Source organism: Crotalus tigris, unplaced genomic scaffold (genome assembly GCF_016545835.1).
Source record: "Crotalus tigris isolate CLP2741 ecotype Arizona unplaced genomic scaffold, ASM1654583v1 scf7180000017823.751728, whole genome shotgun sequence".
Taxonomy (NCBI): domain Eukaryota; kingdom Metazoa; phylum Chordata; class Lepidosauria; order Squamata; family Viperidae; genus Crotalus; species Crotalus tigris.
The window spans coordinates 107,604-251,782 of record NW_024096655.1 but is presented as its reverse complement, the minus strand read 5'-3'; the positions used below and the strand labels follow the sequence as shown (position 1 = coordinate 251,782).

The 144,179-nt window shown below is 37.0% G+C and overlaps 1 long non-coding RNA gene across 1 annotated transcript; it reads right to left on the bottom strand.

Annotated features, from left to right (window-relative positions):
* Nucleotides 1-75,519: 75,519 nt before the first annotated feature.
* On the bottom strand, nucleotides 75,520-129,932 carry LOC120307805. Its single transcript, XR_005556656.1, has 4 exons — nucleotides 129,230-129,932; nucleotides 77,805-77,868; nucleotides 76,369-76,470; nucleotides 75,520-75,752 (listed from the first exon to the last, which is right to left on the bottom strand). It is a non-coding gene; the product is annotated as an uncharacterized LOC120307805 (long non-coding RNA).
* Nucleotides 129,933-144,179: the final 14,247 nt, after the last annotated feature.

Genomic DNA, 144,179 nt, shown 5'->3' with positions numbered 1-144,179 from the left:
TTTTGATGATTTTGTTTATTTCAATGTGACATCTGAAGAAAGATCTGCCAAATTTACCTTTACTTATTTTTTTTAATTCATGGATAAGCTAAAAAAAAAAAAAGATTCAAATCCCAGAACAATTTTCAGATTGTTTCCTATCCTCATTTTTACCTGGTATAATTCTTTTTTTAATAATAAATGCATTAAGCATTACAATTAAAAATATAAAAACCACACTAACTAAAAACAATAAAAAATAGAAAGTCAGAAAGAAGAAAGGAAAAAACAGATGAAAGGGTGAGGCAGGGGAATGTGGCAAATTCACAATAGCTTGTGTGTTACTTGGCATTTTGAGCTTATGTTAAAAATCAGCAGAAGCAAATACCCAAGATATTCTGTGAACTAATACCTATTCAATCTACTCAGTATATACTGCATTAATACCTACTGTTTGTAATAAATCACTTCATGCATTCCATAAAATGGAATGTATTCCACAAAATCTTATTTCAAAATAAATGTATTTGAGTCCAAAATTGTACACAACACAGCCAGGGCTTTTCTTCTCTTGTCCCTCTAACTACTCTCTAACTGTAACTATCTGAACAAGCTAGGAATATTAAAGCTTGTCAAGTATTACTTTTGTGAAGAAAATATTGGTGAGGCAGGAAATGTTTTCTGATGGCCACAATTTTAAAAATTAAATGGCATTTATTTAGAACTCTCTTTTGTCATCTGTTATACCTGTTGTGACCTATTCAACTATTAGCCTTCAGTGGGGAATTTGGGCTTAGATTGCTCTCCCACCCCCAACTTTACCTGTCTCTGACTTGCTATGGAATCATCTGGGCATTTGTCTCTTGCTGAGGTTTTCTTATTATTATTTAAGATATCGCAATTGGAAAATAAAATTGTTTTTTTTTTCCAGTTTTGCTTTTACTATTGGATAGAAAATAGTCAAAGGTTTAGCCAATTAGCATTTTTTTCAGCCAGATATTTTTCTTGTGAACTGTTTCTATTGTTATCCATCTTGCATACATTGTGTGTTAGGGGAGAGTTTCATACCCACCTGTATTCCCTTTGCTTTATTAAGGTCCTTGTTTTTAAAAAAGTAGTTCATTCTTTACATCCTTTGAGGTAAATCTATATGTACATTGAGAAAATAGGTCATTTGGACTCGTACCAGCATGATAGTTTGGGAATAATCTGTCAAAAACACGCTTAACAGTTACAAGTCAGTTTTGAAAGCAAGGGAATAGAAAGAAACCATGAATATAACAAAAAAAGCCACTGGTTTTTATTTTCTTTTTCCTTTGAGCTATGAGCAGCATACAAGAGCTTGAAACTGTGCTTGACTGGAACAGCACATTTAGAATGAAATTTAGAAGGGATGATTTGGAACACTGGAAATTTTCTCTTGCTTTGTGTAGTTCCTGTTTTAACACAAACTATTCTGGTTTGTGCAGCTGGCTCCCTAGACATCTCTCAAGCATGCTCCTTTCAGAAACTTTATTTATTTATTTTAAACAAAACTGGTACCATGTCTTCAGTCAGGATTTTAAGATTATTTTCCCCTTCCGCATCCAATGGTATATAAAATAATATAAAAATAAAAAATAATACAGAAATAATATTTTTTAGGAAATATATTTCTTTGTAACCTGCAAAGAGACTTGCCCAGAGATTCATACTAGCATATTAAGCAATCTTCTAACAGGATGGTAGTATATTTCAAAAATATATTTAACCAAACCAAACCAAACCAACTCTTTCTTTCCCTTGCCAAATGCCCAAAGCAGCAGCTATTTTTGAAAAAGTGTCCTTTAGCAGTTTTTATTTATCTATCTGCCTGCCTGCCTGCCTGCCTGCCTGCCTGCCTGCCTGCCTGCCTGCCTCTCTCTCTCTCTCTCTCTCTCTCTCTCTCCTTCTTTGATCCATTCTTCTGGTTACACCTGGCGTATCTGTATGGAGCCTGCTCCTCTTTCTTTCATCTCTACAAATTTTAATTGGATCCAGACAATGCACTGGTGATGTCCTAAATTGTGAGACATTTGGGCATTCTCTTTATCTGGGCCAAGCTGCCAATTCAAAAGTCTGACTCCTTGGTACATCAAGCTGCTTCTCTCCCCTCAGGATGCAGGATGTGAGAATACATCCGGCCAAAGGGCTCAGGATGAAATCTGTTTTCTCCCCTTTATCTCTTAGGAATAGCATGTTTTACTTAAACTTTATATCTGATTTTCTTTATTTTCAAACCCCAAGATATTTTGTATTGTATCCCTTAATTTCTATTTCTATTTACAGTAGCTTTCTGTAATGGTACGAGGGAAAGGTTTTGGCAGACAGGGCAAAGAGATGCTTTCTAGAGAACAGATAAACACATACTTGTAGCTCAGGGTTGAAAAGAGGGCTCCTTGGTGCTCTCAGAGCTTGCTTGTCTTCTTACAGACATTTCATACCCAAACTGTCAGTTTATTTTCTAGTGGCTTGCTCTTTCAGTGTTGCTGGGGGAGGTCTTAGAGATTCTTTGGTCGGGCTGTTTGCTGTTGGCTTCTTTGCCAATTTCTTGATTGTGTTCAACATTCTATATTGTAAAGTTATATTATCAAAATCTTGCAAATCTGAAAGAATCATTTCCCCCCTTATCTCCTCTACAGCCCAAAAATTTAGGAAGGGTCTCTTCTGAGCCTATTTCCTGCCTACTATCCAGTTGCAGACTATGCTGTTATTCTACCTGTTTCTTAGACAGTGTCTCATAAGGTCTTTCACATATACTATTACACTTTCTGAAGATCCAATTAGCACTATTTTATATTTTATAAAATATATATTATATTGTAAGGTCCTGCTTCAGCTAGTTCTCCCAAGAAAGCAGAACTCTTGAAACTGGCATTGTCTCAAAAGGAACTTTTATTGAAAGATAGTGAAAGCAGAGAGACAAGGCAAGATCTGAATATTTCTACATGAAAATGTTACCTTAAACCCCTCTCTTCAAAACCCCTCCCAAATGCCCAAATGCCCAGTCCATTTCCAGCCAATCCAAAAGAACAAAGTTGTTATGGGAACTGGAGGCTGAGAGAACAACAAAGCACTGTTCCCAGGCATTGCATCCTCTCCTCACTGGAGTAGAGATAAGACAGATGGCCCCTGCCCATCCCTCCCCCCTTTCACACCCAAAGATATACATCAAAGCAGCAGAAGAACAAAGCGAAAGAAACACATCACAGAAAGGTCAAAGATTCCGCCTCTCCCAACAGAATGACAGTGTCCCAATAAGGATCTGAGGGGCCTGACATTTTATATTTCTTCTACTTATAACCTATGCAATGAGATCCTTAGCTCACTGGTTAGTATTCTTATTTCTGTCACCCCTTGTCAGTTTGCCCCAAACTTTAATATGTGTATTTGATTCTGAACATTATCGCTTAATTTTAGACTCCACATTGCTTTTGTACAAGCAAGACTTTGAGGATTTGAATATGGTGAGCCAAACCCACACAAAGTAGTACAATTTGTATCTTTCAGATATCAGTTGAATCAAAGCATTATTGTTGGCTTCTATAATTTTCCTTAAATGGAATAAAGTATGAATTAGCTGATAACTTTCATTATATTTGACATACTTTCTAATTCACCTAAGTTCCTTTACACTGAAGTTTGTAATAGCATTATCTCATCTGCTTCATTTGTGAGTAGTTTTAGACTATTCCTTAGTTTATCACTTGTCTATGTATAGACATTGAGATGATTATTGGATTTTCAGTTCCTTCTTAAAAATTAGATTTATCATTAAATTTGTCTAAAGAAAATCTCATGTATTTTAATGGCACTATTCTCAGAATACGATCACATTAGCACTCATACTTCCCTCTTTCTTATGTGCAAATAGAAACTGGCGAGGGCTATAATGTGTTGTTACGCTTATTCAGTTTCACACAATCTGACAAGGTCACATTTATGGTTCTGAGGTATTTTCATCAGTGACCTGAAAAGCCATTTTGCAGGCAGTATTTTCATCTTTCAATGTCTTGATTTTATATTGTTCCTTACATCCAAGGTAATGCTTCATATAATGCCTGAATTGATCAATATAGCAATTTTTTTCAGATGTTTATTTAGATTAATGTATGTGAATCTGACAAGTGATTCCTCCCTTTACCTTTTTTTCTCTTTACCTTTTGAATAAAAGCATCCAGGGATCATTTATCATCATCAATAATATCTGTCAAATCTTTTAACATGTGTACTTATTTTTAATAGCCTTGATACATGTCTCATGTAGTTATATGTTTATTTTCCTTACTCTATTTACAAATCATTTGTATATCTAGAATTAAATCTCATTTAACTATGTGTGGCTTACTTCTAGACAAATGCATAAAAAATTGCAAATTAGTGGTTCAACCTTCTCATTACATGGAAAAAATGAAATGTGCACAATTTCAGTTTCAAGGAAACTATATAGCCTGACTAATAGATGATCTAATATTTACAATTACTGTCAAAAATGCTTTCTCCACTTGATATTTCTTACCTTCTGTTCTTTTTTCATTTACAGCTTCATCTTTATATAAAGATGAAGTTGTTTAAAGTAGAACCTTTAACTTTAAAGGTTCTATTAGGAACTGTTCAACCAGTTCATGGCATTTTATCAAAATGCAGATTGATTTAACAGAATAACATTACCTTAATTAATGAATCATTAAACCAGAATTTTACTTAATTCTACTTATATCCAAATAATACTTCTCTCCCCCAAAAGCAGACTCAGGAAGGCAATCTGTTGAAACAGTTGGGTGGACAATAAAATGCATCTTGCATTTAGAATCTAAACTTTTAATGACAATTTTTTTTTACTATCACTAATACTTATTTTCCTTTTCTTCATACTTTTATACTGCTCAAAAAACAAGAAATTGCATTCTATTTTTGCTTATATTTTTTAAAAAATTAAGACTGTTAAAAGAGAAATAATTAGATAAACAGAATGTAACACTGAAGATATTAAATAACTTAAACCATGTGAAATAAGATTTGATAAAATGATTCTTGGAACTTCCGTTTTTGTGCATCCTGCTCTTATTTATGCCACATTTGTTTCTCCTTTGAGATACTAAAAACAAATCTTAAGATTTACAGACAGCTTTTTTAATGTGCATATGTCATACAAAGTTCAGTGCAAAATTGAAAATCAATATTTAATAAGCTGCTCAAGCCAAAGTTATTTTGTATATTTGAAAAAAGTCAAAAATATACAAAATAACTTTTTGAAAAAAACTAAAGATACATAACAGATTTGTATAATATACATTAATGTTCCTGCACAAATTTAAAATTTAGAAGAGTAAATCATTACAGTTCACTAAAAATAAAATAAAAATTCTCTTTCTAATTGTGCTTGATCCCCTATGGTTTTCATGGAAACAATCATATACTTTTTAGTAAAATAAAGAAAGGATATTTCATTGCTTTATTTCAGAATTGTATTTTCTCAGTTCCCCAATCAAGCCTAGTTCCTTGAGATTTCTGGATAGTTTCCCATCTGAGTACTAAGCAGGTCCAACTCTATCTAACTCTTTGTTGCCAGGGAGATTGAGCCAGCTTTTGCTCCTAACTTAAATGAAAAAACAACAACCCTTTTTCATAACAGGAAACAACTGGAATGTAATGGCCGAGGCACTTAATCAGTCAGTTATACAGAAATTCCTGTTTGATAGAGTTCTCCATAATCCATTTTGATTGTGCTTTATCTTTAAGCTGATCTTGCCTTGATAAGAAAACCCCCTTTTAAATAAAGTTCAGTCACATCAGAGAATATTTCAAAAAGATAACTGCGCTATAACAATATATATATTTTACTAGTATCTGCTTTCTATACTTTTTTTTGTAGAATTAATATAAGTTCAAACTGAGATCTTATAATAAGCAGGGTGGCATATTTAAAAGCAATGGCTATATTTTCAAACTCATCCATGCCTAATAATCAAACACTTTGGCGGTGTCACCATGACTAAGTGGAACTGAAACAAAAGTATTGTGCCAGAACATGGATGAATATCACTAGGAATTCTGAAAACAAAGGGACAAACCTTTGCAGCATTCAGTTTTGTTAGTTTATATTGGAGAGGCTAACAAGCTGATGTTGACCGGACTGATGTTGTTTTAGAGATGATTCTACTAAAGAAAATAGTGAGTGGTCAACTAAACAGAATGGGAATGGTGAGGTCAAAGTGTGTGGGATCAGTATGTCTTAAGGTTGTCCTTCTCTCCCCCCAGACACATACTTCTTAAAAGTAATGTAGTAGTTTCATGGAAACTTAATAAAGTTAATTCCAACCCTACAACGTCTTTGCATAAAAATGGTAAAAAAAAAAAATCACACTGTCAATTTTCAATGATTTGTCATTAAATCTTGGTAATACTGTCAGAGAAAGTTTTGGATACAAAAAAAAGCTATTCAACAAAGTAATGAGAACCATGTCAACAAATTGCCCTTCCCTGAATTATAATAACAACTTTGGATTATCTAACATTAATGTAATAATAATTTCACCCCTAATCAAATAGATCAGGTGTGTCAAACTGCCGGCCTGCAGGCCGAATGCATCATGCCAAAACAGTGCCCACCCCATAGCCGGCAATGGAAAAAAAAGTTGCGATACGTCACAGCATGTCATGTGATGTTGCAAGGATGACACCCCTGAAGTAGATGAGGCATCTTAATGATAAAAATGAAAACTCAGGATTTTGTGATTCTGTTACTCATATAAAGTGAACATTGAATTATTATTTTTGCTGCATTATTACACTCCCTAACAGTTGTCTGCTTGTGTCTGATATATATTATTTATATTTATGTTTACTGGCTTTTTAAAAAATCTCCTTTTGCATATCTAGTGTGGAAAAAAACCAAAAATAAATACCTTCATTGTTAAAATGTAAGAAGGACATATACCTTCCTGAAATAGGCCTTTAGGGTATTTTTTTTTCTATACTATATTACTACATATGTACAATTGTAAATCAACTCCTTTTTAAATTATACTTCTGGAATCAATTATCTTTCTTTCCTATCTTTATAATCAGGAATATTTGAAAGCAAATAGTAAATTTGTTGATCTTTTATTATTTTTTTAAGGATCTAATTTCAATGACAAAAGCTCTGACTGGATCCTATAAGAAACACAAGGGACTGCCATGAAATCAGTTAGTGAACAGGTGTGTTATTCACGGTGCCTGATAAAGAAAATGGAAATTGGCAGCATCAAAAACACAATAGAATATCTGCTCATGATTGGGAAATGACCAACACAGAAATGAATATTTATGTCAAGCCCCCAAAGCCTTGCCATATGAATGGGGACGGGGGAGCACAGATACCAACCCACCAGCCCGGCTGGCAGCTGCGCAGTGTACCGCCACACCCCATGGCCGCACCGGGCAAGCCTCCACCGCACGGCCGTTTTCACAGGATATACGATTGATACCAACAACATCGGGGGTGTTACCGAACTCGGGAGCGCCCGAGGGCCGCCTGCTGTCGACGAACCCGGAAGTCTGTGAATTGCGACGGCTGCCTGCAAACGGAATACCAGCAGGCGGACCACCTGCGGACCAGAGGGCCATACTCCGGTGGGCAGACCCAGCGTGGGAAAGCGGGGGGTTGTTCCCTAGCAGCCAGGACGTTCGGCAGGGCGAGTTTAGCGGCGGGCAGCTGGCGCGCGGACCGGACGCTCGGGCGACGGGGTGTGGGGGCAGTGCTCCATCGGGGAAAGGGAGAGCACAGGGAAAGGGTGGAGCATTTATGCATATCGACCGGATGTTGGTTTGGGATCGGGGCCGGGTCCACAGGGTGGAGCACGTCGATATATTGCGTTGGGAGGAGACCACTCCCACTGCTGACTTTGCCTTACTTGCATAATAAAGTGCTTGTTGGATGTCAGTGTGTGCCGGTCTTCTTTGTTCCCGCTCTACCGGCGACGGCGGATACACTGATATAAAGTCAGCAGTCATCACTAACTTTTCTCCAGCGTCCAGCTCCCACGTGCAGTAAACGGCTAAGGTATGGCGGAGGGGACGCAGGGGGCCGCCTTGGTTGAGGGAGAGGTGGTGGCTGACGGGGCGGCGGACGGCGTTCCAGTGCCAGAGCCGGCAGCAGGCCAGCCAGTGGTACGGCCAAAGCTGCTACTGCCTGCAGTTCCGGGACTTGATGTGGGGGAGACAGGGGCTGCTAAGCCACAGGAGGAGTGGTGGCAAAGCCCAGCGGTGACTGGAATGCAAACCGAACAGCTCCTAACACCCAAGCCCAAGCTCGGTCATTCGGGGTGGAGAGAGAGGCGTGCCACCATGGAGGACGACGAGGACTGGAGCTATTCGACGGCTCCGGGCCAGGACACCATGGAGATCTTGCATCATCGGTTTGGCGAGGCAAGCTACCAGGGCGCTACCAATATGTGGCAGGCGGAAGGGGATGCTTCAGGGCGCACCCCCTCGTCTAGGTTTCGCCTCAGTAGTCCGCGGCTGCGGTTGCCTAAGCCCACAGGTGGCCCTGGCGTCATGGGTCTCCCTTCGGATGGACCGCCGGGTCAGTCGCATCCAACCCAGCCGGGCGGGCCAAGGAATGTGGCGAGAGGTCCGGCGAGGACAGGGAGTGTGGAGAAACAGAGCTTTACGGCCGGATGTCCTAACATCATGCCAGGCCAACCCCAGGGGCTGTGGGGGCCAGGATATCCGTGGGGGGTTCCCCCTATTCCCGTCACGTTTGATGGTAACCCCGACCATCTGGCAATGTTCCTGGGACAGGCCATAAGCCACTTGGACCAATTTGCACAACTATATGTCTCCCAATGGGCTATGGTCGGTGCTATTACCGCCGCCTTGCGCGGAGAGGCGGCCGCGTGGGCGGCCGACTTGTACAGTGACCATGCCCAGGAGCTGGGGAGTGCGGGCCTGTTTTTGGACGCCCTGCATGGGCGGTTTGAGGATCCTACCCGGGCACAGAGGGCCGAGGCAGACCTGCTAGCACTCCAGCAAGGGAACCGCCCGGCCATCGAGTACGTGCGGGAGTTCCGGAAGTTAGCCGGCCGTTTGCAGTCTTCATGGCCGGAGCGGATGTTGGTACATCAATTTAGGGCAGGCTTAGACACTGACCTACGGCAAGCCTGCGTATACCGGGGTGTGCCCAACAGATTGAGAGACTGGTTCAGGGTGGTGGTCGAACTTGAGACAGGCCTTAAAGAGGTATATCGGGGGCCCGGGGACGTCCTGCGGCCGCGGCGTCCAGGAGATAGGCCCCGTGAGGGAAGCCAGGACCAGCAGGGGGCAACGCCAAAGCCACCAGGGTTGTCAGGAGAAGCCAGTTTCCGGTGCTTCCGCTGCAACCAGCCGGGCCACCGAGCAGCCAACTGTCCAGCGCCCAGCCCCCGTAAAGGCACAACAATTGGTAGAGCCACGCCCATAAAGAAAGCCACGGAAAGCTCGAGGGCTGTTGCTCAGCAGCCACCCCTCGGGTCGAGGAGAGGGTCTCCGGCCACGCCGGAGTCTACCGCCATGGCACGCTACCAGACGGGGGACGAGGAGGACAGCTCTGACGACGGAGCAGCCGATCCAATGGTGAGTGACCCCATTAGCCCATTCGTCCTCCCTATAGTCCTCACGAGCCCGGTGACAGGCGCACAGAAGGCATGTCAGGCCCTGATTGACACCGGATGCACGCGATGCCTGATGAGTAGAAAGGTAGCAGGGGATTGTGGGTTTTGGATATATCCATTGCCACAACCGATACGGTTCGAACAGGTGGATGGGTCGTTGTTGGGAGGAGTCCCCGCGACCCATGTGACGGAAAGGGTACGCATGGACCTGGGGGATCATTGGGAGGTGTTACGGTTCATAGTGATGCCCGTTATGACGGAAACTGTCATATTGGGGTTGTCCTGGTTGGACAAATGGACCCCAACTATATGGTGGGAAGGGGGGTACCGTAAAGTGCGTCTTGGGATGGGTCCAATACCAGCGGCCGATGGTAATGGCGGTCAGGTCCCTGAGGTCCCAGAGATCACGGCGCAACTCCGGGAGGGGGCAGGGGAAGTGTCGTACCCCAAAGAATACAGGGATTTAGCGACTGTTTTCAGCGAGGAGGAGTGTAATCACCTGCCTCCTCACCGGTCAACGGATTGCGCTATAGAGCTGTTGCCGGGGGTGAAGCTTCCGAAACCCCGGATGTACGCTATGACCTCGCCGGAAGTGCAGGAACTCCGTAGATACATTGACCAAAATTTGGCACGAGGGTTCATCCAGCCTGCTAGGTCCCGGATAGCGGCTCCCGTGCTCTTTAAAGAAAAGAAAGATGGTTCATTGCGCTTATGTGTCGACTTTCGGGGGTTGAACGCCGTATGCGTCGAGCATGTATACCCCCTCCCCCTTATGAAGGACTTGTTGGTACATTTGGGGACGGGCCGCATATTCACCAAATTGGACCTACGGGAGGCGTACTATCGGGTACGGATCAAGGCTGGCGACGAGTGGAAAACGGCGTTCAACTGTCCGTTGGGCAGTTTCCAGTTTCGCGTCATGCCATTCGGGTTACAAGGGGCCCCTGCGGTGTTCATGCAGTTAATCAACCAGGTGCTGCATGAACACCTATACCGCGGGGTACTTGTGTACCTAGATGATATTCTAATATACACCACAACGAGGGAGGAGCATGTCAGTCTGGTGAGGCAGGTGCTGCAGAAATTGCTAGAGGCCCAGCTTTATGTGAAATTATCTAAGTGCGAGTTCCACCGGGAGCGACTGGATTATCTAGGCTATCGTATCTCAGGGAGTGGGGTGGAAATGGATCCGAGCAAGGTGCAAGCAATCCAAGAGTGGCAAGCGCCCCAGACTAGACGTCAGCTGCAAAGTTTTCTCGGATTCGCGAACTTTTACCGCCAGTTCATTCCATCATTTGCCACCGTGGTGCATCCTCTTACGGAACTGTTGCGGACGAAGCACCTTACGGGGAGGCCTCGCCCAAGCCAATGGCTAGAGTGGACCATGAGTTGCCAAAAGGCGTTTGAGTCATTAAAAGCGTTATTCGCTAAAGAGCCCGTGTTACGCCACCCAGACCAGAGTTCCCCCTTTGTGGTACAAGTGGACGCAAGCGATGTGGCAGTGGGGGCAGTGCTGTTGCAAAAGAACAATGGGGGAGCGTTACAGCCATGTGCCTATACTTCGCGTAAATTCACGACGGCCGAACGTAGTTGGACCGTCTGGGAGAAGGAGGCCTTCGCGATTCGTTGGGCTCTGGCGACATGGCGGCATTTATTGGAAGGGGCCCAGGTGCCTTTTGAGGTGTGGACAAACCATAAGAACCTGGAGGCGCTTCAGACCCCAAGACGTTTAGCCCCCAAGCATGTCCGCTGGGCCCAATATTTCAACCGGTTTAAGTTCACACTGAGGTATGTGCCGGGGGGGAAAAACTTTCTGGCCGATGCGTTGTCGCGGATGCCGCAGTACCGTAGCAAACGGGAGGAGGTCATACAGGCACTAATGCCTCCTTCTCGGCATGAGATCGCTAACACTGTAGCTCATAGGTCTCCGGTAAGTGAACTAGAGGCCATTAAGACCGCCTTGCTGACGGATACATGGGCTAATGAACATGCAGGGAGGTTAACTACCCGGGATGGAGTGGCATGGAAATGTGATAGGATATACGTGCCCGAGAGTCTACGCCTATCTGTTCTTCGAAAGTGTCATGACGCCAAACAAGCGTGCCATTTCGGGTATTTAAAGACCCTACATTTATTACGACGGCAATTCTGGTGGCCCAAGCTGCGAGTAGATGTGGAACGGTATGTCAAAGGGTGCCACGTGTGCGCCAGTGCAAAGCCCCGGGTGGGGAAGCCCATGGGATTATTACAACCAGTGGCTGATCCGTCCAGACCGTGGGAGGAGATCGCCATGGATTTTGTTGTAGAACTACCCGACAACCGGGGCTACAACGTAATATGGACCGTGATAGATCTATTTTCCAAACAGGCGCATTTTATCCCATGCAGAGGCCTGCCATCAGCGCGACGTTTGTCATGGTTATTTATTCAACACATTTATCGGCTTCACGGCACGCCCAGGAGAATTATATCAGATAGAGGGGTGCAATTCACCGCGAAGTTTTGGAGGGAGTTCATTCGTTCACTAGGGTCATCCCAAGCATTGAGTTCAGCGTATCATCCTAGCACCAACGGGGCGGCAGAAAGGGCGAATGCCATGGTGGAAAGATACCTCCGGAGCTATGTGTCATTCCAGCAAACGGACTGGGTTGACCTATTGCCGTTTGCTGAGGTGGCATATAATAACACCGTTCACAACAGTACGGGGTACACCCCGTTCAAAATAGTGTATGGTATGGAGTTTAACCCTATCCCTGAACTGTCACCGGAGGTGGCTGGTGGCCAGACTCCTCAAACATGGTACACCAAGATCACAGGGTTGTGGGAACAGGTGAAGGTAGCACGGAGAAAGGCCGAGGCAGCCATCAAACTCCAAGCTGACAAGAAGAGGGCAAAGCATAAACCATTCAAGGTGGGAGATTGGGTGTATTTGGCCACTAAATATCTACGCTTGCAAGTGCCGTGCAAGAAGCTGGGTCCAAAATATGTGGGTCCCTTCCAGATCCTCAAGGTGGTCAACCCTGTTACCGTTCAATTACGATTACCCGCCTCTCTAGGCAGGGTCCATCCCGTGTTCTACAGCAGCCTGCTCAAACCAGCACATAGAAGTCCCTATGCTGACGGGGTACCAGGACCGATCTCGGGGTCCCATTATGAGGTGCAGGAGGTCCTAGACTCACGAAAGCGGTATGGTAAAATCCAATACCTCCTTCGGTGGAAAGGATACCCACTATCAGACACAACCTGGGTGGGGGAGGAGAATATAAACGCACCTAACCTAATCCGAGCCTTCCACCGTAAGTGTCCGGCAAAGCCAGGGCGGAACAGGTGTAACACTGTGCAGTCAATCCCTTCCTTTTCTTTTCCAGGGGGACCCGTGGTAGAGGGGGCCGCATGTCAAGCCCCCAAAGGCTTGCCATATGAATGGGGACGGGGGAGCACAGATACCAACCCACCAGCCCGGCTGGCAGCTGCGCAGTGTACCGCCACACCCCACGGCCGCACCAGGCGAGCCTCCACCGCACGGCCGTTTTCACAGGATATACGACTGATACCAACAACATCGGGGGTGTTACCGAACTCGGGAGCGCCCGAGGGCCGCCTGCTGTCGACGAACCCGGAAGTCTGTGAGTTGCGACGGCTGCCTGCAAACGGAATACCGGCGGGCGGACCACCTGCGGACCAGAGGGCCATACTCCGGCGGGCAGACCCAGCGTGGGAAAGCGGGGGGTTGTTCCCTAGCAGCCAGGACGTTCGGCAGGGCGAGTTTAGCGGCGGGCAGCTGGCGCGCGGACCGGACGCTCGGGCGACGGGGTGTGGGGGCGGTGCTCCGTCGGGGAAAGGGAGAGCACAGGGAAAGGGTGGAGCATTTATGCATATCGACCGGATGTTGGTTTGGGATCGGGGCCGGGTCCACAGGGTGGAGCACGTCGATATATTGCGTTGGGAGGAGACCACTCCCACTGCTGACTTTGCCTTACTTGCATAATAAAGTGCTTGTTGGATGTCAGTGTGTGCCGGTCTTCTTTGTTCCCGCTCTACCGGCGATGGCGGATACACTGATAATTTGCTTGTTTTTATATGTAAATAATTGGCTGTATTTTCCTGTTCAGACAACAAAAATATATACAGTACTTAAAAACACAAAATATATCTTAACTTTCAGAAAATTTGCATATGAAAAAGTACATTCTTTAAAGAGACACATTAAAGAGAAAACTGAGAATGAAATTCCAATATAATACATATGCTTTTCAATATGTAGCTGTCATATAATACACGTCATTTACATTAATAATGAATTCTTATAGAATTTTAAAATAAGACTACTATAAATTTTTTACATGTACAGATATATACTACTAAGACCTAAACCTCATTTGAGCTAATAGTGCTTACTGTACTTGTTAATAAATGAACTATATTACTGATATAAAAAATAACATAAAAATTCATATTATTTATGTTAATGATCATAATTTTTGGATCACTTTGGTATAAAGGAAACTTATACAATTTGGATATTTTTTTATTTTCAAGGATAAATGTGTAAACTATTCTGGGAGATTGGAAATCTCTGGTTTGGGTGTATCACAAAAAATGTGTTTATGTTAAGGTCAAATTATTGTTTCTTAATTCATTATACTAGATTGTGATCAATAATCAATCCTACAAAAATTTGGAAGTTGAGATTCATAAAAAAATGCTTAGGGTTGCAGTTGATAGATAAATGATAGATACTATTATATTGATTATAAAGGAGAAAAAATACTCCATCAAGAAAACAGAATTATAGAGTCCTTAATCTTTATCTATACAATTTCACAAAAGTTAGGAAATTGTGTTGGAGTTTCCGTTTTGTATTTTTCTTGAATATATTATAAAATGTTTTTCATTACATGTTAAAAGATTCTCATATGATGAGACACATATCATATGTTTTTTACTGATAAGAAAGAAAAACTTATTACAACTGCTTCCAAAAACAGGGGGAGGAAAGAAATTAATTCCTATGTCTAAGTAATTAAAACTGTTAGAATATTATTGCTGTTCTTATGGAAATATCAAACTTTTCCTATCCTTGCAATATATATGGGACTTTAAACTAGGAATACTTCCAAATATCCAGTATTTACAACCTATGCATAATTGTTCCACACAAAGTTAGTGACTCAAAGCCATAGTTCAATCATTTATCCAAAGGTTATTACCCTTCCTATAGAACTTTTTAAACTGTTATGAAATAAAACGAAATGTAGACAATACATTAGGAAAAAAAAAATGTAGTGCCTTTAATTTCAGGAAACAGTATTGCAGCCAAACTAATTAACACCTCTTATTTAAGTAGAAAGCTGAAACACAAGGAAGGTTAGAGGTAAGACTGTATATTTTTTTCAATAGTGGCTTATCAAATATTGATGAACCAATCTAAATAATAAATCTATCAGCATAACTTGCATTTACTTCATATCCACAAATTCTTTATTCTATTGACCTTTAAATTATAGAGAAAAATATAAGCAATATGCAACTTTGTAGATCAGGTCTAAGACAGTCAACAATGTTATAGTTCCACAATGTATTTTCTGTTTTTAAAGTCTAGCTGAAGATGTGCTGTTTAAGATTTTTGTCTTTGTTTTAAAAGAAATACATCCCATCCACTATTACATTTCCATTTAATAGTGGATAGAATGGTGACTAAGCCAGCATTTAAATTAGATTCCAGGTCATTAATACTGATTACATTCTTCTTCCCATAAGTCTTTATTTAATGAAAATGTATGCTTCCCACCAAACAGCCATGTAGTTAAGAACAATACAGCAGTATTTGATTGCCCTATTAACCATAATCATCATGAAACCGGGAGCAATATTTTAATGAGTTGCATTCTTGTACTATTTTTGGTAGTGTTCATTTAGCTACACGTTACAATAGTAGATGTGATATATTTTTTCACTTGCCAGAAATGATTCATAGCTAAGTGTAAGCAGTCATTTAAATTAAAAACAAAAGAACAACAAGAAAACTGAGAACATTCCAAAAGCTATGAATGAAATATTCAATAAACTAAGTGAACATATCAGATTTAAATGTTAGAAAAGTCTGAATTAAAAAAGAAAATACTGTACTGTCTTTTACATGCAAGAGAGATTCAAACTTTATCATTTTCCCCATGACTGAATCTGATACGGTATTATTTATTTTTTTGGGGGGGAGAGAAGAACACCTACGTTGAATCAATGCATTTGGGCAAAAGCAATCATAACAAATTGAACCTCTTCAGGAGCTAGTATTTGTGTTTTCATTCCTTCATCCAAATGAAATGGGAATGAGATGAAAATCCTGTTGAAGGAAATCAATCTACCAAAATATCAAATATGAAAAATATTTTTCCTGACAACCTGTGTGTGTGTCTGTGTATTCCTCATAGTAGGTAGACAATAATTTCACATATGCTGTTTTCAGGTGAAGATGTTTACTACTCGATATAAGAATCATAATGAGAAAGCTGACAATAACTATAAAATAATGTAGTATGAAAAATGGTATTTTTCTGGGTCCCAAACAAATCATTCAATATCCTTTGCCCTCATTTCTACTGATGCTTTAAGTTGGGTTTTCTTTACACTTTTCAGTACATGTATACATCTCATGTTCATTGCAAGCTCTCTCTGTCTCTCTCTCTCTCTCTCTCTCTCTCTTTCTCTCTCTCTTTCTCATAACAATATTTTATAGAACATAGCTTTAATTGGGAGACTGTTCATTCCAATCATATGTTGCTATGTGCCCAACATATAGAAAAGGATACAATTTAGTTTCCTGGATTATATCTAACTGAAAATCCTAGGATGAAAAAAATGTAGCATTATTTAAGAAAGAGGACATAAACAGATTTCTTCTCTATATAAAATATTTAAAAATAGTCTTTTCTCCTCTTTCTCTATTCAGTCAGAATAAATAGGTGATATTATGATTACTTTAATGTTTCCTCTTTTCAAAAAGGGGAAAACACTAAAGTATCTATCCATCAAAATTATATGGCCACCTGTATAAGGTGCCAGACAAAATAAAAAACTGAGAATTTTACTAAAATAAAGAAAAAAAAACATTAAAATTGCATCAAGGCTTAATAAAAATATGACACCATTAGATACATACTTGCTAGCATCATTTTCCCAATGCTTGTGGGAGGAATCAGTTCTTCGTAGCCTTGCAAAAAGTAGAGCTGTGGAGAAAAGTGTGTTGGATATGTTTGCCAACTTGAGTTATTTGTAGAAATAATAAAGATGAGATACAAGTAAATAAATAAATAAATAAATTTCAGGGAGCAATTGTTCCCCAGGATAAGGACCATGACAGAGATGCTTCTGGGGGACCTGCCAGATGACATTATATCAAGAGCACCCTGAACATGCCCACTCTGCCAGATTTGGTGTGGAATATGAGACGTCAATCATGAGAGACAATCATCGCATATCATGGTCTCACAGGCCAAATAAAACTCTTTGTTTATTTTAACTTTATTCTGTACAAAAGGCAGATAAGACAGAAAGGTATCTCTTCAACTCTTAAATTATTTACAACTAGATCCCCAGCTCAGGTGTTCAATGATTCCCAGATATGTCCCTACCTAGCTTATAAAGACTGATGAAATTTTACAAACCAAATTTATAAAATTAGTGTTCTGAGCCTTAAAGTGGATATGACTCAGTTGCCAAGCATCAGAATTTTGATCACATGCCAATGGGGATGCTGCCATGGTCATAGATGTGAAAAATAGTCATAAGTCACTTTTTTCAGTCCTGTTGTAACTTCGAACTATCACTAAAAGAAATGATGTAAGTTGGGGACTACCTATATTTATTAATGTCCAGCATTGAAGGATTATTTTGACAAAGCAGACCTGCATCTGGATCACTTTAGTCAGAACAACTTTCAGTACTAGGAAGTATCAGTCACAATTTTCAAGATGTGATTTTTTTTTTTTTGCCCTTCAGTATTAATCACTACAAATTTTAATACTGTCATTTTCTCTTTCTCTGCTCCATCTTCAAAAAATCTGGTTGTCCTGTCCACTCTGGATTTCATCTGCATGAATTCAGGGGAGGGACAGACTCCTGCTTTCTCACATCCATGTCACTGCAGAACAATTGTTTAAATAAAGAAAAAGAAAATATTTTAGTTACAAATTAGGCATCAAAGAATTAAAAGATTAGGAAATACCTCCTTAAATACAGAACCAAGATGATAAATCAGCACTTTATATAAAAAAAAATCAGAAGTTCTGCTCAGGGAATCTTTGTCATTTTTAGGTACATCCAAGGAGCACATTCTTCCAAATCAAATATGTACGAGTGAATATTTTAAAAGCCCAAACTTGCAAAATATCCAAATGCCATGATATTTTGTATAAGTAATTTCTATCCTTTTTCTCACCAGTTTCTCTTTTTTTCTTAGATATTTTTTATTTTCTGTCTACATTCTCTTCTCCTCCTTCAGTAGAGAGTTGGTAAATAAATCGTATATCCTACCACAGATTGTACTAATCACTTGTAATAACTTTTGAAATTAGACCAATGTTCAGCCCTGATTTAAAGCAAGATAAATTACCAGGTGTTTCATCTGCTACTGAAAATTAACCTCTTAGATTAAAAGAACCTTTGCCTGTAGTAAAATTTATGACTTGTTGGAAGAAAAGTCTTTATCCTGGTTCATCCAAGCTGGAAATAAACATGGCAATTGCTTTGGGAAGAAGGTTGTAGTTTATTGGAGAGGAGAGCCAGACAGGAAGATGGCTCTGACAGAAAAGAGGAAAGAAATCAAGGGCTGAACACATGTGGAGTAGGTGTTAATACCCTCTGAAAGCCTTTTGTTTGGAATAGTTTCCTGTTCCTATGGCATGAACTTTGAACTGAGTCTGAGTGTGGTTTTCTGGGCCTTGGTATCTGTGGTTTAATCCTATTATGTCCCAAAAGTCATATCCTGCTTCCCTGGGGTTGGGCTAATGACTCTTAGAGTTTGGGTGGGGTATGCAGATTTTAGGTCTCTTTGTCTTCTTGATCTCCTAGTTGGGGCCTTTCTGATGGTTTACATCTGCATTTGTATAGAGCTGGCTCCTGCTTGGGATAGAGAGATTTGGGGCTATCAAGGAAAACTGGGCATGCTTTTTTGTCTCTTTAAGATCCTTGAAGGAAATATATTTTTCTATGTCCTTTTAATATTTCCTTCTCGGGGGGGGGGGGACTGACTTCTCACACTTCCTGACTCTTAACATTCAGTATCCTCACAATCCCCGCTTTGTGCCATAATGGTGTGGATGACACACTTTTACTGGCACAAGATTAAAATTGATCTGATCAGGGATACTTGGTAGACAAGCTTTTAAACTGTTAAGCCAAAAAATAAGACATTAATGGAGGCAGCAGAAAAAGATCCCTGCTCCCAAAAGGGGAGCTTCCAACCCATAAAGTTCTAAAAGTCAGGGCAAAAATTTTGTTAGGTGGAAGAGAAATTTATAGTTTCCAATATTCTGTGCCAATTATTTTCAAATGTTGGATGTCACTTTGAGCTTCCAGTCAGGTTTGCACATTCCTCCCAAAATTCTTCACAACCATGGTTTGCCTTAGTATATAACCACTGGCTGCCCATTTTCAAGGGTTGTTTTCTGCCTTAGTTCTTAGTTCAGTGCATCCAGGTTTGTAATGTCCAATTGAGGTTAGTCAGTATGCAAGCCAGCTATCAAATTTTTCTTTAAATTGATCATAGTGAGCCCTAGGACTCCCATTCTGGGTTCACCAGTGCAAAATATTCAGAGTTTAGGTTTGGAGATCTGTTTCCTACTACTTCCTCAGTCAGGGCATATGAATTACAAATTGCCTGAGGGGGCCTGGTCCCTCCCCCTTGGAATTTTGCTGGAAGTTGTGCATGCAAAGCTTTGGTGCAATAGAGCAGAAATCAGCCTGGGGAACTTTACTGAAGGTAGGTGAAAGAGACTCAAGTGTGATTATGAATGGTGTGTGTGCATGTGTGTGTATGTGTGTGTGCAGCTACTAATACAGAACAGGCAATACACACATTCTGGATTAATTTTCCCTCCCACCAGATAGAAGTCCAAGGTGTTCAGTACTTGCTGTGCCAACTATTCCCAAATGCCATCTCTCCATGAATACATTCAACTGGCTTGTTACAATACAAATGGGGCAAGAAAGAAAAACTTTACAATGACTTTCCACCCTCCCCAGTCTTTCTAATTTTTTTCTGAGGCTTCACATGGCACCAGTGGCTCCAGGGTTTCTTCCTTCTGCTTTGTAGTTTTTCACAGGCATCTGGGGGAATGGTAGGACTTGGGAAGATGTTCCACTTAGGTTGCATGGTGGCTTTTAGTGGATGGCTGGATTTAAAACCCAGTTCTATGGCTCAAATGGATGGAGGCAGAATCTGGGTCAGTGGGCTCTGCTTCCAAAGGTTGGGGGGGTTATCTATGCAGGGCTGAAAGACATGAGAACAAAAGCTCCTTCCCCCTTTCTGGGTGGACTCTGCCAGGAGAGGCAGACAAGAGCATGAAGAACAGAGATAAGAAAAAGAGAAGTACATGGGGGTGGGGGGGTAGCTTGCAGGCAGAGTTTGAAAAGGCATTAATACTGCAGTTGTTAAACAGATAGGCAGACAAAATGAAATCATAGATAGGACAAAAGAAAGCTGGATTCTGGTAAGAGAACAACAAAATGAAATGCTTCACTTCTGAACTTGAAAATTTGCAACATGTTAAAGACAAGGATTTGCAACTTGAAAAAAAAGTGCTAGGCAGCTTGAGAACGCTGAAAGCTCCAAATAATTTTAAAAGCCTAATATTTTAAGGTGTGCAATTTTCCAGGGCAGGAGAATATACCTTTTATTCTAAAATAGATCACATTATTTTAGAGATTGAAAAATGCTTATATGTTCCAGGATTAGCTTCATAGTACTTTCACCAATTAGTGATAGGATAACAAAAGTAACTTAAGAAGAAGATTATTTCCCCACACAAGCAAACTTGAGCTTTAGGAGGCTCTTGTAGCTAGACACACATTTTTCAGGAAAAGGATAGATAGATAAAACACATACAGTAAATGCAAGTGAAACTTTTCCAGCAGAGAAACTTAAAACAATTCTTCCTGGTAACTTTGGGCTGTTCTTAAGAGTACACAGAGAGAAAGGAGAAAACAAAACAATCAAACACATTTTTCTTCACTGTTTGTTGGCCAGACAAACAGAGTGACGGTATTTCCTTTTTTGGTGCTTATTTTAAACATAATTTCTAGCAGAATTTTAAAAGTCTTTTATCTTTGGGTTAGAAACAATGAACAGTCACATTTACCTCACACACAAAGACTTTGATACAAATATATACACAAAGATAAGGAAAACAGAAAGGGAAACAGAAATCTTAGTTTTACACATCCTAGTCATTTCCACCATAAATCTCAGATAACTCAAATTAGGGAAGGCACAGATCTTAAAGATACCACGTGGTTGCACACACACACACAAAGAGAGAGAGAGAGAGAGAGAGAGAGAGAGAAGAGAGAATCACTATTTCTTATTTTCCCTTTAAGTAGCTTTATTTAGCCAAATTGGTTTCCCAGCAAAGCCCTGAGCAAAGCCCATTTTTCTACATATTTCTTTTGCCTTTCTTTTCTTCATTCCGGCTAGGACGGGCAGTTGCCAATCGTCCCACGGTTCAAGTAAACCTCCTAGGGGAGTCCTAATTGTCACCTTTGAACTGCCGCTTCCCATGTTCCCTCTCAGATGTGAGGCTCACTTTGGCTCAGTCAGGTACAAAAGGAAAAAAAAAAACTTCCGGGAGTTTTGGGAAAAATAAAACCTCCAGGAGGACTTCAGTTCCCTGGCAAAATACCCTCACTTCCTTCCCTGGGAATTCTGAGTTTTTAGACAAAAAAAGAGTCCAGGAGGACTCCATTTCCCAGACGGAGTACCCTCACTTCCTTGTTTTGGGAACGTTTCCAGACTCTTGGTTAGTCCTCTCTTCCCTGGTGCCTACGCGGGCAATACAGGCACTCCTTGCCTTACAAGGATTACAGGCAGTTTCCAGGCATTTTCTGAGCTAGACTTTGCTTACAGGGCCTTACCTGGCTGGTTGCCCAAATCCAATTCTCTCATTGACTCATTCCATTCCATTTTCACACAGCCTCTCCCTTTTCCCTAACAAAAGGTCCTGCGCTCTGGCCAAACCCCCATGCTTTCCAGGGTCTGCCACTTGAGCAGATCCTTTCTGCAGCTAGGAAAGACCAGAAGGAGCAAAATCCAACTGTGATTGGGGAAAAAAGGGTCTTCTCACTCACACAGACATACATACATACATTTTTTTGTTCTCCTGGGCTTTAAAGTTAAAATTTAGAGGTACTCACCTTCACTTTCTTTCCAAAGCAGCTCTAGAGCTCAAACCCAAAACTCCCTTTACTACCCTGGCTCCATATGGGCAGGGCCTGGGAAACCCATTCACAGACACAAGGGGTCTGATGCCAGCAAGATGGGGCTTACTCGTCTCAGTCCATTGGAGAGGTTAGCTTGGAGTTCCATTCTGGTGTGCCAAATTGTTGGAAGAAAAGTCTTCATCCTGGTTCATCCAAGCTGGGAATAAACATGGCAACTGTTTTGGGAAGAAGGTTGTAGTTTACTGGAGACGAGAGCCAAACAGGAAGATGGCTCTGGCAGAAAAGAGAGGGAACACATGTAGGGAGTGGGGTTTTTATACCCTCTGAAGCCTTTTGTTTGGAATATTTCCTGTTCTTGTGGCGTGAACTTTGAACTGAGTCTGAGTGTGCTTTTCTGGCCTTAGTATCTGTGTTTAATCATATTATGTTTCCTTGGGGTTGGTCTAATGACTCTTAGAATTTGGGTGAGGTATGCAGATTTTAGGTCTTTGTCTTCTTAATCTTCTAGCTTCAACTTTCCTGAATGGTCTGCATCTGCATTTCTATAGAGCTGGTTTCTGCTTGGGGGAGGCAGACTTGGGGGTCTTAAGAAAACTGGGCATGCTTTCCTGCCTCTTCAAGATCCTGAGGAAATATATTTTTTCCTGCCCTTAATATTTCCTTCTCTGGGGGGGGGGTGAAAGCTGGATTTCATCTTACAGTTATTCCTTTCCAATTCCAATGCAAAAATATGCCCAGTCATATTTATTTTCATTCATATTTTATTGAAAAATAGTTAAATAAATGCCTATAGTTGTTTAAAACTAAGTTGTATTGAAAGATTCACTAAATTAATAGTTTGTTTCACACTTCAAGGACTTATTTATTCTTTCTTTATTTGTTGGATACATCATTTTTTTCTATTCATATTGTTTATGTTTATATAATTTTATTGCATTTTTATTTTTCCATATTATACACATATGCTCATAAATGCCCAATATATATATGTACATGATATTCTTATAAAAGAATATATTATATTCTTTTCTTTGGAAATATGTATTTGGGAGTAATTTTAAAAAATGGATGACTATTATGCCAGAAAAGTTATCTTTAAAGAAAGCCAAATGATTGGAAAGTTCCCTACTAATTTCTTTTTTAAGCTTAGCAGAAAACTAAGAATTCAACAAGCAAAGCCAAAAACTCTGATTTCATAGTTTTATCACTTACAGTACATCATTTTTAAGAAATATAACTAATTTATTAATTACAATCTTCAACATAAAATAGTAGTTTTGGAACCAACAGTACTGGTGCTCAGAAAAGAGAAATCACAACTCGCTGGAATCAGTACATCATCAGCACAGATACCGAGTAACTGAAAAAAAAATGGATGTCAATTAGCTTACAGGTAGATATCGGGTTATCAAAGACACATATGCCCTATGAACTACCCCTTCATGTTATTGCAACCATATCACCTTATTGTTCTATCAATATGGAAAAGCTTCAATCTGTGTTATTATCTTTTATCCTTGAGTAAATGAACATAACTGGATGACTTACATATCAAAGCTTCCATTTCAGCAGAAAAGAAAGATAAGATTGGAAAAACATATAGCATTCATGGATTCAAGGGTTTCAAGGATTTTATTGAAAGAGACATTGCAAAACACCATTCTTTTTTCCTCCCTTTTATTCAAGATACCAGTAGAACAGATCCCATAAAATAGTAAAAAATAATTTCAATTATAGTTAGTACCTTTGCAAGATATGCAGATGCTACCACTCTAATGGCAGAAAGTGAAAGGAACTAAAGAGCCTCTTGATGTGGGTGAAGAAGGAGAGTGCAAAAGTTGGCTTGAAACTCAACATTAAGAAAACCAAAATATGGCATCCAGCCCTCTCAATTCCTGGCAAATAAATGGGGAAGAAATGGAGGTAGTGAAAGATTTTATTTTTCTGGGCTCCAAGATCACCTCAGATGGGGACTGCAGCCAAGAAATTAAAAGACGCTTGCTCCTGGGGAAAAAAGCTATGGCAAATCTAGACAATATCCTAAAAAGCAGAGACATCACCCTGCCAACAAAAGTGCGTATAGTCCAGGCCATGGTTTTTCCAGTTGCAATGTATGGCTGTGAACGTTGGACCATAAGAAAGGCTGAGCGCCAAAGAATTGAGGCCTTTGAATTATGGTGCTGGAGAAGACTCCTGCGAGTCCCTTGGACTGCAAGGCGTTCAAACCGATCAGTCCTAGAAGAGATCAACCCCGACTGCTCTTTAGAAGGCCAGATCCTGAAGTTGAAACTCAAATACTTTGGCACCTAATGAGAAGGAAGGACTCATTGGAGAAGGGCCTAATGCTGGGAAAGATTGGGGGCAATAGAAGAAGGGGACGACAGAGAATGAGATGGCTGGATGGAGTCACTGAAGCAGTAGGTGTGAACTTAAATGGACTCCAGAAGATGGTAGAGGACAGGAAGACCTGGAAGAACATTGTCCATGGGGTTGCGATGGGTCGGACACGACTTCGCAATTAACAACAACAAAGTACCTTTGCATACCAAAGCAAACATTTTTTTCTCTTTTTGTCTTAAAAGAATATTTCAAAAGTAGAAGAAATAACTTTTTTTAAACTACAACTTTCAATTCTAATCATGTAAATGATGTATGTATGTGTGCAGGTATATCCTTAAAACGCGTATATATCTAGTGTATGTGTATACATACACACACACATACCTGCTAAACCCTGGTCCTGCTTCTATCTCAGGATAAGAAAAGGATTTACAGAATAAATGACAATTATTCCATTTCTCTAAGTTAGATTAATTGTCACTTGGATAGAACATAGAACAATCGAGTTGGAAGGGACCTCAAATGTCTTCTAGTCCAACCTCTTACTTCATCCGGGAGACACTATATCATTCCATTCCAGACAAATGGTTGTCTAGTCTCTTTTTGAAAGCCTCCAGAGATGGAAAACCCACAACTTCTGAACCCAAGCTATTCCATTGGTTTCTTGCTCTCATCATTAGAAAATTTATTCTTAGTCCTAGGTTGCTTCTCTCTTTGGTTAGTTTCCAACCTTTTTTTCTTGTCTATTGATGATTCAGAAAATAGTTTGATCCTCTTATCTTTATAGGAGCTCCTCAAATATTGGAACAGTACTATAATGTCACCCCCTAGTCCTTCTTTTCATTAAATTAAACATACCCAATTCCTATAACCATTCTTTATATGTTTTAGCCTCCAGCCCCCCTAATTATTTTTGTGAATAGGGTCCTTCTGGTCATCCTGTAATAAATCAACCTTTTTTCTTCTTGTTTCTGTTTGCTTCTAGCATACTATAAAATGAAAAGATGGTTGTGAATGAAAGAAAAAAAATGCATTATTTTTCTCACACTCGTTCTCCTAAAACTTTAAGAAGAACTATTAAGAGAGAGATTCACTTTAAAAGGAATTCAGATATGCTTTTAAAAGTTTTGCTTCCTGAAAAAACTTTTTATTATGATAGACCCCTTCAAACTCAACACAACTACAGTATAATTTCAGAATGACTTATTATGTAGCAATCTTGAGAAATATGAAATTAATTTTTAATGACACTAATCTATTTAATCATATTCTATTTCACACACTGCATGAGTTCAACAGGGCTAAAGATGGTTTGCTACTGCTTTTCTTTGGACTCGGTGTCTGATGCATCTCGCTGCAATTTCCAACAACTATCAGCCAGCATTAATGGATTCCAATTGCCCAGATACATTTTTCCATTTCAAACAGTGTCCTGATGAAAAACTACATCTTGCTCATCATTAGATTTTGGGAAAGAAGTCCAAATGTGAATGCAGAAAATGAATCTTCAATTACATGTTTCACTTCATGGTCTTGTATGCTGTATGAAGTTTGTCAACCATCTGTATGTAGTTTGGTGTTATGAAGGGGCCAAGAAAATTCTTAACAACATCCATGGATGCTTTTGAGCCAATTTTTTGGGACCACACTAAAAGCTCTTCAGACTGCTTGCCATTGATAATGTATCTGTGAATCAACAAAATGCCATATTTAATCTTGGCATCAATTATTCATGGAAACATCTATCCCAAATAATGAAAACTTTCCTTATTCATCACTTTCATATGTTTTTTTTTTTTATCAGTCCAGGTTTTATATGAAGCAGAGGCAAAGATATTTCTGTCAGGCAACAAGTGGTTCATCTACCATGTTTTTCTGTCCTAGAACCAAACTCTTTTGGAGTGGCCTTTTAAAAAAAAATGTGATGCAATTTTCTTCCATGGCTTTCTAATTCACATATGTAACAACACTACTTGGTATATCTGAGCTGCATTCCAAGCAGCAGAATTGCTACTTTTAAATCTCCACAGATTATTCCATTTCTACCTGGTGTACTAGATGTGTTTCAATAGCAGTTGAAGCAGTTCCTTGTTTTTGTATGTTTATCCATGTGTGCAGCATAGCCAACAGGTACTGAATGGTGGACAAGTACATTGTGTAAAAAGATAGCCTTGACACTTAACACTGATGAATCAATAGAGATGTCATTCTTGTGGGTCATGTTCACAACCCAAAGCTGTGAACATACCATCAATGTCAATACAGAAAACTGGGTTGTCAACCTGTGCAAAGAAATTTGTTAAATCATCTTGATGGCTTCAAAATATAGAAATGTTTGTAGCTAGTGATAGCTAATACCATCCTTGCAGTCTTATACCAAGTAGTTTTGCTTTTGATTTTGACAAACCTAATCCCTGACCAGGTCATTTAATGCTGATTGTGGTATGAGATGAGCTCATCAGACATACACAGTTCAAAATCCAGATAATTGTCACTGTCTGTGAAATGCTGGTGCATTGCAGCATTTTTGTCTGTTTAGTCTAAACACCATTTCTCTGGTGGTATTGGCAGATTGTTGTCGTGTTGATCTCATGACTGAGGGCAGATTTGGGTATTTAATTGATTTCTTAGTTTTAGCAGAGAATCTAGTGACATTGGTAAGACAGAAATAACAGTTTGCCACATGATTGTTCTGTTCTTGATTTACTATCATTGGGATAGTAAATGGCACTGACTTCCAATTTCTTCTGAGCCAAACTCTAAAATCAACAACTTATCATGCACAACAAATGTGATAAGGCCAGCATTGTCTTGATCACCAATCTTACAACCAAATTACAGTTCATACACTTTCTTAACAAGTCCAGTCATGGTGTGTCTTTGAGGCTTAAGTGTGTATTCGTCACAAATGTAGCAAAACGTATCATGGCTGTTCCAACATTGGTGAGACATTTCTGCTGTCACCAATTATTCTATAGCAAGCTAATAACTGGGTTACTTACTATGTGCATGTCCATAGACAGTGCTATGCCTTGAAACAATTGTATCAAAATATATGGAAACTAATATCAATAATCTGAGATCTGTTTTTATAACCTAGGTGTCATTTATCCAGCCTAAACATGTCTAGACTGGCCCAAATTGTACCAGTTTCACAAATGTTATACAGCATGCCCTGAGTGTAAAAATTAGTATACTTAAAATATATAAGAAGAAAATGCAAAAACAGAAAATTTCTGTTACATTAGGTTACATTACAGATTATTTTCATGATTATCAGCCAAAAATCTATAAGATATATCCAAAGTGTCCAGGAAACAAAATCTTTATTGTCCAGTGCTACTTAAACAATATGGTTTGTTTGCTTGCCTATATGCTTGCAAAATTTGGAGACTGAAACTAGATTCAAATAACCAAAAAATAAATGAAGAAAATGTTAAAGTAAAAGGAGCTAGAAACAGGAAACCTGAAGCACAATGCTTGAAGAACAAAGGAAAGAAGTTCCCAAAAATGCTGTGGAAGATAACCTGAAGCTGGCAGCATGTGGATATGTGTATAAGTATATGTTGCACTGCTGAGAAATTCTTTCCCAGCAGAGAAAAGCAAGAAAAAAGAGGACTTAGTCAGCTGGAGAGAAAAGTTCAGAGAAAATAAATTACAGTAAACCAAAGAAAAGAAAAGGCAACCACACAGATAGATGATGCCAAAGTAACCCAAGTAGAACAGTTCCATGAAGATCATAGGGCATAAATATCTAAGTAATGACAGGCTGTCGAAGGGAACCAAACCATTAGGAAGAGGGCAGGAGAAGAAAGTAGTAATTTCCATACCTGTGAAGTGCCAAGTAGCTTGTGTAAGGAAGTCCCATGAGGCTGAATAGAAGTGTCTCCAGAGGTGATTGAATGGCTCAGCTAATGGCATTGCAGTCACAGTCTGAGTGTCGGCATGGGTGCATAGAGTACATACATGCACTGAGAGGCTATTACTCAAAGCAGGCTCACCCAGAAAAAGGTTGTGACCTAGCATAAGTAAAAAATAAAACTTTAGCTAAAATTGCACCTTACTTTGCTTTTGAAGGTTTTTTGCTGTTGTTGTTGTTTCTTTTCCAAAAGACCTTTGATAGCTGACAAGTACAAACTTGAGGAAAGCCAGGAATTGACATTTCAGAAAGATGTCTAATATCAGTACCCAGACTACAATGTTTTTATTCATAGTCCAGTTCCTTTCACATATCTTTTCACGGTTATTATGAGGATCAGAAACAGGTTTAAGAGGCTTTCAACACATAATATCACTTGCTTGGCCCACCTACTCCATAACATTCCAGAGCATTGCTAGGCAGGAACACTACAGAAAAAAACTTAGGCAGTAAAGGACTCCAGCTGCTTAACACAGGAGTGTATCAGGATGTCCTGCTGGGACATGTGCAGTTATTTGAAAAAGCAGAACACCCAAGCTCTGCAGGGTACTGTTTTGCCCTACAAAAGAAACCATTTTTAAAAGCCTAATTTTCAGGATCTTTACAATTGGTGTTTTTTGAACTTCATTGTTGCTGGATGCTATTGCTGTTTTCTTTCAACTACATATCTCTTGATCATTCCACAGTTCTTCTGGCTATTCCCTCTGGGAAAAGCCCATAGGGTTAAAAAAAAAAAAAAAAATCTCACTATTTCTTCCCCTGACATTTTGTTGGACAATGAGAAGCTTATTAGATTGGTGTATCTAGTAGTAAAAACAGGTAAAATATTTAGATTATTTTTCTCATTTTTCTGTCTAGCTATCTAAATTCCAAGGAATCCTTTATTTCATATGGAGATAAAGATGATACGTTCCTGTGAAAAATAAGAATCCTTTTGGAAAAATGTTTGTAATCCTATTTCAGGACCATATGGCTAAACATAAGAACTGAAGCTGAGATGACTAAGATTAAATGCTCAAAGATGTGGGCTGATACGGATGAATATCACTTTTGCATTTTAAAATGTTGTTGTTTTAACCTCAACATTTTCTCAACATTTACATTTTCTGTATTATTTATGAATCATTTCTGGATCTTATTAAAATATCAAATTAAATGCTCATTCATCCTGATTCTCTAATCCCACGTGAGAAATGCAATGTGAATATTTAGAATATTTTGGAAGTGGCATTTATCTGGTGTACATCTGTGTATAAACCTCACTTTTTTCTATGTCAGTAGAACAACAATAATAACAACAACAATAAGTCAAACAACAATAAGCGATTTGTAAGATTATGGTTTCTAATACAGTATTTTTTCCATGCTATTTTAGGGTGTGCCTCTATTTCATTTTTCTTTCACTGATGCATTGGTGTTCAGCTGATCATTTCTTGACTGTTGGCTGTGGCACTGCAACTCATCTTTTAAACTTAAGGCAGTTAGAGCCATTTTTGTCAATGACAAGAAAATTATTTGGGGTCACTCTCGACTCTGCTTTATTTGCCTGTGTTCATTCTGCTTCTTGGCATATAATAGAGCTCCCCTCAAGCAAAACATTTTCTGTTCCAGTAAACAAATAACTTTATTCCATTGTGACTACTATGAAGTTTTTCTTTTCTCTTCCTAAATGTTTAAGGAGGAGCAATATTATTAATGTTATGAAAAATATAAAAATACATTTTAAAAGATAAGCTTCAGGAAAGATAAAACTATAATATATTATTGTTTAGGGAGCTCAGAATGATGGCATCGAGGTTGCATTTGTTGATAAGAGCTCCCTTTAAAAGCAGAGAGTGTCAAACTCGCAACGTCACATGACGTGTTGTGATATGTCACAACTTTTTTGCCATTGCTGGCAATGGGATGGGCGCAGTTTTGCTATGATACATCTGGCCCATGGGCCAACAGTTTGACACCACTGCTTCAGGATCTAGAGGAGGGATTAAATCGGCTATGTGTGCTAAGTGAGGTATTTTCCTTGCTGCCTCTGGTGTTGAGATTTCGCTGTGATAAAGGTCTCCCATTCTAACACTGAAAGTAACCAGAAATGTGAACTTCCATCTATTGCTTCTATGCGTAGACCAGTGATTTTCCTCCCCACCGTGCACATTGGTACTGTGCACGTATTTATTGCAAAGTGCTTCAGTTCACTCGGGAGGTCAAAAAGATCGAAAAAGGTGGGCTTAGCTATAGTAACTTTGCTGTGTGGGTCTAGTATGGTGTACATCTTTACGTCCCTTTCAGGTTGCCCATTGGGGTAGACTTTCGCAAGACAGACAGGTGAACATGAAGGAGGGCATGGTGAGTCGCCGTATATATCTGTGTAGTACGTCCCATACTGTTTTGGCTGCTCTTCGGAGTCAGTTTGAGTCTCTGTCATCGAAGTTGCTTGTTGTGTCCCTTCAGAGGGCTTCTTAGTTTCTAGATGTAAGGCTGCTGGGTGCTTGTTACTGTCACACAGGTGGCATTTCACCCTACTGAACAATCCCTGGCCATATGATCTATAGAGTCACAGTATTTGAAGCGTATCCTATGCTCTTTGAGTAGGGCTTTTTGATCCTCTAGGGATTTTTTCCTAAATTCTCTGCAATCGTTTAGAGAGTGAGAGGACGTGCATTGGGCAAGTCAGGCCTTTTTTATTTGGACGAGGGTTCGAATGGGCACTTCTTGGTATTCGTTCATCTGGAGACTTCTTTGGGGGAGGCATGATTTCTGTTTTGTACACTGAAAAGGTGGTTCTGTCCTTCGTAGCTTGGACGGGTCCCTTGACTACATCAGAGTTTTGACCGCTTCACTTCGTTGTTGGATAGTGTGCTTCTCTGATGGGGAGCTATAGGGGGTCATTGTAGAGATCAGCCTGGTCACTGATAAATTCAGTGAGAACCGCAAAGGGGGGAATTTTGTTTTGGTTGTTTTTCCTGTAAGCTCGAGAAAGGTCGATCCATTGTTCACATATCAATCGTGGTAGTTTTTGGATGATAGGATTTTGTGTCCTAAACAGGTCAAGGCAAGCTAATCCTGGCAAGGTAGGATCCTGTTGAGCTATCTGTAGTTGAGTAATGAGCGACGAGAAAGTCTTCAGCTGTTGACGTTTGTTGATTCTTATGTCAGGGAAACTGAGAAGGTGGTCCAGAAGTGAGGACTCCATCACTGTGGGTTCACCGTAGTCCTTGTCAAGTGTGGCCCAAGTCTTTGCAAGGCTGATGTCAGGGTCGCCCAAGTGGAATGCAAAGATGTTGTTCAGAATGATTACGGATTTTGGGCCTAGCCTCATCTGGCCCAGCCCTTTCTTCGTTGATGGCGCGTTTGAAGATGTGCTTCCACAATAAGTAGTCTTTTCCAGGTTTGTCAGAGAATCTTCATACGCCTCTGGCTGCCAGGTCCAACCTTCTTCCAACATACATTGGGGGATGCATCGATCTCATGTGTGGTCTGTAGCTTGGTGGAGGTGGTGCATTCCTTCCGGGAGTGGGGGTGTGCACCATGGCTGGCTGGTAACTTCCTTCGGCGTATTGTTGGCTGAGGGTATTTTGCTATGTCATGTGCAAGGGACCTTGTTGGCTTGGTCTGAACTCCGATGCTCTGGTATTGAGCTGAGGGAACCCAGGATCCTGCTTGCTTACTTGTTGGAGGGTCTGTCTTTCTGGTAGAGCATAGGTGGCTCCCTGGTGGGCTGGCACGGCTGGTGCTCGAGACTCTCCTCTGTGGTCAGGTCTGATGGCAGTTCCTTGGGATACTGCCTCCTGTTGGCAGAGCAGAGACTCTAGTGACTCTAGTGTGGCTCAAGTTCTTTCAATGTCTTCCCTGAGCGATGGCTGGTTCTGCTGTAGGGCCGTTGGTGCTGCAGGTGGATCCATCTGATTGCCATCAGTGGTATGGTTTGGCAGGTTCCATGGGGCAACAACGATGGAAAGATCTTGTGGCACTGCCTGCTGTGTATCCGTTGTCGTTGGACCCATCCGGTTGCCATCGAGGGCGTGGTCCGGTGGGTTCAATGGGGCAGTGACGGTGGGAAGATCTCGTGACCTAGGTGTCGCAACATCAACTCTGTGGCTGACTGGTGCATCTGGTCATTGAGATTCCTCTGTTCGTCTACCTGGTCTTGGGGTGCTAGTGGTGGGCTGTGGCACTCTCACATGCTCATGCTGAAACATGCTTTGGTTGTCTATGTAGGCCTGTACGTGACTGTGCCATTCTTCATTCTTCAGTTGTTCCTGCTTTGGTGAGAAGTTGGTGTGCTGTGAGATATTGGAACACTGTTATCATGTCCCCCCTCATCCTTCTCTTCATTAAACTAGACATACCCAATTCCAGCAACCGTTCTTTATATATTTTAGCCTCTAGTCCCCTAATCATCTTTGTTGCTCTTCTCTGTACTCTTTCTAGAGTCTCAACATCTTTTTTACATCGTAGTGACCAAAACTGGGTGCAGTATTCCAAGTATGGTCTTACCAAGCATTGTAAAGTGGTATTAATATTTCGCATGATCTTGATTCTATTCCTCTGTTAATGCAGCCTAGCACTGTGTTGGCTTTTTTGGCAGCTGCAGCACACTGCTGGCTCATATTTAAGTGATTGTCCACTAGGACTCCAAGATCCCTCTCACAATTACTACTAAATCAGATGAGTCTACAAATCCAAAATAACAGAGTAATAGAAAAAAATGGGGATCCAAAACTGAAACCCTCCCTCCCTCCCTTAGTTGACTGGTTTCTACATTGTGAAAAGCAGGGCTGATTTTCAGAAAACCGAATAACTTTCATGCTGGAAAGACTCTAAATCAGTGTTTCTCAACCTTGACAATTTTAAGGCATGTGGACTTCAACTCCCAGAATTCCACAGCCAGCACTGCTCTAAATCAAATCCCACTATCACTGATACATCCTACTATCACCAGCATGTGGTTCAAAATGAAGCCTTTCTTGAACAAGTGTGAGATCTTCCATTATCTGTGTTTCATACAGCAGAAATTAGGTCATTAATAATTCATTTGGGCAATAAGAGTGCTTTTATTTTAAAGTTTAATTGTAGCAATATGAAAGTAGGTAATCCAAGGATGTTCCATCATCCTTGAGAAAAGACAGCTTGAGCAAACAATCTTTACCTCTCACAGCAAGTCAGTTTTCTGAAAAGCACTAAACACAAAATTAACTCTTTCAACTTTATCTTAGATACAACCATGCAGAGTAGCCGTTATAATGGTTCCAGTTTCAAAAGGAATGAGATAAGTATGCACTCTGGTCTACTTTTTGTTTAATATTTATATTGATTCCTAGTCAAACAGCTGTAAGACTGTTCTTACTTATCCCAAAGATATCAGACGAATCACTATTGGTTATATTTAATGCAGACAATACCACAATATTCTATTTGACCTAAGATGGTCTCAGGAAATTGTTCAGAGCTTTGATTCAAAATGTAGTAAATCATCAGAAAAGTTGGTTTATGATATTTTATAATAATACAGTCTGCCACTTAAAGTAGATATATAGTAAAGAAATTCTGCATTCTTGCATTATTTTAGTTTACACAGCATGCATAATGTGAATGCACATACTCTTATGTAGTCACAAACAGAATCTGTGTCAAATGTCCTCCAGTAAATAATGTTTATTGCTTGTTAAGGAAAGAAAGATTTAAAGTATTGAATGTATAACTGCAACTGAAGGCACTGTTTTTATTATTTACAAGGAAATAAGGGTAGCATTTCTCTCTTTTCTTTCTCATTCAAAATAGTATAGAGTTCAGAGTTGCCCATTTCTTGCACAGGCAAAAGTAATTGAATCACACTCACAGAAGGAATGAGACTAGCAAAAAACAAAAGGACTCTGGAAGACATCTCTGAAACAAAAAACAAAAGCAGCTTGACAGGATTAGGACACTTTCTCCTCCAGGAATGGAGATTGTAGTAGATATAATAGATATAATAGAAGCATTGTTGTGCACAAGAAAATGTCATGCCAGGTAAAACAAAAAAAAAAAGTTAAAGTCATATTCCCTTCACCTCCAGGAGAGAAAGAGAGAGAGAGAGAGCGAAGGAGAAAGAGAGGGAAAGAGATTAATTTTATAATGCATACATTCTACTCACACTTTAGATTTAGATACTTCCACTTCAATGCTTTCCTTAAATCAAGTAGAAGTATACTTTATTTTATGTATTTTCTGGGCAAACAATTATTAATTCCTGCCTTGCCAGACATTAGGGGGAAAAAAAGCTATTCATTTTTCTTTCTTCCATTTTCATCTTTAAAAAAATCAGTATCATTCCATCTCAGATAAAACAGGAAAAAATTAAAGCTTTCTATCTGAATTGCCAAATCTATCAGCTATTCTTTTGCTTGTAATCCTAAAAATTTATATCGTTATCTTCACCACCACCATGACCATCATCTCAAAGGATTTCTGTTATGTTAGGGAAAGAAAAAGTATTTTTTAAAAAAAATCAAACAGAAAATTTACCCATATTTTCTATTTTATTCTGTTCTGTTACTAGTCATGGAAAAGGAAAAGAATTGTTATGGTTCTTTTATGGTTACATAATTTATGGTCACAAGCTACCACTTAATTTATCTTATCCAACTTATCTACATCCAATAGTTTTAAATTAACCAGGAAATGTGTACAATTTTCATTCAATTGGAACCATTGATATTTGTTGAACAATAAGGATAACCAGTGTAACTATGTTAATTTATTTGCTTTGTTAATATATTCCACACATTTTCTGAATTATAATATACACAGTATATAGTAGACCACAACCTACTACTTGATAAGATAGAAAAATGTGTGTTAGACAGCATCACCATCAGATGGATTCATAGCTGGCTAACCGGCCGTACTCAGTACGTGGTCGTCAATGGAACTGCATCTACATGGAGGGAAGTGTATAGTGGGCTCTGTTCTGGGCCAAGTGCTCTTCAACAACTTCATCAATGATTTGCATGAGGGGGTAGGTCGGGAATTGATCAAATTTGCAGATGACACCAAGCTGGCAGGAATAGCCAACACTCCAGAAGATAGGCTTAAGATACAGAAGGATCTTGACAGACTTGAATATTGGACACTATCTAACAAAATGAAATTCAGTGTCTGAAATGGTATAGGGTTTCCTGCCTGAGCAGGGGGTTGAACTAGAAGACCTCCAAGACCCCTTCCAACTCATTATTATTATTATTATTATTATTATTATTATTATTATTATTGTTGTTGTTGTTGTTGTTGTTGTTATTATTATTATTATTATTATTATTATTATTATTATTATTATTATTATTATTATTATACACAGTTTATTTGGTAGATGTATCTTAATAAAAGTGATGATTAAAATGTGCTTCAGATATCCTTGTAATTTTTTTAAATTGAATAATAGTAAGCTTTGGGTATAGAAAATTGCCCACCTAATCAATAATTAGAATCCAACCCTTCAATTTAAGAAGACAAAACATGTTTCAGTATCTTGAAATTCCTTTCTGCTTTGGATTCAGTTCTGTAAGCTTTACATTATATATGACCATTTTTTTAAAAAAAACTATACTTACAGAAAACTATTTTCTGCAGTAACTGTTCAGATAAAATAAGAAATCGTAAATAACCTTTATAGTATCTACACACTAAATCAATTTTGTATTACTTATTTGTTAGTTTGTTTGCTTCCAGTGAACGATGCGGATTATTTTCTTAGTCTATATAACCTGACTGTTACTCAGGCTCAGAAACAGTGTTCTGTTCTAGTAACCAAAGGAACATCAGGATAAGTTGAAGTTGTACACCTCCAAACATCCTGCTATTGCTAAAGGAAGAAGAACAGGAGAGATGAAAGAAATTCAATTATTTTTTTTTTCAAGTGGGTCTGAGTAGTTGTCACAGTCAACTTAGAGTGACTTTCAAGTGAAAAAAAAATCCATAGCTTTTGCCAACGCTGTCTGGGATGTAACATAATTTATAGGTCAAAGCATGCAGAAACTTTTAGATTGCTAGAGATTCTGGTCATAGCTGCAGCATCAGCTGGGCTGAATAAACTTAGACCTACAGTATACTTCTTTACTATAGTGTACCACATTCCAGCTATTTTTTTCAGGTTCAAAATCTATGTTTCCCTGCTACTAAAATGTCAAAAGTGATTATTAGGAAAAATGCAACATACCCTTTTGATAAAACTGCCACTTTCCATTCCTTGGGTTATCATGATGAATTCATAAATAAGTAACAGCAAACAGGAAAACTGTGCCATTTTATGCATCACAATTTTCTTTAGTATAATTTACCAAAAATGCTGATTCCAGACATGAGAAAGACATTTTCTTCTCAAGAATTTAACCATTTACAGTCCAATATATTTTGAATAAAAAAGTGTACAATTTGCTATCTGTCACAATTTTTTTAGTATAATTAACTGGAAATTCTGATTTTGAATATATTTAAATTAAATTGTCTTATCAGTAAAAGACTAGGTAAATTTTCTGAGGCAGGGAGTTCCAAAGCAAAATTATTCATATTCAATAACTAATTTGGATATTGTTGGGACATAAAAAAGACCCTTTTTGTCAAGGGGAAATCAGAAATAAACCCATTGTGGTGAATAGGACCTATTCTCCCAAAATGTGCAAAGGAATACTGTTGAATAAAACAAACATAGTACGTTTCCACCGTCTTGTTGGTTGCATACTAGAAGGTCAGAGAAAAATGAAGACAGAAGACGGCATTTCTTTACCAACTTCCTAATTATTTAAAACACACATATATACACACATATTGATTGTTCCAGTTTCCCTAACTGCCCATCTCAAAACAAGTTATTCAGGATGCCAGAATTATCAATGCAATAAATACTATTTCATTTCTGTACACAAATGGAGAGAATTATTCCCCATACACATCTTGGACTGCTGTAGTTAAAATGCAAATTTCAAAAACAAGAAAGTAAATTAAGCTCTGTATTTGCAAAAGTTTCAAACAATATTATAGTTAAATAAGAATATATTCCAAGTTCTAATATAAATGGTGACCGAACATTGATATTGATATAAAATAGTTCTTTATTTTAAAAAATACCCCCAAAGTAAATCAAAGTTGATTAACATTAAAATTCTAGTTGTCATTTTGTTATCTAAGATGGATATTGTTTTCCTGATAAAACTGGGCAGCAAAGGTCTGAAAGATCCATCTTAAACAAAAGCTATTCTTGCTATTGATACAGGACTTTTGATATATTTTTATATTTTTTTCATTAATAGTAGATGTAGTGATTCTTGACTGAAAAGAGCAAATGAACCAAAATAGCTGCAAATTAAACATTATGCTGTTGCAAGGTGTTTTTTTTAAGAGAATAAAAATCACAACAAGACAGAATAAATTAGCAATGTGAACAAAACATGTTGATAATTGGCTTTGATTAGATTATCCTCACCAGTTGAGAGAAAGGTGAGAATTGATTGATTGATTAGACTGGGTATAAATTAAATAAATAAACATAATATCATAACTATTTTACTTACATATTTGACTGTTAGAATAAAATGTGCAATTAATGATTTTTAAAAGATGAAGAAAAGAAAGTTTTCCATTCACTTTTGGTGAATCAAATAATGGGAAAAGTAACAATTTTATCCATTAGTAGAAATTGTTCAGGAAAGCCTCTAAATAATGATTCAGTAGTCTGTGTTCCACAGCTGTTATCTGCAGCTGTGATGAACTACGTTTAGATAACATGGAGAAGTGCTGCTTGGAGTGAAGCTATGTTTCCTAACATACTGGCAAACAAAACGATTTATTTTCTTCACAGTGCTTAGCCATGTTTTATTGTATCTCTCTGTTGGCAGGAGGAATGGGTTTGAGGGCATGACACTTCAATGAGATCCTGCAGAGCGTGTGACATTCTGACAAATGGCTACATTGCAGCACACAGTACGACAAAATATTGTAGCACTCTCTCATAGTAACCACAATATTTGAAAGAGAGAGAGTCAAACATTTTGAGAACAAAAAACACAGATAAAAATTTCATGGTTTTGTTTCTGAAATCATTACAAGACTTCTCAGTTGTCAAAATACTAGATAGTTCCCAAGCTTCTATTGAAGTATCTGACTATGCATATTTTGTTTGGGACAGCCATAGTGCAAATCTTATAAAAATATTTACATGTACTTGCTATCCTTACAAATAATCAATTTACTACTTTTTTTGGGGGGGGGGGCAGGGGGTTACCTCTATGTCTTTTCTTGTTTTTTACAGAACTCTATTTTTCAGGGATGGGAGAAAAAAGCATATAATGCCAACAATAATAAAAAATATGGGATAAATTCTACCTGTATGTTTGTGTTCTATTAAGAGTAAACAGAACAGCAATATTCTATCAAATCAAGCAAACAAATATACACAATATACAATGTGTGTATTGTGAAGCTAGATAATCAATGGGACAATCAACATTGACAACTAATCAAGTTCCAACAGTTATACATTTGGTATGTGCCTTCTCAGTTTCCATAAAAGAAACTATTTTTCCATACTATTTATAGCACTTGTCTGATAAGAAAAAAGAACTACTGAAATTTTTGTGATATTCCTAAAATAAGAAAATAGTTAACTGGAGAAACAATAGTGGTATAATTGTGTACAACTATGGAACAAATTTAATTATATGTAATCTTCACTGCATATCTTGCTACTTTCTATATATTTATATTTGTAAACCATCCCTATTCTATCAAGCATATTGGAGTTTATAGTATTCCCTTTTTCCATAGAACCTTCTTTTTCCATATATAATTTGGTCTAAATTCATTATTTGGGGGAAAGGAACAAAATGAAAACCATGCTCCTACAAGTTATAAAGTACAGTTATTTTAGCAGAAATATTAGAAACATAGCTTATATCAAATGAATTTGCCTATGATCTAACATTTACATCAGAGACCCAATTTATGATTGTTGGCATTATTAAGATTAGCAAGCACTAGAGATAGAGAGGTAGAAGCGGACATGACAGGTTGACTTTAGACTTGCTGAGCAGAGGTGCTACAACATAAAGGAATCTCACCACTCTATGGCCCATACTTGAAGCCCAGTTAAAGGCCACATATTTCTTCATATTAAATTAATTTAAAATATCATTGTTGGAGCAGCTGAGTCATATGCCTGACTAGTTTTAGACTGGTATAATATATAGGTCAATTAAAAAGGTAGCGCTAGTTGGGAAACTATTTGATTATGCAATACTTACTACAGTTCCCCACATGGCCCTTCATCAGTGTTAGTGGTAGAATATGAAAACACTTCACCTTAAGTAGGGAGGAAGCAATAATCCTTGGTCAATTGGTCCACAGTTATTGCTGCAGCACAAACAGCTGGTGGCGAATAACTATAATCTCATTGAGAATGTGATCACATAAGATATGCACTGCTTGCCAGCTGCCTATTTGTTCTTTCTTGTAAACTATAACAAAATTATTTTTATACCATTGAAATATATTTCTTTATATTGTGACAAGAAACTCTTTCAGTGGACAAGTGTAAAGCTTGAAAATAATGGCAATTGCATTTCATGGCAAGAATAATTATTTAAAACTGAAAATTATATTTTTAAATATTTAACATGTTTTAGAAATTCAGCAGTACTTGTTTTGAAAATAGGAATTAGTAGAAGGACAAGGATTAATAGATTTTATAAAATGTATATGAGATTATGTAATCATCATAAAATACTATACATTTAATTAAATTTAGGTAACTTTATCCATGTTAAGGCATTGTTCCATCATTATGTTACATAATTATATACACACACGCGCGCGCACACACACAGTAGTAGCAAGGTGTAACTTGCAAATGCAAATGAAATATGAGAAAGATGTCAAAATATATGGTTTTTATAAAGACCAGATAGTGTTTGACCAGATACTATTGTTATCCAATGAAAAACCGATTAAGAAACTGTATAACGTTTTGTTAAACATAAAGATAGAAGATGAACAAGTCAAAGAAACAATGATAACATGGGCAAATATTTTGGGCACACTGTAGAATTAGAAAAATGGCAAAACCTGTGGGAAAGAAACTATAAAATAACAAGGACAGCTACCTATAAAGAAAAATTATATAAAATGTTTTATAGATGGCATTTACCACCTGAAAGATTAGCAAAAATGTTTAAAAATATGTCTAGCAACTGTTGGAAATGTAAACAAAAGCCAGGCACATATTACCACCTTTGGTGGATATGTCCTAAAGCAAAAAAAATTCTGGTCAAAAGTACATATGTGGTTAGAGAAAATGTTAAGAAAATATGTAGATTTTAAGCTGGAACAATTTCTTTTAGATATAATTCCAGAAAACTATGATAAAAAATGTGTATATTTAATATTACATGTACTAACAGCAGCGAGAATTACATTTGCACAGTACTAGAAAAATGAAGAAACACCAACTGAAGAAGACATAATTAAGAAAATTCTGGACTGTGTGGAAATAGATAGGCTTACATTTAAAATGAAAGGGAAAGAAGATACAGAATACTTTCAAACATGGGATAATTTTTACAAATGGATAGAAAAACAGAATAGAGAGTAAGAATGGAAGTTGTATTATTATTAATCTTAAATACGAGGACCCAGACAACATGTTGTTTATGAAGCACTAAAGATTTGCAATTACAAAAAAATAATAACGTATTTTAAAAATAATTGCAAGGTGTATGTTATATTAAATAAACAAATTTATGTTGCAAACTGTTGTAATCAACATATTCTCCTGACAATTTACAATAAAACCATATAATGCTGGAACAACAATACAATAATATGATTATCATATACTTTTATGTTTTATTTGAGTTAAGAGGGGGTGCAGAGGAGAAAGGTAGCAGCCCAAATCATATAACTGAAAATCTAAAACAACAGTAGTACATTCAGGACAAGTGCGTCTGAGATTGTGATTTCATTTTATTTCAGAATGTCTGGCTTAGTTCAGTATGACACTTGTTTTGCAGTTGTCTTAAGCAGTACGACAAACTTGGAAACTGTCCTATCTGTAAACAAATTACTAGTCTACAAGGACAGATTACTTATCTAAGCCCCCTGCACTATAAAGATCCTGCAGGAGAAGAGTAATTTGGACAATTGTGGGATCTGGCAGGGTGAGAGCTATGTACCACAAACACAAAGCTTTTGCTGTGTCCCTGCATTACAGATACAGTGCCCTTGCTGACCTTAATAGAGACACAAGAGACAGATCAATGTAGTTATGATGATGATAACTCAAACAAGCAGAGGATCGTGGCCCAAGATGAAAAATTTGTTTTGGATAGGGGAACATGTGAATCAGGTATTACACATCAGTCATGCAAGAAAAGAAAGGCATCCAGAAAGAGAAGCCACCTTCTGGTTGGTGATTCAATTATAAGGGATGTAAATTTAGGAAAGGATACAGAGGTTTCGAAAGAGATCAGGTGTCTTCCAGGTACTACTGCCAGTAGGGACAAAAAGCATATTTTTAACACCGTCAAGAATGCCAGCAAGGACTGTGATGTGGATGCTATTGTACATCTTGGCACTAACGATCTGTTCCAAAAAGATGTATTTTCTGTGCAGAATGACTGGCAGAGCTTGGAGCAGGAATTTAGCAGGATAAGCTGTAGGCTTCCTTTGTCAGAGGTTTTAACAGTGTATAAGGAACAAAATGGAAAAGACGAACCAAGAGCGTCTCGGCCAATGCGGCACAACCAGGAGGACCTCTGCTCATCCGCGAAGGATCTTCCTGATCGTGGCAGGAAGAAACGGCAGTGGAGGGAAGGCATAGAGCAGTTCCCTGGGCCAGGGACTGCGGAGCACATCTGTTCCCTCCGCTGATGGAGGTGGGAACCCGGAAAGGAATCTGGGAAGTTGTGAGTTGGTGGGGGAGGCAAAAGGTCTAAGGTTGGGGAACACCTTCAGATCCAGCTGCCATTCGGAATGGTCCATGGTTGCTCAGTTCAGTGAGTCCGCCTGCTGGTTGGTCACTCCGGATATGTGCTCCACCCTGATGGAGGCAAGATTCAGTTCCGCCCAGGACCCCAGCAATTTGGCCTCCTGCATGAGAGGCCTGGACCTTGTCCCCCCTTGTCTGTTGACATGGGCCTTGGCTGTAATGTTGTCGGTTAAAATCAGGACATGTTGGCCCTGTACTATATCGGTGAATCCCTTTAGGGCCATATGTATGGCTCTGAGTTCCAGCCAGTTTATATTGTTCTTTAGGTCCTGTTTGGACCACCGACCTTGAGCCCAGTGCGTGTGGAGGTGTGCCCCCCACCCAAACAGGCTTGCATCTGTGGTAATGGTAATCCTGTCTGGTTCTAATACTGCTCCCTGTGACAGCGACGGGGAGTCCCACCATTGAAGGGAGTTCAAGTCTCTGAAATGGAAGGAGAAGCCATGTAATTCTCTGGCATGGAGGCGTGCCCATGGCACAATTTGCACGAAGGACACCGTCTTCCCCAGTAGCTGTGATAGGGAGGCCAATGTGACTACTCTGGCCCTTTGGATCCGACGTACAAGAGTCTGAATAGAGTTCCTTCGGTCCTGAAATAGGTAGACCGTACAATTGTCCGTGTCTATAACAGCGCCCAAATGGAGGAGCCGGGTTGTTGTATGACTTTTCTGGAAATTAACAGAAAACTCGTGCTCCTGAAAGACCTTGATGGCTAGGGCGAGGTCTGACTGAGCATTTCGGAATGATGATGACTGAATTAGTATGTCATCTAAATAGCATTGAATTCTGATTGGAACTTGTCTAAGGTGGACTGCGAGCACTGCCAGTACCTTGTAAATACCCTCGGTGTTGATGAGAGGCCAAATGGTAGGGTTCTGTACTGGTAGTGGGCATAGCTGAATCTGAGGAATTTGCGGTGGTTAGGAAACATGTCTCAGTTAGGTCTATTGAGGTAAGAAAGTCACCTTGCCTGATGCTGGCCAGGATTGATTGAAGTGGTTGCATCTTAAACTTCTTATACCTCAAGTAAGGTTTAGAACTTTCAAGTCTAAGATTACCCTCCAGCCCCCCAAGTCTTAGGGATGACGAAGAGGTTTGAGTAAAACCTTCGTCCTTCTTGGTCTTGTGTACTGGTTCAATTGCTCGTATTTGTAATAAATGAGCTATGGCCTCTGACATAAAGTCAGCCCTGGACCTGCTCGTTGGGATAGGGCAAGAGCGGAATTTGTCAGGTGGTTGAGAACAAAATTCTAGTCTCAAACCTTGCGTGACAGTGTCTAACACCCATGCATCTGTAGTGATGGCTGTCCAAGTGCTGGAAGAAGGGGCCAGCCGGCATCTGTAGTGGTGACTGCCCAAGTGCTGGAATAAGGGGCCAGCTGGCTTCCTATGGGAAGTGAGACTGTGAGATCACTTGCCTCGTTTAGAGGAACGGCCCCTCGGCCTTGAAGGGGCCGCTTGGCCTGGATCTGTGGTCTGCTTCTGCATGCTGAACGATCCTGCTGTCGTTCTTGTCTCTGAAAGGAATAGAGGGATGCCTGGGCCCAGTCCCAGGATGGAGCTGGTCGAAAGGCAGCCTCCTGTAACTGCTCTGTGACATGAGTTAACCAGAGTTTTACGTTTGTCCTTACCTTCAGTTAAGTATGGTTCTAGTGCCTTACCAAAGAGATGTCCACCTGTGTAAGGTTTAGAGGCCAGACGCCACTTGGTCTTGGTGTCTGCTCGCCAATTCCTGGGCCAAAGGAGCCTTCGTGCTGAGATGTCTGCAGCGATGGTCTGGCAGTGTATCTAGCCATGTGCAGAGAAGCGTCGGCTAGGTACTGGGATGTAGCCACTAACTTACCCAGATTTTGGTGAGCTCTGAGCTGGTCCGGAGGGATCCTGTCCTGGAGCTCACATAACCCAAGGGCTGAAGCCCTGGCGAAGAAGGCCATGGACGTTGCTGCCTTTGTTGCCCAGGCTGATGCCAGATGGGAACTACGCAATGCGGAGTCAATCTTTTTATCCTCCGCCCTAAGTGCCTCATTTATGTCCCCAGGGATGTTAGCATTGGGAAACAATGAGTTCAAGGCTCATCAATCTCAGGAATCTCCAATAGGGAGGCCAGAGAACGGGCAACATTGAATAATGTTCCCTCTACTGCACCGGGGCTTAAGAAGGATCCTAAGTTCTCCCATTGTTCTTGAACTATATTCAGAAAAAGGGGAGGGCAGGGAATATTGTTCTGCGAGACTGAGGGCTCGGTGTATATGGCGTGGGGACTCTTGGACGTTGTAGGTGGGGTCTCCTGTTCTTGGGGGAAGTTTGCAGTAGTGCAGGCCCTGAGTAGCAGGGAATTAAAGAATGAATGGTCAAAGAGACCGACAGGAGGGGTGGGGTCAGAGGGAGTGATGCCCTTGTCCTCAAACAAAATCAGGCCAGATTGTTCACCCCCTGTAGATTCCAAATCCGATGAGGGATCCTCCATCAAATCTGGAGATTGTGGATGATACGTGGCCTGGGGGGGTGGATGTGGGGTGTTGAAGGCCATTAACTGAGCCACAGCCTGGGCTATCGTGGACTGAAGGAGGTCCGGATTCAAGGCCTGGTTCTCAGGAGGGCAAAGCCCTGCTGCAATGGGGGTGAACATGGCCTGGGGTCCTGGGGTGTCCTGGTTGGTTATGCCCCTCCCTGGGTCCACTCTTGTGGTTAAATCTAATTGGGGAATTCCCCTGGGGGAAGACCAGGCCCCTGGGGCTGAGGCACAATGTGAGGAAAGGGGTTCAAAAATGGACCTTCCCATCGTGCCTGTCAGATCTGGGGAGGCTGCTCTCAGTCTTTGGGACTCCTCCTCCCTCTGTGGCTCCCTGCTTGGCCGGGCTCGCTTGGTGGTGTTCTTTCCACTTGCCTCTGTTTGGTGTTTCCTCTTGGCCGGCTCGCTGATTTTCTCTGCCATGATGAGTTGCTCTGGGCTCAACCTTGGCAAAACGCCCCCCCTCGCCACTGTAACTCACTAAGGGAGCCTGCAGAGATGATTCAGCCCGTGAGGGGGTGGGCGGGGAATTAATGGGCACCGCGTCCCTTGGGAGCGACCAGGCCCTCCCCGGTTCAATGCTGTAGTCTTGAAGCCTCTGTCACCGGTGATGAACACTGCCTTCAGGAGAAACTCCAGGCAGTCTGGGCCTCAGTCACACACAAAATGGCCACCGTGAGTCAATTCAAAATGGTGGCCGCAGAGTTCGCGCCCAAAAAACGGCAGTTAGAAGAAGGCCTTGAGGCCTGAGGCCTAAGCTGCGATGAGCCCTCGTTCCGAGGAATCGCTTGGGCTCCTAACGCAGCGAATGGATTCCAAAAAAAAGGCCATTAGAAGAAGAAGGCCTTGAGGCCTGTGGCCTAAGCTGCGATGAGCCCTCGTTCTGAGGAATCGCTTGGGCTCCTAAAGCAGCGAATGGATTACAATTAGGTGAGCTGAGAGAGGCTGAGGCAGGCCGAGGCCTAGTAAGGCCTCCAGGCTCTGAAAATTGGATCGGTGCCAAAAACTTTCTCCTGCTGCTGGGGCGGTCTGCTGAGGTCGAGGGACCTAGAAAAGGCTCCCTCCAGGCCTGATGAGCCTCATCGTCCCTTGCGGAGCCCCCCAGTCAATTGACAAGCTTACCCCTGCCTCTAAGGCCTCCAGGCTCTGGTTAGAAGAATGGAGCCTCTGATGCAGAGGAACGGCCCCTGGTAGGAGATTTCTCTTGCTTCTGGGAATCCAATTTTCAAGCTGATTGTGAAGCTGAAAGGCTCTCAAAGGGAGAAAGGGAAAGTTTCCCCCCCCCCAAAGGGAGGTTTTGTCAGCCTGTCAGCCTGCTAGGCTACAGGTTGGGATGAAATAAAATAGGAATACACAGTCTTCTGCTCCAGGAGCGAAGAAAAAACGCGTCTTAGAGCAAAGAGACTAAGTCTAAAACTGGGGTGCAGTTGGCACAGAGGGGGTGGTACTAAATTTCAGACTTAGTCTAATTGGAGCAGATAGATTAAGACAACTCATCCGTGGATTCTCCATCATCATGCTGAGAAAAGGCGTTCAGGTAAGACAACGCCCCTTTTATAGCGGAATTCAATATGTGGCTAAAGGAGTGGTGTAAAGAGGAAGGCTTTGGTTATATTAGTCACGATGTCTGCAGCTGGTCCAATGAAAAAGTGTACAAAAGAGATGGTTTGCATCCATGAAAGAAAGGGACTGAGTTATTTGACAATAAATTCACAGATTTTCTGGAGAAATATTTAAACTGAACAATGGGGACAGTGAGTTAATTGATACATAACATTCCTGTCCTTGGCAATGTAAAAATTATAGGGTTCTCAGTGCATGTAACATAGAGGTGTGCGTGGACAAGAATATCAACCTAGCTGTCAAGCAAAATCAAGCTTTTAACAGTGAATGCCATGCCAAGTGCACTAATCAAACAGGTGGTAAGAAAATTAGGGAACTCAGGCACCACACAGGTTATGTAGAAAGTAAACACAGGGCCAGTCATAAAGGACTCAAATGTCTATACACCAATGCACAGAGTATGAACAGCAAACAGGATGAACTAGAAATTTGGGTTAATGAGGGCAGATATGATATTGTTGCCATTACGGAAACACGGTGGGATGAAACCCACAAATGGAACACACAGCTAGAGGGATTTAAATTATTTAAAAGAAACAGACCAAATAAAAGAGGAGGTGGAGTTGCTCCCTATATAAGAAATAACTACATCTCTACCGAAATAGAGCACAACAATGATGAAAACTGTCTTGAATGCATTGGGTCAATATAAAAGGGGAAATAATGACATTGCCATAGGTGTATACTGTAGGCCACCCAATCAAACAGAGGAAATCAGTTAACTAAGGTATGTAGGAAGCATATCACAATAGTAATGGGGGACTTTAATTACCCTGACATCAACTGGGAGACAAACTCTGCACCAAGTGGAAGATCAAACAGATTCCTGATAAACCTAGCAGACAATGAACCAGTGGAACAGCTTACCCTCAGAAATCATGGGCACTCCATCACTGGAGATTTTTAAGAGGAGTCTGGACATTCACCTGTCTGAGACGGTGTAGGTTCTCCTGCTTGAGCAGGGGACTGGAATAGAAGACCTCCAAGATCCCTTCCAGCTTTATTCTATTCTATTCTATTCTATTCTATTCTATTCTATTCTATTCTATTCTATTCTATTCTATTCTATTCTATTCTATTCTACAACTTTGTCTCCCAAAAAGTAGAGAAGGGAACTATGGGATCAGCCATATTGGACCTAATTCTCACTGAGATGAAATGATAGAAGGTGTTGAAGCCACAGGAACCTTGGGAGAGGAGTGATCTTGCAATATTGGAATTCAACATTATGCAAGCACAACCAATAGAACACAGACAAACTAGTGTCTTGGACTTTAAGAGAGCTAATTTCAATAAATTTAGAAAGGTGTAGAGGTAAGAGACAGGTGAAAGTTGCGTGCAGAAAACTGTCCTCCCAACACTTGTATCTTTGCTCTGCATCTATCTTCTCTCCCCCCCCTCACATCACCATGGTGACGTGAAAGTACGCAGGTCTGTGTGACCTTGCCAGTTTGATAAGGCTGGCTGGTGAACAACAAGTTTCCCTGTTTATGGCCTCTAGCTTTTTACTCTTGAGGATTGGTAAAGGATTTTAGCCAATGAAATGCTATTGCCATGCAGTAACTTTTGCTATTTTGTAAAGCTCTATATAAACAATAAAAGGCTGCGTAGAAGGTGGCCATTTCTTTGCACCCTTCAATGACTAAGGACTGATTACTACAGCTGGCGCCCTCAGCAGGGACATTTTGTTTTGGGACCCCTACAGGAAGAAGCAGCTGCCAACATACTTACCATCATCTGGAACAGACCCCTAGGTGCACTTTCGTCTTACGAGACCCCTCAGTGAGTAAGTATGGGCTGTAAATTATCTCACCCTCAGCAAAAGCATGTACAGGAGTTCAGACTCCTGCTACAGAAATCAGGCCTGGCAACGCTTGAAATGGACATAAGGAAGCTGATTGGGGAGATAAGAAAACAGTGTTCTTTGAATCCTAAGCATCGGACGCTTAGGCTAAAAGATAAGAGCATAAATTACATCTTGAACCTTGGACTTCAGTATTACATCTATAGTGTTCACTCCTGTCAGAAAAGGAAAGAAAAAAAAATGGACCCAAATACTTCAGAAGGGTAATTAACTATCAGCCCCCTTCTGCTTGCAACTAAGTAAAATTTATTCCTTCTAAAAACATCTTTAATTGGATTTTCAGCTTCTTCTGAAGAGGCTAATTCTTTGCATATTAGTTGAGACATAAATCAAAATTTACTCCCTCAGAACAAAGTCTTTTGAGCAACCAGAATGCTTTGAAAGTTTGCAATATATTAAGTTAACCATCAGACAAATGTCTGGTTGTGTTTTGTGTTATGTGTGTGTGTGTGGCCACTCAGAACATTATGCTTGGGCTTGGAATGGTGAGAAAAATGGGAGATGATTAGGGCCCTCAAAACCACTTTTTGGTTGAAATCACCTTGTCATTTTTCTCACTTCTTGCAGGACAAGTTATATGTCTAAATAAATGTTGTTGTAACAGTATCTGTGTATATATGTTTGTCTGTGTTGTTTTGTGTTATTCCAAGACTTGGAAGAGGCTCAAAGCCCTCTCTGATAACAACAATACAAAAAGGCCTTGCTAAGAATATATGGTTTGCCTGGAGTAAGTATGAAATGAAATAATTGTATGTGGAATGGTTTTATGCAAACAGTCAGTATGGAACTGAATAAGTTAATTTGTTGAAGTGTGTGTTAGCCTTCAAAACCCACCCATTTTTTCCCTAACTGTGAAAATAATAGTAAATATTTGTATGAGAAGAATTTCATGGAGAATGTATGAGAGAATTTATTGAAATATGTATATGAAGGAGATTAAACTATTTTTTGGTGGTGAGATTTCTTTCCCCTGTCTCTTTCGGCTGGCTGCGTTGCTTAAAAAGCCAGAGATAGGAAGGGGGGGGGGGGAAACTGTTCGTTTAAAACTTTTTTTCCTCTGCTTGGAATTGTAATCTGAGAAGAGTGGAGTGAATCTGAAACTTGACATTCACCTATGCAGTTTCGGCAAATAAATTTTTTTACTCAAAAGAGAAACAGTAAATGTTGGACAATATTTTTTATATCCAACAACCAAAAGAACTAACTGAATTACATTGTTATAGATTTATACATATTTAACCTATTTATATAAAAATTATTTCCATCTGAATGGACTTTGCTTAAATTGAAGCACCAAAGATACAATTTAATTGGCTTTCAGAAAATATAAAATGAGTTAGGATTGCAATAAGTCCCAGAAAAAAAATATAGTTGCACAATTTTTTTTTATTTTTTTTTTATTTTTTTTTATTGAGAATTTTTAACATTTTACAAAATAAATCCCCTCCCCAAACCCACCCACCCACCCATACCCTCCCCCAACTCCCCAAACCTCCCTAACCCTCCCCTGAACCTCCCAGAGTTGATTACAGGCTTATCCAAGATGTTTCAAAAGAAAAAAAAGAAAAAGAACTTAAAACACATATAAAACTTAAAACACCTATAAATCCTAAACCATCCTAAGTACCTTAAATTAAATGAATTATTTCTAGAAAATAATAATGAACACATTATAATATACTCTAAAAATCTTCTAATCTTACTTATAATATTATCCATCCTTCTACATAAGTTTCTTCCAAGACACAATTTTAAACACTGCTTTCTTTAAACATCTATAACTACCATATAAAGTCTAGCATAAATCATAAGCAAATCTAAATACATTTAGTTCAACAAGTTATAGTCCCTCCAAAACACAAATTTAAACAATCAGAACTTGAAACATTAGAACAAACAAATTATAGTCAATCAAAAACACAAATCTAAACATTACTTAAAACTTTAAACATTAAAAACCCCACCCAAACACTAAACACATTGTAATATACTCCAATCCTTCTAATATCATAAATATCATTATCATTTTCATAAACTCCCCCAGAACACAAATTTATACATTACTTAAAACTTAAAAAAAAAAAAACAAGACACCTTTATACTCATTTAAATCTTATCAGATTCCATCCAAAGTAGACAGTTTATAGCAAATTCCACCCACAAAAAACACTATAACAAATTCCATCCACCATAAACACAATAGATATTCAAATCTTCATCAATAACAAGTTGCAACCACAAAAAACCCAGTCCTTATCAATCTCAATTGTCCATTTTGATTCTCCATTCATTATCATACTGATATTATTATTGTCAGCCTCGATTATCCATTTTCGTTATAAAGCTTAAAACAAATGCTTTAGGATCTGTCCTCAAAAGCTGCTCCAAATTTTCTGAGTCTCCCAACGACTCAGAAGCCAGTACATGTGGGGATTCCTTAAGCTCCTTATTCTGTTGGTCTTTTTCTTTACAATTATATGTTGCACAGATTTTCCTCTGCCCCTTCCTCTCAACTTGTTGACGCCCCTCAGGCTGAAATTTCCCCTTTTTCATCTCAGATGACCCTTCCATACAAAAATTCCTTCAAAAGAAAATCATAACTCCCTCAAAAGAAAATCTTTAAAATAATGAGAAAAATAAAAAAATAAAAAAAAGGGAGTTAGAAAAGAAGAAAAAAAATAAAAAAAATTAAGATATACACTCCAATCATTAAAATGAAAAAAAAAAAGGAAAAGGGGAGAGAAAAAACCAGAATGCCTGCCCTTTAAAAATACAAGAGACAAAACCACAAATCAAACCAAAACAAAAAGTTAAAATATACACTCCAGTCGTTAAAGTAAGAGAAAAAAAAAGGGGGGGGGAGGGAAACCAAAATGCCTGCCTTTTAAAAATACAAAAAGCAAAACAAAGAATCAGACCAAAACCAGAATGCCTGCCCTTTAAAAATACAAAAGACAAAGCAACAAATCAAACCAAAACAATAATAATACTTCTAAAATCCATCCAATTCATTAAAAAGAAAAAAAAGGGAGAAAGTAAAAAAAAAGCCGATCGGCACTCTAGCTTCCCAAAAAAAAAAAAAAAAAAACGCTAGAAGGTCTCCCGATCGCCATTTACTTTCTCTTTCAACAAAAAAGCAAATAGTGGAAAAAAAGGACTATAGCAAAGCAAAGAATCAGACCAAAGCAATAATGTTTAGAAAATTAAACAACAAAAATTAATAATACTCTAAAATCCATCCAATCCTTAAAAAGAAGAAAGAAAAAAAAGAGAAGGTAAAAAAGCCGATCGCCATTCTAGCTTCCCGAAAAAAAAAAAAACGCTAGAAAGTCTGCCGATCGCCATTTTACTTTCCCTTTCAGCAAAAAGCAAAAAATAAAAAGAAAGACTATAACAAAAGAATAAACCTTTAAATTTAAAATACATATAAAGTCAAAGAAAGCAAAAAAAATAAATCCTCTAAACAACTCTGTCCGCTTCTTAAAAAAAACTCACTAGATCACTTTAAACGCGGAGGTGGCTGCGAGGGCTTGTTTTGTCCCAAGGACAAAAGCAGCTGGGAAGCGGAGACAGTCTGAACTCCGTGGGAGCACTCTATCACCCCCAAAAAAGGAAAATTGGGGGTACATAAGAGGCTCTACCACTATTCAGACTACCCTCTGCCCCCTCCCTTTGCCCGGGAGGGGGATTTTGAACCGCTGAACAGCTGATGTCTGCTGTTCATAGCGGTTCATTACACTTACCCAGGAGGACGGCTACAAAGTAGCCGCCATCGCCCAACGCAGATCCACCGGAAGTCATAGTTGCACAAATTGATGACATCATGAATACTCAATTTGTGGACAGAATTTCACACTTTTGATTTTTTCCTATTCTTAAATTACCTAATGGAGTATTAACTGTAATAGAAATGTAGAAAGTATATTGAATTGAATAATATTTACCTACCATATCCCATCCCAAAATGTTTTATTTTTTATCCAGGTGGTTGCTAAAATGATAACCTTAGGACGCACAAGAGCTTGCAGTCGAAAAGGAACTGATTAATTAATATTGTTTTCAAAAATAACTTATCTCTTTAATGTGCTTTAACTGACTATATAGGCTGTATTTCATATCATTTGCCTAATGATCTTTGACTTGCTTGTTTAATGACTTTTTCCTTTCTAGTCCAGCCACTATTTTCTTCCTCTTTCTCCCTTGCCACAAGTTATTGCCTTTTCTGATGGAGGGTAAATGAGAGGAGCAATTGTTTACAAGGATGATACCTGGAAAGTGTCCTACACTGCAATGCAACCCTTATCACAATGCTCAGAATTATTTTAGCTTTTAAAATCTTTTCTCAACAGTCTTTTAACTTAATCTCTGACTCTCATTATGTGTGCCAACTTACTTTTACTTCTTCAGGTGCTTACATCACGCCCAGGATTGACCCCAATCTTATGACTTTGTTTTTTAACTTTGCAGCAGCTGCTCCATAACTGAAAGCATTTATAATTTTGTTTCTCATATACACAATCACTCCTCCCTTCCTGGGCCTAATTTTTTTTGTATGTCTTTTTTATGTCTTTTATGGTTTTGCCTCTAATCAACTATGACAAATGGACATTATCCATGTTTTCTTTTTTTGGGCTTCTTACAAATGTATATTCATAAATAGGTATTTAGAAACAATTTCCCCCACCTCTATGAGGGGAAACAGCTTTGCATGATATTTTTTATCTTTTTTTGGCTGTTATAGCCCTGGGTTAACCCTCTTCCCTAAACACTGACAATGGGCCAGCCTATTTTTCAGTGGCCTTTTTACAATTTTGTACAACCTGAAATATTGTTTTTACTCATGGTCTTCTCTATAATTCCACAGGTCAAGCTATCGTGGAACGTGCTAATTGGTCTTTCAAGAACTGCCTTCACAAACAAATAAAAAAGGACGGATTATCTAGGATACCCAATTTGTCGTGGGTAATACAACAAGTTCAAAAAGTATTATTTACATCACACCAATTGAATATTTCCATTCCAAATTTGACTGCTTATCAGAGACACTTTCAACAGAAAACAAGCTTGCCTCCACCTCTGGCATATTGGGCATTACCAGACAAAGCATGGTTGGGACCAGTCCCTCTGATCACTTGGGGGCGGAGCTACGCTGCTGTGCTTGCTCCAACAGGACCTTTGCGGATTCCAGCGCGTTGTGATCACCCAGCCAAGGATGTCGTGGCACCAGTCCCTGGACCCAGTCCCAGAAATGGCAAGGGTGACTCTATAGATGGCACAGCAAGTAATCCAATCCTGACAAGCCAGGCAGCCAGTGACGTGGGGAGATTTAAAGAACTTGATCCCCGAGAACCTGTGTGCTGCCATTTTTGCGGTTTTAACTGCAAATTTCTTATCCATCATTTGTTTATGTCTGATCATTAACATCTGTCCTTTGACAACTGTAACTGTCATCCCACTCAAACAATCATTCAAACAACGAATGAAGCAAAATCTAACATCACACAAAATGACTTCTTTTGTTTATCTGAAATGTATTACATGTAATTTGCTTTCTACGTGTTTAGTCTTTGTTTGCACCCCTTCTGAAGTAATTCAAAACTTCACTGACTCTGGGAGGTTGTTGCTTAAAAAACCTCACTGTCATCGCATTGGCTTACCTGCTTTAAATTGCACAGCTTCAATAGAGACTTCCTTTCTTTTTGGACATGCTTGGCTACTGCAAGGAGGGTTTTTTTACGTGTGGTCAAGAAAGTTTAAATTATATTCCTGCTAATATTAGTGAAGTGCAATGTTGCCTCAGCCAGCTGATTCCTGTTTTGCTTTCCAAACAACAAGTTCACATGAACCATTCTTCACGTGGTGTCACACTAGACAACACTTGTGACTCTGAGACAACCTTACTTTGTAGCATTGGCTATATCTCTAGTGGGCGTGCCAGGACTTGCTGTTCATGCTCACCTCAACATTAATGCTATTACATGAAATTTGGCAAAAACAATTAATACTACTTCTTCAACTATTTCATTGATCAACCATGAACTGCAAAATTTGAGAACTATTTTGCAAAATCACGCTGCAATTGATTATTTGCTTCTGCACCAGCATTTGGGTTGTAAACGTTTTGAGGAAATGTATTGTTTCAATATTTTTGATAATTCATGAACCATCCAGCACCAGATTTATATTTTACACAATTTGGCCTCTGATTTGAAAATTGGTACCTTAGGATCTTTATGGGTGCTGTTTATGCAATGTATTTCTTTCATTTTGCAATATATGTATTAGAGCTTTAAATCCCAGTAGATCCTCTCTCACATTGCCTCAGGGTCAAGTTTTGGCCCTATATTAACAACTGCAAGGATGCTCCTCTCCTGATTATAATCCTTTTATTAACCCCGCTTATGGCGATATTTCGTCTAACAAAATAAAAAGGAGTGAGATGTAGAGGTAAGAGACAGGTGAAAGTTGCGTGCAGAAAACTGTCCTCCCAACGCTTGTATCTTTGCTCTGCATCTATCTTCTCCCCCCCCCCTCACATCACCATGGTGACGTGAAAGTACGCAGGTCTGTGTGACCTTGCCAGTTTGATAAGGCTGGCTGGTGAACAACAAGTTTCCCTGTTTATGGCCTCTAGCTTTTTACTCTTGAGGATTGGTAAAGGATTTTAGCCAATGAAATGCTATTGCCATGCAGTAACTTTTGCTATTTTGTAAAGCCCTATATAAACAATAAAAGGCTGCATAGAAGGTGGCCATTTCTTTGCACCCTGGAATGACTAAGGACTGATTACTACAGAAAGGTGAAAATAACTCAAGAAGGTTGGAAAATTTTGAAAAGTGAGATTATAAAAGGCCAGTCTAGCACAATACCAACAAAAGAGAAAAATAACAGCTCCCAAAGAAACCAGCATGGCTGCATAAAGAACTCTTTGATAAATTGAAAGACAAAAAGGACAAGTATAAAAAGTGGAAAAGGGGTACATAACTAAGGCAGAATATCAGCAAATAGCCCAAGCCTGCAAAGATGAAATGAGGAAAGCTAAGGCTCAAAATGAACTATGACTTGCAATGAAAGTAAAAACTAACAAAAAAAGTTCTTTCAATATGTAAAAAACAAGAAAAAAGTTAAGGAAATAATTGGTCCATTAGTGGGAGAAAGTGGCAAGAAGGGGACAAGCAACAGGGAGAAAGCAGAACTACCTTAATTTATTTTTTGTATCCATCTTTACACAAAGGAAAAAATAATCCAACCTATCAAAAACAGTACCATAAAAAATAGATTAGAAACAAAAGTTAAGATAGGCAAGAAAATGGTATGTGAGCATCTGTCCACCCTAGATGAGTTCAAATCACCAAGACCAGATGGATTACACCCCAAGGTTCTGAAGGAACTGAACTATATCTTTCAAAGATCCTGGAGCATTTGAGAACTACCAGAGGACTGGAAAAGAGCTGATGTAGTTCCCATCTTCAAAGAAAAGGAAAAAAATGGATCCAGGAAATTACAGACCTGACCTCAATACCTGGGAAGATTCTGGAAAAGATAATCAGCAAACACCTACAGGCAAACAAAGTCATTACTAAAAGCCAACATGGATTTGTCAAAAACAGATCATGCCAGACAAATCTTATTGCATTCTTTGACCAGGTGACAAAATTAGTGGACCAGAGGAATGCTGTGGATATAATTTACTTGGACTTCAGTAAGGCATTTGATAAAGTAGACAATAACGTACTACTTGATAAGAGAGAAAAATGTGGGTTAGACAGCATCACCACCGGATGGATTCGTAGCTGGCTGACCAGCCATACTCAGCATGTGGTCCTTGATGGAACTGCATCTATATGGAGGGAAGTGTGTAGTGGGGTGCCCCAGGGCTCTGTTCTGGCATCAGTGCTCTTCAACAACTTCATCAATGATTTGGATGAGGGATAGATGGGGAAGTCATCAAATGTGCAGATGACACCAAACTGACAGGAATAGCCAACACTCCAGAAGATAAGCTTAAGATACAGAAGGATCTTGACAGACTTGAACATTGGGCGCTATTTAACAAAATGAAATTCAATGGTGAAAAAGGTAAGGCTCTACATTTAGGCAAGAAAAATCAAATGTACAGGTATAGTATAGGTGGTACCTTGCTCAATAGTAGTAACTGTGAGAAGGATCTCAGAGTCCTAGTGGACAATCACTTACATATGAGCCAGCAGAGTACTGCAGCTGTCAAAAAAATAACAACACAATTCTAGACTGTATTAACAGAGGGATAGAATTAAGATCACATGAAGTGTTAATACCACTTTACAATGCCTTGGTAAAGCATTGGAATACAGCATCTAGTTTTGCTCATCATAATGTAAAAAATAAGTTGAGACTCTAGAAAGAGTACAGAGAAGAGCAACAACGATGATTAGGGGACTGGAGGCCAAAGCATATAAGGAAAGGCTGCTGGAATTGGGTATGTCTAGTTTAATGAAGAGGACGAGGGGGGACGTGATAGCAGTATTCCAATATCTCAGGGGCTACCACAAAGAAGAGGGAGTCAAGCTATTTTCTAAGGCGCCTGAAGGCAGGACAAGAAGCAACGGATGGAAACTAATCAGGAGAGAAGCATCCTAGAACTAAGGAGAAACTTCCTGACAGTTAGAACAATTAACCAGTGGAACAGCTTGCCTCCAGAAGCAGTAAATGCTCCAACACTGGAAGTTTTTAAGAAGAGACTGGACAGCCATTTGTCCGAAATAGCGTAGGGTTTCCTGCCCGAGCAGGGGGTTGGACTAGATGACCTCCAAGGTCCCTTCCAACTTTACTACTATTACTATTATTACTATTACAACCTGCCTTCAGAAGCAGTGAATGCTCCAACACTGGAAGTTTTTAAGAAGAGATTGGACAGCCATTTGTCTGAAATGGTATAGGGTTTCCTGCCTAAGCAGGGGGTTGGACTAGATGACCTCCAAGGTCCCTTCCAACTTTATTATTATTAATAATAATAATAATAATAATAATAATAATCTTCAAAAGATTTTCTTGCAGAAAGGGGTAATTGAAGCTTGCTTTCTTGGAATGGGTGAAAGCAGTAAAGAAGCAGAGGATTCTGCTACTTGGGGGATATAATGAATAGGATCTGAACCTTCTGAACAGAATGCCAGATCATCATTGTGATCTGGCATTAAATAGCGCCCAAAGTGGAAAAAAGGTCTGAAATCTGGAAAAGTGGCTATGAAGTTGATTACATTTTTAGCCAATTTACATATGAGAGAAAGTAGCCAAAGGCTGTGATAAACAAAAGCCCTTCATTTAGCACTCACAGAGTTTTAAGAGATTTTAATCTTGCACAGATATGATATTATTATTATTTCATTAGTAGAAGACAGAGGAGTCTTGTTAAAAAAAGCTGAGAGCTAAGGAAATTCAAAGCAATGTCTGCCTTGCCATTCCAAAAGATTTGTGATAAGTAGAGAGCATCGGAGATAGTATTTCTTGGCCTGTTATTCTTGTCAGTGTCAGAGAGCCTATTATGCCACTCATGTATTGTCAATGTATGAAAGTAAAGTTACAACACTGCATGTTGTTCATAAGATCAGCAGCAATTGAAAGTCAATCTAATTTTATTCACTTCTTTGAAGTAGATCCCCACTTCAGTTCATAGAGTTTCTATAGGTGGGTGATTGAATCACAACACTCCTTCACAGCTTTGCAAAATCTTCACTTTATTTCAGACTTTATGAACAGTATGATGAAAGAAAGAAAGAAAGAAAGAAAGAAAGAAGAAGAAAGGAAGAAAGGAAGGAAGGAAGGAAGGAAGGAAGGAAGGAAGGAAGGAAGGAAGGAAGGAAGGAAGGAAGGAAGGAAGGAAGGAAAATTGTACTTTATGTTCTTTGCTACTTGGACAGTATGTGTGTGTGTATTGGGAGATTACTGATATCTCTCTGAGAAGCATGATGAACACAGAGTGCTCAAGTATATTTTCAATGAAATTTGAATGAAAATTGGTAGAAAAAACTCTCTAATTTGGTTCTTAACAATTTATGAAAAACCATGTCAATTAAAACCCCAGTTTAATAACCCTTGATATGTTAAGTTTTAATTTGTAAAGAGTTTTTTTTATCATGGAAGAGATAAAAGGCAGCACCCATCACTTATTCTCGAAGGTGGTATGTCTTGTTTTATCAGATGAGCAATCTACAAGCTCATTCTCATGATCTTATACTTTAATTTAAAAATTGATGCTTATGAAGATGTCTATAAGAAGGCACTAATGTCTAGAAATTAGCTTTATTTTTTGCTAAAGAGTACAACAAGGATTGATTTCATGTTCCCTGAATCTGAATTTGTCCCATTGCTATTCAGTGAGTCAGAAAGTGATGCACAACTACAGTGACAAGATGATATTGCCTGAAATGAATCAGTAGCTCTTTGATACTGAATAATTAGTTTAAAAAGTAATACTAAGGAAGGACAGGGTTGTATAAATTTATTTTAAATATTTTAAAATGTTTAAGAATAACTTTAAATATGCCAGAAATGTAATATTAAAAACATTGGAAAAATAAAGTAGTAAGCATAGACTTCTGCAGTATGTGTCATAAACATTCTTAAGATTTTAAACCTTGTGCGGTGATAGCTTCTATCCATCAGTCCAGTTCAGTGAGTAAAAAATCCTTTCATTTCTAACAACTGGAGCAACAGAAAGAAAGAAAAGAGACAGAAAGAAAAATCAATAAGTGGAAAAAAACAGAAAACCTGGAATAGTGTAAAGAACAAAATTTCTTGCCAGAAGTGACTATTTTTATATTGATCAGAAATGCTACCATTATCTTTCCATCATTTTAATCATTTATCATTTAGATCAACTTGAAAATAGGTCACCATAATGGACATATATTGTACCATCTTACACAATTCATTCTTATTCTGAAAATATAACTGGGACACTTGCAAAAAGTGCAAGTTCTCTTACGCAGGTCACTCTGACATACTGTATTCCAGCTCAGACGACTGATAGCAGATAACACTTAATGAATTCTTATATTATATTATATATATATATATATATATATATATATATATATATATATATATATATATATATTCAACCAAGCTAATGAAAAAATATTTCATTATATTTATATTTTTCATTCACTTGATTGTATGTATGGATATTTAAATTTTGTTAATGAACCATTGTCACCATCATTAGCAGCAGCAGCAGTAGAAAACATAATTATTATCCTCAGCAGCAGTAGCAGCAGCAAACATCAATAAAATAGGCAACAAGAAAAATCTGAATGCTTGTAAATGCATGATACAGGATATTTTGATCTATGGTTGGAATCAGTAAAGGAGAGTCAAGGCTACCAAGAAAATGTTGTTGTGGGAAAGCAAATGGAGCAATTAGTAAAGATGAGCAACTAGAACTAACTAAAAGCCAAAAATTGATTGAAAAAGTCATTAAAAACTTATTGGAATTGACAATAATAGTGAGACTACGCATCTTTAAGCAAATACTGCATCCAGTTTTGATCACTATATTATAAAAAAAGATGTTGAGACTCTAGAAAAGAGAAACAAAGATGGTTAGGGGACTGGGGGCTAAAACAGTCTGTCCAGTCTTTTCTTAAAAACTTCCAGTGTTGGAGCATTCATAATTTCTGGAGGCAGGCTGTTCCATTGATTAATTGTTCTAACTGTCAGGAAATTTCTCCTTAGTTTTAGGTTGCTTCTCTCTTTGATCAGTTTCCATCCATTGTTTCTTGTCCTTCCTTCAGGTGCTTTGGAGAATAGCTTGACTTCCTCTTCCTTGTGGCAACCCCTGAAATATTGGAACACTGCTATCATGTCACTCCTAATCCTTCTTTTCATTAAACTAGACATATCCAATTCCAGGTATAGAAATGATATTCCTGCCTGAGCAGGGGGTTGGACCAGAAGACCTCCAAGGTCCCTTCCAAATCATCATCATCATCATCATCATCATTATATAAATAGAAAAGGCTTATTTGAAATTCTTCAGGATATAAGCAAAGCACTAGAAAGCATTTCAATATGAGCATTTAGTGAAACAAGCCAACTTATATACAGTGCTGCTAAACTTCAACAAATACAATTTAGGAACAAAAAAAAGTTTTTAAAAGGTAAAACTAAATTGAAAATTCACTTAGAATCAAAAAGAAAACAACAATGAGCAGATCTGAACAATCTGAAAACAATAAACCTAGGAAAACTGCAAAATGAACAACTGAAACTGGGCTTAAAAAGCAAAATAAATCAAATCAAAGCCAAAACTGAAGTTCAGCAATTCTTGACTGTATTATTATCAGAAAAAAATGAAATGGTTAGATGGTGATATAAGCCATTACAAATAACATTTGCAATTTAGAACAAATCAGCATCAATTCTACAGGAATATTAGTTCCATGTGAAAATACTATTGTGAAAGTAATAATGAAGAAAATTTTCATTTCTAGAGAGGATTATAGTGTTGGCCTATGGAAAATTATAAGAGACAAAGTAGATTTACTCTACAAAAATGAATTGAAAGTAACAAATTTCTATGGAAAATTAAACTGTAATAATAAAAGGGTTTGGAAGCAGTCCAACCAAATCAAATACCAGATTGTATATTGGATTTATGAGTTGTTTGGATTTGTCTTAGATATATAACTATCCAATATGATTGGTTAGCTTGTTAGTTTACTCCCACGGTTCTTTTTCAAAAGGCGACTGAACTTTGTTTTTCATTAAGGGAAAATAAAAACTTGGACTTTGTTTTTCCTTTCAACGAAAAAGGCTTTTGCTTTTTGCCTTTTGAAAAATCACCTTTGGGACAATCATGACCTGGATGACTGAGAATCTCCATAGACATTTAGCTATGACCAATTTAATATTGCCTTCAAAATATAAGAAATTAATACTGGATGACAACTAGCTTTTATTAATAATGAAAGATAAAGAAGAAGGATCCATATTTCGTAACTACAAACCAAAAACCTATTTGCCTACCATGTTAACAATTCTTATAGGAATAATAATGACTTCAGAGAAAAATTAAAAATGATGAAAAACAAAACTGCTAAAATGCACGAGGAATCAAAAATGATTTACTTATTGATAAAGCAATCTTTTAAAAAGTTAAAGAAAAGTGGATAATGTATGGCTTAGAAGGAATACAAGAAAATATTCAACTTCCAAACAACAGGCTCATGAAAAAAAACACAGAAGTTTTTGATATAAGTCAAAATATTTGAGGCTTTGTAGAAATAACAATAGAAACATAGAAAATAAAAAAAATTAACACTTAATGATGATAAATAGAAAAAATTTCCCTGCCAATCATGTCTCATCTTCATTTCTTGGCCAAGGGAGTCAGCTTTGTCCAAAGACAATTTCCGTGGTCATGTGACCAGCATGGCTATATGTCAAAGCTGCACAGAATGCTGTCACCTTCCCACCAAAGTGATATTCATTAATCTACTTGCATTTGCATGCTTTCAAACTGCTAGATGGGCAAGAGCTGGGGTAAGTTAAAGGAGCTCACCCAATTATATGGAGTTCAGGTCTTAAACCAAGGGCTGTCAGCTCTCTTCTTGACAAGCTCAGTATCTTTACCTGATGAACCGTCATGCCCTGATGATAACTATAAATCAGAATAAAAAGAGGAATATTTCAAGTTGACTTATCGCCTTTATTATTCCATTTGTAGATGGTGCTTGTAAGAAGGCAAAACATGTTTACTAATTTTCAAGCAAGATAAAAAAAACACACTATCCATCTAACATAAATGCCAATTGAAATTATTACAAAATATTATTCAGATATTTAGCAGGGATACTGCAATATAATTTGATCTAATAAATGTGCATTAATTCAAATAAAGAAAGTGAAAATCGCTCCAAAATGAAACAATTACTAAAGATCTATGTAATGGGCTGTGAGAATAATGCTGAGAGATAGAAGGATGATACCCAGTGCAGACAATGACCTGATAAATATTTTCTGAGACCAAAGCAGGAATGCAATTTGAGTAAACATCTCAGAACTGACCCATCCTAGTTTTCTGGAATGTAAAAGCAGGAGAGAAAGAGGCACATTCAGACTTCCAGAATTCTGTTACTATAATCTAATAATAAAAGAAGCACTGGCATTCATATTCTGGACTACCTTGAAGATAGTTAGTACCTAAGCAAGTTAGTAAATATTTTGGAACCTTGGAAACATCTGTTATTTTCCACAAGCAAAAATAAAAATAAGCTCAGAATACTATAACAAAAATGTAAGAAAAACCTGGTGGGAATACTTTCAGAGCAATCAATTTATTAATATTGTCCAATTCAAGAATAGTCAACTACTCTCAGATGGGTCTTGATTACCTTGATTAATAAATTAGAAGTTCAGTAACTACAAATACATCCTCAGAGAAGTATATATATATATATATATATATATATATATATATATATATATATATATATATAAGACTGGAAAGTACGGAGTTTTATAGGTAAAATGTTTAGAAGATGAAAAATGAGGACTAAATTATTACATCAAGGGAAGTGAAAAAGTTATTGAATGAAAGAATATCCATTTCCCAAAATGGAATCTAAACACCATTATGAAGTAACAGTTAGAAATGAGATTACAAAACTAGAGAGAGGGGGAAAAACCTCTCTCCATGGGCACATTTTGAGAAATTAAATCAGACAACATCCGAACATGCAATGGCTTAAGAAAGATATATCATAAAAGAAAATAGAGGAATACTTTTTATTGTCCAAAAATGAGTGCTACCCCCAAATGTCATAAAAATAAAAGAAAATGTTATTTTGGATAATAAATGTCAATTGTACTGAGATAAGGCTCAAAATACCTTAGCTACATAATAACTAGATGTAGCAAAGTCACACAGAAGGATTTTAAAAAACCATGATAGAGTTGGAAATATATTATACTGGCATTTACGTAAAATGTACAGATTCATAGTCAATAAGAATTAGCAGAAATGTGAAAATGTAGATAGTTTTTGAAAATGTCACAAAAATTTATAGGATTATAAAATTTAATGTGATTGACACCTGATATTACTGTCCTTAAAAAAATCGTATTTGGTTTATTGCTGTGGTCTGTCCAACAGACAGTAATGCTGAAGACAAGGAATTGAAAAAGATTACAAAATGCAAAGATTTGTAAATAGAGACCATGAATGAATTAGAATTTTTCAATATGCAATATCACAGGGCTTAAAATGAATTGGAATTGTTACATTTGGAACTATTTATGACAGTTGAATTACAAAACCCAGCATAAATGATTAGATGGCATCCTTATGATTCCCAAGTTCAGGGTTCAAATCACAAAGAGGGGATATAGCACACAGTGGAAGAAGAAAAATGAGGGAAAACCCAAAATTTGAGTGGTATACCCAGATGTGCTGAATGTTTCCTCCTTATTCTTTTCTCAGAATCATTCATTGAATTATATTTTTGAACCAGTTTTTCTTATTATTAGAAATTGCAATTAATTATAATGGCTGTGGCAAATCATTATAGTAGCAAAATTGAAAAGGTGAAAGTTTATGCTGCAAGATATTTCCCTTTATTTTCAGCCCAAAAGAGTTGAAAATAGATATAGGAGATGGGGAAAAACAATATGTAGTGGAAATGCTTGATAATGCTTCTTTCCATCTTCATGACAAAGGACTTTTGATATGAAATATATTGGGAAAAAATAGGGAGCAATAAAAATGTAGAATTTAAAAATCATTAAAGATGCCAACAATCTATTTCTGTTGCATGCTATTATATTTTTTTTATAAATTAAACAATCAGTGAAAGATACAATCAATATGGTGTTTCTGTAGAAACAGAAACCTCATCTGTACAGTAATTAGAATATAGATGGATGGTGTTCCAGATGGTGCACATGCAATGAGAAGACTATTTTTGTAGCAGATGGTATTATGGACCATGGATAAAGCTACAGGATAATCATTATAATATTGTGACATGTCATGTTGTATGAATAAATACAGCAAAATTCAGGAAAAAAAGGCACAGTTATAAAAAAGTTAAATAGCTGAAAGCTAATATGGCATTTATCCAAATGAATTCTTAAGGAAGAAAGTAATTCTACAATAGATAGAAAAAATAGACATTTTAATTTATTCTGATTTTTTGAGTGTGCACATATATAAGCACAGATGTGTGTGCACACATGTTTGGATAGAAACATAGTTTCAAAAATTTCATCTTTCTTAGTCTACATTGTGAACATATACTGACTATCTCTCTCTGCCCCTCTCTCACACTTATCTATCACACTTATCTGCCCCTCTCTCACACTTATCTGCCCCTCTCTCACACCTATCTATCTATCTATCTATCTATCTATCTATCTATCTATCTATCTATCTATCTATTTAATTTCTTAGCTGAGGAAACCAATATTGTCAAAACACTTCTGTGGTCATGTAGTCAGCATGACTAGATGCTGAGGCACATGGAACATTGTTACCTTCCCACCAAAATGGTACCTATTTATCTACTCACATTTGCATGCTTTCGAACTGCTAGATGGGCAGGAGCTGGGCCAAGTAATGAGAGCTCACCCCATTGTGTAGTGTGCTCACTGGTCAGTATTTTTTTGGGGGGGGTCTTGTGCTCTAAAAGAATGTATGAAAAATCAACTAGATAACTTTTAGTTGTACTTGTTTCAGGTTTTCAAAGAACTCCACTGATGCATTAAAATAATCTGCACATCAGTAACCTAAACTAATATTTAAGGCCTAAATAAATGATATTTTATGAAATAAATTCAATAGGGATGATTTATTATTTTATTAAGGAATTTATATTATACTTTTTAGTGTAATACACATTTCTTAAATTCCTGATTGGAGAAGGAAACAAAATTTAATGTCACCAATCACCACACTGATATAAAATATTGTGCCAAAATTAGTCTTCTATTTTCTAGAAATTTATCTTGATCTGTGAAGGATTTCATTTTTCTACTTAATTTTCTGGGTGCTTTACAATTTCATTACACACTTATCTTACAAGTAGTAAGCAGCATAAAGTTTCTACTTGATATTTATAAGATGTATCAAGCTTATACTGGAAACTTGTAATTATTTATGATGCAGAAGCTCTGCTGCCTCAGCAATCACTTTAAAGATGCACTAAAGAGTCAGCTTCCGTGAATATAGTGTGATTATCTATAGAGGGCAGCGTTCATTTGCACTTCCCATTCATTTTGTGGAACATTACTATACAGTTTTTCAAACTGCTTGATAATAAACAGTGCTTTAACTGGAGCACAGAACAGAACTGTAATTCATTACTGACTACAGTGAATTAAATTGATACATTTAGCATTCATGACAGGCAGCTCTAAAGACAGATCACATAATTTCTTATTTCAAAAATTGTTTGAATTAGTGAAATATGACTATAATAGCAACATTTATTTGATAATTCTATCCTCTAGAACTATAATTATTTATTTACCTTTACTAGCCAATTAATAATTGTCATAAAATACTACTGATGGTATAAATATAAATTAAAAGAAGGACTAGGGGAGATATGATAGCAGTGTCCCATAAGAAAAAAAAATATTTTGATAGCATTTTTAAGGTAAATACTAGCGGCTTATTTTTTTACAGAAACACTAATCAGATAATCTGCTGTCTCCTGTCTGGTATCAACTAGCAACACAAAATCCACTTGCTTTAGGACAAAAAAGCTCAGTATTCAGGTCTGAATCTGCCAAGGAAAGTCTATCTGAGATTGGATCCCCTTAAGACAGCGGTTCTCAACCTATGGGTCCCGACCCCATTTGGGGTCGATCGACCATTTCATGGGGGTCTCCAAGCAAGGCTGTCCGTCATTTTTTCCCCCTTTTCTGGCGGCCTGCTCCGTCTCTGCCACTTGCCAGCTACGCCTTGGCTGGCGCAGGGGCGGCACCACGCATGTGCGGTGCTCCCAGGCAGGGAAAGTCCTCGACTTACGACCGGTTGGGTAGTCCTCAACTTATGACTGGTTTACTCCTCAACTTACGACCAGTTGGGGGTCGCGGCATTAAAAAGGTTGAGAACCACTGCCTTAAGAGAAGCAATTCCTTGGGAATAGAATCCTACTTGTCAGCAGTAGCTTTCTTTGAAGGACTTGATATTTGGCAGTTAGGAACCTAATCTTTAACTTCAGAGACTTCAGTTCTAAACCAGCATTAAAGAGGAAAATTTCTTGCTCCTGGTTCTAAACTTTATGTGCTCTTTGGTAGCTTTTTTTGTGGTTAAAATAGTTCTTATACTGTTGCTGATTCACTTGATTTTATATTGGATTTTATGATGACTAAGCTAAAGCCACTAGAATTTGCTTTCCATATTAAATTGATCTGAATTTGTAAATATGAATTAGCAAAATTGTTTTATCTCAGTATGGCTTAAATAAAAGTGCAAAACAAAAACTGCTAAAATTTTATACTAGTAGTCATGGTCCATCAGTGTGCCTTTTGAAAGCTATAAATTAGAAGTCTGGCTCTTTCTTCAATGTATGATTTTGATTTTATCTTTTAGAGCATGAGGAGGTAAGCATGACTGATGTATGATTATTCATAAAGCATCATTCAGGAAGTATTTTAGATTATCTTAAACAATAGACATTATTCTCAGTATAATTCTTTCAGGGGTTTTTCTTATAACTGTATAAGACTGTATAACAGCTTAATGCTTACTGTTTTTTTCTGTTTATATTTTTATGCTTTATTTCAATATTTATTTATAGATTAAAGCTTGCCAAAGTAAGTAAGCCTTTTGCTTGAAAGTTCTGTAATGTTTTATTATGTCTAGGATTTCTTTGAAAAGCTACTGAATGCAACACTATTAGCTATTACAATACTGCTTTGGAAGAAGATTAGAGAAAAAAAAAACCTTGAAAAGTATAGCTCACTACTTGATAATTAATTCAAGCTCCTGACCAGAGATGTATGGTTATTAATCAGAGTTGAATAAAAGAGTGAGAGGATTTAATCTTTTAACAACTCTGCTATAATTCATGTGTTTTTGATATGCATACCAGCTAGCCACGCAATCCATACCCTAGATGTGGGTTAGGGCTTCTGCTGAACCCAAAGGAAAATAATAAGAAATTATACTCCAGCAACAAAGTATTATTTATTCTGATTCATTATACATAGTTTTTTTTTTCAAGATAACTAAGTTTTTGGTACAATTTATGTGAATCACAAAACTCAGGCAGCCTAGAAGTTTAAGAAGGAGATAGTGTTAAGGATGTACTTCCAACTCAGCTTAATGCCTTAGGGAATCCATACAATTACAATATTTAAAAACAGGCATAAAAGAGTGCCAAGCTCTTTCCAAAGTTGTAGTGTAATGTGAAAGCACATGAAGGAAAGGATCAGTGTCACGTGTTTCCCCAGGCTCATTATAAGACATTCCTTTTATACTTTATTGGCCATGAAGGAGACATTTAAAGGGGGAAAGTAGGTATCATTTATCCTCACATTTTTTTTCTGCCCAGTACAAAGAGCTGCCTGTGTTATTCAAAATATTAATAGGAAAACAATAAAAATAGAAAATAATGGAAAACGGCAAAACACTGAACTCTCAAAATGGATGAATAGCAAAGGAAACTTACATTTGCCTTTCACCTGTCTGTTGCTCACAAATGAGGTCCTTGTCATGCTGGATCAGTTTCTTGCCAAGTGAATGTGTCAGTCTGAGGAATTTGCTTCCTTTGCATGTCATGGTAATCAATCATTTCTCAACAGGAACAGATGTTAAGGTTCAATGGTAGCTAAGATGGATTTTAATCTTATTTATCAGTTTTAAAAAAAATCAATCTGTTTTGCTCTCTGAATTTGGAGAACAATATTATTACCTGGCTATTGCTATTGTTTGCATTTTTTAAAGGTAATTATGTCTAGACAATTATTTAGTCTATTGATGATTTTCTCTGATGGTTAAGCACTATTTTATTCATTGGAATAATGTAATTATTTTTGTAATATATTATCTATTATTCTGTGTCTATCACCCTCATATAATAAGGGACAAGTGCTGGCCTTGCACTGTGTGACATTCTTTAAGGTAACTGGCTACTTGATCTATTCCACAAAAATCCAGTTTTCCAATGAGAGAACATCACATCCTTGGTCATCTGTACTTCTGGATATCAAATATGGTAATTTATAACTGGAAAATATCTCCCCTACTCTCGTTCCCCCCAATCTTTATTTTAAAACTAAGCATTTCCAAATTTCTTTGCTTTATTTTTTTCTTACAGTGCGACCCGAGATATCTGTTCCTATAAACTTGAATTAAATGCATTTTCAACACTTTTATTTAACAAACAGTAGCAATGGTACAATGACAATTGACCAGTTTATATTGCTATATTTACTCACATTTGTATTAAGATGCAGGTTTTGTTTAGGAATACCTGTGGGCAAGGGGCCCATCCCTAACTACATTCTTATAATTAGTCCCAGTGAAACAAGCTCCTATTTCTAAATCTTTAAAGGGAAGGTATATGCTATATTTGAGAATATTGGTAACAAAATAGAAAAGCCCACAAAAATGAAAAGAATAAGATGAAAAGACGATATACTGCATGCCGTACATAAAAACAAGTGAGAGAACTTTACAGGGCAAATATATAAATTATTTATCCTTTAGCATCTTTTGGGTTTTGTCAGATTGGAACAAAAGGAATATTAAAAAAGAAAGAGAGAAAAAAAGAGAGAGGCCCTTGAGACATAAAGAATAAAGGCATCAATTTTCTTCCTTCCTACACAGTCAGTTCTTTAAAACAATATCATTTATCAGAAAAGATTGCAGGAAGTATGCTCAGAAAAGTGACATTAAAGAATTCATAGAGCCCAAGGGCAGAAAGCAAAACTAGAGGTGCTCAGGCTTGTTTTCTTCTGATTCCCTTTGTTTTGTTTTGGCATAGATAGCCTTTATTATATTAAGATGCTAGATCAGGAGTAACAAGCACAGAATTAATTTAGTTTATCTGCAGTGCCAAAAGCAGATGCAACCGAAACTAAAGTGTTTTATAAATGGTGCTGTGCTTCCTTTCTTGGACTTCCATTTCAGATGGAAGATACTGTAGCTTAATTCTTCAAATAGAAGGGTTAAAAAAAATCTCTTGATTGAAAAATAGCTGACAGGATGTCTGAATATACTCCAAAACCTGGCCATATTAACCTTTCCTAACATTCATTTATGGTCCTACTCAACACCTTGTCAACACCTTCGTGTTTCTGATAACACAATTCTTTCCACTGAAGAATACACAGTACAACTACTTGATTCACAGTAAAGCAGTGGTGTCAAACTGCCGGCCCACAGGCCGGTTTCATCATACCGGAGCCATGCCCACCCCATTGCTGGCAATGGTGAAAAAGCTCGGATACGTTGTGTGACATCACGTGACATCACGAGTTTGACATGTCTGCAGTAAGGTAACAGAATGAAAGCAGCATCTACTTTTTTTAGTTGCAACTAGCTTCCTGTCTTTATAAGGCAATTCAGAACAAATATAGTGTTTCTACCATTAGGTAGAACTGGTCCCATGGATTCTCATATATAAGACTGGGAATATCATTAGAGCTGGCTGAACCCTCTTTATTCATAGAAGGTTTTTGAATAATGTTATAGAAACAGGTTTTATCTTAATCCACACATGGTGACCTTTAATTCAACCAGAAAGTGGTGAGAGGGCACTCTCATGAGCTATAATCTAGATTTTGCTCCTTTACATCATAATGTAAGATTTTTGGACCCTTTAAATAATAATTAGGGGATCGGGGAGTTAAATCTCCATCCTCCTGTCCCTTTGTCTCACATACAAACATATACCTCTTGTTTCAATATCAACTTCATTTCATAAGTATACAAAATGAGAGCAAACTCCATTCCCTTCTAGCACTGATGATGTTACTTAACCAAGGACTTCCTTTATTGCCACAAAAAATCAGTAAGAAAGCTCTCATTGAAATACCCCTCATGGTTTGAAATTGCAATTTACATACAGTAAAACCTCTGAAAGGGACTGAACGAAAGTGGTTAACATACGGAGGTAGTCAATATACATAACAACTGTATGGATATTAGTGGTGGGATTTAAATATTGAACAACCGGTTCTCTCTGTGGATGCTACTTCCGGAAGTCCATTCTGGGCCTGGGCAACAAAAAACTAGCTACCGGTTCTGCTGAAGTGGTATGAACTGGCTGAATCCCACCACTGACAGATATGTACATGTACCTCATTTTATTGTACAAGTTTTATTAGAGAATGTCTTACAAAAACATACATAATGAGAATACAGGAAAATCATACAATACTGTATCATACAAAATCAATACATTTAAGTATGTATTCTTTTCTCATGGTTTGACCTTTCTTTCTGAAAATAAGAGTCAATTTTAGTCTGTTTCTTATTCTTTTTATGGCAGTAAGCGGAGAAAGGACTCACCAGGCTGGCCGTACCATTTAGCATACCTGGGCATTTTTCCATTGCAAATGATTATCTGCAATTTCTGTGTCCTCCTCACTTAATTCTTCTGCTTCATCAGTTGCTTCCAGAATTTTCTGCTGGGTTGTACCTTGGTCAATACTGATTGGAAAATTAATTCTGGGTCAGGGTTAGGGTTTTGCTTCTGCAGATGGACCATAGGTTTGTGTTTTAGCAATGACCCACTGCAGAAGCTGGGCTCAGTAGTGTATTTTGAATGTTTTGATTATGCCTTGGTAAAAGGTTGAATTTTTAATATAGTATTTGGAGGCAAACAATTTAGTTTCACATTTGTAAGATGATTTACTTGGGGATGGCTAGGACAATTGACCATTACAAGGAGAATGGACTGTTTCTACTTCTTTGTTTTTCGGTCTATATCTCTTATCCACTCCTCAAACAGGGCACCAGTCATCCATGCAGATTTGTTAGATTTCCAGGTGACAGGAAGATCTTTGGGCTGCAGGTTCTTGAATGAGTGTGGTTTTGCCGATTTACTCATCATGAAAGTTTTTAGCTTCTTTCCAGTTAAGCTAGCACACTGTGAAACATTATTTAGAAAGTTTTCTACTCTTACATTTGTCACCCCTTATAACAAGGCTCCTGTCAGGCATCGCCTTGGAAAAGAGTCAACACTCATCAGCATTAAAGAAGTCATCATCTTTACTGCTGAATCAAAGTAAAAAATATTGTATTCTTTGATGTTCTTTTTGAAAGAAATTCATTGCTACCAATTCTGCATTTCACTTTTCTTGCCTTTGGTGCAGACTGGACTCAACTGGTCAAAGTTATAAATAGTAAATTAATACTATGTGTCAAGGTCCAGGTGGTCATGATACAACTTACAGAGTGGTCATTACAGAGTGATTGGCTTTCTATTGTGTATATATAGTGTATGTCTGGTGTACGAAAATTAGGTCAGATGGCATTTGGATCCCCAAAAGTTGTCTCGCATGTATCCAAATTTACAGCCCAAATGTTGGAGATGTGTAAATTTAGATGAAACTTATTTTCATATCTGGTGGACCTGTAGAGATATTAAAGCCTTTTGGATTAAGATTTGGTGGAATATTCAAAAGATTTTTAAGAGAAAGATAAAGTTTACTCTGCAATTAATTTTGTTGGGTATTATTGTAGATTTTGATGTTAAAGAAATCAATTTGATGTTGAATCTTATAACAGCTGCAAGATTATTGATGGGGCAGTATTGGAAGAAAAACCCACTGCATGCTTTGGAAGAATGGATACTTAAGGTGTCTAATTTAGCAGAAATGGTGAAAATCTCCGCCTACTTGAAGGACCATTCACAAGAAAGATACATTATGCTTTGGAGAAGATGGATTGATTATATTCAAAAGAAATATGAAACTGAAAAGTATTACCTTGCTTTTGAGTAGATTTTAGATAATTATTAATAGTTTTAATTATATTATTATTTTTGTTTTAATTTGTTAATATTTATTTTGAGGAGTTAAAGTGTGTTATGGTTTTGATTGATAGTATAGTTGGTTTATATTAGTTAGATTATGTTTGTTTATTTGTTACCCTGTAATCAGCTCTGGGAAGTGGGGGAAGGGGGGAAGGGGTGGGGGGGGTTATATTGTAATAAATTTGTAAAACTTTTAATAAAAAAAAGAAAATTAGGTCAACTTAGGGAGGTGGTCAATGTAAGCAAGTGGTCAACTATGGAGGTTTTGCTGTACTTTGGCAAAATATAATATTTTACTAAAATGCAAATTTTTAAGCATACAAAGAAAATTTATATGCTTATATCTGATTGTGAAAGAAGATACACTTTGATTTGATTCCTGTCACTAAGTAGAATTTCATGACAGAACATACATTTTACTTATCATAGTGAATCTTGTCATGTCCTTTTTGAAAGTATTAAGTGCAATTAGGGATTTTGGCTAAACATTTGGTCATTCACTACTATTTTAATAATAACAATAACTATAACTTGTGCACTGATATGCAAAGTAATGTACATATATAATCTATTGATTATTTAATTATTGAAAACAACAATAACTATAAATCAAAAATCATGGTTTGTATTTAGTTTGTGGAACAACCTGGATGCAGGTTTAATCTCACCATTAGACTGACCCACAATGAATACCCCAACTGACTTCAAGTCATATCCAAATGCATTTCATAAGCTTTCCTTTGATAAACTGCTTCCTTGTCCCCTACATTAATATAAGACAATCCTTTTTCTCCTAGTACAACATGTTTATTGGTTCTACAATTACTGAATGCAATATCTCCATAGTAGGATTATATATTTAAGCAAACTATGTCTCATTACCTGTTCAACTAAATCTGTCATTTATTCCACTTTTAAAGGTAGGCTGCATTTAACAATGATGACTTTGCCATCAGCAGTATAGAAGAACTTTAGTATCAGTTGCTGTAACTAGCACAGCCTTTGCTAATGATCAGTATTCTTTGCTTTTATTAAGTGTCAGTAATAATTTGCCAGCTTGGTAGCACAAAGTACTGAGTGTGCAGTTTCTAATTCTTATACTTTTAAGAAAAAAGTTATCAAGCTTTGGGGGATTTAAATAGAATTTAAATGTAACCTATCACAAGAAATAAAAAAAAAACATTTCTAAATGAACTTTTTAATGCAATAAGCTCTGTATAGCTGCAAGGAAAATAACTTTGTGATATTAGATAGTTTTAGAAACAAAATTAATACATTTCTAGGAGAAAATTGCATAAGCAGTGATTGCAGCCATGATGGTCTTTACTGTGAAACCCTTATCGCATCAAATAGTAATGAAGTATGACATTTAAATCCTTAGCCATTCTGAATGGTGATTCAGAAAATGGAACATTGCTGATATCTTTGACAAGGCAAATGTATGAGCTAAAAGAAGATGCCAAGTTCAGATAAGCTATTTATTTTTACTGACCTTAGTCAATCTTGTCCTTGTTTTTAAAATATTTTATCCAACCAAGAGACAACAGAATATGACATTTATTAGATGTGTCAAAAGAGGCAGGTGGACAAATAAACAGCAAGGATTATCAAAAGTATATGAAAAGAAGACCAGTAATAGCACTGAAATATATTTTAAGCACATTACTGTAAAAATTGTCTTTAGCAACATTATAGACATAATAATAAAATAACATTTTTCCTGTCTCATGTGCTGGCTTCAAGAGTTCCAAAAGGGGTTACAATAGTTGAGGAATCTCAGCTATAGTCTTCATTTGATCTAAGAATTTATAGGTATTTTGAAGCCATTATTAACTCTCAACCAAACTCACATCACAGAATATGTATGTCTTTCATTAACCACTAGTTCCTTGAAGAAAAGAGGGATAAAAGTGGGATTAACACATTCAAATGTACTATAACATCAGAATTCTTCTGTGTAAAAATATGTGTTAGAATAATATATTTTTTTATCTTGAGATTAGATTGTTTTTAGTTTTTGAAGAATCCTGTGCTAAATATTTAGTGTATATACATGTGTACAGAAACATTCATTCATTCACTCATTAATTCCTGCATATTTAGGGATATTATTAAAGCCCTAATAATATCTGTGCAGAACTAGAGGAAAATATAAGCTAAACTCAAACTAAGATAAAAAACTATCAACTGCCAACAACCAATGTGATGTGTAATCTGCCAATCTTCTATGGAATTTAATAATGTAATGTGTCAAACTGGATTACACAATGGTATGTACTAACAAGAATAAACCAGATTTGTTAGCATCTTCATTGCTTTCTCAAAGAAATCACACAGACAATTGGGTAACTTGGATCAAAGTATATTTTTATATTTTCTGTTTACTTTATCCTTCCTTACTGTTATAGTATGACTTAATTGCTATTGGGCATGAAATGAAATCTTGATTGGTATCAAAGTAGAGTTGATTAGGAATAACTTTGTCTCCAGGCCTATATGCATAAATGTTTAGTAGAAATATTGTGAATGCATAAGACAAGCAATCTGAGAAAAATGCTTCATTAAATACTTGAAGCTAATCCTTTTAAGAAAAGAAAATTGCATTTCTCATTAGCCTTTCTCTATTTTTTTTTTCAAATGTTCTTTGTTAAAATTACTGTTATCTCACTGTTCTGTAGTACTAAGTGTTGTACTGAACAGTTTCTTTTGTGGCTAAAATGGCTGAGGGCTCCCTCCACCCTTTCTTTTAGGAGTAGGTTAGCCTAAGAATGAAAAATCCTTCTGATTTGTGTTGCCTTAATCTACTAATCAGAGCTCATAAGCACAAAAATAGCTGAGCAGACTTTAAACCACAAATTTTCCTTCAGTATTAATGGTAAGTGTAGTTGTTTGTCAGTTTGCTTTTTACTCTTTTTCTTTTTCATCCCCAGGACTACCTGGGAGAAGGGTGGGGAGGGGAACTAAAATGAAATGAAGATGTACTGCAGTGTTTTTAGAACTGAAACATGTAATTAATTAATATTTAATAAGTTAAATAATAGAGGTCCTCTTGATTGTTTTTAAATAAATAGCATTTTAAAAAATAAATTCAGTAATAGAAGACCACAAGAGTAGAAGAGCTATAAGTAGAACTCATCTTGAGTAGCAATTGAAAGCAAATTGATGGGAAGTCATTTTAAGGGCTAATCTGTACTTACCACTGACCCAGCATGAAAATGAAGTACTTACCATTTCAGAAGGGCAAGGATGCATGACATCATCAATCTGCTATGACAGATGGGAAAGACCATCTCCACTTAAGTGTTCTGGTTCATCTTCCATAGTAATAATACCGTACTAACATTAGCAGGTCAATCTGGTTCACCTATAATGCTTCATTCCATACTACAGAAATATCATTCTTCCACTTTTCTGAGAATAGTCTTCAGTTTGTCCATTTTTCTCCTTTGGAAAGGAAATTTTAATTAACATCCTGCTTTAAGACCATCAAGACAGATGAAAACTCTGAGTAGCTCAAAGCTTGGTATCTGTTTTGTGACATTGTAATTGATCTTATTTTTAATGGTTAAATATGGCTCTTGATTTTAATTGTTATTAAATTATTATTATTAGTTTAGAATGAACAACACTTTTTGCTTCACAGCTTTTTTTCTTGCATACCAATGTAATCAATATGGATTTTTTAAGAACATTTATGTATACTGTTCATAGACTATGTTTCATAGAACAATATTTTAAGATACTGTTCTGTCTTTACATGTTTCAATGAATTGGAAGTTCCCAGTATACAAATTATGTTGCAACAGAACACTATCGTTTATGAATTCAGGAATTGCAATAAATTACTGCAAATAACTAATGTTATAAAGATTATAATGGAAATGTAACCCTATCCCCATGCCTCGCACTGGAACCAGATATTATAAATAATCCTTGCTGTATATTCTTCACATTTATGTTTCCCATTGTTGCCAGAAGTTGCTTACCTTGATCATTGCATCTGTTTTGTACATGCATACCAATGAATATTTCATAGCAATTATCCATGGTTGGTACATACCATACTGAGTAAACCTTTTGACTGTTTCTGTCTTTTCTATAGTCAGGTTATCATTATGAAGATGGAGAATCACAATGTAGTCAATATGTATAATCACAAATTCTAAAACAGGAAAAAAAGCCATGATTTCATACTTAAAAGAAATATACCTTCACATATTATATTAATCGCTAAAAGTGATATTTCCTTTATAAATATGATGATCATATAAATGTGATGAAGAATTATAGATTCTTAATAGAGTCAAAGTCAGTGTCTCCATGTTAAAAGTTTGGATGTGTAAATCACATATTCTTACTGAAAAAACTATATCCAACTGGAAGAATGTTTTTTCTGACTCCACAAGAGATCATGTCCATTTCTGAAATTCAGTTAAAGCTCAACTTAGTGAATTATTAAATAAATTGATTCCTAGTTAAATCTTAGCATGCATGAGAAAAATATTCATTGCTAACTACAGGGATTTTATTTAAAGAATTTTGACTAGATTGGCTTTGCATTATATTAATTATTTTAAAAAAAACCCAAAATACTATTTTCATTCTATAAATTTGCTCTAATTTTGATTCCTTAACTTTTGTTTTGTTCTATGGGAAAATTCACATTTTATGGCTTATATCAAATAAAAGTTATTTTAAAAAAATTGATTAAAACACTTCAGAGCAAGAATACTAGCAGTAAGGCAGAATAATGTTTATAAACTGAAACTCAAGGTCAGGGCAATCTTATTTCTGAGGCCAGTAGAGTCTTTTTATTGTGAATCTCCATACTCTGAATCAAAACCAACTGGAATTTGGCACAATGTTTTTCTCTGGAGTATGAGCTTTGGTAAACTATCTCTGATGCACTGGATATTTGTCAAAAGGATGTTTATGTACAATGAATTTCTGTTATATAAAGTGGAAGCTACAGAAGATAAACATCAATGGCCAGATCTAGACATGAATAAAACTAGTTTACTTACCTAAAATATAAATGTGCCCCTGGCAATTGTCATAGCCATCTGGATATTCAGGAGTAGTGAATAGCAATAGCACTTAGACTTACAGTATATACTGCTTCATAGTGCTTTTTTACAACCCTTTCTAAACAGTTTACAGAATCAGCATCTGGATCCTCATTTTACCTACTTTTGGTAAAAGTTGAAAGGCTGAGTCAACCTTGAGCCAGTCAGGATCAAACTGCTGGCAGTAAGCAGAATTAGCCTGCAATACAGTATTCTAACTAATGCATTTCCTAGGACATCAGTGCTTGCCCAAAAATACCCCCAAATTTGCTCTTTAATGGAGAGCAAAAGTCCTATTTAAGATTGCTTAGAAAACTATTCCAAATAGATCTGATTCAATAACCATGAATAATTCTATCTTTTTTGGATTGCTAAATTTTATAATAGTTATCTGGTCTATCAGTGTAGACAAATTCACAGTGATGCTTACCAAATCAATACTAAGTGTATTACATCTTTGCATAAAATCCATCCTCAGCCTCCTCCTAGTATGTCTGTGAATGTGTGTATATAAAAGAAAAGAAAAGAAAAAAGAGTTAAATTTTATTTCAATCCTTTCCTTCATAACTGCAGCCTGACCACTTCCATTGAACCTGCTGAGAAAATATCATGTACAGCAACATAATTAGTTCATATAGTTGTTTAAAGCTAAATGTGATTTAGGCATCAGATTTAACAGCTATAAACAATTTCTTCTATATCAACTACAATTTTGTATACTTAATATTGAGTGGCATGCAATTATGTGACTTACAACAAAATTAATCTAAATAACAGCTACAAATGTGTAGACTTGACAGTTCATTCAATGATCTGCCTTCTGATCTAGGCCTTTTTAAAGATAACTATCCGGTTTTAACAGTTTGCAAATAACCAAATTTCCAGTATTTTCAGTTTTGAGGATGTGAACCATAGACTACTTTAACAATAGTGCTTCAAACGTGCTCAGTTTTATAGATATTACACTGTTGCTGATAAACAATAGTTAGTAACTTTTTTTATTTAATACAAAAGCTAAACCCCACATGCAATCAAATAGAGAACTCATCAGCAATTCTAAAAAAAAACTTTTTACTTATACCTTGCCTTTCCTTTTGGGAAGGTTTGCTGACAAATTGGTAGGGCTAAAACTCCAGACAGCTCTTAATGATGCAGGATCCCATCTGGATCAGTTACTGGGGCCAGAGATTTTGTCTTCTGAACTTTAAGACTCATGTTGGAATCCATCTTCAGGAAACTTCTCTCTAGCAGAGTGTGTGCTGTTCTCTGTGTGGTATTTATATGATGCCTGTTGTAATGGTGCCATTAATAAAGTGAAGAATTCTGGACCCTTTTTAATCAGGCTATAGACTCTACTATTGTACTGAGATAGCATTGATTTCACATGTGAATAACTCCAAGCCAAGAGTGGTATGACCTACCTTCTCCTGCTTTATCTTTTGAGGTTGTCCTCTTTTTTCTGAAGTCAATTCCAATTGGTTTGCAACAGGAGAGTGATAGACTCTTCACCTTTTTCATTTTGGGATTACTTTGATGTGCCATGTTTCTGGATTGGAAAGCATATCCCCTAGTTACCCAAGTTGGGACTATCGCAATTGGTCTAAAATACAGTAACCATGGGGATGTCTCACTTTACCCATGTAATATCACTATTTCACAGCCTGTATTATTTAGTAATTGACTTCCAGGTGCAATTCAAGATGCCAACTGTCACTGATAAAACATGTCATCGGTGTTAATACTTTGAGGCAGGAAAAGTAAAAGTAAAAAAAAAAAAAACAGGCACAGTGGAGATTCCAAGAATGTACCTCATTGTTTCAAGAGTAACAGAATCTTGACAACCAACAGAGTTTCTCTCTCCCTCTCTTATACCAAGGCTAGATCCACATTTCTTCATATCTTCCCTATATGAACTATTTCTCCTTCCTGTAAATACAGTTAAGCTAAGCAATTCATCAAGGGCAATGGACACAGAATCACTCTCTGCTTTCTTTCTTGCATATGGGATCAGAAGCTCACCAATACCAATGTACAATTCCGGCAAAGAAATGCTGATGAAGTGGAAAATACTCCATCCTTTCCTGTTGCATGATAATTATCAACATAGAATTTAATGTGGCAGGAAGCAAAGAATTCATTTATCCAGGGGTTTATTTGTTTATTTAATCTATTTATTAGCTTTTATCCTACCTTTATTACTTTATAAGTAACCAGATAGATTTGTAACTGGCTGACACTCAACGAGTAGTCCTTAATGGTATTACATCTACATGGAGGAAAGTAAGCAATGGGTACCATAAGATTCCTTCTTAGACCCAGTACTCTTCAATATATTCATAAATGACTTAAAAGAGGGAATAGAGGGGAACTCATCAAATTTTCAGATGACACTAGGCTGGCAGGAATAGCCAACACCCCAGAAGACAAGCTCAGGATCCAAAAAGATCTTGGCATACTTGAACAATGGACCCTATCCAACAAAATGAAATTTGATGTGGAGAAAAGCAAGGTTTTACACTTAGGCAAGAAAAACAAAAGATTAATATTTGAGGGGCTGCCACAAAGAAGAGGGGGGTCAACTTATTTTCCAAAACCTTGGTGGACAGAACAAAAAAAATGGATGGAAACTAATCAAAGAAAGAAGCAATTTGAATTAAAGAAAAACTTCCTGACAGTGAAAACAATTAACCAGTGGAACAGCTTGCCTTCAGAAGTTGTGGGTGCTTCATCATTGGAGGTTTTTAAGAAGAGATAGGATAACCATTTGTTTGAAATGGGTCTCCTGCTTGAGCAGGAGGTTGGATTAGAAAAACTCCAATGTCCGTTCTAGCTCTATTCTCACTCCTTTTTTCCAGAACTGAATACTTATCTCTGAAACTTCACCCTTACCCATTCTTCCCCATTCTCAAGGTTAGGTCTACATTACCTTGCAATGCCTTACAGCCTGGATATCTAGTTAAAGCAGGGGTGTCAACCTACTGGTCCACAGGTCAGATGCGTCATGGCAAAACCACACCCACCCCATTGCCGGCAATGGCAAAAAAAGTTGCAAGTTTGACACCCCTGAGTTAAAGGATCATCTGTCTGAGCTTGTTTCTGCCCATTGGTAAGATTGAAATGTGTGATAGTTAAGTATTTTACCTGGAGGTTAAAACAAATATTCAGGTATGTGTTGCTATGGTATGAAATCCTGAATGCTCTTGGAAACAAAGGCAGTGAAGAAAAGATCAATTTTTTATAACGATTAACACAAAACATTATATAACCCAATTGTTTAAAGTGCTCAGAAGAATATTGTGTACTGATAGACTATGCTAAATTGCTGTCACATAAAAATTGTGTCTCTCCTACTGTGCAGCTACAAGAATGTTATAGGGGAACTTCAGAATATCTAGCAATACATTCTATGCAATTATTATATAGCATGCTGTTTCAGAGACTGTAAAATATCAAATAGTAATTTGTGTTAATGAATGTTACTACTCTAGATAGTTTACTATTGTGCCCTTTACAGTCCTTAAGTTGTGAATTCTTAACAACTGACATGCATTATTAATGTAAGTATATTTATATTAGAAACAATAAATAAGCCAATGTTGTTATGAACATGCTGAGGAATATAAAGTATTATTTTGTATTTCAATAGAAGTGCTGTGCCATCCTTTTCACTGCCTCTTTCCCTTTAAATTTAATCAATTTCTAATTTCCAATAATTAAATAAATTACAAGCTGACCATTGGAACTATGGCAATCAACTGAGGCTTTGGATATGATCTTTTTTATTTTATTGTTATTGTATTGCTTTAGTTAAATTCCAGACTATTTGACTAAATACTGCCCTTTTGAGAGGAATTGTAACTACAGAAACTTTTAATGGTACTGAATTATGGTTCTGTCATAGCCGATCTGGAAAGGCAACACAATAACTGTGGTTCTGTATGACACTTATATTGTTCAGTGTTTATTCCACTGCAGAGGCAAAAGTGAATGAGAATTTGTCTTTATAACAAAATCACAATGTTTACTCAGAAAGTATAACATTTCTTATTCCCTGGAAAATATGCACCAGTTCATTTATTTGACAAAAATGCAGAATGTTTAATTTAAATCACCCTGTTGTTTTAATTAGGATGCAATTTTAATTAGCCATTGTAAGAACAATGCCAATTATTTTGGTTAATTTTAAAGATAAAGACATATACAGTGTCATATTTGGTCACTGAGCTGCAGCAAATGAGATTTTGGCAATATAGGGTGCCTTCGCGATTTCAAACAATTACTGTAATTTACCACAATGATTTGGCACCCTCTTCCCATTATTGGCTTTACCAGCATCATATAATAGATTCCCAGAACATATTGCCTTTTTTATTCCCCACATAAACAACACAATTCATCAGGCTAACAGAATTTCTAAAACTATAACTTGATAATCAATGACCTAAATGACATTCCTACATCATACTGAAAGAAAGTCAATATACTAACATCTGCACAGAGTAACTCTGCTACTCTGTTCCAGTCAACTGTTATTACTAGTGTGATGTTTAGGGTTTTGTGTTGCATGTAGCATATTTTGCAACTTCCTTTGTAATAGCCCTTATCCCTCTACCTCATTTTATACACGTACTATAAATCATAGAAACCTAAAAGATAGCTAGGCACAGTATAGATCAATATAGCAAGGTTGTTTATACAAAGCTGCTTAAGCTTGACTCACATGGTTAATAATACCATTGTATCATTATAGTTGATTTAAAATATGGTAATCCATTTATCCTTATTCATCACCTTGCAGGGAATGACCATAGCTTTAAATATTTTGCTGAAGAAACAATATTTTTTTTAAAAAAAAACATTTTTATCAAGGTAGCAGTTGAAAAAAAAAGCATTTGGCATGCAAATATGTTTGAAAAGGATGTTCTATTTAAGAGAAATATTTGATTTATAACTTTTGGCATTTTCATTGAAAGCAACTATCATAAATGAAGCATGAAAAAACAATAGGGAGGAAATCCATATGTTCCTGTTCACTATGTATATAATTCATTTTCATTGCAGCAAATTGCAAAAAAAATATTATGTTTCCTCAGGGAAGAAAATGTCCCTTATTTAATGGCTAGTAGAAATGTTGCTTATCTTCTTTTCTCATATTCCTATTTCCCCTGATGGTAATTTCTTGTATCTATTATATCCCTTCTCAGGTATATTGGACTAAGTGTGGGAATTTTTATTGCATGTTTACTACTTGTTAGGAAAATACAACTAACTTTCCTCCTTCACAAATAAAAGTAAAACTTGTAAGTATCTGGAGTCATTATTTATTAGACAGTAATTGTGATAACACTGAATGATTCTATTATATTATTTTGAAATAAGAAAAGAAGAAGCTGGCATTGAAGAACTGTCATTTTATTACTGCTGTGGCATGGAAACCCACAGAGGCCACCAGTTTTAGCCAATGTGTGAAGAACAGCAGCAAGGCTTTTGTCTTGGGAATGACGTTATCATATGGACAATCATAATAAACTTAATTTTAATTGTAATTCTATTATAAATTATAATTTGTTTAAATTATACCATTATAGTTCATATAAACTGTATAGTTTATATAATATATAACAGTTTGTATGTATTATATAAATTATAGTTTAATTCTTATAGTTTTAAGTAGCCACAAACGATTAACAATTATTGCTTGAGTCTGTTAATAGCTTTGGAATATGTTCAGATCAACAAATAGATATAAATATTTCAAATAAGTAAATATACATTAGTATTTATAAAACATCTCACATTTTCCAGGCTATTATTATAGAATTATGGAAATATCCTCTTAAATAAGAAAATTCCTATTAACAATGGAAAATTCCTCTTAAATATAAAGAATTACATTTGTGTTTTAATCAAAATTTACCTATGAAGATACCTCATTAGACTGAATAGAATATACAGTATGTCTGATGTGGTATATACAGGACTGTGTTCTTAATTGTTTTTTGTATATGTTTTTTGTAAAGAAGCTTAAAAACATGTGAATCCTATTAATTTCAGTATAGTTTATTTAATTACATTTGTAATCTAAGATTCTATTAAGCCTTCACCAGTTTGCAGTATAGACATTTGTATTATGTAAAGAAATAATATTTTAACATATTGCTGTGGTTATGAACAATTTTCCTTAACATCTAATGGCCTATTTGCAGGACAGATTTTTTTTTTAAAAAAGAAGAAGATAAACCCTTTGACTCAGATGCTATTATCTATCAATCAGTTGTCACTATAGTGTTCATATGTTACTTATCGCTGTAGTATCTAAGTACTATACAAAGGTATAAAGCATGGTTAGGAATGACAGAAGCAGTTGGTTCAACATCTAGCTCAGCATGAGCAGGACCCTTACTGGGAGAATAATGCTAGATATCAGACAGAACTCTCATTTTAATATTGCTCCTTGGAGCATCTTGTCAACAGTTTGCTGATACCTATAGATTTACCAAAGCTGCTGTCAAAAGCTGTGTTTTTTTAAGCAGTAATGATGACAAATCCACGATCAAAGTTTCCTAGGAATATAGATTCTAGGATCTTATTAAGTAGGATATTTTTAATGTTTCAACTTTCAGTTTTGAAAAACAGTTATTATGATTTTAATTGCACTTCTTTACACAATTGTCATTTTTTTAAAATAATAAATGACACATTCACAAAATTCTGTACACTGTGGACCTCTTCATGTGAAATGGAAAATGTAGCCTTCTTTATAATATAGTTGTTGAGGCAATTGTAGAGTACCAGGGCTATTCTGAATCATGAACAATGTGTGTGAAAACCTAAATCCAAAAGAATCCAAAAGATCACAGCAAAGTCTTATGATCAGACTTATGAATGAGAAATGTTCTAATGAAGCAAGAAATTTTTGCACTTCAGGTAGAAGTATACAGTACACTTTCAGAGTCAGATTGAAAATCTGAGCAAAAAGGAAAACATGGCAGTATTAAGAAATGAAATACAAAAATGAGACTTCTAGGTATGACCAGCTGAATATTTTTATGAAAAATTTGAATTTCAGAATTTGATTTTCATTTGTTAATCACCCTGTTAATACAAGCAATAGCCAGCAGATATAAAATCATGTAGTTGGAAGGATACTTAGCATTCTACTTCAGCCTACTGTTTAGTGAAGGATTTTCTTGCATATGATGATATGGACCAGTTATCAAGACAGATGGTACATAATTTCACCATTCTTAATGTCATTTTTAGGTAGATGGGGGAAACTGGCAACTTCATTAGAACGAAATACCTTTTCCCAATATCAAAGTACTCTAAACTGAAGAAGCAATACTGAAAATAAAGAATTCCTTATACAACAATCACTTTTCTGACCAAATTTACTTTACTGTAATCTAAAAGCTTTTAAGATATTTGTGCCTGAATGTTTAATGCTAGTTGCATAAAATCCAGTCCTTATTATTCTTTTCTTTTCTTTTTTTTTACAAAATCCACTTCTTAGGGTTCTTCTTTATCTTAGGGACCATCAAAGAATAATACTGAGAACAAAGACATTTCTAAATTTTTGTCTCCCTGAATTTCACCCCTCCACTATCTGAAGAAGGTGTAGTTAGGAACCCATAATTAGCCAGCAGGCTCCCACATCTACTACAGCTCTTTCTTCTTGTTATTATCACTCTAAATCATTTGTTGATTTAATAAATATTGTAACTGTGCAAATTTTGAATGGGAGCTTCAGTTTGGCAAAGGCCTGTGCAAACACTCCTTTGAAGCTGTTTCCTAAAACAACATCTCCTCCTACACTTTTAAACATAAAATGTTGCTTTCTTTGTATTGTTCCAAGCCTTTTATGCAGCAGTTTTTGTAGTAGGATCAAAAGCTTGGAATGATACAATGTGTTTAATTGATGAGAATTACGTGGCCTTCTCATCTCAATAAGAAGAATCATATTGCCTCTGTTTAGCCAAACCTTGGTAAGGAAAAGATCAGTTGGCCAGAACAGGCCTCATATAAAGGGTTACTTCACATCTTATTTAATTATATATTTATTCATTTACTCACATATTTATTTTATTTATATATCAAAGTTATACAGTTGCCCATCTCACAAGAAGTGATTTGGATAGCATACTACAAAGATATAAAACAATAAAATATACAAAACCCCAGTCATTATTAAAAAGTTTAAAAAGTATACAGCACATAAGAAATGAGACTAGCATAAGATCATAAGGTTAGCATAAGAGTTTCTGGAAAATACTTAGGGTTAAATTTGATCTCACTTGTGTGTGTGTGTGTGTGTGTGTGTGTGTTGAAAATTCCCATAAAGCAAACTACCCAGAGAGAAGGTATGCCTTCTCAGACCTGTCAAGTGGAATTCTCTAACATACAGAACCTGCAACATGGCTTTGATGTGATGGAAAGATGTCAGTAGTCCCTCAAATAACACAGTCCTATGCCATGAAGGACTTTAAAGGCCAATACCACATGTTGCGAGAAATTAAAAGATGCTTGCTCCCGGGGAAGAAAGCTATGGCAAATCTAGACAGCATACTAAAAAGCAGAGATATCACCCTGCCAACAAAAGTATATATAGTCAAGGCCGTGGTTTTCCCAGTTGCAATGTATGGCTGTGAAAGTTGGACCATAAGAAAGGTTGAGTGCAAAAGAATTTAGGACTTTGAACTATGGTGCTGGAGAAGACTCTTGTGAGTCCCCCGGTGATTAAACCGTTCAGTCCTAGAGGAGATCAACCCTGACTGCTCTTTAGAAGGCAGATCTTGAAATTGAAACTCAAATACTTTGGCCACCTAATGAGAAGGAAGGACTCACTGGAGAAGAGCCAAATGCTGGGAAAGATTGAGGACAATAGAAGAATGGGATGACAGAGAATAAGGTGGTTGGATGGAGTCATTGAAGCAGTAGGCATGAGCTTAAATGGACTCCAGAAGATAGTAGAAGACAGGAAGGTCTGGAGGAACATTGTCCATGGGGTCGCAATGGGTCGGACATGACTTCACAACTAACAAACAAAACAAACAAAAAATCACATGTTGAATTGGAACCAGAAGCAGACTGGCAACCAATGCAGCTCATGAAACAGAGGTATAACCTGTGATATTCTAGAAGCACTCATATCATAAGTGCCCACATCACTGCATTTTTGCATCAGCTGAAGATTTCAAATACTATTCAAGAGCAATCCCACATTACTATAATCCAGTCAGGAAGTGACTAGAACATGAATTACTTTGAGCAGTCCACTGATCTAGGATTGGGCACAACTAATATATAATATGAGGCTGTGCAAAGGCCTTCCGAGCCATAAGTGAATAGAAGTGGTGACTCCAGGAGGACCCAAGATTGTACACCAGATTTTTTTGGGGCAGTGCAACTCATCCAGCATGAACAATGGCATAGTCCTGGAACTGGAAGACCGCAAAACCCAATGCCACTTAGACTTGCCAAAGTTCAGCTGAAGCCTATTATTCTCCATCCAGACCCTCACAGTCTCCAGGCACTGGAATAAGATATTCACAGTAAGGTAAAGTTAAAGTTTCCCCTGACCAATTCTCAGAGTGAACTCATCTCTGTTTCCAAACTGAGGGAGCGAGCATTGTCCAAAGATATTTCACTGATCATATGGCCTGCATAATTATATGCCAAAGCATATGGAATGCTGTTACCTTCCCACCAAAGTTATCTATTTATCTACTTGCATTTGCATACTTTTGAACTGCTAGGTTGGCAGAACCTGGGGCAGGAATGGGAGTTCACTCAGTCACATGGTACTTGGGTCTTAAACTGGAAATTTTCCAGTTGGCCCAGAGTCTTTAACCCTAGGCCACTGTACCTTAAGGCATTCACATCATTATTTAATTCTCCAAGGGCAGAGAGATATTTGGGCATCATCAGTATGCCAAACAACGTAATGGAGATGTTAAATAGGAGTTGAGAGAGCACCAAATCCTGCAGCACCCCACATAGTAGGGGCTGAGGACAGGATCTCCCCAATCACCAGTAACTAGAATTGACCCTGGAGAAATGACGTGAAATAGTTGATCCAGAAGGGTACCATGGTTATGGTATCGAAAGCTATGAAGAGGTCAAATAAGTCCATTCTTTTGTCTCATACTTCAACAAAAATTTAAACATGCTAGTAATAATATGTCCATTATTTGTAAATAATTCCATTATTTGTAAGTTTCTATTTGAAACTTAACCTTGAATTGTTTAAAGCCATAAAATATTTTAACCACTTTAAACTTTTTTGATAGTTGAACAGCATGCTTGACCTAGAAAGCTGAGATGTTGAGAGTTCCACCCTAGGGAGCAGTAGATGTTTCTGTATCAGGGTGCAAAAAGAAAATATCTCCTGCAAACCCTGCATTCCAGGCAGTAAATGCTCAGCTCTATTCAGTCACCCAACTTCACTCCAAATAAAGGGATTAAAGGATTGTAAAAAGAGAAAAAAAATCTTTTCTGACAGTGGTACATGTGAAAACTATTTCCAGGTATAACATTGTGTTGTCAAATCTTCTCTTGATCTTATTTTACAATCTCTTTGAAAAAATCTAATATATCACACTAAGTTAACCATGTATGTTTATTTATAATTTCTCATCCATAAAATGCTTCTTGTGCTGAAAGCCATAGGACTGTTTAAGAGTACAAACTAAGTGTATATTTATTCCATACTCTTAAGAATTGGTTACCTCACATGCTTTTTGAAATCTACATTAACTTTAGCTTTGTCATACCATAGATATGCCAGTCAAATCTTAGATCATTTTTTTTTTTTATGTCCAATACCTTTCTATTTCTTAGCAACACAAACCATTTCATGGAAACTAAACAGCATGCAACAAAATATGCTTTCAAATCTGGTAGATTTGATTCTCCTCTTTTGTTTGTGTCTTGTAATACCTCGTATTGGATTTTATTTTGCTGTTCTACAATTTTAGATATATCTTTCTGACATTGTTTAAATGGTACATCAGTTGACAAAACAAATCTTGTCTGAAACAAAAATAACACTCTGGGTAAAGTGTTTGTCTTAATCACAGAAATTCTTCCAATGAATTTATTCTTTATTACTACTATTATTTTCAGTTTTTATTTGCTTTCACCACTCTTCACCATGGTAATAATGGGAATGGCAGAGCTTTTTCAGGGAAACAGATATAAGCTGGGTATAGAAGAAATTATCCTACTTCTATGTTTTTAATGTCACCTGTTAAGAAGAAAAACAACCTGATTTGAAGATTAAAGAATGTGGAATTAATAATAATAATAATAATAATAATAATAATAATAACAACAACAACAACAACAATAGAGTTGTTGGGACCTTGGAGGTCATCAAGTCCAACCCCCTGCTCAGGCAGGTAACCCTATACCATTTCGGACAAATGGCTGTCCAGTTTCTTCTTAAAAACTTCCAGTAGTGGAGCACTCACCACTTCTGCAGGCAGGTTGTTCCACTGGTTAATTGTTCTAACTGTCAGGAAATTTCTCAAAGATAACCACTAGTTAGCAAGGTACCCTCTATACCAGTGATTCTCAACCTTTCTAATGCCGTGACCCCATAATACAGTTCCCCATGTTGTGGTGACCCCCAAGTGGGTGTGGCCACCAATAAGAGGGAGTAGGACAGCTAGGGAAAAGGGGAAAAAATGGCAGACAGTATGGTTTGGTGACCCCCGTGAAATGGTCATTCGACCCCAAATGGGGTCCCGACCCACAGGTTGAGAACCACTGTTCTATACTATACCTGTGCATTTGGTTTTTCTTGCCTAAATGTAGAACCTTACTTTTTTCACCATTGAATTTCATTTTGTTAGATAGAGCCCAGTGTTCAAGTCTGTCAAGTCTGTATCCTAAGCCTGTCTTCTGGAGTGTTGCCTATTCCTGCCAGCTTGGTGTCGTCTGCAAATTTGATGAGTTCCCCATCTATCCTCTTATTCAAATAATTGATGAAGATGTTGAAGAGCACTGGGCCCAGAACAGAGCCCTGGGGCACCCCACTACACACTTCCCTCCATGTAGATGTGGTTCCATTGAGGACCACATGCTGAATACAGCCGGTCAGCCAACTACGGCTGGTGGTGATGCTGTCTAACTCACATTTTTCTATCTTATCAAGTAGTAGGTTGTGATCTACTTTATCAAAGACCTTACTGAAGTCCAAGTAAATTATATCCACAGCATTCCTCTGGTCCACTAATTTTGTCACTTGGTCAGAGAATGCAATAAGATTTGTCTGGAATGATCTGTTTTTGACAAACCCGTGTTGGCTTTTAGTAATGACTTTGTTTGCCTGTAAGTGTTCACTGATTCATTGTTTGATTATCTTTTCCAGAATCTTCCCAGGGATTGAGGTCAGGCTGATAGGTCTGTAATTTCCTGGATCCATTTTTTTTTCCTTTTTTGAAGATGGGAACTACATCAGCTCTTTTCCAGTCCTCTGGTAATTCCCCAGTGCTCCAAGATCTTTGAAAAATATAGTTCAGTGGTTCTGAGATCACATCTGCCAGTTCCTTGAGAACCTTGGGGTGTAATCCATCTAGTCCTGGGCTGGACAGATGCTCACTTACCATTTTCTTGCTTATCTTAACTTGTGTTTCTATTCTGTTTTTTATGGCACTGTTTTTGGTAGGTTGATCTGTTTTCTCCCTTTGTGTAAAGACAGATGTGAAAAACGAGTTACATAGTTCTGCTTTCTCCCTGTTGCTTGTCACCTTCTTGCCACTTTCACGCACTAATGGACCAATCATTTTGTTCACTTTTTTCTTGTTTTTTACATGTTGAAAGAAGTTTTTTTATTATTATTTTTGACTTTGGTCACAAGCCTTACTTCATTTTGAGCCTTAGCTTTCCTCACTTCATCTTTGCAGGCTTAGGCTATTTGGTGATATTCTGACTTAGTTATGTGTCCCTCTTTCCACTTTCTATACTTGTCCTTTTTATCTTTCAATTTATCAGAGAGTTCTTTGTGCAGCCATGCTGGTTTCTTTTGAGAACTGTTATTTTTCCTCTTTGTTGGTATTGTGCTAGACTGGGCTTTTATTATCTCACTTTTCAAAATTTCCCAAGCTTCTTGAGTTGTTTTCCCCTGGAGGATTCTCATCCATGGAATTCTTCCCAAACCTTCTCTAAGTTTATTGAAATTAGCTCTCTTGAAGTCCAAGACTCTATTTGACTGTGTTCTATTGTTTGTGCTTCCATAATGTTGAATTCCAATATTGCGTCATCACTTCCTCCCAAGGTTCCTATGGATTCAACACCTTCTATCATTTCATTTGATAAGGCTTATCTTATAATTCAATAAACCAGTCTCACAAATATGAATCTGCTAACAAAACAAAACAAAACAAAATAGGCCAATATACTACCTTAACAACTGTTCTGTAACTGCTATACTATTTTATCCCTGTGACTTATTCCTTCTCTTGAGACACTAGTTATAGAGGTCAATTTCTTTTTTATTGCTGCACTATTAAATAAAGTTTAAAATTGCCCCAAAATGTTAAGTAAAAGCTTGGTCTAATATGAAATTATTCAAGATTAGAGGGAGATGACTGCTTTTACCTATTAATGAGAGTTTGAAACATATCCTCCTTTGTGGGATTTAACTTCATGATCTATATTTTTGACTGTCATATATTCAGTTTGAAGACTCGAGCAGAAAGTGAAAGATTCGTTTTTTCAAGTTTTTTTATTTGAGAAAAAAAGTATGGATATTGAACTGAGGGTTCAGCCATTTTTTGTTAAGTAATTACATTCTCTTCTGTATATCTTATTCCTTATCCTTTTTCATTTTAGTACTATTTCATTATTTCTATTTATCTTTCAAAATTAATTAACAGTAACTGTTAACAAAAATATAAAAGGAGATTTTAAATATAGTGCAACCAGTTACACAGACCCACAGGAATGCAACTTGATTCTAAGCTTAAATTACTGGAGCCAAGGTTTGATTATTAGAATAATCAAATAGTTGGGTCATATTGTTCCCATTAATTCCACTTAGATGTCCACTCTAACAAAATAAGAGTTCCACTTAGATAGTATTTAGGGATTTATTGGATTTCTCAGCAAAACACTTCATAAGCACCTGAAATATTTAACAACTTCTAAAGAACATGGGCCTTCTTTTTAACAAAAAACCTTTTGATTTTCTTTTCCATCAGCTATCAACATTGGCAACTCTGTCATATCAGATCAAAAGTAGAAGAGAAATAACTATAATATATAAATTATCCAGTGTAATATAAAGCAAACAATGGCAGCTCTGAGCATTAGGTCATTTGTATTATGAGAAACAACCATGAAATTAGCAGTAATGAGGCTTGTTAGAAGCTGCAGCCATTGTCTTACTTCATGTAATGAAGTGTTTTTGCCATCACCATGACAAAATCTCAAAAGTTTTATTTTTTTCCCTATGATTACTGGATATAGATCGTGTAGGAAGACAACACTCCCCCTCCCCCGAGAAGGAAATAGTTTCGGGGATATTAAAAAAAGCAGAATATATTTCCCCAAAGGAATAATAGAAAAGAAACCACCACCCACAAGTCTCTCTGTCCCAAGCAGAAACCAGCTCTGTAGAAATGCAGATTTGATAATCCCATTCAGAAAGACCGAGGTCCCATTCATGAGCAAATGCTACCTGCAGAAACCCATTCAAGACAGGATCTTTTGAAATCCCTTGGAGCAAGAGTTGATAGCTAACAATAGAAGAGTGATAGAATTAGAACCAGCAACCCTTACTCAAAAAAATCTAACACAGGACATAGCCATCAGCCACAGCCCCAGAGAAGCAGGACATGACCTTTAGGACATAATAGGATTAACCCACCACCATCAGAATATAAAAAGGACACATTCAGTCTCAGGTCAAAGTACATGACAAAGGAAATCGAAAACCACAGGAACAGGAACAACTCCAAAGACAAAAACCCAAAAAGGTATAAAAACCCACCACTCCCAGCAACATGTGGTCAGCTGCTCCAGAGCCACATGTCTTGTGGTTCTGCTCTTCAATAAACTACAATCTTCTTTCTAAAGCAATCTTCATTTTGTTTATTCCCAGTTTGGACTGGACCCTGAAGATTTTTCTTTCAACAATAGTTTAGGCATGTTGATCAAACTCTATATTTCAATTCAATTTTGAGTATAAGGATACATGGTAAAAGTATGTGTTGCAGTAAGGAAAAATATTTTGAAAGACTAAAGAAAAAGGAAAGGTTATAATGTAAAGCTAAAATGACAAAATTAAACAAAGATGATCAAACAGAGTTTAATAAGGTTTTGTAGGTTTCTTTCCTTTTTTGTTAAAAAGATTTCACATAAGGGTCACTGAGATTCTACAGAATGCTTTTTTTATTATTATTGATAACATATATTGAAGAAGTTATTTATACAAGCATGTCCTTAATCTAGAATTTGATATTTCTTTTACTGTCATTTTTGCTTTTTGTTAGCTCCAGAATTTTGTTGGACTGAAGGAGCAAACTGAAGGAGAAGACTATATGAGGACATTCCATTTTGCATGCCCACCAGCCTTCTTCTAGGGCATAAAACTTTCATTTTAAACTGAATTATCTCCTGAAGTATAATTAATAGCATTGATAACTGTTGAAGTTGTACAACATTTAGCCAGTTATGAATGGGTTAGCAAGGTGGATAACATGGGCCTTGCTTAAAAATAGATTTCTCCTTCAATTAGATTACCCTCATTTATCCAATCACAAAGTTTTTTGAAGAGGATGGGGAGAACCAATAACTCGTTCTTAGCAGTTCCAGGAAGAAATTATATGGATATCCTATCAACCAAACTAGTCAAGGACTATATTTTCTTTTATGAAAAAGATGAGTGAGTTAATCTTGTGTAATTTTCTTCAACAATCCATTTATGAAAGGACATCATTACTCCTTGTAACTATCCATTCTATTTGCACATAAGCTCTTCATCTTATCTGCTTGAGGTTTTATATAAATATTCCTCATTCTAGAATTTTTTCTCTGCACATTTCATTACATTTTGTCAAAATGAAAAACAAAAATAGGATTAAATACAGTATCATTTTGATAAAAAAGCTTAATGTTCCTCTGCAAACTTTTTAAAATTTATTATGCTTTCTCTGTCTATAAGTTTAATATTCCAGTAAATTTCATACCATTCTGATAAAAAAAAGAAGTTTATAGCATTATGTATGTGTAAGGAGAGAATGTGTATGTGTGTGAAAGAAAGAGAGATAAAATAAAATAGAACAGGAAGTTGAAAATCAACTTTCCCAAATAACATTCCAAAATTTGCATAAGTTAGGATGACCTGTTGCCTCTTGGCAAAACAAGGTTGGCTGTGTCCTTCTCAGAGCTCAGGTTCAAGTTTCAAAGCAGTTGGGAGATATTTCCATCACCCTGTATATTTATTTTTATACCAACAGATATTGATGTTAGGTAATAATAGCAAAAGAAAAAAATCAAAAATTGTTTCTTGATATCTAGAGTGCTAAACATGAATTAAATCTATATATTGTATGGAATGTGATGTAAAAATATTAAACATCAATACAGCCTATAAGCAAATGGGATAATTAATTTTGTACTTAAACAAACAGCCCTCAATGTTTATACAAAGCTAAATTAATGTAGTTAGATTTAAAAATGAATTTGAATTGTTCATTTTTGCTCTCTTCAATGTAGTTGATTGCAGAATTGCTGAAAGATATACATGTTCTAAGTCCCATTTCTAAAGAAGTGTTTTCTTTCACTATTCCATATATGATTTATTGTCTCTATTTAGTTTATTTTATCACTTTCTTTAATAGCTTTTGGCAAATTACTAGTGTTACCAGTCCAAAAGAAGTGTTACAGCACTGAAATAGAATCAACCAATCAATCAATAAACAACACCTGGAAGGCATAGTTCCAGACCATAGTGGTATTATTTCAGTAGCTTTCATTAAGACATGTTTCAGAGATAATCAAGTTTATGTATTGTTTAAAGGAAATTTCCTTTCTGCCTCTGTATTACACCACTATATCTTATGATTTAAGGTTGTTATTTAATAGTTCTGGAACATTTGATTTCTGCTACTTTTCAAAGGAATTTCTTTCTTGGTAAAAAAAAAAACATTAGTTATTAGTTAGAATAATGTATTGAAAATTATATTCCGATTCAAATCTGATACTTAGGGTGAATAGGAACTATGATTAATTAAACATACGTCTTTACATATTTATGTATATTTTTATTCAGTTTCTTTAATTGATTGTTAGCAATGCCAATTGAAGATACTTACCTGCCTAAGATGATACTCATACAATCCAATTCTCATTTGCTGAAGCCAGCAGCCTATCTATATAGTGTGCTGGGGGAAAAAAATCTGCTTGCTTCTTGCCAGGAGAGCCAGAATTAAGGCCTGGGGTATGTGGCAAGTGCTAACATAAGACTGAATACCAACATTATGCATAACAAACCCATGATAAAAAGGGCCTTCTTCGAACAGAAGGTGGGAATACATGTAAAAATAAAGTATATCTTCAGCAATTGATGAAGATCATGTGAGCTGTAAAGACAAATAATGGTTCATATAATAAATAAATAAGCAAATAAATAAAATTATAATAGATGGAACAATCTGAAACTTTGAGAAACCCTTCAGATTGTAAAGCTCTAATTTGTAATATCTGGGTTTGATGTTTTGCTATCTTTTGCTCCTTTTGCTATCTCATTGAGAATTTATTCTTATTCACTTCCACTAAATTTTAATCCTTGTGATTGAACTATGCTTGCAGTGATTCAACAGGAATGGGGTACTCCTGTCTTTTCTGTCTTTTGTATAGAGGCATGCTTTATCCTTAGAAAATAAATAGAGATATTTTCCTAGTTTAGAAATAGTTTATTATTTTAAATTCAATTTAAATTATTTTATTAAAATATTATATTAGTTTAGAATAGCCAACACCCCAGAAGATAAGCTCAGAATCCAAAAAGATCTTGACAGACTTGAACAATGGGCCCTATACAACAAAATGATTTTTAATGTGGAGAAAAGCAAGGTTTTACACCTGGGCAGGAAAAACCAAAGGTACAGGTACAGATTAGGCAAAACCTGGCTCAAAGACAGTAACTGTGAGAAGGACCTTAGAGTCCTAGTGGACGATCACTTAAATATGAGGCAGCAGTATGAGGCAGCAGCCAAAAAAAAAAAAAAAAAAAAAAAAAGCTAATACAATCCTTGGTTGTATAAACAGAGAATAGAATAAAAATCATGTGAAGTATTAGTACTGCTTTATAAAGCTTTAGTAAGGCCACATCTGGAATACTACATCCATTTTTGGTCACCACATTACAACAGAGATGTTGAGACTTTGGAAAAAGTGCAAAGAAGAACAACTAAAATGATTAAAGGCCTGGAGACAAAACCAGTTGCAGGATTTGAGAATGGCCAGTTTAGAGAAAGAAGGATTAGGGGAGGATACGATAGCAGTATTCCAATATTTGAGAGGATGCCACAAGCAGGCGGGGGTCAATTTATTTTCCAAAGCACCAGAAGGCAAGACAAGAAACAATGGATGGAAACTAATCAAGGAGAGAAGCAACCTGGAATTAAGGAGAAACTTCCTAACACTGAGATCAATTAACCAGAGAAACAGCTTGCCTTCAGATGTTGTGGGTACTTCATCACTTGAGGATTTTAAGAAGAGACTGGACAGCCAGTTGTCTGAAATGATACAGGAACTCCTGCCTGAGCAGGGGGCTGGACTAGGAGATCTCCAAGGTCCCTTCCAGTTCTATTCTATTCTAAATGCTGAGATAAAATACCCTTTGCCTTCTTTAAATAAAGCATAAGAAGAATACATATAAAAGACAATTAATTTACAGACAGGAATCTCCTATTCTTTCACTCCATCTTTCACTCCTGTCCATGTCTTATGGTAAACTTCTAGTGACCTTCTTCCTAATGGCAGGAAAATTCCTATCCCTTCAAAAACAAATTTAAATATTGCTATGAAAAGTGTCTTATAATATGTGAACATTTCTGGTGGTTCTCTATTATTTCTCCAATACTAACCTCTTTATGTTAATTCTTTCAGAGTGGTATATTCAATTCATTTTTCCTTTAAAATTATTACCAGGAAAGATAGTATTTAAAGATGATCACCCCGGTTCTCCTTTAACAAGTATTAAAATCTTCCAGGTTATGAAGATTTGGTGAATGCTTAGGAAAGCTGGGAAGCTTTCAGGGGGTCATGACTTGTATGGCTGCTGTGAATCTTTTTCATGCTGTCTTAGCCAAAGGAATCCAGCCTAGAAAGCCAAACTATTTCCAAGCTGATGGCACTGAAGGTACATACAAAATCTAAAGCCAGTTTGACATAGTGGTTAAAGTATCTGATTAGGAACCAGGAGATCATGAGTTCTAGTCTTGCCCTAGACATGAAGCCAGATGGGTCAGCTCCTCAGTCACAGACCTAGGAAAGAAGCAATGGCAAACCAGTTTTGAAATCTTGGTAAGAAAACTGCAGGGACTTGTCCAGGCACTCATGAGACCAAAACTGACTCAAAGGGAATAATAATAATAATAATAATAATAATAATAATAATAATAATAACAACAACAACAACAACAACAACAACAACAACAACATCAAGTACACTGAAGTCAAGAAAAAGATTAGAGGTGAATACATCAAGAGATTGAAGAAGATCTTAAAATCCAAACTCAATGGAGGAAATACCATAAAGGCAATCAACACCTGGGCAATCCCAGTCATTAGGTACACAGCTGGAATAGTGGACTGGACTCAAGCAGAACTAAAAGCAATGGATAGGCAGACCAGAAAAATAATGACAATGAATCATGCCCTTCATCCACGCAGTGACATTGATAGACTTTATCTACCAAGGCAAATAGGTGGGCGTGGAATGCTACAAGTACATCAGATGGTTGAAGAAGAAAAAATGGCTTTGGAAGAATATCTGAAGAACAATGATGAAGATGCACTGAAATTAGTATATCAGGAAGGCTTACTAACTACTGGAGAGACCAAACTGGCCTACAAGAAAGACCAAATGAAGAACAGAATAGAGGCATGGGAAGATAAAGCACTACATGGCCAATACATGAAAAAAATAGCTTGGAAAGCAGATAATAACAAGACCTGGCAATGGCTAAGAGCAGGAAAATTGAAGAAAGAGACCGAGGGACTAATTCTGGCTGCACAAGACCAAGCCTTAAGGACAAATGCATACAAAGTCAAAATTGAGAAGACAGCAACAGATAGTAAGTGCCGCCTATGCAAAGAAGCTGAAGAAACAGTGGACCACTTGGTAAGCTGTTGCAAGAAGATTGCACAAACTGATTACAAGCAGCGGCATGACAAAGTAGCAACAATGGTGCATTGGAAGATCTGCAAAAAATATCATTTGCCTGTAAGCAAAAACTGGTGGGATCATAAAATAGAGAAAGTCATAGAAAATGATAAAATTAAACTGCTCTGGGACTTCAGAATTCAAACAGACAAGCACCTGCAACATAACTCCCCGGACTTAACAATTGTCGATAAGAAAGACAAAAAAGTTTGGATAGTGGATGTTGCAGTGCCTGGAGACAGCAGAATAGACGAGAAAGAACTGGAGAAGATAACAAAATACAAAGACCTACAAATAGAAATAGAAAGACTGTGGCAAAAGCAAGCAAGGGTAGTATCAATAGTAATAGGCTCCTTGGGTGCAATCCCAAAACAACTGGAGCACCACTTGAACAGCATTGGCATTGACAAATTCGCTATTAGTCAATTGCAAAAGGCAGCCTTACTAGGAACTGCTTCCATCCTGCGACAATATCTGTAATACCGTCAAACATCCACATCTACCTATCCCAGGTTCTGGGTAAGGACTCGATAGGTAGACAAAATGCCAAATCCAGTCTGAACATCTGGCTGACTGTGCGATGATCCATAATAATAATAATGCAGTGTCCTTGGAACATTCTTAATTTCTTCCAGGTTGGGTGGCTTCAGAAAAGGCAATCAAAATTCATCCAGCCTGGAATATTTTCTTCAGCACTAGTGAGGAAGGTTGATAGAAACTTTCTTATGTAGCGTTGCCCACAAACAATCTGAACTGTTTTGCTTTATTGCAAGATGAATCTCCACCTCAGCAAAACAAATCAGATTGGCTCTGCAGCCTTAAATATTGCACTGAAACAAATCTACTTTTACTTTGCACTTTTCATTCCTATTTTTTTTTAAAATACATTTCAGCAGAAAACATGGCTTCACTCAAATAGGAGCTGATAACAGCACAGGACAAATATACACAGGTAATTTCTGATTCTTGAGATAATTGTACCTGATTATCTGCTTGTATACTTATTATTTCATCTGTATTTTACTTTTTTTTCTGAATCTTCACAGCCAGGAAGGCCCACACTGTGTATCAAAAGCTATCTTAAATTTAGGCTGAAGGCATAATCACAAAATTCCCCAGATAGCTGAGGTGAATCATGTAAATCAAAGGAAGAATTATAGTCATGGTAGAAAAAAACATATTTTTCTGACATTAAAAATAAGGAATTTATCAGTGAATGAAAAGAGGAAACTATTATTCATCTTACTTTAACAAACTTCTAAGGAAAAGTCTTTGCTACTCATGTGAATTCTTTTTTTTTTTTGAGTTTTCTGTTACCTCATAATGTTTTTTATTAAAATATAGTAGCAGGAAGGTATCAACAGTAGTGAAGCTAGATTTGAGTCCTAGATCTGAACCTTTTACAAAATGGGTAAAGGTATTAATAAATCATTTGTAAATGTACAAAGGTGATTTAAAAAAACCTGAAAAGCCTAGCAAAAATTAACAAGAGGTTTTAGACTCATTGTTTAATATGCAAGGTACATAAGCTCATTAGTTGAGCTGCAAACCATTCAATAATATCTTTGGTAAACAATACATCCTGTTTTAAATTTCTTTTCACTGTTCAAAGGCATGCCAGTGGAAGAGGGAACTGTTGAGTCTCCAAAGCTTTACTTTTAATTAGTCAAAAGAGCAGCTTTTCTGTTGCAATGTTATTGGCTATCATCATGGCAATTTTATAAAATAAATTACAACTCAGTTATTTCCCATGATAACTCACTGGTATTTAGAAAGTTGCAACATGTTTTACCTATTGAAACTTGTATTAATGGTGAGTAGTAATAACTACCTTTCCTGATGAAAATTACCAACTTTTTACAAATAGCTTGAAAATTCATTAACGTTATTTGTGTAAACACCAAAATTAGATAATGCCCAAAGATCTTTACTGTCAATTTTAGAAGATTAGGGCACCACTGTTTATCTTTCTGTCAATGATTATACTTGTTTACTAGAGCTATACAACTCAGCCAAGATTTGATTGAATTCACGATTCAATTTGAATATGAGATTCAAAGGCAAATAGTTTGATTAAAACCAATTTGAGATCAGTTCAATAAAAGATATGATCCTATGATACAGAAGCATCAAAATGCCTGCAGCTGCTTCCTTTTTAGAGTGAATGGGATGAAAATAGCCTGAATGCAATTTTTTTAGAGGACATGAACCCTGAATTGTTTCAGTCTGCCAGCCAGTTTCATGGGGTTCATTGCAATATGTACTGTACTGTACTTTTTAAAGACACAGATGCTGAAATGAAGAGCAACATAGAAATCAAACCCAGCAAATAAGAATAGAAAGTTGTGCTGAACACTCACAAATGTGCCCTACTTTAATTGAAAAAAAATTCTAAAAGTTTTTTTTTTTAAGTTTATAATAGCACTGATGATGATACCAAGTTAGGGTAATGAAACATATGCAAGAAAACAAGCAAGCTCAGAGAGCACTAAGGACCCTACAAAGTTTATAATAATTAAAAAGTCACTACCATCTGGCCACCTCTTTTTTGGTTTGTTGGCAAGGCTCATTGGAGAGGTGAGTGTCTTCTGTAAATGACATAATGTGTACTATCTCTACAGCAACATTTTTTTTTTTTTTTAGTGAAAGAAATGAAAGATCTAATTCTGCAGATGGGCTGGATCCGGAAAGTAAAAAGGTTATACTACAGATAGAAAGGATAAAAGTGCATGGATTTGGGAAAAGATAAGAAATACAAAGAAAGGCAAGCCAGATTTAAAGAAAGTAAAATAATACATCTCAATATCTGTACCCACCATCCCATATCCTTCCCTGTTCTAGATAAATCTTGAAGCACAATTAATTTGATATATTTTCATGAAGATTGGGTAGACAAGCTTGTGACAGTAATAAAATTCGTGTAAACATCAGAGTTCATAATAGCATTTAAAACTCCCTTCCACTTGAGACTCTGCACAATCAAAAAGTCCATAGAACATCCAATTGTCTTTGAATCTGTCCAAAGCAATTCAAAGATTTCCAATTCAGGTTGATGCCTTTAAATTACTGATTCAATTCAAAGGGATTTTGAATTCAATCAAACTCAGCAACAACAAAAAACAATCAATTCTCTTTCAAACTGAATTATCCCTTAGAAGCTTTACAAACTTTATTTTTTTATACTTTAAATTGTAAATCCTTGAAGCATTGTTTCATTTGTTTCAGAGATATCTAAAAGTATTGGTTTAGTACCTAAGTTCCTGTAACAATACTTGTATAATTTGGAAGAGAGTGAAATTTTACTTCTAGCAGTTCTTTTATTCTAAATATTTGTGTTTAAGCAATCTTCCCTTTCAGATCCTTCTCTCATTTTGAAGTTTATCTTTGGTCTTGTTTGTATTTGTATTGGTACTGACAGTGTTTTCTGATTTTATATATTAGCAGATTTGACTTTATATCCCACATAACTAATTCATAAAACATATAATTTTCTCGTGGAGGAAAACAGCTTTATTCAATTTTAACTAAGGGAAAAGTATGATTTTCTACAATACTTTTCACTTAGCTCTTCTTTTCACTCCAATAAAATTAGAATTAATACTTAATAAAATGCTAATAATTCTAATTAATAAATGTCCCAGCCAATCCTTTTCTGTCTTTCCTTAATTTTCCAGCCTTAACTATGTTCCTAAATAGTACTCTTAACTGATATTTCTGATATTGCAATATTCTCTATAATTGGTTTCTCATTCAGATGTGGGTGCTGTAAATTAATTTAGAAGGTTTGTGCAAAGGAACAGCATTTACAATAGCTTAGGCATGTTATGTTCCTTTTTCATTTTATGGTACTATGAGACTAATTAGGCCAAAACATAATGATTTAACTGATGCCAGCTAGTAAAGAATCTGATCCGAGCATTCTTCTTTCTTTAGTATTCTGAAAACAAGTGCACTGTCTGTATAAAGTACACAGTACACTGATTTTGTGGCAAACCACAGATAGTTAAACTGAATAAGCTTAGCAGATTCTCTTATATTTCAAAAATATACTGCTACAGAAATATCAAAGTAAATGCTTTATCACAGTAAAAAAATAAGTCAGAATAGAAAATAGTCAGGGAACTGGAGTTACCTGTAATGTCTTCAGGCCTGGATCCATAGAGTTGCCTTCCACCACAGATTCCTCCCTGTCCCTAAGTTGAAGAATGTTTTTTGTTGCTAATAGAATAAGAAAATTTATTGTTTTTTGGTCTGTGTTGTAATTTTAATGTGCATGGCATTGGTAGAATCCTTGGAGACTTGTGATTGACATATGCTTTGCATTAAATAAATAATCATCCTAATAATTGTGGTGAAGCAGTTGCCTGTAAACAATGCCATGTACAAATTAGATTTTCAGCAATGATTTATTACAATATACAAAATGTTACGTGATACTCATACCTCAAGCCAAAAAAAACCCTCATTGCATATCTTTAAAACTAGTAATTTCAATAGAAAGAATGTATAGGTTACTATCATGCATTTGTTTTATAAGTTAAAGCTTATGATTGTGTTAACAATAAAGCCAGGGCTTTTTTTCTCATAGAATACTTAGAACGGAGTTCCGGCACCTTTTTTGGATGGAACCTTATAGGGTAGGCAAAGCGGATTGTATGACATGTGAGTTCCGGCATCTTTTTTTTTTTTTTTTTTTTTGAAAAAAAGCACTGAATAAAGCAATTGTCCTATCAAAACTCCTTGCCTTATAACTGGACAAACAAGAAATGAAAAACAGTTTTCTATAATACCATCATTTTTCTTTTTCCTGAGGAGAAACCAAATTTTTTTAGCAGGGCTAAAGAAAGAACTTAGACTACAGATTTATTTTATTGAGTCTTTATAGTTGTTGCAACTGCCATTAACTGTTCAGCTCTCTCACAGAATATTTTATTTCCCCATACAAACTTTTGTATTTCCTTTTTATTGTTGTATGGACCATTTTTATTTTTTAGCATATTAAGCTATAGTAAAGCAAACAGAGCAGTTTCAGAGCAGGAAATCACTTATGGTTGGGTGAATCTAGTCCATGGACCTGGAATTAACAGAGCATGCATCATACAGATGCAAAGTAATCCATCACAAAAATTGTTTCAGCAGTGGACCCCCACTCAGTACAGGCGAAGCCGACCATTCTTCATGTACTGGATTCAGTTCTGCAAAGCTTCTGCTGTCATCAGATGTTTTTCTCTGCAAGTAATTTTGTTTTGCTTTCTTCTGGCCCCACAAATAAACTGTCAACTCTGCAACTGAGCATGGCTACAGCCATTTTCCTGCTCATTCTGTGTTGCAACATAGAATGGAGAGGGGAGGGGGTTGCCCAGGTGCTTTGCTAGTCATAACAATTTTTTGTCCCATGGGAACCAAGGTCATTAGTTGCTCCTGAGCCTGCAGGCTGGGCACTGTGGAAAAAGCCCAACAAATAATTGCATTGGGGAACGTAGTTGCTTGCATAGCTTTATGGATAGGATTTTTAACTTTGTATTGGGGAATTGTTACATGTGTATTCAGACTGGTTTCACTCTTGACCATGCCAATACTTTGTAACTAATACAGATGTTCTTTGAGGAATTTGCAAGCCTCGGATTTCTGCTTCATTCATCTTTGTTTGTCAGAACCATGACATAAATTTTAAAATATATAAATTGTTAATAGCTCAGATTTGGTTACTTGGTATGTTTGATCCTATCTTCTCTTTGTAGTTTCTAGTACAAATTGGCCAAGTGATAGGGTAATCCTTTAACTATATACAGTATATACAATATGGCTGAGTTGCTAGTAACAGAATCCATCACCACCAGATGGATTTGTAGCTGGCTGACCGGCCATACTCAGCATGTCATCCTCAATGGAACTGCATGGAAGGAAGTATGTACGGCAGTGCCTCAGGGCTCTGTTCTGGGCCCAGTGCTCTTCAACATCTTCATCAATTATTTGGATAAGGGGATAGATGGGGAACTCATCAAATTTGCAGATGACACCCAGTTGGCAGGAATAGCCAACATTCCAGAAGATAGGCTTAAGATACAGAAGGATCTTGACAGACTTGAACATTGGGCACTCTTTAACAAAATGAAATTCAATGGTTAAAAAAAAATAAGGTTCTACATTTAGGCAAGAAAAAAACAAATGCCAAGGTATCATATACACTAGGGGGTACCTTGCTCAATAGTAGTAACTGTGAGAGGGATCTCGGAGTCCTAGTGGACAATCACTTAACTATGAACAAGTAGTGTGCTGCAGCTGCCAAAAAAGTCAACACAGTGCTAGGCTGCATTAACAGAGGGACAGAATCAAGATCACATGAAGTGTTAATACCACTTTACAATGCCTTCATAAGGCCACACTTGGAATACTGCACCCAGTTTTGGTCACCATGATGTTAAAAAGATGTTGAGATCTAAAAAGAGTATAGAGAAGAGCAACAAAGATGATTAGGGGACTGGAGGCTAAAAATATAAGGAAAGGTTGCTGGAATTGGGTATGTTTAGTTTAATGAAGAGAAGGACAAGGGGTGACATGATAGCAGTGTTCCAATATCTCAGTGGTTGCCACAAAGCAGAAGGAGTCAAGCTATTCTCCAAAGCACCTGAAAGCAAGATAAGAAGCAATGGATAGAAACTAACCAAAGAGAGAAGCAACCTAGAACTAAGGAGAAATTTCCTGACAGAACAATTAATTAGTGGAACAATCTGCCTCCAGAAGCTGTGAATGCTCCAGCACTGGAAGGTTTTAAGAAGAGACTGGACAGCCATTTGTCTGAAATGATATAGATTTCCCTTCCAACATCATCATCATCATCATCATTATCATTATTATTCCTTATTTTATTTTCTTTCTTAATATCATAGTTACACATTTTAATATTTGAGCTTTTTACATTTGTATCAGTTAGTTTTAAAGTAACAGCATATAGGATATCTTACTATGCTCATATCATCTTAGTAGTAAATATTTATAAATGTGATTATTTACTTAATTTATTGCATTTATATGCCATCCACCTCACTGTACAAAACAACTCCCAAAAGTAGAGATAAAGAAGCCGGTCATTGTTTTTGTGAATTTTATAAATGCAAGTGTTTAGAGCAGATATGTCAAACACAAGGCCCGGGGGCCAGATGTGGCCCGCAATGTGGTTTCATGTGGCCCACGAAGCCATCCTGGAAACAGTGAGGGAATGGCCCCCGCTGCCTCGGCTCTGGCCCAGGCCTCCTGGGAGCCAATGTACAATTTTGTGACTGCCATCTATGCTGAAATGCATTCAGTCTTAGCTCCATAAAGCCATCTGGAACCAGTGAGGAACCAGCCCCTGCCGCATTGGCCTCGCCCCCTGGGCGCACGCTGGGGAGGTGTCACCCTTTGTGAGGAGAGGAATGAAGAAATGCACCATCATCTGGAAGTGGCCAGCAAATGGTCTTTGCCTACTTCATATATCTGGTTTGATGAGCTCTGGAGGAAGCGTTCAAGCAAGCAATGGGGCGCTATCCTCACAGTGCCGAGAGGCTGAGCCAGGCAGCACAAATCCAAAAAGAAGCATGCTACTGCTCAGCCCCCAGCCTGCCTGATTTCAGCAGGCAGCAAGGTGCAAAGCTGTCGAGCTTTGCACTGCCCGGCTCAGCTGTTTGACGCTGTGAGGAGAGCGCCCCACTGCCTTCTGAACCCAGGCAGGCTAGGGGCTCGGTGGCATTGTACTTTTTTTCAGATTCACGCTGCCTGGCTCAGCCTCTTGGCACTGTGAGGAGAGTGCTTCGCTGCCTGCCAAAACCAGGCAGGGTGGGGGCTGGAGGGCATTGTGCAGGTAACATTGACTCTCACATTGCTCATGGCGTCCCCTCCCCCAAAGCCCACCAAGCTACATATGTGAAGTAGGTGAGGGCCATGTGCTGGTCACTTCTAGGTGATGGTGCATATCTTCATTCCTCACCATAGGTAACACCTCCCCAGCTGCATTTCTTGCCTGTTTTTCTCTCTCCCTCATCTCAAATATTTTCCCACCACTCTGTTCTTAGGAAGGAAGGAAGGAAGGAAGGAAGGAAGGAAGGAAGGAAGGAAGGAAGGAAGGAAGGAAGGGTCTGAGGGAAATCCTGCCTTAGTCCTGCCCTGCTGCCCTTTCACCATCCCCTTGCCCCATCCTTCTGGCCTATCCTGGGGGTCTTTCATCCTATTGCTAAGGAAGCTTTGGATATAAAGCCAGGTCTCCTCCCATGGAGAGGGAGTGGGCCTCCCTCTGACTTTTTCCTCATACCCATCATGAGCAACCTGGCTAAGGAGAGCAAGCACAGCAGCAGCAGCCTTCAGGAAGAGGTAAGTGCAGCTGGGCATCCCCTTGGGATAGTGGGGCTAGGTTTGGTACTGTGGGTGCTTGAGGGCCGGGCTGGACATTTGACCTCTGCTGCTCAGGGCTTCAGGAATCCTGTGGCACCATCCAGTCCCCCCTTGCATGGCCTGAGAGGAACAGTGAGGCTCTTCCCATGGACCATGCCTTGGCGCTTGCCCCGGTCCCACCCCCTTCTTCCAGAGACCCTCAGATCTGTCCCACTCCTGTCCAGGCCCCCTACAGGTACCCTTGATGTGAACGATGTAGAGCTGGCCATGCCCATCCAGTAGGCCATGCCCACTCCAGCCATGCCCACCCAATAGGCTGCGCCCACCCTGGCTATATCTACCCGGCCACCTGAGGACAACCTCAATGCTGATGCAGCCTTCAATGAAATTGAGTTTGACACCCCTGGTTTAGAACATTAAAGATCAGAAGTACTTTGTTTCATTTTTCAAAATATTTTCTTCTGAGAATATAAAATTTCAAAGTTCTTTTGTGAAAAAAGATTAGTAGCTATGTGACATGTTATATAAGCATTTTTTATCCAACTTCAAACTTTGCTTTTGTTTGTATTAGTAAGCAACACCTTTCTTTTCATTCCACACTTTTTATGATCTTGAACAGGATACATCAAAAAGAATTTTATTTTGAAGGAGGTCCCTTTGCAAGAAAAAAAATGTTGGGTTGTAAAAAAAAAGTACAAATAAGCTTTTAACAAGACTTCAGTACATTCTCATTTCTTCAGATATATCTACAGAAAAAAAACTGTCCAAAAGCAAAGAATTTATAATATGTTATTCAGAGTATTTACTACTTGGTGGAGGATTAATGAGATTTACACAGTTCATAAATCAATAGCACTACTGTCTAGAAAAGTTTTAGTAGGGCTAAAGAGTTTTGAATATTTAGAATTTAGAGAGTCAGTTTGATGTAATAGTTAAGGTATTGGGGTAGAAATCTGTGTTCTAGTTCTACCTTAGGCATAAAGCCAACTAGGTGAATTTATATATATATATATATATATATATATATATATATATATATATATATATATATATATATATATAGGTAATCTCACGAGGGTGGCTGCCTATTCAAGGAAGCCTGGCTCTCTAATGAAAATTCCATCAACCAGCATATAGATCTTTTGCCGGCCTACCAGACGCTTAGGAGATGGGAAAAACAGCACCACAGCCTGCTGAGAAGACATTTAACTCTTCCTTGGCAGGATTGGGGTGGTAGAATGATGGATGAGACAGGCACAATCTCTAAGGAAGAAGATGACAGTGTTTTACATAATTGGGATGATGGCTCTATAGATGGGACAACCATGACTCCCATGGACCGAGATGATGGACCAAATGGCCTTAAGCCAGGGACGGAAGTGCTGAGTGATCTGGAAGGAGGAGGAGGAAGGGGGAAGACAGAGAGCAGGAATGCCAGAACAGCTGCTTGTTGCAGGACTGGGGTGGAGGAATTACAACAATGGCCTTGGGGGTGGGGGAGGATAATGGCCCTGGGAGGGAGGGGGACTGGGCACAGGGACGGATTGACAGCCACCCTCCAAGTGCTTGCACACACTCTAAAAGAGCACTTGAGGATCGTAAAACAACCAGTGGAGTCAAAGACAGTTTGCCTGATGCGGAACAACTCTGTGCGATACGGATTAACACAATCAACGGACTGATGACATGCTCAGAGGCAGAGGCAGGAGGCTATATGAGCTGCCTTCCCAATCTCCTGCTATTCTAACTCTGATGAAGCCGGTTTAGTGACTCTTCTTAACCACAAGCTTGTTTATATTAAACAGGCTGGTTTATTATATCCTGGTGTTCGTTTTTTCTTTTATTTGTTAGCATAATGCCCAGGATTCACATTTTTAGTATTTAAAAGGGAATGATTTTGAAAAGGATTTATGACATCCATTGTAAGATAATTGGTAGAAAGTTTAAAAAGAACTAATTAGAATCGATAAGACATAAAGATACAAAATGTATTAGATATTGGCAGTAAATAGTGGTATGTCCTTCTCAGTCCTATGCAACAAAATCAACAAATAAAACCTCTCTCTGTGTGTCTCTGTCTCTCTCTCTCTGTGTGTGTCTCTGTCTCTCTCTCTTTATCTTTCTCTCTATCTAGATAGATCTATCTATCTATCTATCTCTCTTTTTCTCTCTCATTCAAAAAAAAAAAGCAACTGTGGGCACTCAAGGAGATGCAATTCCTTTATTGTATTCTGATATACACTGAAGTAGAATTTTTGGAAAAAAAGCTTTTCACCTAAATGCATCTCCAGGAAAAAATCAAAGTGCTAGCTCAATACCAGGAACCCTGAAGTGCAAATGATGTTATAAGCAGTAACAAAATAGTGAACATGTTAAATAAGACAAGAAGGTCTATAGATAGTCCTGAACAAATGTATCAGTCCAATATATTTTTAATCCTTTATTTAAGAGATCTCCAAACTGTTTAGCTCATCAACTCATTCATGAAATTTCAGTTTTTTCATTGATGCACCCAAAATTTGTTACATCAAAATCATTTTATATTAGTAATATAGTATGATAATATGAATCATCATAATCATCATCACCACCATCATCATTAAAATGAATACATCAAGAGACTGATCACGAAGTTCAAACTCAGTGTGTCATGATTCCGATAGATCAGTGGTTCTCAACCTTTCTAATGCCGCAACCCCATAATACAGTTCCCCATGTTGTGGTGACCCCCAACCATTTATACATCACTGGGTGCCAGGGGCCTGGCCAAAGAAAAGGGGGAAAAAATGGCGGACAGCCTTGTTTGGCGACCCCTGTGAAATGGTCGTTCGACCCCAAATGGGGTCCCGACCCACAGGTTGAGAACCACTGCGATAAATGAAACCCATCAAAAGAACTTCAAGGCAAAAATTCTTCCTTAAAGAACATTTTATTTAGGAAACAAAATATCTGCACTACATAGTTGAACCCAAAAACTAAATTCCCTTCCCCCGGATACAAAGCAAAAAAGTGTAATTCCCACCCCCAATAAGCTGTCATAAATCACATTCTCCAATTAGCCTAAAACATGGGCTTTCTCCCCAGCTTCTCAGCCCGCTAAAACATTATCAGCTCATCCTTGGGTTCCTACAAAGCAGCATTATTATTATGGCTAGCTGAGATCGAGCTTTCATCCCAACCCCATCCCCTTCTGCACCTAATTTCTAAATACCAGAAAAAGTATGTTAAAAGAAAAGAGAAAATGGCTGCAATTTTCATCAGTTATCAGAGCGGGAACATCCAATGTTTACAGTGTTGACACAGTGGAGCTAATACCATCAAAGCAATTAATACCCAGACAATTCCAGTCATTAGATGCACAATTGCAACTCAAGCAGACCTATTGCTGTTTTATTACTATTTTATGGCTATTGTCCAATTTAAAAAAATAAGTTAAATGTATGTAATTTACATAAATCCAGAAGGAGGAGCCACAATCTCTCTTCTGTTAGGATTGTCTTTACCTCCATCATTGATTAACAACCCCATTTTTGCTTTAATGAAGCAAAACATCCTCCAACAATATACATAATTGTTTTGTATTATAGAGAAAAAAGCAGGTTTAGGAAATGTTAAAAGTTAATGTGTGGGTCCTTTGGTAATGATGAATCAAAATTTAGTCATAAAGTTTAACACTTTATTGCCGAATCATAGTAAATGCAACTGTCAGTCAGCCTTAGTCATAATCTATAATAAATAGTATTAAATATTCTGATGAATTTTAGTTTTATTAATTTGTCATCCAATTGATATTTTGCAGTTGCTTTTTTTCATCAAGTATTGCACCATATCCTAAGGAATTAAAATGTCTCTCTATTGGTTTCAGAATTTTGCAACTGATTTTGTTCTTTTTTTTCTTTGCTTCTACCTAGAGTTTGGTTATTTTATCAATTGTAAATACAGTGAAAGATTGCCTGTAGAAGGTGGCAAGATTGCTCTAGATTTCATTGGATCACTAGATATCAGGTATTAATTCTTTAATTACATTAATTTAGGAATGAATTTAGAACTTCATACTTGCTCCTATCCTTTTGAACATCTTGCCCCCCCCCATTGAGGTCATCACCAACCCTCCTAACCTTCTTCTGGTAGCTGGCTTGGGGCTCCAAAGGAGGAGCTTCACATTGGAAATGGTTGATAGATTAATAACAGATCCCATCTCCTCCCTGATCATTGTACTCCTTCCTTCCCCATCTTTTAACTAGGACTGTGTACTGTCCCAAATATGCTTTTTCATGAGGCAACTGTACTTTCTTGTTTTTCTTTGAAGACATTTTGCTTCTAATCCCAGAAACTTCTTCAACTCTGACTGGATGGTGGGGAATGGAAGGATTTATATTCCTTGTAGACTGCTGGTCATTTGCATTCTTTTAGAGAGTTATTGAGGCCATCTGGAGGTTTATCTGTGTCATCAGGGTCACCTGAGTAGTGCAAATGGGTATGGAACCTTCTTGGAACTGTTGAAAGGATTGTGTTGTAGACTGGAGATAGATGATGTCATATTCACCCCCCTCTGTTGAGAGAGGGTTGTTCAATATTGGCATAGATGGCCTCTTTTTTGGATGAGAAGCAAAATGTCTTCAAAGAAAAGAAAAACAAGAAAATCCAGTTGCCTCATGAAAAAGCAGTTTGGGATAGCTATGATCTGGATGACTGAGAATCTCCACAGACTGTGTACTATATTTTGTTTTTGTTTTTTGTTTTTTTCTAGTATTTTATTTATATAGTTTTATCTTTTTAATATTGTAAGTTGCCCAGTGGTAAGATGGGCAGCCAATAAATTTAATTAATAAGTAAATAAATAATAATAAATAATACTTGGTATGGCTGTTTCTCACCCAAAACAAATTAATATATGCACTTGCTTGAGTTAAAACAATTGTATTTGGGATGGAGGAATGGGGGGGAAAGGAAGGAAGGGAACCCTATATTCAGTCAGGAGAGAGACAAATAAGTGATAGATTTTCAAAAATGGTCTATCTTGAGTAGCCATTTATCTGTCCATATTTTCATCAAAAGTCGAATGAAAAAGCATGGTCATGTGGAATGAAAAATTTCAGCTTTCCCAGGGGAAAGAAACCCCTAAAAACTGAAGAAGTTGTTCTAAGGACAGTTCCACATTGTAGCCTAAGATGCTCATCTCTCATGCCCATTGCAGCTGTTTCTTAAATCAATATCAGAAAATCCAGTCCAGATTTGTGATGGGTTGACAATGGGGCAAGCCTGAGGATTAGTCTGAACTATTGCCATTTAAGGACCAGATGGGTCATTTTTTTTTCTTCTTATCCTTCCCAGCCCTGCAGACAAAAGAAGGTTTGTGGGTGTCTTTTATGTGTACCAGTGTATTAATGAATTCCTCTTCCTTTCAGTGATTGTTCCCTTTTCATGTGTCCCTATGTCTTTTCTTTGTTTTACCAGATGCTTGCACAGTTGGCTCCCTTCTATCCCTTTACTTTTCCACTGCAGATTCTTTCTTTTTTCTTTAACTTTAGGTACCATCAGCTTCGGTGCAAAGCAATAGAGAACAGATTGTTCCTTCTTTCCTGTTTTCTTTCATAGAACCATGAAAATTTTTCAGCAAGGAAGAACTGATAGAAACAAAGTGGTAGTATTCTAATGGTGTAACTTAATGACTTTTTTTTAAATTGACCTACCAGCTAATTACCATAAGTTTATTAAATATAATGAGCAGATTGTATTCAAAATATCTCAATACAAAAGTTTTGAGTTGGCTGGATTAGAACAAAACATTACAAAGGAATGGACCAGTTTTAGAACTAATCATTCTTTCCTTGATCCTATTTTCATCTTATAGTATCTGGCAGAAAAATACATAGTTATAATAGTATCTGCTTCATATGCTTTTTTTATGATTGTAGGTTTACCGTTGACTCACTTTGAAGAGCAAGGTCAAGAATAAATATATTAATTCTGCAATAGATAGTTATGTTTCCTTGTAAGCTTCATGAAAACTCCTACTTATAGGTCTGATTCAATCCCACAAGGTCATCTAATTAAGGAAATCATTTTGTGAGGAGAATTAGGTTGGATATTGATGCCATTACTGTATAAATTACTTTTTCTTCTCTCCAAAGTTAGCTGTTAGGTTTATACCCATATGCCAATGACTTAATTCTCTTGACTCAGAATTTACTGGATTAAAATATATCCTAAGATCACTTTTCTGTAAAATCACAGTAAGGACAAAGAATCAGCAATTAACTATGCAAATACAAAGCTTGGGTATTTGCAAATACTCCCTAGAACCCAGAGATGACAACTAAATGGCCATGAAATTGAGCAAATTAAGATTCTTAAATACCTTGAAATTGTTTTTCAGTCCTCCATTGGGAGAAGTTCTCATCTGGACTATGTAGCTCAGAATGCTCAATAATCAGTATCAACAATTGGAATTTTCTATCATTTAAGAGGTGCTTTATTTATCCCTATTGCCTTGTTTTCTGCCTTAGTATGTTTCCAGTTATGGAATGGCATATATCTAGTATCTTATGACAGTTGTTCAGTATTAGAAACTTTGCATTCTATGAAACCATTTTCACATTATGAACTGCATTTCCAACATAATTCTCTGCTGTGAAACTAGAATATTTAGGATCAATCCAAGATATTTTGTTTGCATATCCTTTTGACATTAACAGAAATTTGCAATAACACAATACCAGATGGAACAGATACCTACTAGAGAAGTTAAATTTTACAATACTGCATTTTTGTGGAGTCTCCTAGGATACCCTTCTGTCTCTAAGGTATGATTTGACACAAAGTGTTTTTGTAATGAAAAGACAATCATATCAGTTTCACTTGCATCACAGTTTCTAAATTGAGAAAGGCCTTAACAAAGCTCAATTTGTTCTGTCATCAGAAGTGCTAAAGTTAAGCACTACATAATCCATTCTAAATGTTGCAAGTGTCATAGAATTTCTAGTACCAGTTAATTTATCCTCATATAGAAGAGTATCTATGGTATTCTAGTATACTGATTCCTTCTGCAATATGCAATTTTTATATCTGACCAATCAAATTTTATTTATTTGGAAATCAGTAAGTTTTTTACAGTACCTCCAAAATTAGTTAAGAGCTGACATCCTTTGAATGTCACTTGATTGATGTCTCTTGAAAGTTAATTGCTGAACAAAACAATGACATCAACAGATGAACACTAAAGGAATCTACTACTGAATATAAATTATCAAGGAGTTTTACATTAGCCTCTTTGTCAGTTTTTATTGGTATAACTAATAACAGCATAACATGTAATATGAGGTATTCCAGATTGAGCTTTTTAGTTGAGGTTTATTTTAGTCTTAATTATTTAATTATAATAATTCATTATGTCTTAATTATGATTTCAGCTTAAGAATTATACTTTTATTATGTTAGAATATAATACATAATAATTTTATTATTATGTTAGAATATAAGACATATTATGTGTTAGAATATAATATCAAGAGTGTTACTGAGACATTGTTCTCTTTTTGTAGTCTTTATTTGTTGTTTGTTGACTGAAATAAACATTGCTTGACAAATAAATCACCATAGCCATCTGCTGAAAAACTGTTCAAATAAAAAATATTAAAATAAGTTTGTATCAGAAAATAACAAAATACAGCCAGCCATTTGAAAGGTTCTGACAAGATCTTCTTAGACATACAGAATAATTTGCTGAAAGCAAAGAGAGAGCCAATCTGCATGAATGTAGATACTGTACTCTCAATATGGTTTTACTAATAATCTCAGACATAATTTGACTTGTGAATTGTTTGACTACTTATACAAGATTTTAGGCCCAATGAATGCAACCATTGTTATTGGCCCTAAAAAAAATACTACAGCTCTTTCATAGTGCTATTGTTTATTTATTTAATTTTACTTATTTATTTATTAAATTTGTTTGCTGCCAATCTTTCTGCAAGGCAAATCTGAGCAGCTAACAACATTAAAAACAGTAAAACCATTAAAATATATCTAAACAATAAAAAATACAATTATATGATTAAAAGGGAGAGGAGGGAGTAGGGTGCACAGGAAGGGAGGTGGGATCTTCTATTTGTCCATCAACCACCTCCAGCATGAAACTCCCCTATGGGGGCCCCAGGCCTATTGGTAGAGCTAGGTCTTCAGGCTCTTATTGAAACCCATACTGTATATCTCAGGTGTTTTTAAGTAGACTCCTTGAGTTAAAGAAATTTGCCACACAAAGCACTAACATTAATCATGTTCCATGGACTAGGTGTCTCAAAAAATTCCCCTACCTGCCAGGAAAAAAGTATCACACAAAAAAGTAATAATGAAAGAAATAACTGGAAAACTCTTATCTCGCTTTTTTCTTTCTTAATACTGATGTAATTAATGTGGATTAGCAAATATGGAATAAAATGAGGTAGAATACCTAACCCAGGATTTCAAAGGCAGAAAGAACAATATGAATGAAAAAGGCCGAGAGAAATATCAAATACAATGACTGAAGTGCAACAACAAAGATTTGCGTCATGGAAGCCATTGCCCAAAGAACACATCCTCTCAGACTTAAGGGATTTGAAGTAGGGAAGAAGGATGCACACCTCTCAATGGTTATGTCTAGAAATTTATCCCAATAGAAAAACAAATAGTGGCAAAAGGAAACAAATCAACATTAGCCATTATTTAGCACATTCCATTTCCATCCATTAAACTCCACTCCCCTACTCAAAGATAAACATTTAGCTGATACATGGATAACATAGTAAAGTAAAAAAAAAACTTATGATACAATATATACAATATATATTGTAATATTTTGGTCAGAAGGTGCAATGTCCCTTACATATTATACAGTACTTGCCCAAAGTTTTAGTGAGGCTTACATGCTTCTTATTATTGAAATTCCAGTAAACTAAACAATGAAAGTCCACTTCCCAGTCTGGGCTGCCAGATAGCTGTGTAAAACTAAATACTTTGTGAGGAATGCTTGGGCTCAGTGCAGCAAGAAAGAATCTATAGAATACCATCAATATCTATGTAATCAAAGCTGGAATCCTATCTAGAAGCATTGGCTCCTTGAAAAAAATGAATTCTCAGTGGTTTCTTGGAAAATGCTAATTTCACTGTAAAGATTATAAACTTCTAAACATAACTCAAAAGTTATATAGCCATGTGCATTTCCCATTTATCAGAACAGCCAAAGTCTATACTGTAATAGAGCACTGACATTTTCAAAGTGTAGGAAGTGAGAAAATTATATCAGAACAAATGAAGATTAAATGTCTCTAAATTATCACCTAACCTTCTCAAATGCATGCTTAGCACAAAGTTAGCTTCTAAATGCTCAGTTCATACAGTTCTGATTTCTGTGAAGCAATTCTTTGAAACACGATGACTAGATCAAATACTCACAACCCAATTCACAATAGTTAAAACAGGACACTTGGACTGATGTACATTGTAGCTATGTTTTATAAGAAACAGTAGCTACTGAGATACCACTGTGATGAATTGGCTTACATTACTGACTTATGAGTGGTGGTCTGAAGTACTCTTCATAATAAATCTGAGGGCAAAGAAACATAGAATCTGATCTTCAATCTTAAATACTTACAGTATAAATTTTGATAAAAGAAAAAATAATCTAGAGCGTGATTATGGTGCAAAGAAAACAAAAGAAATATAGCATAGAAATGGAGCCCATGCATTACATATAAAAACCCTATGTTCAACCATTTCCCCCCCCCACACACACATTTATATTGAAATATATAGTGGGTGACTAGGCAAAAAGCCATTGTTTAATCAATGTAGGTCTGGCAAACAGAACAGACTTATAGCTGTACCAGTGGTAAGCATAAAACAACTTCAGATGTCATTGTGCCTTTTTTCTTCTTCTTTTAAAGAACCTACAATATCTATAAACATTGGTTGTTCAATCTCTTCTTAAAAACTTCCAGTGTTGGAGCATTCACAACTTCTGAAGGCAAGTTGTTCCACTGATTAATTGTTCTAACTGTCAGGAAATTTCTCCTTATTTCTAGGTTGCTTCTCTCCTTGATTAGGTTCCATCCATTGCTTCTGGCCCTCAGGTGCTTTGGACAATAGCTTCACTCCCTCTTCTTTGTGGCAACCCCTGAGATATTGGAACACTGCTATCATGTCATCCCTACTTCTCTTCATTAAACTAGACATACCCAATTCCAGAAACCATTCCTTATATGTTTTAGCCTCCAGTCCCCTGATCACCTTTGTTGCTCTTCTCTGCACTCTTTCTAGAGTCTCAACATCTTTTTTTACATCATAGCAACCAAAACTGGATGCAGTATTCCAAGTGTGGTCTTATCAAGGGATTATAAAGTGGTATTAACACTTCATGTGATCTTTTCCATCTCTCTGTTAATACAGCCTAGAACTGAGCCGAGGTGGCGCAGCAGTTAGAGTGCAGTACTGCAGGCCACTTTAGCTGACTGTGTTCAGCAGGTCAGCGGTTCAAATCTCACCGGCTCAAGGTTGACTCAGCCTTCCATCCTTCCGGGGTAGGTAAAATGAGGACCCAGATTGTTGGGGGCAATGTAAATATATATATATACATTGCTTACTGGTGTACACCGCTTAGAGAGTGCTTGCACTTAAAGCGGTATATAAGTCTCATAAATAAATAAATAAATAAACTGTGTTTGTTTTTTTGGCAGCTGCAGTACTCTGCTGGATCATATTTAAGTGATTGTCTACCAGGACACCAAGATTTCTCTCAAAGTTACTACTATTGAGCAAGGTACCACCTATACTATACCTGGGCATTTGGTTTTTCTTGCCTAAATGTGGAACCTTACATTTTTCACCATCAAATTTCATTTTGTTAGATAGTGCCCAATGTTCAAGTCTGTCAAAATCCTTCTGTATCTTAAGCCTATCTTCTGGGGTTTTGGCTATTGTGGCCAGCTTGGTGTCATCTGCAAATTTGATGAGTTCCCCACCTGTCCCCTCATCTAAATCACTATTGAAGATGTTGAAGAATACGGGTCCTAAAACAGAGCTTTGGGGTACTCCATTGCATACTTCCCTCCATATAGATTCAGTTCCATACACTCGGAGTGTGATTTGTCAGCCAATAGTACTAATACTAATACTAATACTAATAACAATAAAAAGTTGGAAGGGACATTGGAGGTCATCTGGTCCAAACCCCTGCTCAGGCAGGAAACCCTATACCATTTCAGATAAATGGCCGTCCAGTCTTTTCTTAAAAACTTCCAGGGTTGGAGCATTCACCACTTCTGGAGAAAGGTTGTTCTGCTGGTTAATTGTTCTAACAGGAAGTTTCTCCTTAGTTCTAGGAAGGAGAAGTTTTTCTTTAGTTCTAGGTTGCTTATGAATACCTCTGGTGATGATTCTGTCTAACCCACAATTTTCTATCTTATCAAGCCCGAACACAAAGAGGAAACGTAAACCCTAAGTGTTATGTTCTCCTGATTTGACCCCAATCAGTTTCAGTCCTGGGTCTATTCTACTGTCTATTTGGAGATTGCTTTAACCAAGTCCAGTTTTACAATGTATACATTGTTTTATGAATGAAACTTAGTTTCTTTAAGCTTTGCCGGCAGGCTGTTTGAGTGGAAGAAAGAATGGGGCTGCTTTCTTCCTTTGTTGAAGAGATTTTTCTCTTCCTCTCCTTTAGGGGAAATATTCTATTCTGCTTCTTTTCTTATTCTATGGAATATTTTATTCTAGGTAAGAGGCCCTTCCTATAGAAGGATAATGTTATTGAACAACAAAGCAATAAAGAGGCAGATAAGGGAAAAAAGATGAACCAGTTTAATAAGTAGAATTTCTAGCATTCAGATAATGAAATATATTAGGTAGAGAGAACAGAACTTAAAAAAGTACAAATGGACTTTTAATTACAAAAGTATAGCTAGACAAAGTTCTTTAGGGGAGTGGGGGGAGAGGGAGAGACATAGAAGGAATGGAAGTACTAAATATAAGGGAAAAGTAAAAATAAAATGCAACTAAATTTGGAATAAGAAAATAAATGGGAATACAAGATAAGCATAATGCTTATTTATGATTATGTAAAATCCAAACTTTATTTGTATGATAGTATCTTTCCCCACTAAGAACCAAATGTGTTCTGCTGGATCATTGCCATCACTAAATATACTCAAGATGACTCTAAATAGCAAAGAAAGAAATTACAAACATTATTCTAAGAATTATGAATATAATACTTGAGGGAAGGCATATTACTTTCAAAAGAATCCCATTCAAACAACATTTTATAAAGGCACATCAATAAAATATTTCTGTGTAATAATTTTTCTTGTCCACTAGCTATCATTTGAAGTCTCCTCCTGATTTCTCAGCTGCATTCCATGTATATTTCCTCAGCATGATACCCTAAGGTTTATTTCAAGTTATTTATTTAGATTTTAATGCTATAATATGCTATAACTATTTGAAACTTAGCATCTTATTCTCCAGGATATTCCATAGATATTGCAATTACACCAAAATATATAAGGTTTTCATTCAAGCAAATAATTTGTTTTCCAAAAATAAAATATATTGTCACTTCTGAAAGGATTTGGAGGATTTGGGAGATTCTTTTTTCATAACCACGAATAATTTGGGAGATCCATTTAGTTTTTCCAAAAATGAGTAAAAGAATCATTTTCAGAAAAAAAGAAACCTGACTTACAATAAATTCCTGAACCACTTCAGATTGCATTTTTCAAATGTTTTGTTTTCCAACAATTCATAAATGTAAAAAATAAAATTATCTGCCTATGGTAAGCAATTATGTACAATGTCAATGTTATCCTTACACTCTCAGCAATAAATAAATGGCAATCAAGATTTGCCAGTAGCTTCCCAGTAGCTTTCTCATGCTGTTATATCACCTATTTTAACATAATAGTTGGTGTTGAGTTTCAGAAGCTGATTCCCCAAAGGATCTCCCAGCAGCTCTATATAGCTTACTTAAAACAAGCTGCTGTCAACTTTTCCAATCACCCATAGGGCTCTAAGGAGAACTTTCCTCCTCTCTCATAGAACATATAACAGAAGAAAATACTTTTCTTCTCGTTGTGAATTTTTACAGGTTTGTGAATATCATTGAGGAATACCATGCAAAGATAGAGTAACTCAAATACTATAGGAATTTAAAGCAATGCTAAGCTACTGAACTCATGGATGAATCTCCCTTTCTGCCCTTCCCTCACACAATGGAACTTCTCTAAAAATGTACTACATTTCAAAGTTCAATACATACTTAAATAATCCCTCTCTCTCCTTGGTGAATGGGCTTTCTGTAACAAGTGTTCTTGTCTCCTCTGTTTCTGTCTCCTTTCTTCCATGAGAGAATAAAGCTAGAGTTTCTATCTGGATATTTGGGGAAAGCAGCTGCAGCCAGGAGAAAGTGGCTGCAGCCACTTCCCCAAGGACAGATTCAGCTCATCCCTTCTTCCAATGAGCAATTAAAATCTACAGCCCCAGAAACATGAAAGGAATGGGCTCATGCATTATATCGTCCCCCCACTCTCAGTTTATTCACAAATATCCACACTGCTGTCCAGATGTTTAGATAAATGAGCCACATTTGGCATTTTTAGGAAAGTGCCAACACCCCTAGGCAGCTTCAATCCACCCCTGATCTATCAAAGTGTGGGTGTGTAGGAGAAAAAGAAAATTGCAATTATATGAGGAAATGTGAAGGAACATCTGGAATGTATGACTATTACAGGAAAATGGGAAAGCTATCAGTAAACTTCTGGGACCACAAGCTACAGTAAGAAACCCATTATGGTGTGATTTATATGTGGAGCTTAGAACTCGCCTGGAGTTTGGCAACAACCAGAAGAGGAGCAACCACACTGAAGCAGTACCTAACCCCAACAAGTACAAGAACGTTTTGAGGGAGGCAAAAGTTGTATACCACTTTACAAACTTTAAAGGGTTTATTTGTTAGAAGAACTAACCATCCAAAAGGTATGTGGCTACATCAACTTACAAGCCTAGGAGGAAACCTAGCCCAAGAAAACAGGAAAGATGTGTACTACAATAAATATGTTGTACAATTATCTTCTACATTGTGGTGTGTCTAACCTTTTGGAAACAAAGTACCCTAATACATTCTAGGCTAGAACTTCAATTTTGTCAATTTCTCCAAACTTCAAACTTCTATCTACTGGGCAATATTTTGGTGATGAAATTTATTGGCCTGTCTCTATCCACTGAGTAGCCAACTGATACAACTACCCTCTTTTTCTTGCATCCTAAAACTTATTAATTTAACACTTTCTTTTCTTGCACCAATTTACTGCAATTGTTCTCTTTCCATTTAGCTTTTCATTCCAGTTGGATTCACATGTGTCTGAAATTGGCAAGCTGCCATAACTCTGTTCTTTCATATCCTAAAAAGATAAGGATATTTTGGCTAGCTTTGGCAGAAATCCTTTATAATCAGATTTCAGATAAGTAAATAGCATAGGAAGTATTTTTTTTTTTACTAAGCCAAGCCATTTGTTTTATATTTTGGAATGTTGGAAACTGTGAAAGTCTTCCAGTCTTATTTTATTAGTAACTGCATTAAGACAAAATCTCTTTGAAAGTTTTGAATCTCTTTAGGCTTTCTGCAGCCTGGACTGAGCTGCTATTTGTTAGATAAGCGACTAATTAATTCTGTCATTTCTTGATTGTTAAGTTCTTCCTATTTCTTTCTCTGTCTCATCACAGCCACTCACATTAAGTTCTCTCAGCCTTAACTGAGCAATATTTACTTGAGGCTAAACTTGTTAATGTTATCAATCTGGATAATAGAAGTAGTTTAAACCACAAAGTATTCTAATTTGATTATTTGCTCATGGATCCATCCATGCATCCATGCCTAACCAACCCATCCATCCATCCATCCATCCATCCATCCATCCATCCATCCATCCTCTCTACAGCAAGAAAAATAATTTTAGCTTTCCTTTCCTTTCCCCTTCCCCTTCCCCTTCCCCTTCCCCTTCCCCTTCCCCTTCCCTTTTACTTTTACTTTTACTTTTATTTTTACTTTTACTTGAGCTAAGTTTGGTCCCAGATTTATTCTTCTTTTAAATACTGGGAGATATGGTTATTGTCTAAAATTATATAGACTCCAAGGTGCAGATTATACCTATAAAATATCTACAGATGCAATATATGGTACACTCTATGCTCAGTCCCTAAAAGGGCAATTAGATGCCAATTAGATCCTTAAAGGCAAACTTTCATTCCCATGCATCATGCCCAGACCTAAAAATTATCTTAAACTGTTGTATTCAAGGAAAATTTCATGCTGCCTTTTTTCAGAGGTTGACCATGGGAATAAGAAATCTTTTCCTCACAAATAACTGTAGCTTCTATAAATATCTTTAAAGATCCAAATGTAGCTGAAAATTCAAATTGTAGGCCATTTTGGAACAACTGAGTAGATTTATAGTGGCAAAATTTCAAAGACCTGTGGGCTGCAAAATTGGATGCTTAAAGGGATGTGTGCCATGCATTTCTTATCCCTAGACTGAATTACTGAGGAGGATTAATATCTAAGTGTTTCTCATCACATGTTTTTCATCTCTACCATAGAGTATTCTGTTTGACATTCCACATAACTATATTACCTTACAATGATTTTAAGCTTTTTTTCTTTTAAAAAGGGAGATATTATACATTATACATATTATTATTTCATTCCAAAATACTTAAGTTATAATAATGAATGCAGCTAGATAATTAAGTTTTACTCATAAAAAAGAATTGGTTAAATTTTCCAAATTCTTTGTAGATATTTAAAGCTTCTTAATGCAATAAAATGCAATGCTATTTGTTCACTGAACAGGCAATTTCACAGAAACTGCAGTAATACAAGTAGTTCTTCTTTAGCGACTGCCCCATTTAGTGTCCATTCACAGTTACAACAGTGATGAAAAAAAATAATTTTACAACTAATCATCATATTTATGACCTTCACAGATCTGCAGTAATACTGAAAGCTGATGTGAGATTATAAGCACTTCACTTAGTGACCAATTAATTGCCAGTCCAAGTTCTGCTTGCTATTCAAGGACTACCTGGATTTTCATTGCTGTTGTTCCTGTTGGGTTCTTTATAAAATACAAATCCAAACTATACATTCTCGAGTTATTTATTTCATTTTTAAGTAGTACTATTATACACATGGACCTTTATACAGTTACAAATAATGAATATTCTTCACTTTTAGACCTCTGTAATGAGTTTCTTTTTGAAATTTTATACTTTTTAATAAGTCGTTGGACAGCATCTACATATAAAACAGAACCTGAAAATTGAGTTTTTAGTAGTTACATATGTATTATTACTAGCCAAAAGATTGTAATCTTTATTCAACATTTGTTCATCTTTTATTGGACAGAGTCAGGCAAAGCTGAAGATGTGACATCCAATTTACAGTCCAAAAATGATATATATAGAGAGTGCTTACACTTAAAGCGGTATATAAGTCTCATAAATAAATAAATAAATAAATAAATATCTCATTAAATTCAATATATATTCTTTTGAATAAAAATTGTGCTACTCTTTTCCTGAGTTTCTTTTACTTCTTTATTACAAATGTTTGCATTCAAATTTTAGTATATTTTGCAGTAATACACAGAGCTGTATAGCCCCACTCCCACTGCAAAAAGCTTCTATTTGTCCAGAACAGCTCTGATGGAAGGGGAGTGATTTTTACCAAAATAGAAAAATTCACCTGTACAAGGAGCAAATGTTGGAGAAAAATTTTTCATCCAAAAGTAGTAAATTGAAAGCTATAGTGGATAGACTTGGTGAAAGAAGTTGCTTGATTTGAATCTCTTGAATGCATTTGGGTCAATATAAAAGGGGGGGGGGAAATGACATTGCCATAGGTATATACTACAGGCCACCCAACCAAACAGAGGGAATAGATGAACTTTTTGCTAGTCAGCTAACTAGAGTATATAGGAAGCACATCACAATAATACTGGGGGACTTTAACTACCCTGACATCAACTGAGACAAACTCTGCACCAACTGGAAGATCAAACAGATTCCTCACAAACCTAGCAGACAACTTTGTCTCCCAAAAAGTAGGGGATTAGCCATTTGAATCTAATTCTCACTAACAGAGATGAAATGATAGAAGGTGTTAAAGCCACAGGAACATTTGGAGGAAATGCTCATGCAATATTGGAATTTAACATTATGGAAGCACAAGTAATAGAACACAGTCAAACTAGAGTCTTGGACTTTAAGAGAGCTAATTTCAATAAACTGAGAGAGGGCTTGGGAAGGATTCCATGGATGAAAATCCTCAAGGGGAAAACAACTCAAGAAGCTTGGGAAATTTTGAAAAGTGAGATAATAAAAGCCCAGTCTAGCACAATACCAACAAAGAGGAAAAATAATAGCTCTCAAAAGAAACCAGCATGGCTGTATAAAGAACTCTCTGATAAATTGAAAGATAAAAAGGACAAGTATAGAAAGTGGAAAGAGGGACACATAACTAAGTCAGAATATCAGAAAATAACCCGAGCCTGAAAAGATGAAGTGAGGAAAGCTAAGGCTCAAAATGAACTAAGGCACAACCAAAGTCAAAAATAACAAAAAAAAGCTTCTTTCAACATGTAAAAAACAAGAAAAAAAGTGAAGGAAATGATTGGTCCATTAGTGGGTAAAAGTGGCAAGACAGTGACAAGCAACAGGGAGAAAGCAGAATTATTTAACTCATTTTTTGCATCTGTCTTTACACAAAGGGAGAAAACAGATCAACCTACCAAAAACAGTGCCTTAAAAAAAAAGAATAGAAACATAAGTTATGATATGCAAGAAAACGGTAAGTGAGCACCTGTCCAGCCTAGATGAGTTCAAATCACCAGGACTAGATGGATTATACCCCAGGGTTCTCAAGGAACTTGCAGATGTGATCTCAGAACCATTGAACTATATTTTTCAAAGATCCTGGAGCACTGGGGAACTACCAGAGAACTAGAAAAGAGCTGATATAGTTCCCATCTTCAAAAAAGGAAAAAAAAATGGACCCAGGAAATTACAGACCTATCAGCCCGACTTCAATACCTGGGAAGATTCTGGAAAAGATAATCAAACAATGAATCAGCCAACACCTAGAGGCAAACAAAGTAATTACTAAAAGCCAACATGGATTTGTCAAAAACAGATCATGCCACACAAATCTTATTGCATTCTTTGACCAAGTGACAAAATTAGTGGACCAGAGGAATGCTATGGATATAATTTACTTGGACTTTTGGCATTTGATAAAGTAGATCACAATCTACTACTTGATAAGATAGAAAAATGTGGGTTAGACAGCATCACCCAGCAGTGGGTTAGACAGATGGATCCGTAGCTGGCTGACCAGCTGTATTCAGCATGTGGTTCTCAATGGAACCACATCTACATGGAGGAAGTATGTAGTGGGGTGCTCCAGGGCTCTGATCTGGGCCCAGTGCTCTTCAACCTCTTCATCAATGATTAGGACGAGGGGATAGATGGGAAAATCATCAAATTTGCAGATGACAAAGCTGGCAGGAATAGCCAACACTCCAGAAGACAGGCTTCAGATACAGGAGGATCTGGACAGACTTAAACACTGGGCACTATCTAACAAAATGAAATTCAATGGTGAAAAAAGTAAGGTTCTACATTTAGGCAAGAAAAACCAAATGTACAGGTATAGTAGAGGGGTACCTTGCTCACTAGTAGTAACTGTGAGAAAGACCTCAGAGTCCTAGTGGACAATCACTTAAATATGAGCCAGCAGTGTGCCCTGCAGCTGTCAAAAAGGCCAACACAGTGCTAGGCTGCATTAACAGAGGGATAGAATCAAGATCACGCAAAGTATTAATATCACTTTATAATGCCTTGGTAAGGCCACACTTGGAATACTGCATCCAGTTTTGGTCACCACAATGTAAAAAAGATGTTGAGACTCTAGAAAGAGTACAGAGAAGAGCAACAAACATGATTAGGGGACTAGAGGCTAAAGCATATAAGGAACAGTTGCTGGAATTGGGTATGTCTAGTTTAATGAAGAGAAGGACAAGGGGGGACATGATAGTAGTATTCCAATATCTCAGGGGCTGCCACAAAGAAGAGGGAGTGAAGTTATTTTCCAAGGTGCCTGAAGGCAGGACAAGAAGCAATGGATGGAAACTAATCAAGGAGAGAAGCAACCTAGAACTAAGGAGAAACTTCCTGACAGTTAGAACAATTAAGCAGTGGAACAACCTGCCTCCAGAGGTTGTAAACGCTCCAACACTGGAAGTTTTTAAGAAGAGACTGGATGGCCATTTGTCTGAAATGGTATAGGGTTTCCTGCCTGAGCAGGGGGCTGGACCAGATGACCTCCAAGGTCCCTTCCAACTTTTTATTATTATTATTATCGATCATCGCACAGTCAGCCAGATGTTCAGACTGGATTTGGCATTTTGTCTACCTATCGAGTCCTTACCCAGGACCTGGGATAGGCAGATGTGGATGTTTGATGGTATTACAGATATCGTCGCAGGATGGAAGCAGTTCCTAATAAGGCCGCCTTTTGCAACTGACTAATAGCGAATTTGTCAATGCCAATTATTATTATTATTATTATTATTATTATTATTATTATTATTATTATTATTATTAGCTCCAACGTCTGTATGCTTATCAAAAATTGGATTTAGGAACTTTTCAGTTATAGTAACCTGAATTTTATATAGCAAAATAAGTACTTTCCCTATATCTTTCGACATGTTTTCAGATAGGGGAGTTATTTCTCTAATCATATTTTTTGGCTCACTTGGAATTGTTTTGCATGAAGCTGTGACGTATCCATCTATTTGATATAGTACAAAAGACAGCACAGGCATAAAATATAGCAAAGATACAAAAGATAGTACAACTATATACAGTCTTATTTTAGAAAACACTACAGGTGTGTATTAAAGTTCCAGTTTCCAACAGTATTTGTTGAATATTATCATTTATAGGAAAATCTGTTTATTAAATAAAAGTGTAAAGATTTCATGATCTGTGGCCAGAATAGGAGTGTTGCATGTTTGTTGTGTGTGTGTGTTTAGTTTAAAACTCACACAAATTCTTACATGATTCCAAAAGCCATAATTTTTTAAAAAAATTAATTTTCTTTTCCTTGCTACACAAGTTGTATTTAGGCACATCATGGCATTTTAACTTTGTGACTGCTCTACCAAATACTAATCTGCAGCATATTTCTTAACTACTTGATGACTAATTCTAAAAGGCAGAAGCTATCCACCACTTCAATATCTTGACTCTAAATTCTAAGACTGGTTGTTCCACTTGTTATCATTATTTTGCTCTCCTTAATAATTCATTTTAGTCCCATTTTTTTATTATGCTTTTGACTTTTATTATTACAGCTAGCAGACACTTTGCATGTCAGCTATCAGTATGTCATTAGAATATAGATTATTGATGTTTCTTCCTTCAGTTTTTAAAGCCATATTCATCTCTTAATTTAGCTTCCCTTAATATTGTTCACTATATAGGTTGAATAAACAGTTTCTTTCACCATATGGTGTTCATACTGTGGTTTCTTGACTTACGTATATGTTTTTCATGAGAAAAAATGAGATTATCTAAGCTTTCCATTTTTTTAGAATTTTCCAAAGTTTGACATGCTCAAATAATCAGACCTTTCTATGATCAATGAAGAACATATGGTTTCTTTTTTATATCTCTTGGCTTTTTAAATTATCCAGCATGTACTACCTTCTTCCTTCGGCTGTTCTAAAGCCAGTTTTAAAATATGGCATCTCTTTTTCCATATAGGAGTCTAATCTCAGATAGATGTTGGATGATCCTTAGCACTATTTTGCTAGCATTATTTTGGTAGCATGTGAAATTAAGGTTATTGTTCAATGGATCTCTGTCTCTCTCTCACTCTCTCTCTCTCTCTCTCTCTCTCTCTCTCTCTCTCTCTCTCTCTCTCTCTCTCTCTCTCTCTCTCTCTCTCTCCCCTCTCTTCCTCCATCCATTCTCCCCCCAATCAATATAGATTGAACTCTTCCAATCTGTTGGCCACTATGTCATTTTTCTGATTTACTGGCATAGTTTAGTTAAAACCTTAACTGATTCTTATTCTGTTGTTTGTACTGTGCCTTTGGGGATCTTTCTACTTCCCAGATCATCTATAATTCTTCCTTTAGACCCTGGGACTTCTCCAGCTTCTCATATTCATTCCTCCTGATGTTGTCACTTTGCATTTCTACAACTATCACCACTACTGCTCTTTGCCTACTACCACAATGTCTGGTTGATTGCCCAGTACCTACCAGACTGTATCTGGAAGGCCCATAGAGTCTTAGCCCTGATAGCTTTTATGGAATCTCAAATCTGGACTTGGGAGGATACTTTGTGCAGTTATTCCTGTATACAATGCTAGATATTTAGTTGTGTCATTCCAATGTATGCTCTTCCTCCTTATATATTACATCCAGCCTCTATATGTTAACTATCTATGAGACTCTCTGCATAGTCTGCACCTTGGATCCTGTCTAGTCTGCTTCTATCTGGTGCTTAGTACTTGTTCTTGTGCTGCTACTGGTATGATTAGTGCCTCAGTGCTATCTTTTGGTCAAGCGCTTTTCAGCCACTGGTAGTATTTCTCAATGTAAGCCACTTCAGATATCTGTTGATCTACTATAACATATATAATACAACTACAATGAATATAAATGACCATATTTCATTGTAATTGTCCATACATAATCTACATCTCATTTGTAACTGACAAATACTATAAGATGTTAAATTCACAGAGTAATTGGAACTGGATTTTTTTTTTGTTTGGTTTTTATTCAAATCTAATGAGATACTCTTTACTCTCAAATAACTACAGAAATTGTGAAATGGTGCAACACTGGAGAATTTCTTATTTTTTGATGGTCAAGAGAAATTAGAAAGCTCAGGAAAAGGAAATTTATTTCAGAAAAAAATGTTTCCGACGATTTTGAAACACCAACCTTCTATTTTCAAGTCAAAATTAAAGCACTCATCGCAAAGAGCAGCTTCAAAAAGGTTTTGGAGAATATAGTAAGGATTGGCTCAATTAAGGATTTTTTCTTTCCTCTGCAAATTAGTCAACAAAATGTTGGTCTTACCTGTGCTATCCAAAAGAGACAGGAATGCTTTTGATAATGCAGCATTTTGTATCGCTTTGATGGTTGAGTTAGATTACTAAAGAATGACATTATTCCTTTCTGCCATCCAGTAATAGTAATGGAGTAAGGCAGATATTTGAATTTAAGGGAGATAAAATAATTATCTATAAATATCTCCAAAGGTAGCACATGTAAGAGATGGTATAAATCTTTTCTACTACAACTGAGAGCATGACAAGAACCAGCAATGGTTGAAATTGGAGGAAGATTTAGACTGAATATTTAGATAAAATTCCTTAGGGCAAGATCATTAGGAGAGTTGACCTAAATAAGTGATGCAATAGGGATGGTTTATTGACTTTCCACACCAAACTAGGAGTTGAACTATATAATATACTAGAGTACTTTAAGCTCATACATTTTGTAGTTCTAGAGCATATCAGAGACCCTCTGGCCAAGTAAGATTTGACTTATTAAAGATCTTTCCTTTCTTTTCAGTTTTCCTTTGCTTAGCTTTTATTTTGTTTACATTATGTTCTTTATATACTGTGGATTGTACCTTTGCTAAGGAAGGCCTTTTGAATTAGCTGGATCTATAATTTGCTATTGAAGTATCTAGTTTGATGCTCTGGGCTTCCTCTACATTTTGGAGCATTAAATAAATCCATTTTGTTACATTAAATAACAAAAATCTTATCTTTTGATCTTTGAAAATAGCTATACTATTAATATTATTCAAACTGCTTTATAAAATAAATCTTAAGACAGAAAAACACTCTGTTACAATTACCTTCAAGTTCTTTTACCACACTGAGAATCATTATCTTGTCATTATAACAGGGACTTAAATTGAGAAACCTGCCACTGGTTCCTTCTGGGTAAATCATTACTCACACATTCATATCTTCTCCAGATCAGCTTCTTTTTTCCTAGATGCATTTAGAGTTGACCTCTCATGGAACCAGTCTTTGGGTTTTCTTGATTTCTGCTGCCACTTCCCAACAGCTTCACTCCTTTGAATGTTGCTCTTCCCCCTTGCAGCCTGCTTGTTCTATTGCTACTTGGGATTCTTTTAGCCTTGATCCCTGGTTATTCAAATAGGTGTCTCCTTTGCTGGGTGTCTGCCAAGTGCCTTTCTCCACTGGATTTTATTTGCCAACCAAATTCTTGTTTTCTCTATTCCTGTTCTGTAGAAAGAAGAATCTCTGCTGAGTATCCACACTCTATTCCTGATTGCTGTAGTGTAGAGAGAAGAACTACTACTTCCTTTTTACTCTTAATCTCTTCTCAGCCACTTTTTTCTCTTGATTCTTTTTTCCTCCTTTCCTCTTTTTTACCTACTTCTTAATAATGGCTTCCATTTGCTTGCCTGCATATAACTCCACAGTCACAATCTTGATTCATGTTCCATGCCCTTCTTCACTACCTCAGCCCATTTCCTTTTATCTCTTTCAGGTTCCCTCCTCTGGATTGCTTCTATCTTTTTTTCTATTGATTTTCTGTTTCCTACCTACTGCAGAAATACTCTTTTTACCTGATGTATTGCCTCCTAATTTCTAAGGTCCTATTTCCCTTTATTTTCTCAACAGCTGAATATTCTTCCAGCCTCTGAACCTCAGAGCATTGAAAAGATACTGTTCTGTTATATTTCCATAGCAACCTATATTGTACTATACACGCCCACACACTCATACATACAGCATAGATTGCCAGACTTGACAATTCTCTATTGTGAAGAGTTTTTAATACTAAAGATACACAGAGGATTAATGTGTGAAAGACTCTAGTAAGTCTATTTCAAGTTAGCTTCAGTAGGAAGTAGATTGTTGTGGTCTTTTCCTAGCAATAAGTTCATTCAAATAGTGAAATATAAAGCAACAAAATGCAGCAAAATAGGGAACTGTCTTGTTTGCTTTCTCATATGTTTCTATAGCATTAAAATGGCATACTATTGAACTGATGCTTCATGTTCCTTTTTTTCCTGTTTCTCTGAAAAGAGAAAAAATACTGTATACATTTTCAACGATGACTTTAAAAAGCGATGCAAACATGCCTATATATGTAACACTTAAGCAATTCCCTTACAAATTTCTATTTATCAGCCACTCATTTGCTTTGTCATTTCTCATTTCCCACTTCACTAAAAAAAAAGCAAGCAAATAAAAAAAAAATCACAAAATTAAAAAAAAACATTATTGGTAAGTACACAAGGTTTTTAAACTTTCTAGTTTAAGATGTTAACTTTATTTCTAGGCCAAAAGCCTTTCTCTGATGATGGTTAAAAACAGAAAACTTAGCTGAGGAATAAAAGAAATATTGTCATTTTATTCTTTGATATAATTTTAATTGTATAAATTAAGAGAATGAGAGAGAGAGAGAGAGAATGTCAGGTTCCTTTATTACTATCTCTCTGAAGACCAATTCATGTTATCAGATTGCTATGATGAAAATTAAGTGAATCAACACAGAGCAATTTGATCCCTTTTGAAAACTGGGCATAGATAGATTGCTGAAATATAGCTAAAATGTTAATGGTATTGTATATTCTTTCTTTAGATTTCCTTCAATAGAAACCTCTTTATCTGGAATAACTATTCTTTATGAGTTCTTCTTTCACTAGAGATGCCAGAGAAATTTATGAGGGTGGCATTTTAATATGAAACAAATACATTTGTCTCAGATTAATAAATATTAATATTTATTCAGGAAATAAATGAAAAACCACTTTCTTTAAACTGTTGCAAACCTTAACTAGCCTTAAAAGAATAAAATAATAAGTTTCTGTTGTTGTTGTTATTGATAGTAGTAGTGGTAGTCAAATGGGCATTCATAGTGATAAAAGTTTATTTATATTCTCTGTAAGTGATATCAGTGAAGACTAAGTCCCCATTGGTCCAGCACAAATATCTCTCTGCTACAGACTCAAAGTATACCCAAAGGTGGATGGATGGTCACTGACATCAAAACACAATTTTACAAGGGACATGGAACCTGCTCACATGTTGAAATTTAAACATGAAGGTATTGCATGAAAGAGCTTCTCCCATTTAATCTATCTCACAGGAGAGCTGTAAAGATAAAGGATGGAATGAACCATGGATTTCTTCTTTTAAAATGGAAGATGAGGTATAAGGATAACTAATAATGATTAACAGTTTTAAACTTTACTTTTATTACTCATTGTCTACATAATCTATGTATTCAAGAAACATTTATGATATGGGGACATATCTTCAGTAAATTTGGAATGATTAGGACATTTTCTGCAGAAACTCTAGCAAAGGTGGCTGATATGGGGCCTTGCACATTCACCAATTAACTGCTATGTGGGGCATACCTACTTACAAAACACCAATTTGTCAGAATAGTCCCTGCTCCCTTTATGACTTGACCTTTTTCTAGACTTCTGGGATATACTCACCCATCAATTGTATAAGGCTTACTTGGGGTCCAGATGTATTGTCTTTATTTAATGTAAAAAATTAGTTGGGTCAAGAAGTCAAGTGGGGTCATGGGACATCTTCATGGTTGCATTGTACAGTAAGTATGGCACTGATATATATAATGGTACACTTTCATCACTTGGAATAATGAAAGAAGCTCAGATATAAAGTCAAGCTCAGATATTCCAAATAATTCTATAAGGAATTTTGAAGTAATTTTTTTCACACTAATTCAGAATTTATCCTGTGGGTAAACACACACACAGGCACATATCAAGCATATATTGGCTAGCAGTGGACTATGTGGTTTAAATGACTTATTAGTGATAGAAATTTCAATACAATGCTATATATTTTTATTTAGAAGATTAGTGGAGCTCAATGGAATTCAAATATATTACGTTTTATAGCTCATAGTTTCCTCATATACTTCTAATTGCAGCATTATCATGGTTCCAACAGATAAAACTCTTCAAAAGAACTTCAAGGCATTGTTTACCTTCAAGAATCTTTTATTTGAGAAACAAAGTATCAGCACTACATAGCTGAAACCAAAAACTAAATTCCACTCCTCTGCATACAAAGTAACAAAGTACAATTCCCTCCTCCAATAAACAGTCATAAATCACATTCCCAATTAGCTTAAAGTGTGGCTTTCTCCCCAGCTCTCCAGCCCACCAAAACCCTATCAGCTCTGGGCCCAAGGTCCTTGGATTCCTACGGCTAAGTTATTATGGTTATGACTAGCTGGACTCTCATCCCTATTCCCCTTCCCAGCATCAACTAATTCTAAAAACAATAGAGAAAATGGCTGCATTTCCATCTGTTGTGAAAGCAAGAACATCCAATGTTAGCAGCGTTGACATTCATGTTTCCAGGACTTCTTTTTTCAAAAATGCCTTTTTAATAAGTTTTACTATTTAACAATAATTTTAATCATAGATATTTTCATTGTTATTATTACTTGGCAAATCACTCTCTCCCAGCCCACCCCAATTCTCAGATTTGTTGTTGTGGACAAAATAGGAGGCAGGATTATTAGGTATGTTTGCTGCCTTCAGTAGATCAAAATTCATAATAACAATCAGGTGTGTGTGTGTGTGTGTGTGTGTACGTGTGTGTGTGTGTGTGTGTGCATGCGCGTGTGTGTGCATAAACTAAAATCAGTCTGGGGTACAGCTAGAATGCTTCAATAGAACCAGATTTTGTTCTCTATCTCTTTAAATAGCCTGTTTGCCAAGAATCTTACATATTGGCAAAAAGTAATAAATCTGACAAGCAAGCTTTAAACTGTCATTCCAAGCAGATAAATCTAGATTTATATCACTTTTTGCCTAAGCAGAAAATGTTTAGGATGACAGAAAACACTTTGATATAAAAATATAGTGTTTTTCCTTGTAGAATTTTTAAAGACACTGCAGTCCAGTCACTGATTCAGCTATATTCTGCTCACTTGCTTAAGGCTTACACTCTTTTCATTTTTCAAGAGCACAGGATAATTATTACAGAAACCAGTGCTTAAATGCAGAGAGAATGCAACCATCATTTCTCTCTCCCCACCCCAATTATTATACTCAATTAATAGATCTTTGGAACTTATTTTAAAACAGCAAGCCTCCCTACTGACATCTCTTATCCCTCAGCCTGGCCTAGCTGACAACAGCTTGGAGAAGAATCTGACTTCCAAACTTACTTGTTCAATGCAGTTCCAAGAAGAATAAATTATTCTCCTCAGGGCATATAGAGGAGTGATATGAGGCCCATCAGAACAAAGCTACCCTAATTAGTTGGAACACAGCTGGTTATATGTCAAAATGTAGGCTTAATAACTTCATAGGTTCATGATTACATGCCATTTCATCTTGCTGCTAGAAACTGACTTCCGATTGATTTGTCATCAAATGGATATACAGCTTAGACCTTAATGCTAGAGCTAAGGAACAGCTAAAAGTTCCTTTGGAATATTGATAATCACCACCTTGAATGTAACAAATAATAAACTACCTTGAACCTAATAGTCAATATACATCTTCGACCTTGAGAAGAAAATATGATATAGCAATAGCACTTAGATTTATATACAGCTTCATAGTGCTTTACAGCCCTAAGTGGTTTATAGAGTCAGCATATTGTCCCAACAATCTGGGTCCTCATTTTATTGACCTCAGAAGGATGGAAGGCTGAGTCAACCTTGAGCTGATCAGGATCGAACTCCTGGCTGTGGGCAGAATTAGCCTCCAATACTGCATTCTAACCAGTGTGCCACCATGACTCTTCTATCAGAACTTATGGAAGGAATTATTGAAATAATTACATAATGCATACCCATTGGCATTTATATAGATGGGAAGAAAATAAAGCAAACAAAAACATCAGATCTGCCTTTTAAATACCCTCAGAACATTGTCATATAATATGTACTTTGACTATAAAAAAACTTAGTTTCTTAGATAAAACAAAGAAACAAAAGAAAGTTAAGGAATCAAAAATAAGATGTGGATTATATATTTCTTATGTCAGAATGTGCCAAGGACATATTAATAGGTGAAGTCTTCCATAAAGAGAAAATATGGCTTATTCTGAATCATGTGACATGTATTTCTGCACATGTCATAGTTTTCTTGTCTGGATACAGTACTCTGAACACTGTAGTACTCTGTTATCAACAAATAAAATTATACTGGAAATATTCTACCATATATAATGGTATTTAGAAAAGCCCCAAAGTACTGGAAAGATATACACATCATAGAATTTAAAATGAAACTACTTTTTTTAAATTAGGTAAAATTCCAGAGTACATCAATAAACAAACATCATAATTTATTAAAATACATGCTTTCCAGTACTGGAAAAAAGTCATAGCACTGACAATATCAGATTTTGAATATAACTTGGAAAATATGAATAATAATTTATGGGGCTCAGTAATGTGTTTTATGCCATACTGCCCACCCTATGGAACAACTTCTTTCTAGGATCATGATAGCCCTAACATAGCTGGCCTTTCATAAGGCACTAAAGACTTGTTTCTAAGTAAGTGAAAGGACCCATTTCCTGGCTATATTAACACAGCTGATGCTTTTTTATATTGTTTTTCTTGGCTGCTATATATTTTAAATTTGCATATATGAAGTAATTGTTTTTAATTTTATTTGATATTATTCACCTTCCAGTATCACTGATGCACAGTTTACAAAATAAATAAATAAACAAATAAGAGATATATGTATATTATACAGTATATATTGTATGTATATTTGTATGGGTATAGGTATACATATATGTATAAATATATTTATTTAATCAATTTGTAAACTTTCCACACACAAACATGCACACACCCATATATACCCATATATACCCATACACATATACCATTCCAAATTTACATTAATATAGAATATAGTTTCTAAAACTTACATCAAAAAGTACTGCAAACTGGTGGGAGTACAAAGAGAGAAAAAAAAATATTTACCTACATTATTTTTAAAGGTGTTCTTCCTTGTTTCTTTTTTTTTTTTTTCATCTTTTTGTAAAATTTACAAACTACCATACTTTTTGAGTTTTGGCCTTACATTCAAATCTTTAAAGGTTTTTTTATATAATGAAAATAACTTAATACACTCCATTTGGTATCTTACGCTAATGTTACGTTGACCAAAAATTGTATAACTTCAATAACTTTTTGATATTGTTTTAAAATGCCAATGAATGAAAGTGGTGTAAAGCATTATGGGGAGGCAGATAAGTCTAAGTGCTATTGCTAAGTCAGAATTCCCCCTTAAACATAATAATACTGCAGTGCCAAGGAGACTTGGTAGGCTTCAGATAGCTATGCCACCTGGCCTGGTATGGAATGCTGCCCATTGTAGAAATAGAACATAGCCAAAGGGGGCTGCCTCTCACATGTAGTGCAACACATGTTTAAGTGGAACACAGTGATGACTCATTCATAGACAACCTGATTCTGGATTTTATGCATAGCAGAACAGCCCCTTCTGCAATCTTTTGAAAGTCAGCCCTTGACACTATGTGCTTGACTGAGGAGCCAATGGGGCAAAGCTGTAATTTGGCCCTGAAGAATAAAAAGAAGATTAAAATCAGGGACCTCCAGAGGAGGAAACTCAGCTGTTTCAAAATGACAAATGCAATTAAAGGCAATTGAAGCCTTTCCCCTTTTTGACACATATAAAGGGCATGATTTTGATTGCCCAGGAACATCTGTCCCTTTGATATTATTTTCCCCATTTCCAATGAATATCCCAGTCTTCTATTTGACTTAGTCTTGCTAAGCCAAGACTACCCCCCCCCAAAAAAATTTGTCCATGGAGATTTTTATTTTTAATATTAAGAAATTGTCATTGGAAAAGAAAAAAAGTACACTTTTTCAGTATAAAAGATATGTTAGTTGAAAAACATGTTACAAACTCTTCTGCCCTAATAATATTTTGACTTCAAAGAACTAAGAATGATTCTCTGTTGAAATAAAAAAACAATGTTTAGAAGACAAAGTCTAATCTATATTTTTAATTGGAGGAGTGGACAGTTATTTTAAAATGGGAATTTGTTTTAATATTTTAAAAATTATTTTTTGCAAAGAGAAACGGCAAAAATACAATTTGTCACATTATACACATCAATATGTATGAAATGGGAGGACAATTTTCCCAGTACCATTTTGTTTGGAAATAAAACAGAGAGGATGTTTCTGGATTGAATAAGAAGAGCAAGGCAGAGAAAGGTAAGAATGATATGGCTATTGCTCTAATTAACAAAAAAGAATGGCCTAGGAAGAGTTCAATACTTGGAATATTACCTTATGTAAATATTCTTTTACTATATTAGTTATTATTCAACCAAGACCAAGCAATCAACAATGCAAATGGGGAGAAGTGAGAAACTGTCTGTAAAATTTCAGTTGGGTGTTTAAGAATTGAGTTTGATATATATTGGTTCAAAACTGATATATACAAAGAGTCATGGAAAGGACTATTGAAGATATACGCAGTGGTGGGATTCAGCCAGTTGGTACCACTTCGGCAGAATCGGTAGCTAATTTTTTGTTGCCCAGGCCCAGAATGGACTTCCAGAAGCGTCATCCACACAGAGGACCAGTTGTTCACATATTTGAATCCCACCACTGAATACACTGTATCTTCTGCAGACTGATGCCTTTTCACAAGCAGTCATATTTGCCAGGTTGTTTTTAGAATACAAAGATACCAGTTTTACTGCAGAAAGAAAATACTTCCTATAGTCACCACGGTATGGTGATTTTATCATAGTATTAACATTGTAAAAAAGTTGGCCTAAATTGGGGAAAAAAAATTAAATTGAGGAGAGGTAATCAGGTTTCAACTGAATGAGTTAAAAACTTTTTGTTGTTGTTGTTCTATGAGAACCCAAAAATACCGATATGATTTGAAATTTTGTTCCATTGGAACACAGCTTATACAAACCATTCTGACAGAACATTTCATTTACTGTTTTGTTCCAACTTGGGTTTTCATTTTATGCTTCTTCCGACAAGCATTTGTACAACTTTTAAATTTAGAAAGTGTGTGTAATTCAGAATTATGTATGTATCTATGTATGTATAAAAATTGAGAAAGGAATTCACACAAATATTTATTAATTTATTCATGAAAATTAGATTTTAGAAAGACATAAAGACATAATTAGATCCAAATTATTAGATGAATTATTTGTTTCTTCACCTCTTTATAATTACAAAGTTTCTATTTAGTGATAAACTATATATTTTATTTTTCATACCGTGTGTCACAACGGTCTATTTCTTGTGTTTATTATGTCTTTCAAATTCAAATAGACTAGTCACAATCATGCAGTATAATATAAACATTTTTTATATAATATTTTATTAGTTTTCCAGTTTTACATTTGAGTATTTGGAAGGCAATGTGGTGATTGGGTTAATCAATAGTTCAATTACAAAATATTTAGTACATATCTCAGGTTACATCATTAAATGTTTCTTCTCTATTTCCCTTAACATTTAGTATATCGTATTTAAGCTAGTAAATTTCTAATTGTATCAAACTCAGTGGAAACTTCATTATCACATTTATCAATACATTTTTTTGCTTATATATATATATATATATATATATATATATATATATATATATATATATATATATATATATCTTAATAGATCTTCATAAACACTCCATGTCCTGTTATTAAGTTTTACCTAATTTTTAGTTTTTAATTACAGTACTCCAATTTAATCTTTAATATCCATAGTATTTGACTGTTGGGTAACCCAAATTTCCTTTGTCTCACTTCATAAAGATTATAATGTCTAAAATGCACATATTACTTACTTAAATATATTCTTATTCTATTTCATAAACGTTTTCTATTTATCACCGTAGCACATCACCACCTTAATAATAGAGTATCCTTTGCTAGCTCAAGTCCATCATCTATATTATCTGGGCTAATCAATAGTTCAAACCTATTTCCTAATAGTTAGCTTTCATTTCCCTTGTAAGTTTAAGTCCTCAGTATTAAACAGATTAATCCCTTATTTTTTTACTATTTTCCAAATATTTTAAATCTAATAATCAAATTTCCCCTTGTCTCAAAATCTTCCTTTAGCCCATTGGTTGGCAATTTAGGATCCTCTCTAGTAAATCAAAAGACCCCTGTTTTTCAACCTAATTCTAGCTTTCTTCTTTTGCCAATCAGGCTTCCATACCCATGCTTTTAAATCATTGAATAGATCTCCCTTCATTCTTGTGTATGTTACTTGAATTAAAGGAGACCATCTAGTTGCCAATTTTCTGGAAGAACTGGCCCATTTATAATCATTAGGTTGTCGCCCTCATGGCCCAGATCCCATATTTGCTCTGGTATAGTTGTCTTCAACTCGATCTGGTCTTCTTCTTTCTCAGATTTCTTCTGGCTTGTATAGAAAGTCATTTCCATTTTTAAAGTTGTTGTTTCATTGTCTGATTTTCAGTGAACTGTACTTGTTGATCTTTAAAGCCCTCTGTCTTGGTATTCACTTCTTCCACTTCTGCTGTTTTTTGGATTGTTGGTTCTTTAGTTGCAATCAAGGTTTTGCTTTGTACATCTGGGCTGGCACCTTGGTCTTTCAGGTTAGATCTCATTGTCTCATTGGCTGTAAGAATAGTTTCAAGTATAGATTTTAGCATAGCCAAGATTTTTTGCTGGTCCTCCTCCATTTCTGGCATAGTTGTAGATGGTCTTTCTAATGAAGGCTGTTTATTAAACAAGAGTCGGTAAATGTTCACCTCCACGGTTCCTAGAGACCAATTTTACTGCCCAGCTGCTCTCTCAGCGTTAAATCTCTTATAGATAATACCAAGGTCAGGTCTGGCTGTGAGCAAGTCTCTTTGTCAGAAATAATAAATTGTTGTACCAAGCTTCATCACAAGATGTCCCTGATAGCATTTAAAGTCTTTTTCAGATCCCAGGCTAGGTTCTTATCCAATTTAAATTCTTTTTTGCCAATAGAATAAAATAGCAGGTCCCAGTAAGAGTAGGAACTTTTTGGGTCCCCAAATTCCCCCCAAAAAATGTAAATCCAATTATATTAAGTTGTTTTTTTTTCAATGCTTTGTTTCCCCTGGGTTATCAGACTCTGCCATTTTAGAGAGTGGGAGGAAAAAGTTCCTTTCCCTCTTTCCTCATGGGGGAAGAAATTTCAAGAATTTTTACAGGAAAGTACTTGGGGTACAGAGAAGGTAAGACCTCACCCAATTCCTCTGCATTCCTTTCAAAGTGCTTGTTGGTAAATTTGGCCTCAGCTGTCAGCAGTTTAGTGAAGGGCCATGTTGATGGCCAATCTTTTCCCTGTCAGTTTGAAGAGCTGCTCCAGATCAAACAGGAGGACTGCCGCCCTTCCACGATCACATGGGGGTCCTCTTCTCACTCGTCATCCCTACAAGGCAACTTCCGATCTTCTTCAGGGTCCCCTGGCAGGAGAAAACTGGACGGTGGAGAGAACAATCACTCCACACGTCCACCAACACTACAATTGCAAACCGGAAGCCAATATAATATAAACTTTTAACACCCAAATTTGTTTGCAGGTGAATTTTCCTAGTTCTTTTCCTAGTTTCCTAGTTCTAATTATAATGAAATAAACTGAACCTCTGATTACAAACTTGTATTTCAAAGGAACAGCTTTAAAAAGCTGTTTTTCAGAAAAACTTGCATTTTTCAAATCTTGCATTTGCTATAAAGACAAAAAACATATTTTGCAACTGAATAGAAAACCATGAAACTTTCTGACATGGAAAGTAAAGCCTAGAAAACTAAAAATACAGTATGCATAATTTTTACTAATTGTCTAAGAAATGAAAGTTTGGCATATGTATATGTATGCGTGTGTATTTGTGTGGCACAGAGACGCACAAATATATATATATATATATATATATATATATATATATATATATATATATATATATATATATATGGCAAAGAATAAAATGAACACCAGGGTAAAGATAAAACTATAAAAGTTTAATTAAAAAGCGCCAAGCTTTCGCCGTCACCTGCCGGCATCCTCAGGGCTAGTGCGCCAGGAAGTGTGAGAGTCTTTTTATAGGTATGTCAAAGCCTGCGCACGGCTCTTCGACCTCGTCACCAGGCCGGATTGATTCAATTGCGTAGGACTGGTCTGTTCTTTCCTGTTCCTTTCAGTTACGTGTCTCTCCTCATCCATCCTGTTTTCCTTTAACTTTGGGGTGAGTGGATAAGAGTCTCTATTATTTCGGTGATCTCTATGCTTTAGTTCTTTCCCCCCGGGTGCGGGTAGCAGTACGTATTTCATATTCTTTTCACAATCATCGTTTACCCAGTTACTCCTTCTGCAGTAACTTCCTCCTTTGGTTTTAATGCTTTCACTTTCTACACAACTCTCATCCGGGTGATCTTGTAAGTTGTTGCAAGTTGGTTGTGACTTAATGATGGCCTGGGGTTAGGAGGTGAGTTGTTTAGTTGCGGGGGGGGTGGTTTTCTAACTGCCGTTGTACTTAATTGTTTTGCGTAAGCCATGCTGCGGGTAACTGGTCTGGGGGGGGTAGCGTAATCGCATTCCCCTTGATTGCCCCAGCACTTTTCTCCCGTTTTCCTTCTCTCTCCTACATTGCCGGTATCTGCGCATGTCTCACGGAGATCCCCAGGACTCACATCGCGAATCCCCCCCCTCTGTCCTCCCCCTCGCTCCAGTCTATTCCTTTCTTTCTCCCCAATGCCATTCACGGGTCCATCGCCAGTCACACTCCGCAATTCCCACTGTTTTGCGCACGTCATGCTACGGGTAACCGGTCTGGGGGGGGCAGCAGCAGTGAGACTACATTCCCCTTGGTTGTTACAGCACTTTTCTCCCATTTTCCTTTTCTTTCCTACGTTGCTGGTGTTTACGTAAGTCTCACGGAGGTCTTCGAGGTTCACAGATGGGGAGCGTGATGGTCCGGTCTCCTGCGCTTCGTCGACTTCGCGAGTCTCCCCCCTCCATCTTCCCCTCCGTTCCGATCTATTCTTTTCTTTCTCCCTAGTGGCATTCCCAGATCTATCATTAGTTACGCTTTGCAGCTCCCACTCCCCCAGTCTGGCTATCCTAGCCGAGCGGGGGGATCTTTCCTCTCTTTCTGAGTTGGCTAGTGCATTCCTTTCTATATATGGGTAGGTCGTTGTATTTAGAAATTCTTCCCCCCTTTCACTAGTTGTATCTCCCTTTGCATTAGTCACAGTACCTTGGGTATTCGTGGTCTCGAACCAACCCCAAAGAACCAAAGGAACGGTGAAAATTAAGACCCAGAATCCCGATAGCCGGACTGGGGGAGTGGGAGCTGCAAAGCGTAACTAATGATAGATCTGGGAATGCCACTAGGGAGAAAGAAAAGAATAGATCGGAACGGAGGGGAAGACGGAGGGGGGAGACTCGCGAAGTCGATGAAGCGCAGGAGACCGGACCATCACGCTCCCCATCTGTGAACCCCGAAGACCTCCGTGAGACTTACGTAAACACCAGCAACGTAGGAAAGAAAAGGAAAATGGGAGAAAAGTGCTGTAACAACCAAGGGGAATGTAGTCTCGCTGCTGCTGCTCCCCCCCCCCGACCGGTTACCCGTAGCATGACGTGCGCAAAGCAGTGGGAATTGCGGAGTGTGACTGGCGATGGACCCGTGAATGGCATTGGGGAGAAAGAAAGGAATAGACTGGAGCGAGGGGGAGGACGGAGGGGAGGGATTCGCGATGTGAGTCCTGGGGATCTCCGTGAGACATGCGCAGATACCGGCAATGTAGGAGAGAGAAGGAAAATGGGAGAAAAGTGCTGGGGCAATCAAGGGGAATGCGATTACGCTACCACCCCCCCCCAGACCAGTTACCCGCAGCATGGTTTACGCAAAACAATTAAGTACAACGGCAGTTAGAAAACCACACCCCCCCCCCGCAACTAAACAACTCACCTCCCAACCCCAGGCCATCATTAAGTCACAACCAACTTGCAACAACTTACAAGATCACCCGGATGAGAGTTGTGTAGAAAGTGAAAGCATTAAAACCAAAGGAGGAAGTTACCGCAGAAGGAGTAACTGGGTAAACGATGATTGTGAAAAGAACATGAAATACGTACTGCTACCCGCACCCGGGGGGAAAGAACTAAAGCATAGAGACCACCGAAATAATAGAGACTCTTATCCACTCACCCCAAAGTTAAAGGAAAACAGGATGGATGAGGAGAGACACGTAACTGAAAGGAACAGGAAAGAACAGACCAGTCCTACGCAATTGAATCAATCCGGCCCGGTGACGAGGTCGAAGAGCCGTGCGCAGGCTTTGACATACCTATAAAAAGACTCTCACACTTCCTGGCGCACTAGCCCTGAGGATGCCGGCAGGTGACGGCGAAAGCTTGGCGCTTTTTAATTAAACTTTTATAGTTTTATCTTTACCCTGGTGTTCATTTTATTCTTTGCCATGAATATTCCCAGGGCTCATGTTTTTAATTTTCTTAACTGTGTATATATATATATATATATATATATATATATATATATATATATATATATATATATATTTGTGTGTGTGTATGTATATACTGTATTTTATCTGTTGGGTGAGGCACCCATTCTACCAAATATAAATCAGTCTGTTCTGCATTTTGCTCCAATCAAGGAGCATGTATTGCAGGCAGACATCACATACTGTGAACACTATAAATTCAAAATTTGTGGCTGGCAAAGAGTTAGTGGGAGACTGGTATAGCTATTTCAGGCTCATTAGCCCTCATCAGCTAGTCACATCCTTCAGGGATTCGAACCTGGGCAGCTTGCATGTTAGGCAGCTGTATTACCCTTTTGAGCCACAGGTTCCCCTTACTCCTGTCAGCAGAAACCAGGGAGGATATATATCTTATCTGTTGGGTGAGGCAGATTTATATTTGGTAGACTGCCCAGGTTCAAATCCCTAAAGGGTGTGACTAGCTGATGAGGGCTAATGAGCCTGAAATAGCTATACTAGTCTTCCACTAACTCTTTGCCAGCCACAAATTTTGAATTTATATGTATATATGTATATATATACAGGTAGTCCTCGAGTTATGAATATAATGGAGCCTGTAATGGAGGAGTGAATCTCATACCTTAAATGCTAATTTGCTAATTTGATGCGTGGGCGAATGCATGGTTCATTAAGTGAACATGAAGTATCTCAGGGTGGAGAAGGCCATGGGGGGGGGCTAGTGATGGAACAGCCATCTGCTTCAGACCACCAAAGCCCCCCACTGAGATACTTCATGTTGCATTCTCTGGGTTCCCCACAATTGTTCCTCCATCCAATTCTTACCTTGTGAAGATATGTTTCTCTGCAGCCTCTCTGTTTCTTTCTCTCCTCCCAGCAAGAGCAGGCCTCTGAAACCCACAGTGGACCTCCAGAGCCACACAAAAGCCTCCCCTTGCCTCTGTTTTGGGCCTTGGAGGTCTGGACGAGGCCTCTGAGTTTCAGAATGGACATCTGGAGGCCTGCAGAAGCATTCCCCAGCCTCCTTTCTGGGTGGCAGTGGCCTGGAAAAGGCTTCCAAATGCCTCTGGAGGCCTGTGGAAGCATCCCCTGGCCTTCTTTCTGGGTGACAGTGGCAGGGAAACAGCTTCTGATGCCTGGATTGGGCCTCCGGGAACCTGTAGAAGCGTCCTTCAGCTTCTGTTCCATTCTCTATTGCAGAGAACTGAGGCCTAATCTACCATGAGATCACATATGATCTTGCATTACTTTAGACCTCCATTCTCTGCAAACTCATTGAAGGCCTTGAACAGCCAAGAATGCAAAGGATCTCTTGATCCACAGACCTAGTGCCTAGGGAGACCGAGGTGGGGGGAGTGAGGGAATAGCCAGGG